The 110,381-nt window shown below is 49.7% G+C and overlaps 2 protein-coding genes across 7 annotated transcripts; one reads left to right on the top strand and one right to left on the bottom strand.

Annotated features, from left to right (window-relative positions):
• The first annotated feature begins 2,685 nt into the window (after positions 1 to 2,685).
• On the top strand, positions 2,686 to 62,601 carry TXNDC11 (thioredoxin domain containing 11). 5 transcript variants are annotated; one of them, XM_079121405.1, is made up of 12 exons: positions 2,686 to 3,058; positions 9,114 to 9,330; positions 12,646 to 12,743; positions 16,304 to 16,433; positions 26,992 to 27,085; positions 43,007 to 43,119; positions 45,136 to 45,336; positions 50,315 to 51,107; positions 53,651 to 53,793; positions 54,238 to 54,347; positions 57,854 to 57,934; positions 61,865 to 62,601. In XM_079121405.1, exons 1-12 carry the CDS (start codon positions 2,772 to 2,774, stop codon positions 62,484 to 62,486), a joined length of 2,889 nt encoding a protein of 962 aa, XP_078977531.1. In that variant the 5' UTR covers positions 2,686 to 2,771; the 3' UTR covers positions 62,487 to 62,601. The 5 variants fall into 5 exon arrangements, with proteins under 5 accessions (XP_078977531.1, XP_078977528.1, XP_078977527.1 ...); XM_079121401.1 differs by having other exon boundaries at positions 2,688 to 3,011; XM_079121402.1 differs by lacking the exons at positions 26,992 to 27,085; positions 43,007 to 43,119 and having other exon boundaries at positions 2,687 to 3,011.
• Positions 62,599 to 71,944, bottom strand: SNN (stannin). Of its 2 annotated transcripts, XM_079121428.1 has the most exons (3): positions 71,792 to 71,944; positions 65,178 to 65,450; positions 62,599 to 62,846 (listed from the first exon to the last, which is right to left on the bottom strand). In XM_079121428.1, exons 2-3 carry the CDS (start codon positions 65,361 to 65,363, stop codon positions 62,805 to 62,807), a joined length of 228 nt encoding a protein of 75 aa, XP_078977554.1. In that variant the 5' UTR covers positions 65,364 to 65,450; positions 71,792 to 71,944; the 3' UTR covers positions 62,599 to 62,804. The 2 variants fall into 2 exon arrangements, with proteins under 2 accessions (XP_078977554.1, XP_078977553.1); XM_079121427.1 differs by having other exon boundaries at positions 62,599 to 65,450; positions 71,792 to 71,938.
• Between the last annotated feature and the right edge of the window lie 38,437 nt (positions 71,945 to 110,381).

The raw sequence follows: 110,381 nt of genomic DNA, 5'->3' as shown, positions 1-110,381 counted from the left end.
TAAAAAATGGCCACAAAAGCTCAGAAGCTTGCTGATGTGGACAAGTTAGTGCAACCTGACCCCAAGGGCCTGTTTTGAAGTTGTAATTGTTTCAGAACATTCTGATTTCAGCAACAGCTTAGGTTCTCAGAGAAGAGGAAAGGGCACACCCTTTTAGTAATCCAGGGTGTTTCCTGGTCTGTAAGACATGACCCTGTGTGTGCTCACAAGGAATTGCAAGTCTCATGATATAAAATACAGGCAGCAAAAGCACTTTGAACTTTATATAAAGGTCTGTGCAAATGCCAGATGTCCTATGGAAGCATAGAGCAGATTCTGTTCCAGCAACCTACAATGAATGAGGACTGGCAAGGGGACTGTATTTGTTTTCATTAGTATTAGACCATGTAATGCAAACCTACGGAAAGAGAAACCAAGAGAACTAGAAATGGAAAAAGTGCAGATTAATAAACTCCAAAATATATTCTTTCCTCTAAGGTTTTAAAAACAAGATTATATAAGAACAATATAACATGATACAGTTGACTTATAACATATAGACAGGTTTGTAATAGCCACAAAAGAAAAAGGAGTAACTGGAACTATATTGGGGCAGTTTCTTTATCTTTCTGGAATTGTTAGTATAAATATGAAGTTGATTCTGAAAAGTGTATATTGTAATCCCTAAAGCGACTAAGTATAAAGCTTAAAAGTTAAAAATCATTAAAGGAATGAGTGGTATGCTAGATAATATCTACTTAATTAAAAAAAATACTAAAGAAGAAACAAGGCAGGTAAAGAAGAAAACAAATAACAAATAACAGGTGCAAATGAGCCACAAACATCTTGGACCTTGATACTGGGCCCTGGTGGTTGACACATGAAATGTCTTGCTTGTTTAGCAAGAATTCACTTTACACCTGTAGAAACAGAACCAGACAAGGAGTGATAGGATTTGCCCTGGGGCACACAGATGACCTGTAGCAGAGGTGGGGTCTCACTTTCTTTGAATCGTACATTTTCTTTTTTGCATGACATCATGCTGCCTTAAGTCCCTCAAATTTTCTTTGATTAGCAGGTGTTTTTTTTTTTTTTTTTTTTTTTTTTTTGTATTGGGGATTGAACTCAGGGGCTAACAACCACTGAGCCACATCCCCAGACCTATTTTGCATTTTACTTAAAGACAGGGTCTCTCTGAGTGGTTTAGTGCCTCATTTTTGCTGAGGCTGACCTTGAGCTCTCAATCCTCCTGCCTCAGCCTCCTGAGCCGCTGGGATTACAGGTGTGCACCACAATGCCCAGTATGATTAGCAGTTTTTGATACTGGAGGCCAGGTTTTGATGAGAGCCTCTGCAGCTGTGTAATCACATACACTTGCCCCCAGTACACTTGTCCCTCTTCCTCATGGAAACAGTTTCTTCCTGTCATTCTCAAATCATGTGTCATCCCTTTCCAACTTGAATTTTTAAATTCACAAATCTTACTTAGACAGGATCTAACATAGCCCGTACAGGGCACATGCCTGTAATTCCAGTTCCTCACAAGGCTGAGGCAGGAGGATCGCCAAGGTTGAGGACAACCTGGGCAAAATAAAACAAAAAGGGCTGTAAATTTAGCTCAGTGCTTGCCTAAAATGTGCAAGACCCTGGGTTCAATCCCCAGGATCTAACATTTAGAGTCAGAGAACACACATTACTGAACAACCCCAGTGCTGAGCTCATCTAGTGGGACCAGCTCTCGAAAACCGTCTAGAGAGTACAAACCATCTGCCATAATCCCCCAATCACCCCGGAGCCTGAGATTGTTGGGCTTGGCTGGCCTCCTTGAACTAGTTCCTAAAGAGAGTTCTAAAACCTAGACGTGTGCCCATAAAAAGAGTGACCTAGACATTGTGGGTGTAGTGTGTGTGCAGAGTGGGTTGCTGGTGGCTTCTCAGCCAGAACGACCTTTGAGTCTGAATTTCTCACCTGCTAGCTTAGTGACCTCGGTCAAGTGACTTTTCCAAGCTTTGGTTTTCCTATCTGTAAAGTGATACAGGCAGAACAGACCCTCCCCACTTGGGCTTGGGCACGCAGGAGTTAATCGAGGCAAGGTCGCTGGCAGCGGCACACATCAATAACTAAGATTTATCGAGTACTTCTATGCTCAGCACCTTCCATGAATCACCTCATGTAGTCCTGAGAGCAGCAGCCGAGACCTCTCCTGTCTCACTCCTGTGTCCCCTTTCGCCCTCGCACGAATAAACGAATGGCACAGGGTCTTCCAGGTTCTGTTGTGAGAGTAGTGGCCCCGATTGCTGTTATCATCGGGGCTCCTAAAGCCTAGCGAAACTACCGGCGGGACCACTACTCCACACGTGCGGGCTGGTAGGACAGGACAGCAGTTTCCAGATGTTCCATTGCTGCGCCTGCGCAGACTGCCTGGGCGGGGATGGGGCCACAGGCGCGTGAGGACGGCAGCACCCCAGCAGACTCCGCGGACGGGGGCGGGGCCCGTGAAACGACGCGGGCGCAGACTCTGTGGGCACCGGGGGGGGGCGGGCCCAAGGGGGCGGGACTGCCGGGAGGAGTTCGGGTTGGCGCAGACTCCGTGAGAAGGGGGCGGAGTCGCGGGGACGGGGCGGAGCCGCGGGGGCGGAGCGCCGCCGCGGCGCGGCTGACGTGGAGGGTCCGGGTTAGCGGGCGCGGTCGGCTGCGGGGTTGGGGAGCGGCGGGCCGGGCCGGGCCCCCGGGCCCGAGGCGGCAGCGGCGGCAGCGGTATAAAGCCGGCGACTGGGAGCATGTAATGTCGGAATGCGGAGGCCGCGGCAGCGGCAGCAGCAGCAGCGACGACGCCGAGGACGAGGGTGGCGGCGGCGGCGGCCCCGCGGGCTCCGGCTCCCCTGGCCCGGCCCCGGCCGAAGCGTCCTCGGCGGGTCGGCTCCGCCGCGGGCTGCGCGGCGCCTCCCTCATGGCGCGCCGGCGGCCAGAGCTGCTCTGCGGGGCCGTGGCGCTCGGCTGCGCGCTGCTCCTCGCCCTCAAGTTCACCTGCAGGTGAGGCGGCCGGGCCCCGGGTCCGCGGCCCAGCGCCCCTCAGCCGGGTGGGTCGTCATGGATGGCCGGCTCGGGGCCTTCAGGGTCGGGGGTCCTAGCGGCTTCCGCAGGGAAGTCGGGCCTGACCTTGCCTGGAGCCACGGACTTGACCCTCCCCAGGCCCGCGGCCACGGCCCCCCAGTTTCCGTGCCCGGCCAGCCATATGGCGAGATTTCCGGGTGCTGCCTGGCGCCGCTCCATCCCGTTTTAGCACCGGGGGAGGTGGGTCGTGTTTCTGAGCTGCTCTCACTTGTTAGGGTCTCTGAGGGTGCACCTGTCACTTCTGCTTAGAATATAAGACCCTCGTTTTTCACCTGTTTCATTTCCCTTGTGCAACCAATGTAGTTATTCACAGCCGTTTGAGAGTCCCAGGCTCTTGGGAGTTGGGGCACTCGTTGGTCTGATGATTATTTATCAGTGCCCACTGTCTGCCCAGCATTCGTTAAATCAACAGTGAAGACAAAAGTCTCTGCCCGCCTTGGGTGGATATTCCAGTGGGTGGTACAGACGATGAACAAGGAAACAATTTTGAAGAGCTTCAAGAAGTGCTGTGTAGAGAATAGAAGGGACGAGGGTGGGACTGAAATGCCTTCTTAAGGAATTGGAGGCTCACAGGGAGAGGAAGGAGTCAGCCCTGGGAAGACAGGAGGGAAGAGTGTCCAAGGTAAAGGGAACAGCAAGTACAAAGTTTTGAGACTGGACAAACTTGGTGTTTTCCTGGAACTGGAGGGAGGGAAGACTTGAGCAGGCTGGAGGATAGTGAGGAGGAAGAATGAAAGTTAATGTGCCTTTTCTCAGGGAAGTACACTGATACAAAATTTACATTTCAGTTGTACTCTGGCCTCCCAGGTCCACAGTGTATCTTTTGAGACTCTGGTTTATGAAACCTTTGCCACTGATAATATCCTTTTGATGTGTCAGCCAAGAGGAAGATTTCAACTGGAGACTTTGAAAAAAAATTTTTTTTAAGTTTATTTTGCTCCCCATTGCCAAAAAGATATTACAGGATTGGGTATTTTAGTGGAAAAATAACAAATTTAAATAACTGTCCTAGAACATTTGCTGTGTGCCGGGTATCGTGCCATTAGGGTTTTTCCATCTCAGCACTATTGCAGTTTGGGGCCAGATTATTCTATGTTGTAGGGGATTGTCCTGTGTATTCAAGAAGGGTTAGCACCATCTTTGACTTGTACCCACTAGATGCTGGTAGCACATGCCCTCAGATGTGAGAACCAGTCTCCAGACATTACTAGATGTCTCCTGGTGAACAGAAATGCCTTCTTGGGAACTGTGTCCAGATGAATGCATTTATTCATTTAACATGTAGTTGAGAGCCTAGCATAGATCTCATTTAAATCTTACAATTACCAATAAAGCCTGAGCATACTGTTATCCTTCCCAATTTATAGGTGAAAGAGTCAAGCCTTTGGTCACATTACAAAACCTGCCCAAAGTCAAACCCATCTATTAAATGACTGAACTGAAATTTGAATTTTTTAAAAAAATATTTTTAGCTGTAGATGGACACCATATCTTTATTTTTTTATGTGGTGCTGAGAATCGAACCCAGTGCCTCACACATCCTAGGTGAGTACTCTACCACTAACCCACAACCCCAGCCCCATGAAATTTGAATTTTTTATTGTCAGGTCTCTTAACCTTGCTCTTCATCATTGCCCTCCGCAAGGAAAATATACAAAAGTATTTTACAATTTTGCAAGTTGGCACTTGGGTTCAAATTAGGAAGAGAGGTGTCTCTCCCAAAGGTCTGTGAGTTTTTTTTTTTTTTTTTTTTAAACATCAGTTTGTCTAACTGTGTAAATAATGTTTTGTGTTTGTTCTGAGACAGCATGACTTGATAAGGAAGTTCTTTGAGATTTCAGGAAGAAGGAGTGTAAATACAGTTTCTAGAGCTGGCATATTGAAATTCTGACCTGCTTCTGGCAATGAGAGTGAGCTGTCAATGAGTTTGTTTGTTCATTTTCTTTCTATGCTACTGGCAAATTTAGCAGTCTGTTAATAGGCTTAAATTAATTTTTTCAGTCTTTTTTGATGGAATGGTGTCATGTTACTATTTTATTGCCACACAACTGACTCTGGCATTTGTGTCCCCTTTTCTTATTTTAAGATTTTTAATAAGGACAGAGACTTAGGGGAGAATAATTGGAGTCTTTTGGAATCTTTTAAAATTTTTGTTATTGTTTTTTAATTATTACTAGTAGCTCCCAACCTGAAATAAATGACTGCTCTCTTTAGTGTCTGTCAGCTGACTTCAAACTATATAGTATAAAAAAAAGTTGATTTTTAGGTTGGGTCACAGCTAATAATTGTGCCTCCCTGGGCAGTTTAATCTCCACCTACCTACATTTCTGTACGTTAAATCTCCATGACTTCATCCTGCTTGCTTTCCTTTTATCTTGATTTGAAGGATTTGAAAAAAATGGGTGTGTGTATTAGATGTAAATGTATACCTATGTGCACATACACTCGTTTTTGCTTTTTTTTTTTTTTGTTATTTCAAAACTGCCTCTATCCTCCTTGGAAAGAGGTGTAGGGTATAAGTTTCGTGTAAAAATTGGGTTTGCAGCTAGGTGTGGTGCACACCTGTATCCCAGTGATTTGCAAAGCTGAGGCAGGAGGATCACAAGTTTGAGGCAAGCCTCAGCAATGTATCAAGACCCTAAGCAACAGAGTGAAACCCTATTTAAAAAAAGGGTGGTTGGGGGTGGTTGGAGGTGTAACATAGTAGTAAAGCACCCCTGGGTTCAATCCCCAGTACCCCCTCAAAAAAAAAAAAAAAAAATGAGTTTACAACAGGCCTTTCTTGTTTACAAACAACTCTTGATTTTTTTTTTTGCACCTGAAACATTGCAGAACTGCAGAACATCTTTGATGTGGGTATAGTTTTTCAGAAACAGAAGCAAATTCAAGAGATAAATGGAACTCATGAATGTTTCTGATGGAGCAGAGGCAAATGTTTCTCTTTCCTGGCCAGTTTCTCTTTCTCCCTCTCCTTCCCTACCTCCCTCCCCCACCTCTTTCTTTTTTGTGTTACTTGGGATTAAACCCAGGGCCTTGCACACACTAGGGAAATGCTCTATTACTGAGCCACACACACTGCAGCCATTGTTTTCATTTTCAGACAGGATCTCACCAGGTTGCACAGGGTGGCCTTGAACTTAGTATCCTCCTGCCTCATCCTCCCAAGTACTGGAATTACAGGCATGTACCACCCTGCCTGGCTAATGTTTGTGTTTTGATTGGTCTTTTAATTTATCTGGCTTGTTTACTTTAGGAACTCCTCTGAACCTGCAGAGCAAAAACACTAAGTTGATGATTCTCTTTTCTTGAGCTGTCAGACACCTGTCTTTTCCCACAGATTGCATTATTAGGTGCCTAACATGCTATTTGAATGGTTAAAAAAACAAACAAAACAAAACAAAACATAATTGCTCCAAATAACAGGACTTTGGATCTCTTGAGAATGTGTCACTTTTCACCATGCAGCCTTTCCCATTTCTTTGCATGGCTGTCTTGTCATTCAGGTCTCACATTAGATGGTACTATTCTGCCTACTGCCCTATAGTGGGACTGCTGTGTCCCTGTGTTACATCACCACATTTTATTCTCTACACAGCAGTGACCATTTTGTGTACTTTTATTGTTAGTTGTTTGTTTGGTTACTTGCCATCTTCCTCTGCTAGAAAGTAAGCTCCTTAGAATACAGCCTACTGGCTATGCTGGCCTAGGGGCCTGTACCTCTGAAGAACCATGTGTGAAGCACAATAACAGTTGGTAAATCAACATTTTATAAATAATCATGTCAGTGAATTTTTCAGATTATGGGCACAATACCTTTGTTTTATTTTATTTATTTTTTTTAAATTATTTTTAAATTTTTTACAGACTGCATTTTGATTCATTGTACACAAATGGGGTACATCATTTCGTTTCTGTGGTTGTACATGATGTAGATTCATACCATGCGTGTAATCATACATGCACACAGGATAATGATGTCTGTCTCATTCCACCATTTTTCATACCCCCCCATTTCCTCTACATAATCCAGAGTTACTCATTCTTCTCTCACTCCCCACCCCCCAACCCCATTGTATATCATTCTCCACTTATCAGGGAAAACATTTGGAAGCAGTATGGAGAATCCTCAGAAAACTTGGAATGGACCCACCTTTTGACCCAGTTATCCCATTCCTTGGTTTATACCCAAAGGACTTAAAATTAGCATACTACAGTAACACAGCAACATCAACGTTTATAGTAGCTTAGTTCACGATAGCTAGATTGTGAAACCAGCCTAGATGCCCTTCAACAGATGAATGGATAAAGAAACTGTGGTATATATATTTTATTTTTTTAAATGGTACTGACGATCGAACCCAGGGCCTCAAGCATGCTAGGCAAGTGCTCTACCACTGAACTACAACCCCAGTCCCTTTTCAGATTGTGGATGTATTCTATATAGACTTTGGGGTTAAAATGTCATTCAAATAGGAGATCTGTTCCTTTTAGCACTTTTGTCTATTTTGGGATTTCATAGAAGCACAGTCATATTATATGTACTCTTTGATGTCTAACTTTTCACTCAGCATAATTATTTTGGGATTCATCCGAGTTATAGTATGTCTGAGTATTTTTGTTTGGAATAACCATGAATGGTAAGACTGCCTCAGTTAAGCTATTTACCCGATGAGTCATGTCGGCTTTTTATGCTTACTATTAGCAGTACTCCTTTTTACTTTTCTTTTCTCATCTTTATGCTTCTGTCCTTTGTCTTTATATCTAAAATATGTCCTCCCCCCCTTTTTTTTTCAGTGTTGTGGATTGGATCCAGGGCCTTGGGCATACTAGGCAAGCACTGTACCATTGAACTACAGCTTCAGCCCTTTTTATTTTATTTTGAGACCGGGACTCACTAAGTTGCCCAGGCTGGTCTGGAACATGGGATCCTCCTTCCTCCTGAGTAGTAAAATGTATCTCTTAGATAATATATAATTGGGTCTTGCTTTATATTGTCTAGCTGTCTCTCTTCTATTACTTGGTTTGTTTAGTCTTTTTCTATTGAATGTAATTATAATTACTGATGTGGTTTGGTTTAAGTCTTCTTGCTATTTGTTTTCTATTTGTACTTTCTGGGTTTGGTTCCTCTCAGTCCTTTCTGCCTTCTTTTGGTTTAGTATTTTCTTTTTTTTTTTTTTTTTTTTTTAGGGTTCATTTTTATATAGCTTGTTTCTTAGCTAAACTATTACGGCAGTTTTATGCTGTTAGTACAAGTATATGGACAACTCAAGGCCACTTGAACTTGGTGAGATATAGTCCCAGCCAGAACCTGTTTGTCCTGATGGAAAAGTTATGACCATTCTGACTTCTGAACACTTGTTCAGGGTTCCTTCTCCTCCTGACTTCTCCCTACTGGGAACCGCAGGTGTTCAGAAAGCCTGTTTTCTAGTTAAGTAGACTTATTGCTTTGTTACTTGTGTTTTATACCTTTTGGATTATATGATGTTTTTGGAAAAATGTGTATTATTATTTAATTATTACTTTTGCATGAATGCCCTGTATAAATATAGACCTGCCCTACCTAACTCACTTACGTTTTCTCAGATTTGAGTCACTGGTAAGCAGCTACATAGCAGTCTTACTAGTGTGGCCTGTGTGTTCCCTCCCCATACTTCTGAGCTCCAGAGCTGGTAGCCCTAAAGACCAGTGGCTCCTGTGGTAAGCCAGGCTGCAAAGAGGTTGGGAATGGAATCTTTGGGGTGTGGCAGCAAGGCTGTAGAGTATTCTGCTCTCCAGTCCTCTTCTAGTCCATGCCTAGTGGGACAGAATACCAGAGAATCATTTCTGCAATGTCATTCATGTCTGTGTCGGCTGGAAATTGCCTTAGCACAGTATACTACTTTTACTTCAGGACAGTGATTCGAGAACTCCACTGTTTTATTCAAAGAAGGCCTTTTCTTTTAAACTTCATTCTCCTTCTACCCAAAGCTGTTGTAAGAAGAAGATAAATAAGCAATCTTGTTTGTGTTTATTCTTTTTTAGTCGAGCAAAAGATGTGATAATCCCAGCAAAACCACCTGTCAGCTTTTTCTCCTCGAGGTCTCTGGTCCTTGACCTCTTTCAGGGACAACTGGACTATGCTGAACACGTTCGCCGGGATTCGGAGGTGGTACTTCTGTTCTTTTATGCCCCGTGGTGTGGCCAGTCCATTGCTGCCAGGGCAGAAATCGAGCATGCAGCAAGCCGGCTTTCAGACCAGGTAACACTGACATTCAGCCCCAAAAGTTAATGATCATCAATTCTGTGTGTAAGAGATGATGTCTCCTGGAGACTCCCTGTCCATCTGGCAGTTTTGTCAAGGTGAACTCTGGGGTGGTTTGTCAATTTCAAAGCCTGCTGTAAAGAACAAAGAATTTGAGTGTGACGGTCATAGTTGAGGACAAGAGTGGGAACAAATTCTGGATCTTTTTTGGCAGGGTGGGTACTGGGGATTGAACTCAGGGGCCCTCACTGAGCCACATCCCCAGCCCTGTTTTTATTTTATTTAGTAACAGGGTCTCACTGAGTTGCTTAGCACCTCATTGTTGGCCGAGGCTGGCTTTGAACTATAGATCCTCCTTCCTCAACCTCCTGAGTCACTGGGATTACGAGCATGCACCATTGAACCCTGCAGATTCTGGATCTTCAGACAAAGGCTATCATGGAAGGAGGGAGGGGACTGAAATCCTAGTTCGATGAATATTTTGCATATCCATTTGATAATGGCTAGGTAAATTTTATGTAGGAGAAATTTATGTATGATATGACTACATTGTCACAGCATTGACCTTTTTAATGCATGAACCAGAACTGTATTCATCAGATGTTTAATGAATGCCAACTTTGGACTGGGTAAGAGGGATAAATAAGTCATCTCTTATGGCAGTTGTTTTCAGCCAAGTGGATCCCAGTGTCTTTTAGAAAATGAGTATTTTGTAATGTTCCTTGTTCTGTCCTAAAAGAAATTCATAGGTGGTAAAACTTCCCTGCACATCTAATTTCAAATAATCTAGAGTGCTAATTGTAACCAAAAATAGTTGGAAAAAAGAAAAGTAAATTACAAGTAAACTTTATGTATTTCAGTATGTGAATGCTTGGGCAAAGCAGGTCCCTGTACTTTTATATAGCACCACTGTGAATGTGGTAGTTATAAATACAGCCTGATGGAGGTGTGATGCGCTGGGGACTCTGAACAGCAAAGTGCTCTCTGTCCTCAGTCTACACAGAAATTATATTCCTGAGAAATTCAGTGAGCACAGCAATCTCACTTAGAACTCACATATGAAGGGACCTCAGTCACACGTTGAAGGGAGTTAACAGTTCTGGATTTGGGTAGTAAGAAACAGGTTTTTCTCCAACGTCAGTACTTGGCAGGCATTTAGAAAACTATGGGATGATGTGGATGGCACTTGCCAGTGCGGAGCAGTTTTGAGCATTGCAGGATATCTGCTAAGACCCTGCCCTACACAGGTTCTGTAGCTTCTCCCAATTACAGCAACAAACAGAAGGCATCCCACAGATTGATTAGAGGCTTCTGCGGAGAACCACTCACCTGAGATAACTGGTGCAGGCAGCTGAGTTGCAGAAGTTCATTCGGAACTTTCAGTTGGTTTTTCTTAGAAACAAGTAATGTTACAGATGGTGACCAGGCATTCCACCAGCAAGGTGAGCCCTTTTAACCGTTATATCCCTGAGCATGTGTCAGGTACTACTTACATTTAACTCTGTTCCTTATAACATTCATTGGTGTTGGTGGGACAGGTTCTCACAGTGTTGTTTTCTCTCCAACCCCTTTAAAAATTACAAGTACTAAGGAAGCTGCCAGGTACTCCCAGGAAAGAAACAGGAATTCTGATGGAGCACTGGGAGGCAAGCAGTATGTAAACATAAAATAAATGACCTTTTTGTCAGTTTTTCCCCAGTTTTCTGGATCTAGAGAGCAGCGAACCCATTGCCTGTGTGGGGAAAAAGGAAGATTGTAGTTTATTTTAGATGAATTGTAGGTTAGTGTTATTTTGCTCTGGAATATTTGCCCTTCTGAATGATGGTATTGGAATATTAATAACAGCTTCCAGTGGAGCCAAACAGTTTGTTAAAGAGGCACAGAAACACACAATGGGGGTTACAGTGTCCCCCACAGTGACTGGCTATGCTCTTTTCAAAATCATTTTTTTAGCTCCTTCCACATTGAGAGCTTTCGTTCCATATGCTCAGGAGGGAAAAGGATTTGGGGTTTATTTTCAGAGATAGGCAAAAATCTTTTGAACCATATTGCTTAGTAAAATTAGCAAAATGGTAGATTGTACTCTGTTTTTGAGTTTAAAAAAAGAGGAGATGTAAAATTCAAGTAAAGCCATTGTTATTTTTCTTTTTGTCTAGAAATAGACTCTAAAAGGAGTTCTGAAAGGTTGCCACTAAGCTTTGAGCAGTTTTTTGTTGTGATAGTAGATTTAAAATATTTGAAAGTGTCTTCATTTGTAGTCTGTATTGTTCAACAATTTGTTGTGAACCTTTTCAGACAGCAAAAGTGAAAGAATTTTGCATGTACTCACCACCCACATTCTGCTAACATCTTATTGTGCTTATTTTGTCATGTGGTTTCCCATCTAACCATCCCTCAAATCCAGAGGTTCTCAACTACTGGCCATATTGCCACTGCCCCTGCCTCCAGGACTTTTGGCCTTGTCTGGAGACATTTTTGGTTGTCACTGCTTCAGAAAGGAGTGCTACTGGTTATCTAGTGTGTAGAACCCAGGAAAGCTGTAAAGTGCCCTGCACCACCCTGTGTCTAGTTCTTAGGACATCTGTCATCACAAAGCAGGTGTAACCCCTTCATGCATTCAGCCCCAAATGGCAGTACTGCCAGAGTTGAGAAGCTGCTCCAGTCCATTAATCCATCTCATTTTTTGGCACCTTTCAAAGTAAATTGCAGATACAGGGACACTTTTCCCTAAATACTTCAGTATCTACCTATAAATACATGTAGTTAGTCCATGTTTTTATTACTTAAGTGAAAAATACCCTTCAGAGCATGCTTAAAACATCAATTATTAGTTTTTTAAATAACCCTTTGATATTTGTGATGTTTTATTCACAGTAGCATTTTAGTTTTGGATGCTTTGTTTGACAGTCAAAAGGCATATCCTTCTGTTGTTTGTTTCAGTGGTGCTGGGAATTGAACCCAGGGCCTTGAGCATGCTGAGCAGTTGCTCTACATTTGAACTACACACCCAGCCCCAAGAATATCTAGATTCATGCTTAGAAAAAGCCCCTTGGTACTCATTCACTTTAAAATTCAAAACAAATAACTCTTGGGTCAGACTTCAAGTCCTAGCTGACACTGAAGAGATGAGTCTTTTTTATTTTAGTGGCAAATTAGGACCTTTGAAAGCTTGATGCAATTTAAAAAAAAAAAAATGTACTTTCTGTTTCAGTGAGAGAGGACTAGTTCCATTTTTATAATTTCATCTTTCAAATCTTGGTAACTGTTCAGTTGTTATTCATAGTCATTTGAAACCCTTTTTTGGCTCTGCAGGTGTTGTTTGTGGCAATTAACTGTTGGTGGAACCAGGGGAAATGCAGAAAACAGAAACACTTCTTTTATTTTCCTGTAATACATCTGTACCATCGGAGGTAAGGACTTTTTAGTAGTGTTTCTGATTTCAGTTGTTTAAAATACCGTAATGGTTTTTTCTATATAAAAGTATTAGATATTCACTGTATAAAATTGAGAAAATACAGATAAACACAAATTAAAAAAGAGATCTCTAATTGCTGTGTTTTTATTTATTTTTCTCTTATAAATGTACATGTCTACCCCTTATTTGAAGCAAAAGATAGGACCAGGCAATAATGCTATTTCCTAAACTGCTTTTTTTCACTTTCATGAATGTCTTTTTATATCATTATATGTATTATGGCATTTTATTTTTTATTTTTTTTGCAATGCTAAGGATCAAACCTGGATCCTTGAACATGCTAGGCAAGTGCTTTATCACTGAGCTACATCCCCTGCTCTCTACATTATTATTATTATTATTATTATTATTATTATTTGGTATGCAGTATTATTTTTAAAAGTACAATTACTCCATTGAATGACTGTACATTTCAGGTATTCAAAAAGTATTTCGTATTGCAGAAATACATAATTCCTCATTACCTGGCAGCATCACATGGTCAAGAATGTATCTTACCATATTTTTCAATTGGGGAGAAAATTACTACTGGTTCATAATTTCATGTCCCAAGTTCTGAAATTACAAAGACTGGAAAACTTAGGATTTCATGAATTTTGTCCTGAGATGGGTACATCTGACCTAAAGTAAGATGAAGCTACCTGTGATCTTTATCCCACTTAAGCTAGCTCTTCTTTCTGCAGAAATACTGATGTTTGGCTTTGGAGTATTGCCCAGACCATCCTGTGGATATTATTAAGTTATGTCTGAGAATCTGACTCAGAAGAGTTTTGGAGGCAGAAGATGGGAAGTTAGTCTTTGTTCAGTGTGATTGGCTTGAAGTTTATGGTTAAAGGAGAATTGACTAGTAAGGTCTTTACAATGTAGGCTTTCCTCTCCCCTCCTTCTGAACTCCTTGGGCTGTAGTCAATAGGGTTTATGACAAGCATCAGTAGACAGTCATTTCTAGATTCTCTGTCCCACTCCATCCATTTCCATATCTCTAACATAAACTGTTGGGTGGCACATAGTACTATTTCCAGGAGTGATGGATAGTAGTACTTGGGCAAATCATACTTCCCTACCTGACCTCCACCCTCACATTTTCTTTTGGACATTAAATGTTTATAATTTTAATATTTACAGTAATAAGCCAGTTTTTGCCTGAGGACTATTGAGACCAATTTTTTGATCCCCCCACCTGCTTTTTTGCCCACTTATTTGAGGTTTTACCACTACTTTGAAGGTTAAGGTGCAGGTTGTTTAGAATACAAGGATAGTTTCTTGATAATTGTTTAGGGTTTCTTTTCTTTCTTTTTTTTTTTTAAAGGTACGTGTAAGCTGTACTTGAAGGTTCTAAGACTGTTATCTGTAACATGGAGATTAACGTGCCTTCTGAGGCCTCTGCATTACTCTCTGGCTTTGGAAATGGGCACAGATGCCTAGCAGGGGTGAAAGTCCATGCTAGTTGCCCAGATGTGGCCCTAACTTGATGTGACATTAAAATCAGAAGAATTCTCTCGAATTGAGTACAAATATCATTTTGAGATACATGGGTATACAGTATTGTCTTATATTGTTTGTTTTCTTAGCTCTTGTAGAAAGATTGAAAGGACTTTAGGAGAATCTAGTCTGTCCCTTTTGCTTTACAGATGAGGAATTTGAGGTTGGTACTCATCTTGAAATACCTGCCCCTCATCTTTGCCTGCTGCTGTTTTACTTGTTGAGTCAGTGCAGATCCCTTACTACTTGTTTCAACACTTCCATTTTCAGTGTACCTGAAACAGTGCTAAGGCACAGAAATTCCCAGAAGGTAGTTCTTTCATATTCTACCTTAGATCTCTCAAGATCTCTATTTTATGAGTGTACACACACACACACAAATGTTTCCATCGGCCAAAGGTTGCTGGGAGCATTCTCAGTAGTCACAAGGTTCCTCTGGTTAACAGGCCTGAAGTTGTACCCCCTGGGTCTTGTTACTGAGCACATCACTGCTGTTTGTGTGTTTTTGTTACTGCTGTTGCTCTTTTGTTATAATGACTTATCTTATAGAAGCTGCTTAAAGAAACTAATAGGCTTTTCTGTTTTGGGAAAGTAGTTTTTGGTTTGTATTGAGACCAGTCACAGAAAAAGTTAATTAAGGATCTGAAGCAGGGAGGTGTGTCCTCACAACCCTGTGTCAGAGCTCCGTAGCCCTGGATCAGCATGTCCTGTAGCAATGGCTGTAGTTTATTGGTAAAGTATGCCCCACATCCTACATTCTGGGATCTTGTTAACCTTGATAAATCAGTTGAACCCTTACAATATCACACCAAGGAAACTCAGCAAAGCCTGTTGGCTTACATAGATGAGGTTTCTGGATTTGTTGGCTCCTTTTTGCTAAACAAAATAAGTTTTTCCTTTAAAAATTGCTAGTGATTGGTGGGGCTGGTGGTGATGGTGGTGATTTCTAAACTGAACTAATTGTGGTAAGTTTTTTGAACTGATAGAATTCCTAACTCTTCTCCCAGCTGTGCTTGTACAGTGCTGTTTTTACTTTTTCATGCTGAAATTCCTTCCATGCCATGCTCTGCAGTGTACACTGAGGAATTGTCGCTCTCATCATGTGTGTGTGTGAATGTTTGTGACCATGTATCACAGTCTTGTGAGCACAGAATTTGATTCCTGACTGTGCTCAGTTGTTGCTGTTAACAACAGGCTCAGTGTCAGTTGCTGTTGAGAGAGAAGAATGGTTATGGGGTTGCTGGATTTTAAGTTCCTCCCAGCCACCACCTACCATCAGTTGTATTTGTCTGTGTTGTGCAAGGTTGAGAGAGCCATGGGTGGATTCCGACAGCTTGGGAACATGACTGAATGGTGGCAGCATTACCTCTTAGTGTTGAATGGAATCCCTGTGTGTCCTCAAGCATAGCTGTGAGGAAGAGGAAGATAGCTGGGCTCTGCAGCTCCCCACCTTCGTACTTCCATGTTGTTGCTTTTCCTGTTGTAATAAAGTTTAGATAGGCTTAAACTTCATTTCCTGATCCTTTGTTTAAGTGCCTATGGAATGTTTAATTCCTTCTATCTAGTAGGCCAAGGGCCAGCTGCTCAACTTGTTCCTCATTTCAGAGTGACATGTGAAGGTTCTCTGCCCACATACAGTGAAGTGTGTAGTTAAGATCCTGGAATTCTTCAGCATGTGGCCAGTTCCCAGAGCAGCCTTGTTTTTAAAAGAAATGTTGTGGGAATTCATTTTTCCTTCAGAGACTAGAAAGAATTTAGTTTGCAATTGAATGAAGCTCAGGGTAGGGTCATGGCTTCTTGTACCTCCCCTCCTTAAAGTGCTGATTCTTGATTAGTGCTCCAGCACCCCTCAGCAAAGCAGGTTACTTCCCCTGAAGCAGTTGGACACTAAAGCAAGACATTTTCATCCTGTGGTATTGATGATTTTAGCTATACATTACAGGCTTAATGCATGGTGTATTATTTTTACTTTTTCTTTATTTATTTTTATTTTATTTTATTTTTTGGTACTAGTTTTGGACCAATCGAATACAAAGGCCCCATGAGTGCTGTTTACATTGAGAAGTTTGTCCGCCGGGTGATGAAACCACTTCTCTACATCCCATCTCAATCAGAATTACTAGATTTTCTCTCAAACTACGAGGTACTTATCTTTCATATCTCCTCCATTCCCAAGGCCTTTTACTGGGTTGTACTGGATTGTTCATATTTAAAGGTTTTTTTTTTTCTTTTTTTAAAAAATACCTCCTGAATTGCAGCACTTAAAAGATCACTTTATAGATAAACACCAGTTAAATGCATTTTAAGTTAGGTGCAGTGGCACACAACTGTAATCCTAGGTGCTTGGGAGGCTGAGGCAGGAGGCCAGCAAGTTTGAGGCCAGCCTCAGCAATTTAGACCCTGTCTCAAAATAGGTAGGTAGGTAGGTAGATAGAAAGAAAGAAAGGATAGGAAGGACTGGGGATATCATTCAGTGGTAAAGCACCACTGGGTTTAATTCCCAGTACTCAGGGAAAAAAAATGTATTTTGAGATGACTGATCATAATGATGGTTTGACCAAGTGAGTTTTAAGGGAATAGAATACTTGCAAAATCTTGTGTTTTGGGAATTTTTAACAAACTTTGACCTTGTCTCATAGTTAAAGTACATGAGAGTTAATTTACTATTTATGTATAGTTGTAAATTTCTAAGAATGCCATTTGATGCTTTGCAGTATTGCAGAAATACCTTACTTTTCTTGTTTGTTGTAGTTTAGCTTTTTTTAAAACAAAAAAAGATGGAAATATGTGCCTTTTTATTTGATTAATTGTATAACTATTTCAAGCTCTTATTTGTAGAAAATTTCCCAACTTTCTTAGTGTGTCTTCTCTCCTGCTTCCTCATTGACAGCTTCAACCCCTGATAAATTATTTTTATAAGATATTTTATGCATGTTCAGGATAAGTTATTGAGAGACCAGCAATGAGATTAATAATCTAAAAGATTATAAAATTAGCTCCACAAAATCCTTCACTGGGACATGTGTCAGGTCATACTTGGATGCGACAAGGAAGCATGAGGATGCTTGGGTGCAGCAACATCAAGACCACGAATACACGATAGAGGGAAACACCCTGTGAATCTGGACCTCGCTGACTGACTTGCATTATGTCTGTTTTGTGTAGATTGGATGTGAATTTTTTCACCAGGACACCATTTCTGACTTTTTTCTTTCATGTTACGTGTTCGCCATTAGCAGATTCCCCAAGCAACATGGTTAATGTCTGTCATTCAACTTGTAGATCGTAGATGTATGTCAGAGTAAATACTCCCTAATCCCATGTGGAGAAAGGACGGTCCTCTTGGGCTTCTCCCCTGCCCTGGGCAGGTTGATGGCTGAGAGCTGGGCTGGGAGGCAGGGTGCCAGGGCACAGGCGGGACTAACTGGATCTGGGATGTGGGGCTGGTTACTCACCTCCTGGGCATCAGGGGCTGGGCCAGGCTTTTCTTAGGATTCCTTTTAACTCTTCAAGTGCGATACTGTGATCAGTGGGTTTTCCGGTGAATTTGTAGTAGGTGGCAGGCAGTCACTGGCATGGCACAGCAAGGTGGTGAAAAGTCGTGAGTCAGACCTGAGTTGAAACTTGGTTCCATCACTTACTAGTTGTGTGGGCTAGGGCTACTTACCCTCTTTAAGTCTTCATTTTATCAACTGTAAGACAGAAATAAAGCAGGTGAAACAGAGAAAGTGCCCAGGGTATAGTTTCAGTAAAAATGATATCATAGAAAACATCCTCGATATTAGGACTATTAAGAGAAACTTAGGGACTGGGGTGTGACTCAGTGGGAAAGCACTTGCCCAGCATGTGTGAGGCCTTGAGTTCAATCCATAGCACCACCAAAAAAAAAAAAAGAAAAGAAAAAAAGAAACGTAAATGTGATGATACTCACTGGATTTCTCTATGTTTATAGAAAGGAAGAAAAATGTTCTGTAACTAAGAGGACAAAATGACCTGTAGGGCTGACTGTCATCCTTCACTCATGCTTTCTTGATTTGTTTGTAGAATACTTTGCCTGATTTTAATGGATACCCCCTTTTTTTCTTTCTTTTTCTTTTTCTTTTTCCCACATGTGTGTTTGTTGCTGGGGAATTGAACCAGGGCCTCATGCATGCTGTTTTAGTTGTTTGTTTTTGGTGGTGATATTGGAGATAGAACCCAGGGATGTTTTACTCCTGGGCTACGTCCCCAGTCCTTTTTGTTTATTTTGAGACAGGGTCTTGCTAAGTTGCCCAGGCTGCCTTTGAACTTGACGTCTTCCTGCCTCAACCTCCTGAATTGCTGGGGTTATGTAGGTGGGCACCATAGCCTGGCCCCCCTTTTTTTTCTTTTCCCCTTTAAATTTTCATTCATGCTCTTCTGAAAAGGAAATAGAAAAAGGAGAGGAGCAACAGATATCATACAGCATGTGTTAACTTTCCCCAAAAGTTTGGAAACAATTGAGATAGTTTAGCCTAACAATAAGACTGAGAGGCAACTTCATTACTGTTTTCATCACTGTCAGATTTGTACATCCAGAGAGCTCTGGTGATAAAGGAGAAGAACTCCATTAGAATACTAGAGGGCTGGGTTTTAACCCTTATCTTAGCAAGTCTAATTTATGAGTTTCACTCAGATTTCTTATCTCTAAAATAAGGGTGTTGGTTGACTTAGATAATTCTTGATAACTCTTGTGGCTTCAGTGAAGTTTAGAGACTGGAAAGAGACAGACAAAAGTTTTGTAAGCTTCTTATTGGAAAAGTTGTTTTTTAGTTTGTTTTTGAGATGGAGGTCTCCCTGTGTTACCCAGACTGGACCTGAATTCCTGGGCTCAAGCAGTCTTCTTGCCTCAGCCTCCAAGTGGCTGGGACTGTAGGTGTGTGCTACTGTGCACCCAGCTAGGAAAGTACTTTCAAGGCAGTGACCTTGAAATCTTAGGGCAGATATCTTTTTAACTCCTTTTTATTTATTGCCTTATTACTTCTAGTGTTCTTTCTAGTAGCATCTGTAGGAGAGAAACAGTACTCATTGTGACTGAACAGCCAGGCTGCTACTTGAGCTGTAACCTTTGCATCTTTTGAATTTGCTCTCCAGCAGTGCTTTCAAAGATCCGGCTCCAGTTAGTGACAAGGAGTTCCTTCCTATCAGTCTCAAAGTTGTGCGGACATTGTCACTTGTGGTTGGGTTTTGGCAGCCCACTTAATTAGTGATGTACAACACTGGTTAGACCACCTTTAAGAAGGAGCCAAGAGTGCTGCTACAGTGGAACCCTGCTGCAAAGGCCTCCAGGTGCCCTGAAAATGGTGGGCTTCCTCCCCAGAGCTGTGTTGGTGTCATCTTCTCCTGGGCTTCTCACTGGAGATGAAATGGTCTGGTTGTCAAGAGAATATACTTGATTAATTTTGGAAGGATTAGGGAGTCAAGCCCAGCATGGTATTTGTGAAACCACTTGTCTTGTGAAATGTACCACATAGTATTACCTAGAAGGAAGCTGTCAGTTCGTGCACACATCTGTAAAGATAGTGTAAAGACAACATTAGAGATCCAGAATCTTTCATGGTTTTGATGGAAAATATTGGAGGCCCCACTCTATAGTACATAATACTTTTGGCGTTACCTCCCGTATTAGGGTTTCTCAACCTTGGCACTGTTGACATTTAGGGGTCAGAATTCTGTGCTGTGGGGGTCAGTGATGTGCTTTGCAGGATATTTACCAGCATTCCTGGCCTCCATTTACTAGATGCTAGTACTGTTATCTTTCCCAGTTGTGAAATCCAAAAATATCTTCAGTCATTGCCAAATATCCCTTGGAGGCTAAATTGCCCCAGTTGAGAGCCACTACTCTAAGTGATTCAATTTTCCCTAATTATGTCACAAGTGTTAGTTCAATCGTGTCTTTTTCATGTAGCACACAGAAATCCACAGTCTTTCTAGTAGCATCTGTAGGAGAGAAACAGTACACATTGTGACTGAACAGCTAGGCTGCTGTTCCAGTCTAATGGCTAGAAGTTTATCTGCTTGTAATAGATAAGTCATCATAGAGAAAAGATGGAAAATCAACAGTGCCTCGACTAGAGAATTCTGGAATGTTATCTTTGGGGAACTAGAGCCAGGAGTGGTTTAGATTGTCATCAATAAAGCTGTCCCCTGTACTCAACTTTTTAAACTGTTTATTTTCTCTTTAAAAAAAGAAAAAAAATTATTGAATTATAAATATGTTAAAGAGCTTGCCAATTTTAAAAAAAGCATCTTTAGTCAAGGGCCTTATCTTCTAATTTATACTTTCTCATACTTGTCATAAACGTAGATTTCAGTATTGTATTTAAGTATACTAAAATTAGGTCAAAATAATCAATGTTTTTGTGACACTTTGTCATAGTAGCAGAGTTTTGCTTATGTCTGTAATTGTGTTTATAACATCTTATAGGAGTGTTTTGGATAATTCTCTCCTCATATTAAAAAAAAAAAAGTTTTGATTATCAGGTGCTTGTGAGCCATTTGGGCCACCATAAAATTGTAAAGCTGGCATTCACTGCTTGAGAAGTGATGATGACATCCTAAAATCAGCAATTTCCTCTTCAGACAGACTTTTGTTATAAATACTAAATTCTACTTATGTGCTTATTCTGTCACCAAAAGAAATACTGTAATAATATCTTGCTTTGGATTTTATATGTCTTATAGTTGAATCCATTTAAAAGCCTATTTTAGATATTATTTAGAAGAACAGTTTAAACCAATGAAAAATATTTTATTTGACTTAGATATCTCAAATCTACCTAAAATTATTAATCATTAACTGTAGTTTTACGCTTATAAAATGTAACTCTGACCTCAGATACAATTACTAGGAAAACAGTTTTGCCTTAAACACCATAGGAAGACATTAAAAGGTGAAAATTATAATCACTTAACTGTAAATTCTGCTCTGCTGTAGTCCTGTTGGCAAGAAAATCTTGAGTTAGGTTTATGTCTGAAGTGCCTTCAGCTTTTACTTCTTGTCTGCCAGTAGCCAAGTGAGGTCCAAGTACATATAGACCCTCTGAGAAGATCAGGAAGGCACAGAAGGTGTGACTTGGCTAAAGGGAGGCTTGGCTGTAGCCCAGGTCTTCTGGCTCCCCAGTTCCTGCTTGTGTTCCATGTTCTTTTCTCTCAGTAATGTTTAAGGTCACTGAGTGGAAACTTCAATATCTATGGAGAGGTTAAAATTTCAAATATTTAATTTCAGATATCATTATTTTATGTCATTTTTGAAACTTTTTCTTTCATGATAGAAATATTTGAAAGCTGTTGGCTTCTAGTTTGTCTGTTAGCTTCCCCCCCCCACCTTTATTCTTATGACGAGGTCTAAGAATAAATAATGATGAAGGAGGGAGCCGTGGCTTTTGACTTAATATTAGAGCAGGAGTTTTGCCATTTCCTGTTAATAAGTCATTAGAATTTATTCTGCAGAACTGGGGGTGATCTATGTGTGACAGTCACAATATTGAGCTTGGGTAGAGTCTAGTATTTTCTTCATGCTTAAACACGAAAATAATATCTACCTTATAAATCATGATGTGTCTAAAAACTGAAGTGAACTTGCTGGGGAAATGCTGCAAAGAGAAATAAATAAGCTTTAAGTCATCTCTTTGCAAGCCTTGTAAGGAAATTCTGCTTCCTGCCATTATTCCAATGGCAGGCTCTGTTCCTTGAGGGCTCTTCCTGCCTCAGATACAGTCTGGAAGATGTAGTTTATCATTGTGGACAATATGGTCAAACAGAACCCAATCCAAAGTTTTTATTTTTTTTTCTCCTGGTGGTGCTAGGTATTGAACCCAGGGCCCTGTGCATGGGAGGTAAGCACTCTACCAACTGAGCTACATCCCTAGCCCCCACCAGTGTCATCTTTATTGTGGTGAATGTTATGTTCATTAGGAAGAAAATAGGACTATAATGTTAGTGAAGTTTTCAAAGTCACTAGTTTTATGACTTATCTAATTTCAGCGTTTTTATTTTTAATTTTTAAAGCACAAAATGATCTGGTTTGTACATTATCATCTATCCACCAATACCAACAATATTATTATTTTGAACTTTTATCTTGTATTTGCAGCCAGAGTATTTTCCAAATCTTTTTGTGAATTTCTATAATTAAGAATGGTTATTTAGCATACATTTGTACATTTATTCTTAGTGGTTTGGCAAAACAAATTGTTTTAAATATAAGTGGGATTAGAAGGGGCTTGAGAATCTCTGTTTTCAGAGAAGTGGGGGTGCTAGGTAAATTACCAGGTGACAGAAAACCTGAGCAGTTTGGAGAAAAACAATGCATCTCCTGGTATCATACTGCTGGTAAGTAAAATTTTGTCTTGAATATTGAGAAAATAGGTACCATTTCTGTCAATTCATAGTCATATGGCACCGTGAATAAAATAGTTTTGCATTTTCTAGGTGTGAGTTAACATTGGTACAGAAGTATTTCTAGTGCTATTGAGAAAAACACTGTAAGGTAATTATTCCCATGGCCACTAGAGGGTGTGCACACCATCTGCTAAAATTTCATGCTGTCCTACAAATGGTGTCTGCTTACACAAGAAATACGTCAATGAGGATTTGTTGGTCTCTTATAAAGAACCAATTTCCAACTTCCTCATTATAATGGGCACTAAATAAATATACTGTACATTGTGGGATAAAATTAACACACAAACCTAGGTCAAGTTATAATCTAGTATTCATTGTGTCGTTTTTTTTGCTGAAGTGTAAACTTCGGGGAGAAGCTTTGTCTTTTTTTTTTTTTTAATATGCAGTGCTGGGGATTGAACCCAGGGCCTTGGACTTGCAAGGCAAGCACTCTACCAACTGAGCTATATCCCCAGCCCTGTCTTATTATCTTTTATTTCTGTTCATTCATTAACAAATGTTTATTGTTTGCTTGCTGTGTGCTAGACAGTCTCTGAGCTGGAAGTGTAGTTATGAATAAGAGAGTCTCTGTTTCATGGAATTATAACATGGAGGTAGACAACAAACAAACAGGAAAACACTTTAAGTTTTATGTTGTGTTAAGATTTCAAACCCAGGGCCTTGGTGTGCCAGGCAAGCACTGTATCACTGAGCTACACCCCCAGCCCTACAAACAGAAAAACAAACAATGGGTACTGGGCACAACAGTATCTTTCCAATATTCATGTCTGGGTGAAACTTTAGGATGTGACCTTATTTGGAAATAGGGTCTTTATAGATGTAATCAATTAAGGGTCTCAAGATTAAATCATCCTGGATTTGGGGTGGGTCCTAAATCCAAAGACTGGTGTCTTGATCCAAAAAGGGGAAGGCACAGAGAAAAAGGCCATGTGAAGACAAAGGCAGAAATTGGAGCCAAGGAAGGAATGCCTGGAGCTACCAGCTGCTGAAAGAGGCGAGGCAGGACCCTCTTGGATCCTACCAAGAGAGCATGATTTTGGACTTCCAGCTGCTAGAGCTGTGAGAATAAAATCTGTGGTTTTGAACCACCAGTTTGTGGGAATTTGTTAGGGCAACCCTAGGAAGTAAATGTACAAGGTAATTTGAGGTAGTGAGTGCTGTGAGGGAAAAATAGAGAAAGATAACTTAGTGGCAGAGGGGAAGGACACTGTTATTTTAGAAGCCAGGGAAGATCTCTTTAGGAAACAAGACTGGAAGAAAAATAAAACGAAGCCTGTGTGATTTGACCTAAGGAGACTGAAGAGAGTCCTCTAGAACGTGGGAATGTCAGTGCAAAGCCCTGAGGAGGATCTGGACTCATGAGGCCTGAGAAGCGGTCACAGAAGCGTTTTTTACCAGTGTGTGTCCTGATGACCCTGTCGACTGGTGGACAAATGAAGAAAGAGCGACACTGTTCATTCTGTGACTGTTCGTTCACCTGGAAGCTGTTTGAGCATCCAGGAGTGAACTGCTAGAGACATTGCAGCTGGCAAGCATCAGAACACAGAGGGACATCCTTGTACATGAGGCTTGAAACATGACATCAGTCCCCAGTGTTCGCGGCCAGCTCATCTGGAAATGTACTCCAAATGTGTTGAGTACAGGGTTAGAGTTGTCTCCTCTGAGCCAGCCTATGGGTTTATTTGCAGCTGAGCAAATCAAGGCCTAGACCTAGAAAGGTCTATGTGTACAGATGTGTTTGTTCCTTCAACTTCAGCTAAAGATGTGGAGGAAACTAAAATATATGTAGCTATTTTGTGAGAATTTTTTATAATGGTATAGCTTCTGTTGGGGCGAATTTCTAAATTGAAATTTTAGACAAGTAGTTACAAATTTTATTTTACACATAATCAGAATCAGTTTGGTAACTTTAAATAATAATTTTACAGTAGAGGGCTAGAGATGTAACTAAGTGGTTGAGCATTTGACTCACATGTGTAAGGTCCTGGGTTCAATTCTCAGTACTGCAAAACAAACAAAAACCAAAAAATAATTTGCAATAGAAATGAACAGTTAACTATACCTTCTCTTTATTTCCTCTTTTTTATAATTTTGAAGTACTAATTTCAGGTTGTTCTCAAACATGCCAGTTTTCAAAATTCCATACAGACTGTCACAGTATTTTATCTGTCAAGTAGCGCTTAAAATGTACTTCGCCTGTCTCTTGTTTCTGTTTTGAGGCAGGACCTTGCTAAGTTGCTCAGACTGAGCTGGAACTTAAGATCTTCCTGCCTCAGCCTCCTAAGTTGCTGAGAACGCAACTGTACTCCATCAGCTTCTTGTGTTTTAATAGTATTTTACAATTTACACACTTTTAGTCATCTCATATAGTTATTGACTCTTTTGTTCTTCATTTCTTTGGCAATGAAAAGTGAAAATAATTTTTCCTGTATGTCTGTTTACATTGTACTGTTTTTTGAATTTCTTTGGTCAAACTACTTGAAAATTTCAATAGCATTTCATTGAAGACAGAGGCTCCTTCATGTAAGCTATGTAAATTACAGTGGGGATGCTGTCAGTGAAAAAGAACCTTAACCAGGCATGGTGGCACATGCCTGTAATCCCAGTGGCTCGGGAGGCTGAGGCAGGAGGATTGTAAGTTCAAAGCTAGCCTCAGCAACTTAGGGAGGCCCTAACTTAATACTTAGATGAATTTATTCCATTGATTTTAGTTTGAGAGATTGGTCAGAATTTAAAGAAATTTAAGTGAGTCTGGTGAGTCTGTTTTCTTTCAATTATTTTTCATTTTTGTTATGTCCCATATTAACTAAGCAGCTAGAATTTTTGAAGATTTTATCTTCCTTTGTTCTTAGTAGGAAAGTTTATTACACGATCATGGAAGGGTTTGAAATCTTAAGAACCCGAATACTGTAGAATTCTACTTTAAGTCAGTTGTAGGTTGACTTGTGAAAAATGTTTTGAAGGAATAGGGCAAAAGAAAATTTGGATTTCAATGACTAGGGCTGGGGATGTGGCTCGGTGGTTGAGCATGTACTTGAGTAAGTGTGAGGCTCTGGGTTCAGTCCCCAGCTCCACAAAACACACGCACTGCTTTCTCGGTTCCTCAGTTTGAGAAACTGGTTATTTGCTAGATTTTTGGAATGTTAGGATTAAACATTCCATCTCAGTTTCTATCAGAATGAAAACCAATTGATTAAAGTTGAATCTTAGGAATTAAGTAATTGGTTTATATTGGGAAGATAATACACTCTACTACAGATCAGACATTTCCTCTTTTATACAGTGACTTAAAACTTTGCCAGCAGATTACATTTGCACCTTAACTTTTGAGTTCACTTTTGTCCCAGTAGTAAATAAGCCTCTACAGTTACTAAGAATGGGATGCTGAGGCTTCGGGCTGAGAAGGACTGGTGCCTTCGTTCATCAGGTCCGCTTTTCACACCAACCCCTTGAAGAGCTGGGCCTGTTTGCCGGAGAGGAAACCAAGGCTAATGTGAAGGATCACCCACTCTTATGTATTTGGCCATGCTTGAGCTTACCGTCTTCTGACTCCAGGCCCAGTGCTCTCCTCAGGGAGCCTGCAGTTGAACTTTTAAGACAGATACGATTATTGCAGGGCAAAACCGTAGAAGTACGACAGGACTGCCAAAGAGGGATAGGTGCAGCAAGCAGAAAGGCGGAACGCGTCCTGTGGGGGCAGCTCTTTGGTTGGCAGAGGGAAGGGCCATTCTTTGATAAACGTGTCGAGGAGTGAGCAGGTGGAAATGAATCTGGTGAGGGTAGAGGAGTGGAGGGCAAGCATCGGCCACCGGCAACTGATGCAACCAGAGAGGAGGCTTGCCACTGGGCGCTGGGTCTTGAACACAGGAGATACCATCAGATTGATCCTGATTTCCAGCGAATGGGAAGGTAAATTTGAGTGAGCTAGTTCAGAGTGAGTGAGGACCTGAACTCGATGTTGAGGTTTGAGCCAGGATCTAGAAGAGTGCTGTCAGGAGAGGTGGAAAGCCCTGCTTCGGACAGGAGGTGGGACTTTCAGCTTGGTGCCGTCCTGTGAAGGCTGCTGTACTCCCCTCTGTAGCCCCAGTACTTTCTGAAGGGAGGCCAAGGTCAGCTCCAGCTTACAACCCTTCTTGGGTGCTTAGACTTTTTAAAGAAATGCAACAAAATACACTAATTGTCAACTATAATGTCTTGTCATTTTTGTATCTTTAAAATATCCTCCATTACATGACCGAGAATGGCTCAGTCACCTAATTGTGCTCTTGTCCCTGCAGCCTGGAGTACTCGGGTACTTTGAGTTCAGCAGCTCACCCCAGCCTCCTGGCTATCTGACCTTCTTCACCTCAGCATTGCACTCATTAAAGAAAGGTAAAACTGATTTACCTTACAACATTAGTCCTTTGTATGTACTTATATTGATATCTTTTGCATATGTTATTATATTTTCTAATTTGTTAGATTCCTTTTCTCAATGTGTTTTTAGTAAATATTTTTTAATGTTCTATCATTAGCAAAGTACTGTAATATTTCAAATCTAGTCTCTTAAATATATTATATCACTTGGTCATTGTTTAGTGTGTAGTTACAAGTTTAGGTCAGAGTCTGTAGTAGTCATCTAATCTGTCAGTTGCATAACCCTAATTTAGCAATGTACCTCCATGGAGGAGCATTCTTACAAATGCAAGGTCTCATCACATCACAGCGTAAGCCTGCTGCCACTTCTCTCCTCTCATCCACATTTCGTCCACTTAGTTAATAAACGTGTTGTTTGGAGTCCTGCTTTTCCGTCATCCTCATTTTTCCATGTTGCTCTGCATTTTTTCTGGTCACCACTCCAGGGCTTGTCTTGCTCTGTTGGACACTTTCATCCGCTTGCTTGTCTCAGACTCTCTGTCAGCACTCTGCGCTAGGCCCGCACCACTCTGGTCTTGGCCAGCGGACAGACACCAGGATCTAGTGTCCCCCTTCCTCCTTGACTGTGCTTTTGCATGTGCTGCTGCTGCCTGGAAGGCAGAAGTGCCCCACCTCAGACCTGGTTGTCTACCCACAGCAGACCCTTTTCATCCTTTAGGGTGCAGCTCAAACATCACCCTGACTGCTCAACAACTTAGCCCCTCCCCGATTCTAACTTGGGTACTCCATTGTTTCCTTCATAGCACTTAACACAGTTTACGATTGTGTATGTAGTCACAAGATGGCTTGTTTAGTATCTCTTTTCCCAGATTCTCAGATTTCTGAGAGTAGAGACCACCATGTGTCTTTGGTTTAGTGTTTTTCTCCAGTGTCTAGCACAGAGCAGGAGCTTGATCAGTATTTGCCAAGTGATCAGATTAGTGTCATATCATCTTACCCCAATAGACCAACTAAAAATATGTAGCCATCTGTTTATTACTGGTTATTAAGTTGCTTTAGCTTTTTTATTATAACAGTATGTCATTAATACATCAGTTATACAACTGGTCATTTTAGTACTACATTGTCTTCAGATTTTATTGTGTACATATTTTTTGTGTGGGAGTCATTGGAGGAGAGATCAAACTTTTCATGTCTTCTGTCCACTTGGAAGAGTTAAGCTGTGCAACTTCAAGTGACCAAGAAGACTTAGCAAGTCAGAGTTTGTACTTTGCAAACAAAATACTGGCATCCTAAATAAGCTTTAGAAGTAAACACTCAAAACTTTTCATGAAAAATTCAAGCTCTTTAAGGAAGACCTTAACTTAAGATTAAATATAAAAGGTAACCTAGAATAATTCCCTGAAATGATGGGAGTGTGCAAGCTCTTGAATCGAAGGAAATCATAGGGGATCATAGGAGGATGCTTTACTTGATTATCTTCTATTATGTGCTACTACGCTATGTTAGTGAGAAATAAGTCACTCATCTTAAACTATTTTTTCATTCAGAGGTTTCTAAAGTGGAGAAGCCTTTTCAAATGCAAGTCAGTAGCCTTCTTCCCTTCCTTTAAGCAAAGGGAGGGTAAAATGGTGATAAAATAGGATTAAGAGGGATAAATGGCTAAAAGTTACTCAAGCCAGGTGTGGGGGTGTGTACTTGTACTCCCAGCTACTCAGGATGTGGAGGCAGAAGGATCTCTTGAGCCCAGGAATTCAAGGTCATAGTGAGACACCACCTCTAAAACATACCCTAGGGAAGAGGGCTGGAGGAGGGGTGGCTCAGTGGTAGCACCCTTGCCAAGCTTGTGCGACGCCCGGGATTCCAGCCCCAGCACTAATTAGGTCAGTAATAAACCTCAGAAGTACAAAATTAACCTCCCTGGTCAAAACACAAATTTTGACAAATGATTATATGAAACTTCTTCCTAGAAATATGGTCTGGGTTTACCTTTTCTACTCTTCTTCCCTGTCCTGTGATTCTAGTTGGGCCTGGCCTTATAAGTCCTGTGGCATGTGCAAGTTTGTGGGAGTCTAGATTCATTCTTGCTAATCTTTATCCACCCCATTTTTTTTTTTGTGGCTAAGTTCCCACTTAAGCTTAAAGAACCATTTTTAGAAGAAAAAGACATTTGAAATGATGATTTTTCCCTAATATGTACACCATGAAGGATTACTTAAAATAAATCTTACCTTAAGCATCTGGACTTTTCCCCCTTTTCTTTTTCTTAAGCTGAAATCAAACAGTATTTTCCTTGTTATTAACAACGAATTGCAGTAAGAGAAACATGTGCATGTTTAAAAAAAAAAAGAACCAGTTTCAAATGTGAATTCTAGATGGATGTCCTATTTAGAATGTGTACACAGATCAAGACCTGAGAAACATTTGCTTGTAGAGAGCAGATCTGAAGACGTGTTGACTGCCGCAGTAGGAAGCAGATGCAGAGCACGGATGCCAGGATTCAAACACACACATCTTCTCAGTGCTAAATGGTTTGGTTTGGTTTTGAACCATGCGGGGCCTCGAGCCACTTCCCCAGCCCAACTTCATGTTTCTTAAAAGTTGCCTGAGAAATAGCCAGGACACTTTCTGAGTTGTGCATTTGTTTCTTAAAGCCAGCTGGCTGTCAGTCTACAAATAATTTGACACTGTGTCATGTGTGAAGTACCATGACTGGGCACCCTGGAGATGCCAGAGCTGAGGTATAAGGCCTGGTTCTGTGGTGCCTTGCCACTCCCTTTAGGCTGTTTGTTGGTGGATATCTTTACAAATTACACTAGAGAAAATTAGGGGAAATCCATTTACCATCTCACCATTATAACATGAATTGTCTTCTATCTTAATTATTTCCTTTCCTTTAACTGGTGCCCTTTACCTATGGATCTCAGCCTTGGTGCTGGTTTGTCAGTTGCCAGTGGTGTGGGCCAGAATACTTGGTTATATTTCTGTCCATTATTTCCCTAGCCTTTCTTCTTCCTCTTCTTCTCTTCTTCCTCTTATGCTTCCTTCTTCTCATGCTTCTTTCCCCCACTTCTTTCATCTTCTTTTGTCCTCCCTACCCCCAGTACTGGGCACTCTACCCCGAGCTATATTCCTAGCTTAGTGAAAATTCAGATGGTATACCAAATGTCACCTTGAAAGTACCTAAAGGTAATAGAAACTCCCCTCTCCCTTGGAAATTTCTGAATTTAGTTGATAAGGAAAACTTGTGGTGTTAGTTTTCTTAGGTACCACCTTTGGGAAATGCAGTTGGCTCTTGTTTCCTAGATTCAACCAACCAAAGATCAAAAATAATTAAAAAAAAATTGACTACTCAAGATACTGAGACAAGAGAATCACTTGAGTCTAGGAGTTAAGGACCAGCCTGAACAACACAGTGAAACTCTATCTTGAAAAAAAAAAAAAAGTTACGTAAGCATATTGCATCTGTATTTAACAAGTACAATATTTTCTTTTCATAATTCCCTAATCAATATACTACAACATTTATATTAATACCATTTATATTGGGTATTTTAGGTAATCTAGAGATGATTTAAAGTACATGGGAAGTTGTACATAGGTTATATGCTGATGCTGTGCCATTTGATTGATGGGACTGAGAGTATCCTCAGATTTTGGTATCCTAGGGGTGGGGAGTCCTGGAACTAATCTCCCCAGGTACTGAGGGACAACTCTCCTGTTCTAGTGATTTTTTTTTAAGAGGAATTTATTAGTAGAGGATCTTTGTAATTACAGTGTAGGGTCCTGCTGCTCCACCAGGTGGCGTCTAGTGCTGCTGTGGTTGCTGTGGTGGTGTGCCTTACTCATAAATAAAGCTTTTCTGGAGCATTTCTGTTTGGTTGTGAAATTCTACATCAAGAGGTCTGGAGGTAGGTCTTCTTGCTGTGTGTGTAGCATCTTTAGAGACTTTGAGAAAACGGGACTACCAAGCAAGGCTGACTCAGAGGTTGCTTCATCTGTTTTCTTGGACACCTTGAATCTTCAGACAAAGCCTTGGGCTTAACAGTGCTCTGTAAATGGAAGAGGGTCTAGGACCACATGGTATTTTCAAATAATCTCCTTCGTTATCATGGTTCTCACTCATAGAGGGAACTCTTTTTCAAACTATCTGCCTTTATTCTGAGAGCCTCTGGGTGCTCATTAATACGTTAGAATAAACATGTTAGCAATTCCAAAGTGCCTGTTCCCACACCTAAAACTGACTTTTGAACTATGTTGCATTTATGTTGACAACAGAATTCTCATTTCATAGAATTTTTTTTTTTTTAGGGGGAAGTGGCTGGGGATTGAATCCAGGAATGCTTTATCACTGAGCTATATCCCCAGCTCTTTTTATTTTGAGAGAGGGTCTCACTAAGTTGCTGAGGCTAGCTTCTAACTTGCGATCCTCCTGCCTCAGCCTCCCGATCGGCTGGGATTATAGTTGTTCACCACCATGCCCAGCTCACAAGAGATACTTTTATTTCCATTATGACTTATTTCTGAAGCTTTTAAAATGCTGGGCCAAAAAAGAACCTCCCATCACCAGTGGGACATGACAGGCACCTCTGTGACCAGGTACTTTCCCTGCATCTTTACTACCACTCTTTGAAGTATCCCAACTTTACAGATGAGAAAACTAAGCCTCTAAGGAGGTTGTTAACTTACTCAGGTCAGGGTGGTGGGCGGAATGATGATTCCCCATACAGGAGACCCTGTCATTCTGCCATGCTGCCAGGAGGGTTATGTTGCAAGTGGAGTGGAGTTACTGAGGTAGGGAGGCTGCCCTGGGCTATCCAGATGGGCCCATTCCAATGAAAGGATCTTAAAAATGGAATTGGGAGCCAGAAGAACAAGGTCAGAGTGATGTGTTGTGAGGGCTTGTCTAGCCATCTCTGGTTGAAGATGAAGGGGGCTGCAGCTAAGCAGTCAGGCAACTGACTTCTGAGAGCTGCAGAAGGCCAAGAAATGGGTCATTGTTAAAGCCCCCAGAAGGATCATGCTCTGCTGACTGGGCAGTGTTGATTTCAGCACATGAAACTCATTTTAGACTTCTGACTTCTAGAACTGTAAGGCGAATGTGTGTTGCTTTAGAACCCTAAGTTGTGGTAGTTTGTTATAGCAGCAACAGGAAACTAATACAGTCATATAGCAGTAAGTGCAGGAGCTAAGATGGGAGTAGACCTGGGAGCTCACCTCTTCCAGCCCTGCTGCCTTCTGCCTTTGGCCATTGTGCTGCACTGGGATGAGGCTAAAGGTGCAATATGGAGATTCCCTCCTTCTGGCCTTGCCTGTGGTACTGCTTTAAATGTAATGCCTTTCTCTGATTAACGCCCCCCTTGAGTCAAGGCCTAGTTGAAGTCCTAGGGATTGATTACACATTGCCTAGCTAGCACGACATCTCACATCCCAGGGACATCAAATGGAAGTGTTCCTATCCCTGACTCCCTTCTTGGAACTCCTGTTGAGTTGGTGGGCTATGTCCCTTGCAACTTGGGTTGGTTTCTGATTTTCCCTTGGGCTTTCATGATACTTTCTGAATGACAAGTTCCCATAGGCAGGAACCAGATTTCCTGAGACCAAGTCATTTTAGTGGCAGGCATCCTGGTGTGACCATGGCCCAGCCACGGCTTCTTACCGGCCTTCAGGTTCATATAGCTGGTGCCTGGACCATAGAAGAACCTGAAAGCAGCAGGTCAAGGAGGCGGTGTAAGCAAACAAGGTTAGACTATGAAGTCTTGTCTTCTCTGACAGCAAAAAGAAAGGAATTTAATTGAAATGTATACAAGAGAAGTATTTGAATTGATTGATTTAATATCGTTTTGGTATTTATTAAATGAGAAGAGTTGGTGTAGGGGTATATATTTTACTGTAATGCTAAATATATGTGCCAATGCATATTTGGCTCTATTGTTTATTTTCTCCTAAGATAATATATTTGGAACTACATTGCTCTTTCTCTCCTGCTTAACTTACAAGAAAGAATCTCATGGCTAAGGTGTCACACAGTTAGTTAGCAGTATCTTGGCAAGCACCAGGATGTGTCTGTGCTGCCCAGATGCCAGGATTTTCCCCCCCTAGATAATTGCTTTGTGCTTTATATGAAGAATTTAGAAAATGTATGAACCTCAAAGTCACATTTCTAGGGGAAAATGCAAATAATAGCAATAGTTTATGCTTTGAAAATAAGAATCTCTGTATTCTATTTATTCCTTTGAAGGTTTTCTCCTTTTGATGGATGTTTTCATCATTGGAAGTGATGAAGTCATCATTGTAAAAGGTTATGGAGCACTGGGAACATGGCTCACTGTGGAAATACTTGAGAATGTTAGGGAGTGTTTTTATTCCTTTTTATTTAATTCTTTGTTCTCCCTTGTTCTAACTTGTCCAAAACCTGGGAAAGAAGAGTGGGGAAGCAGAATTCATAAAAATGTCTGAGTGTGTAGGATAAAGTGGGATTGTTTCCAAGCAGACAGACAGCCCCGAGTGCATGGTACGTGTTTGCCTATTGGAATGTCACTGTTTCCCAGTGTAAGGAAGTGAGAGAAGTTTTCCCAGGGAGGAAGTGGCTTTTTGGTCATGCTGATTAAATGTCATGTGACTCAATCTAGTTGTATTTAGTTTTGAAGTGCACCGTGGTTTATTTTGTTAGCAGTTATCTTTATGGGTGTGTTTCTTGGCCTGATACTCCGTGATCCCTGAGGCTTAGCTCTCATGCAGAAGTCTCCTGCAGTGTAGATGTTAACCTTGGCCTGCAGATTCACCTTGTTTGTTCAGTGCTGGCATATGTTGATTCTTCAGGTCTCCTTGGGTACCTCACCCTTAGTACACCAGATGCTGTAGGCCCCTGAGAGAATTACCTTATTAAGTCTCTGGTTTTACTGCCAGGTACCTTTTCTTTCTAAAGAGGGAGATGAGGGGACTGCTCATCCTTGGCAATAATCATTCTCTGTTGGTGGAGGGATTTTCCACCAATGCTTCAGGAAGCATTATCTTATTTATCCTTTCTAGTTAATTGCTTAATACTAAGATTTAATACTCTTTGTTTTTTTGAGTGCTGGCGATTGAACCCCAGGTCACTTACCCATGGCCACATTTCCAACCCTTTTTTGTATTTTATTTAGAGAAAGAGTCTTGCTGAGTTGCTTAGGGTCTCCCTAAGTTGCTGAGGCTGGCTTTGAACTTGTTATCTTCCTGCCTCAGCCTCCCAAGTCGCTGGGGTTACAAATGTGCACCACCACACCCGGCAAGACTTACTAACTGTTGGACATATCATCTCTGCCTGATTTTCTTCCTGAGATAAACAACTCTTGCTTTTTCATCATTACTATCCTGGCGTAGTTCAATGAAAATGTAATATGAATCACATAGTTAATTTCTAGTGACTACAATAAAAAATTAAAATGAAACAGGTTAATCAAATATATATATGTATATATATATATAGTCATTTCAATCTGTAATCAGTATGAAAATTGAGATATGTTACCTTTTTTTGGTTTTTGAACCAAGTTTTTTAAAAGTATTTTATGCTGGGTGCCATGACGCATACCTGTAATCCCAGGGGCTCGGGAGGCTGAAGCAGGAGGAGTGCGAGTTCAAAGCCAGCCTCAGCAAAAGCGAGGCACTAAGCAACTCTGTGAGACCCTGTTTCTGAATAAAACGTAAAATAGGACTTGGGATGTGGTTCAGTGGTCGAGTGCCCCTGAGTTCAATCCTCCATACCCCCCCAAAAAAGTATTTTATGCTTTTATACTTTACATTTAACAGCACATATCAATTTAGACACTAAATTTTTATTGGAAAGATGTTATGTGTATTTAGATTTTATAAAATTTATGTCTGAAAAAAGACACATAACCAAGTTGTTTTAAACATAAAGGTTTTCCAACTGTTGAATTGTCACATTACAATTAAATAGATTTAGTTCTTCATTGTTCACATTTCAGGGGCTCAATGGCAATGTCTGTCTCGTGGCTGCTATCTAGAACAGTGCAGCTCTGGACTGCATGTCTTTGCAGGACCCACCCAGGTATCCTGGGGAAAGCAGTTCTTTAATAAGGTACTACATCTCCTGTAGGCACAACCTAGATAATGTTTCAGAGTGTGGTCCTGGTAGTCTGCTAGTGATGAGTGTGAGTTGAGATCATTTGCTTCTCGCAGGACCCTTAATTACTTATTTTAAAGCACAAATTAAAAGGCTGCTCTACTTCCTAACAAAAGATAAACTATTCTTATTCTTTTTGGAATGTTTGAAATGTTAATCCCTTGGCTCACTGTTGTGATTCATGGCTCAGAATATGTGTGCTTTACCCTAATATTAAACTGAAGTTTTAATATTGAAAATTGAATTTAAGGCAAATAATACTAAGCAAAATAGGCTGACATTAAAACATTATGCAGAAAGCCAAAAACAAACCTTGATATAAATGTGAGAGTCCAGATGGATCTGAGTGGAAAGCTCGGGGAATTTCAGCGCCGTCCCTGCGCCCATGGAGATTGCCGTGAGCTAGATGGTGAAAGTGGTGCGTGGAAGGCTCAGGAAGAGATGTGGAGCTGTATCCAGGGGGTTGCAGGAGGCAGGAGTGGGGCATTCTGTTAGTGCCAGAGAACCCCAATCTCATAAAAGATGACCAGGAGTAAACCTGCCCCAGTGTTGAAAGTAGATGAGAATGAAGGGCTTGGGAAGACCTTGGAGCTCTCAGGACGCAGGGCGCAAGCGTGAGTACCACAGTGCTCTGGGATGTGCTGCAGAGGGCCTGGGTGGCGGCTCCGTGGGCAGGGGGCTGCCTTGCAGCTGAGGGACACACAGGACCAGGGACACAAATGCTCAGCACCTTTTGTAGCATATAGAAAAGAAGCCAGTCTCCCTCTCTGAGGAGCCACAGGAGTTGCCTTGGTTTTCTTGCCCTACTTAGGTGCCTGCATGAGCAGCTGTAGAAACTACTTAGTTACTGATTTTTTTACCATGGTATTCTTTCAAGATCTCATACATCTTGCAGTGCTTTCTTTATTTAAGTTTTTGGTACTGGGGATTGCACTTACTTAACCACTAAGCCACATCCTCAGCCCTTTTTATTTCTTTTTGAGACAGGGTCTTCCTGAGTTGCTTAGGGACTCACTAAGTTGCTGAGGTTGGTCTTGAACTTGTAATCCTCCTGCCTCAGCTTCCCCATGCCCAGCTCATAGTGCTCTTCTTTTTTTTTTTCTTTTGCATTTCTTTTCTCCCATGTTTTTATTGGTGCATTATAATTAAACATAATGGTGGGATTCATTGTTACATATTGATAATGCACATGATAAAACAATATGATTATTAGTCAATATAATTCTCTAATATTTCCCCTTTCTTTCCCCAGTCCCTTTCCTTTACTGCTCTTCCTTTGATTTTTTCAGAATTTTTTTCATACGTGTATACAGGGTAATAATGTGTGTCTCACTCTGCAGTCCTTCCCATCCCTCCCCCACTCCCCTCAGCACGAGCCAAGGTTTCACAGTGCTCTTTGACACAGGCTGTCACTATGATTAGTAGAGATCTCAAGCCGGCATGTTACCAGGTGAGTGAAATGTATCAAGAATCTTTTTATTAAGTTATTCAGCCTGTTCAAAGTTCTTAAAATATTGAGGACTCATTATGTTTAGGACAAAAGGATTCACTGTGTAAGTGATGAAGACCCCTGTTGTAGAGTGCCCAGGTCTGCCCTCACAGAGGTGCTGTGGCCATGGAGAGGGGCGTGCTGTTTTCTTGCATCACCCTGCACTGTAGGCTTCCTCTGCTAACCAAGTGTCCTTTGTTCTCACGAGATTGCAACTTCAACTGAGGTGTGATTTTTGTACATTTCAAGTCTTAAACAGCAGTGTGTTTGAGCATACTGGAATCCGTTGTGTGGCAGGCTGTCCGTTCTGTTGATGGGTTAGAAATGGTCTTTAAGTGGCCTCTTTCAGCTTTGAGGTCAGGCTGTCCCTTCTTATTCCTCTGCTCCCGTAAGTTAGTTGGTGACTTTGGCAGACTGTCAAATGAGTGTCCTTCCTGACTGCTGCTTCTTACCTTTTCATCGTGGCAGTCCACCAATATCCAGGCTTTCCCTCTGGACAGTGTTGTTTACGTTCTACTAGTTCTTGGCTTTTCTTAGGTCTTGATTCTCTTCAACAGCCCTGGAAATAGTACATGTTGTACCATTAAAAAAAAAAAAAAGCTACTGCGGGTGTTGCTTGGTGGTAGAGCATTTGCCTGTCATGTGCAAGGCTTTGATTCCCCAGCACCACCCAAAGAAAAAAAGATTAATTCAGGAACTAATGTGATACTTAAAGAAAGGCTGCAAACAGAGCAGAGATTTCCCTGATGACCTGCCTCTCCAGGCTGTCCCCGTGGTTAACATTTCATGTATTCATTTATATTTTATGGTGATTTTGTAAAAACTAAGAAATAAACTGTGATACATGGGTTTTGTGAAAGCTAAGAAATCAGCATTGATTACCGTACTGCTAACTAAACTTCTTTCCATATCTCAGTTGTCCCGATGTTTCCACTAGTGTCAAAACAGGATGTACTTTGAGATCTCACATTATAGTTGGTTAGTTTTCCTCCTGTCACCTGACCTCTGACAATTCCTATCTTCCCTTGTCTTTCATGACTGTGACATTTTTGAAGAGCCCTGCTCAGGTTATACAAAGTCCCTCAGTTCTGGTTTCTCTAATGGTTTCTTGTGATTGGCATGTGTTTTTCCAAGAATGCCATAAAAATATACCTTCTCAGTGCCACTTACAAAGGTTCCCGATGTCAGTGTGTCTTCTCTGGTGGTGTTGACTTTCATCCCTTGATCAAGGGCGTGTCTGCTGGGTTTCTTCAGTGAGAATCTACTGTTTTTCCTTTGTAATCAACAAATACTGTGGGTGGCTGGGAGCTCAGTGGTGGAGCACTTGCCTAGTGTGCACATGGGCCTGGTCCGTCCCCAGCACTGCAGAACAGTCGTGGTGATCACAGGGGGGCTGTGACTCTGGTGGAGTGCTGGCCCTGGGAGCAGCGCCCCTTCTCACCCAGCAGTACGCTCACGGGGTGGGCGCTTCCTTCACCTAGTGCCATCGCCTTTGGTTCTGTTCGGATTATTCCCAGTAATGCTGGGGTTGTCTCTGGTCTTTGGATAAGTTCCACTCTTTTTTTTAAATTTCATCCTAGATTTTATTTTCTCTTTACACATTTTTTGTTGATGTATTATAGTTATACATAATGGTGAGATTTATTGTTACATATTCATACATGCACACAATACAACAATATTATTTGACCAGTATCACTCCCTCGCACTTCCCCTTTCTCTCCCCTCCTTCTACCCTCTGGTCCCTTTTTTCTGTTGATCAATCTCCTTTTGATTTTCATGAGAGAACCCCACCCCCCATACACATAACTTTCTTTTCTTTTTTTCTCTCTAGCTTCCACATATGAGAGAAAACATTACCTTTGACCTTCTGAGTTGATTTATCTCACTTAACATAATGGTCTCTAGTTCTATACATTTTCCTGCAAATGATATGATTTCATTCTTCATGGCTGAATAGAACTCCACTATGTATATATACACCACATTTTCTTTATTCATTCATCCATTGATGGACACGTAAGCTAGTTCCATAGTTTGGCTGTTATGAATTGTGGTGTTGTAAACATGGGTGTGCATGGATCACTGTTCTATGATGACTAATTCTTTAGGGTAAGTACTAAAGAGTGGTAGAGCTGGATCATATGGTGGTTCCAGGCCTAGTCTTTTGAGGATCCTCCATACTGATTTCCAAAGTGGTTGTACTAATTTATACTCCCACCAACAGTGGAAAAGTGCTTCTTTTTCTTCACATCCTCTCAGTATTTATTACTATTAATATTGATGGCTGCCATTCTGATGAAATTGCAGTGTAATTTTGATTTGCATTTCCCTAGTTGTTAATGGTGTTGAACATTTTTTCATACATTTATTAGCCATTTGTATTTCTTTTGAGAAGTGTTTGTTTAATTAATTCACCCATTTATTTTAAGGATATTTGGTTTTTTGATGTTACACTTTTTGAGTTCTTTGTATATTTTAAAAATGAATCCTGTGTTAGAAAGTAGAAAAAATTTCCTCCCATTGTGTGGTTCTCTTTTCATATTCCTAATTGTGTCTTTTGTTGTGCAGAAGTTTTTTTTTTGTTTGTTTGTTTTTGGTACGGTGGGTAGGGGGACTAAACTCAGGAGCACTTGACCATGAAGCCACCTCCCTAGCCCTATTTTGTATTTTATTTAGAGTCAGGGTCTCACTGAGTTGCTTAGTACCTCACTTTTTGCTGAGGCTGGCTTTGGACTCGCGATCCTCCTGCCCCAGCCTCCCGAGCTGCTGGGATTACAGGCGTGTGCCACCGTGCCTGGAATACAGGAGCTTTTTTTGTGTGTGGTGCTGGGGATTGGGATTGAACCCAGGGCCTTGTGTGTGCCAGGCAAGCACTTTACCAACTGAAGCTTTTTAATTTGATGACATTGCATTTGTTAATTCTTGGCATGATTTCCTGAGATTTAGGGGTCCTATTGAGAAAGTCATTCCCTGTGTCTAAAAGCTGGAGTGTTTTCTTCTAGGAGTTGCATAGTTTCTTATCTAATTCCTAGGTCCTTGATCCATTTGCAGTTGACTTTTGTGCAGGTTGAGAGATAAGGGACTAGTCTCATTCTTCTACATATGGATATCTAGTTTTCTAGCACCTTTTTTTTTTTTTTTTTTTTTTTCTTGTACTGGGGATTGAACCCAGGGGTGCTTAACCTCTGAGCAACATCCCCAGCCCTTTTTTAATATTTTAATTTGAGACAGGGTCTTGCTGAGTTGCTTAGGGCCTGGCTAAGTTGCTGAGGCTGGCTTTGAACTCATGATCCTCCTGCCTCCATCTCCCCAGCTGCTGGAATTACAGGCGTTTGCCACCAGGCCTGGCCCTAGCACCACTTTTAAAAAAAGCTCTTTTCTCCAATGTGTGTTTTTCAAGTCCCCATCTTTTATGAGCACTTGTTTGCCTTCACACAAGGAATTTGAGGCTTATCTTGTACTTTCCTTGTCCCAGTTCTGAAATCAGTCTCTTCACCAAGAGCCTGGTTCCTTTTATCAGAGAATTGTGTTTGGAAAGCAATGTGCTGGGTGTTGGGTGTGCTCATAGGTATTGGGTGACCTTGCTCTAAGGTCTTCTCAGCAGAGAGCTCCAGGCAGTACCGATGCGTGCGCATGCATCTGCATTTCCAGGTCACACACACATGTACTTTAGTTGCCCTGGTTTAATAATTCTCTCTGGTTCCATTCTGCCACCACAGCGTTTATTTTAGCCTTTCCTCCACTGTGTGACTTCTTACTCCCTCAGTGAGAGCCCTGGCGCTTGTTGTCTGTAATATATTTACTCACAAAGAAGTAAATAAATTAGTAGTTTCAGAATTGCTGATTTACACCACTGTGAGAAACACATTTGGAAGGAGATTTCTGGCATGTATGTACAGTCCTGGCCGTCCTCTTCGACAGCAGCACCCAGTCCGGGTGGTGCTTTCCAGTTGCTTCGGTGGGTTCTCGCCCCCATCCTCTGAGTGCTCCATGATTCTTGTGCAGTACAGTTAGGTTTCTCTGTTGGTGATCGTGTTCTGCTGGAGTCCCCTCATCTCAGTCGGTTGTGATGGTTTCATTTTGGAGTGCGTGAGGGCATGGGAAGCATTACTGCAGCTAGGGTCCCATCAGAACCCCCTGGGGACACCAGGCCTCCCAGCCCTGCTTCGCCACAGCCATCACTCTCTAGTTTCTGCCTTATTTTTCCTCTGTTTCTTCTGTGCCACTTTAAACTCATCAGGTTTGTGTTGAAGATTATCTACGGTGGCAGAAGTGAATGTCACTCCCACCTCATGCTGTCAGCTGCTCCTTCCCAAGGAAAGGAAGATGTCGCTGCCGGAAGGCGGGACTCAGGATTGAACTAGACACTAAATGTGTTTAGCACCTTTGTGTTTTTTATCTTAGCCACTTGGATATAACTTGGTAAATTTAAAGTTGAACGAATTTTATTTGACATCTACTGATGAAGCAGGAAGGGGAGAGGAAGGCATGCACTTTTTCCTCCACTATCATGATTACCCTCCTTAACACCAAATACTTTGTAATCACACAGATGTTACAGTATTATATGTGCTATGAAAAAAAGTGAAAATGTCACACCAGAGGTCCTCATTCATCTCTGTTCCTCGACACCAAACCATTTTTTAATTTTTTTTTAGATGTTGACAGACCTTATTTTTATTCATTTATTTATATGTGGTGCTGAGAATTGAACCCAGTGCTTCACAAATGCTAGGCAAGCGCTCTACCACTGAGCCACAACCCCATCCCCACTAAAACAGTTTTATTAACCTTTCAGAGTCTTTTCTTTATTCTTTCTTTTGGTTTTTTTGTTTTTGTTTTGGTGTTAAGTATTGAACCCAGGGATGCTTTACCACTGAGCCTCCTCCCTACCCCTTTTATTTTTTTATTTTGAGCCAAGGCCTCACTGAGTTGCTGAGGCTGACCTTGAACTTGTGATCCTCCTGCCTCAGCCTCCCAAGTTGCTGGGATTGCAGGCATGTGCCACCACGCCTGGCTCAGAATCTGTGATTTGTTTTTGTTTTTTTGAGATGGGGTTTTTCTGTGTTGCCTAGGCTGGTCTTGAACTCCAGGGCTCAAGTGATCTTCTTCCTCAGCTGGGGCTAGGGCATATACCACCGTACCCTCCTTTCAGGCTTTTTACATTTCTAAATATATGCAAGTATGGGGAAAAGTATTGTTTTGCAAGTGTGAGTTTTTAATTTTTTTAACATAAAAGGTGTGCTTGGCGTCTTCGCTTGCTTTCTCTGTCGTGTGTCTTCAAGATCTGTTCTTGCAGTACAGAGAGCTCTGCTGTGCAGTTCCTAACATCTGCAGGTACCTGTTGGCAGCTGTCCTGATAAACAGATGTGGGTTGCTGGCTGTGTCCCTTTGTTGCAAGCAGTCCAAAAGCCATTCTCCCCGTGGCTGAGCCTGCCCTCCCTGCCCTGCCAGCCTCCTGAGGGAGCACTCCCTGCTCATTTGGTCATCAATACTTGACATTTCTTATGTCTTAATGTGGGAAATTTGAAGTAAAAAGTGGCATTTTGTTTTCTTTTGCTTTTCTGGGATGGTGTGGAGTTGAGTGCATTTCCATAGTTATCAGCCATGGCACATCTGTCCTGTGCTCTGCCTGTCTTAAGCATTTTATTTTTCATCCTGATTTGTGTAATGCTTTGTATATGCTAGATTTGCTCATTTAATAAATGTTCACCAGTTTCTTACTGTGTGTATACCCCAGACTTTGCTGTCGGTTCAGGGTGCCAGCGATAAACAAGGGCTCTTAATTTTACAGAACTTACATTCTGAAGAGGAAGTTGGACCAAGGAAAATCTAAATAAGTGACTAAGATTGTGAAGACACTAATAGGTGCTATAAAAAAAAAAAGGATAGTGGTATAGAAAGTGATCATCAAGGGACCACAGTCCCCTGTAGACCATCCCTGGGTGTTTGAGTTGGGGTGGGAAGGCTTGTTGAAGAAGGTGGGAATGGAGATGAATGAAGCAAAGGAGCCAGCCTGGAGAAGTGTCCAGAGAGTACAGCAGCCGCCATGGCCCTGAGGTGGGCCTAGTGAGCAAGCGGGGCTGGTCCGAGCCTCACAGACAGACCCAGCGGGTTCCTCAGCACTTTGATTTGAGAGGCGTTACTCGGGTGGACTTGACGCTGGCCAGGTTTCCACCAATCCTTTCCTTCCCGTCTAGGCTAGGTAGGCAGAGCCTTGCTCTAGGGGGCTTGCGTGTCAGGACTGCATCATTGGGTTTGTGGTTGTTCTGAGGCATAGGCCTTTTCTTTAATAAAGGAAAATTTTCTGTTTCAGATTACCTAGGAACAGTACGATTTGGGGTTATCACAAATAAACATCTTGCGAAACTGGTATCCTTAGTACACTCTGGAAGTGTGTATTTACATAGACATTTCAACACATCACTTGTAAGTATTTTGAAATTGCATTTGTAATAGAGCAGTGGTTCTTAACTTGTGTAGGCCACAGACTCCTTTGAGAACTGGCTGGATGCACGGATGCTCTCCCGAAGAGAGTGCACGTGACTTTATGTGCAGATTGAGAGTTCCTGCAGGCCAGCGCCCACACTCCTGCTTCAGAGTCCACGCATCACGGACTCTGGAACGTAACATTCAGCAATTCTTTGTTTATGTTCTTAGATTTTGGTGTGGCCTGGTTAGTTTCCTCTTGGATGGAATTGCAGTCACTGCTGGGAGAGCTATTACTCTGGCCTGTGTTCTCAGAGATTGAGCGTCCACTGGGCAAGGGGTGTTCTTGGTTTACTCCTGTCTTTCATGAAGGTGGCAACGGGACATGCTTTTCTCCTTTGCTGACGTAACGGATTTTTAAGTTGTCCAGTCACAGGGGGAAGTTGATGACGTCTCACCCAGAGATCCTTGGCTCCCGTCGTCTCTTTTGTTCCCTGGTTTTGTTTGCTCTTTTTGGGGTGGCCTCCACTCAGCTGTTTGAGCGTCGGCCTGTGTCCTGTGCAGTTCCATGTTCCTCCTCTGTTGACGGCTGCTTCCTCAGTCTCGTCACCAAGAATTTTTTCCTTCGGTGCTTTCTGTCTCTCTGACTTCATTGACAGTGTCAGTGACTTACAGGTCATTTGATGATTGATAGCCCTTACCCAGAGTAAGGACTGTCCCCTTTAAGCCGGGCTCCTGTGGCTCACCTGGTGGGTCACGTGCCTTCAGAGGCGCTGCCACGCCCTCTCTGGGGACCCTCCTTGCCCGTCACCCTGGCTTCTCGGTATCTCCAGTGTGCCAGATGTTGTGCTTCGCTTCTTGCAGTTATATTCCAAGTCAGATGTATTTTTGGCTCTCTGAGGAGAAGTGTTTGTGACCGTGTCGCAGTGTTTTCAGACTCCACAGCCCCTCAGCACCACTGCTGCAATGGTCTCTCCACCACGCACCTCTCTCCTTGTGTCTGAGCATCTTTTGACTTCATCTGCTTTTGCTAGCTATCATTTTCCCACATTCTTCATTCCTGGCCTAAATATACCATATGTATTTATAGTAAAGGGTGCTGAGGAAGAAAATTTACATGGCTGGAGAAAACGGGTGTAGCTGTGAGGGGACACCGAGGCACATCAGGGTTACTGCTTTAATTAGATACTTTTTAAGGTTGGTTGGTTAGCTGTAGAATTCCTTTTTATCAAATGGCATGTTTGGAGACAGTAAAATAAACAACGAAAGCAGTGGACATCTTCATTGTGGAGTAATTTAGATTTCCACTTTAGAGGGTATCAGATACCTCATATTGTGAAATTCTCCAAAGCACCTCTTTGGAAATTCTGCCTGAAACCAGTGATTTATGTCATTGGACTTTAACAAATAATCATATGTTCACCTTTATTGATTGTTGTAGAGAAGCAAAGCCAAACCCCGAGTGCCTCTTTGCTTCATGTGTCACACACGGTATGAGCCGTAGCCTCGAATGAGCTCAGGCCACTCGGGTCCGTTCACAGGCTTGCGGGGTCCCTGCCTCTGCCAGGTCCTCCAGTCCCTGGGGTGCCTGTGAGCCAAGTTGATGCAGCCCCTGCCTCACGGGAACTGTCTCCCCCTTGGGGACAGGATTTTAGGACTGAGGTAAAATCTAACAGGTCCTGACTCCATGATTCCTATTCCTGCAGGGGAGTCTCCATCCTGTACAGATACACAGTGAGGTTTCACAGCTCTCCTGGGACAGGCTGGTAGCGGTCCTTGTAGCCACCAGCAGGCAGGGGAGGTTATTTGTGGGTGGGCACATCTGTCTGAAGGGGAGCGGGGATTCGCTGATCGGCAGGCTCCTACTCTGTTGCTCTCTGCTCTAGCAGCCAAGGTCTGGGTGGTGGAGCGCTGGCCTCACTTGTGGGCACCCTGGGTTCCTGCGGGTCAGTGTGGGCTCTGGTGCGGCCCTGTCCCGCCCAGCCCCCTGACCCTCTGTGTACTCGTCCTCTGCAGGTCTTCCCCAGGGAGGTCCTGAACTACACGGCTGAGAACATCTACAAGTGGGCCTCGGAGAATCGCGAGACGCTCTTCCGGTGGCTGCGGCCGCATGGAGGCAAGAGCCTCTTGCTGCACAACGAGCTCAAGAAAGGACCAGCGCTCTTTCTGTTCATACCTTTTAACCCCTTAGCTGAAAGTCACCCTTTAATAGATGAGGTAAGAGGTGGCATGGTCAGGTGGGCGGGGCGGGGGACCCAGTAGCTCGGCCTCTCTGGCTCCACGTCCAGGAGCATTTACCTGGCCGCCCGTGGCTGTGCTGCGCCCCTGTCAGTGGCCTGGAGAGCCTGTGCCTCCAGCAGGGACCCCCCTAATTGGTCTGGCCACAGTCTGGACAGCTGCTCAGGTCTGGGGAGAGTAGGTGGACAAGAGGTCAGACCACCTCTCCAGAGAAAGACCAAACCTCCCCTTCCTGCAGCAGGAATGGCCTAGGAAATGCCGCTCTCCTGAAGGGGCAGCCAGACTGCCAGCCCTGGCCACCACAGGTCAGCAAAAAAGAGGCCTGCAGCCCAGCAGCCAGGAGCCGCAGCAGCCATGTTGGCTCTGCTTTCCCCTCAACCTCCTTGTTGCACAGAGAGCCAGAGGGATTTAGAGACAGCCACCTCCAGGAGTCGGCCCTCCCTCCCGCCTTCCCTGCTTTCTGGGGCACTCCCTGTCCCTGGGTGTGAGTTTATTTTATACGTGGATCATTTGGAGGCACTTAGACAGAGCAGTAACAATCAGCAGAGGCGGCCTGGGATTGCTAAATTGGATTTACTGGGGGTTTTATTTTTTCTTTCCCTCAAGGATCCTTTAATTGGCCAAAACCAATTTCAGACAGCTGTGTACCACAGGCCAGGCTAGGCAGATGCGGCCTTTCCCGTCCCCTCAGTGCCCGCCTGGAGGGACAGAGGGCAGGACTCCTGCGAGGCTGCGCCCTTGGCTACTCTGGAGCCTGTTGTTAAGGTCGCTATCCCTCGGGACTTCTGAACGAGCACTCTGCCCTGGTGCAGGGGAAGAAGAGAAGAGAGAACCACGCAGTCCTCCTCTCCCTCTGGTGAGGGAGGCGGCCGGGCATAAACTTGATTCCTTCGGGAAGCCTCTGCCTCACAGAGGAACTGTACTAGGGCCGACACCCCTGTGACTGGGCCTCTCAGAACCTGGTGTTAGGGCCACCAGCTGTTGACAGGAGAGACAGGGCTTTCAGCTCAGTGGCCGCCGTGGTTATGGAGTCTCATGTAACCTTCTGAAGTTCTGAAGTGCCAGCGACCTGGGCAGGGTGTTTTGTGGCAGAAGCCCAGATCCTCTCCAGAGGGCGTGGTTGGTGTAGGCTGCTGGATGGGGGACCCTTGCTTCCCGGCTTGTTCCCGGAAGAGCACTCCCCACACTCGTCCCTATCTCCTGTGCCTGCCGACAGGCCTTCTTTGGTCTCAGTTTGATCTGCGGCTCCTTTCCTTGGGTTCCCACAATCCCTGTGAGATATTCGAATTCCCTGAACCTGAGCGTATGATTGTCATGACTGAAAAACAGGAGACTCCTGTGTTCACAGTACTGTGAATTACCTAGGCAGGTGACACATCTGTCCAGCACACTTCCCTCTTTGTTTTGGGTCAGTGTGGCCAGTGTTTATGGAGCACTGTGCTGCGGGGCTCAGGGGAAGGATGTGAACAGCAGTCTCGGCCTTGGTCTCAGAGACAGGTCCAGTAGAGAGCTGAGAGCCTGCCATAACGCAGGACAGGACACTCAGCCCTAGACCCAGGGTCAGCAGGAATCGGGGGGGAGGACATCATTTCAGAAAGTGGGGGCCTAGGAGGGACTGGGGGAGAGGGATTGAGACCGCTGAGCTGAGGGAAGCAAAGGGGAGGAAGCACCTGGCAAGAGGGACTGTGGTGGGAGGCCGCAGCAGGTCTTGCTGTTGGACCCTGTGCCGCCTGCTGGGGAAGGTGCCTTGTGGGGAAGACCCTGGGAGGACCTTTGGAGGGCAGGGCCTGGGGGGCTTCTCTGAGAATTCCAGTACCAACTAGCCATCAAAATCTTGTTGACAATGTAGAGTTGTGACCAGAGTAGTAATTTTCCTGGCAGCAGGATTCCAGAAAAGTGAGTGGTAGTAAGAACCTGACTTGGGTGGCAGATAGTGTCTGTGGTGGGGGCAGTAGCAGCAGTGACCAGAGGCAGACTCAGCAGGTGCCTGGGTGAGGTGGGTGATGCGCCTACAGCACCCAGGCTGAGTGGTGCGTGTGTGAAGGCAGCTTTGTTTCCCCCCACCGCTGGAAGCCTCGTTTGGGGCAGGAAGCAAAGCAGCTTACAATGCTGAGAAGAAGCGAGCAGTCCTCCTGAGTGAGGGTCTCGGCTTGAGAGAGCCGGACAAGGACACTGGAAACAACTGTGGTAGGGCACGTGCAGGGCATTGTGGGTGTGGTGGGGGTCTTGCACGTGTGCACCTGCGTGTCTCTAGAGTTCCAGTCCTAGATAGCAGTGTGTGTGATTTAGCTTGTTGATCAAATGAAATACTTTCCTCAGCCAGCAGTCTGTGTGAGCCTTTCCCACTGCAAGAGTTTCTTGGAGACAGTCACAGTGTGTGAGTCTGGTGCACAGGCATGGATGTTGCAATCAGATTTATGAATTTCTCTGATGAAAGAAAGGAGAAGAAAGCATCTGTTGCACAAAGATTTTAAATTATTTGCCAAGCTTTCCTTAATAGTTTAATTAAACATGACATCAAACAGCAGAACAGGATGGTACCTGGAGGTACATTTTCAGAACCGTGAAAGGAGTAAAATATAGAAGCCAGTTCATGGGAGCAGAGTATGTGCCTTCCTCCTTGTGTGCACAGTACTTTCTTCCAAGAGAGATTAACAAAAGAGATGAGCAAAGAAGATTCTAGGACTTTTGCTCTCTTTAATGTAATTAATGTTTTCACAAGTGAACATTTTGTAAAAGATGATATTAAAGGTTTTATGGGGTGCTGGGAGGAGGAGGGAGGAGTTCCCCACCATTGCGTCACTGAACGTCACGCAGTTCCAAGATGGGCAGAGGCTCCACCTGTCAGTACAGGGACTTGTGAAAGGACTCCAGAAAGGACTGAGGAATTTCTTCATGGGGGGAAAAGAAAAACCATTTAAATCTATGATTTATCATCTAAACTATCTTCCCTTATGGCAAGAATTAATTTTTCCACACAATTATGTTTTGAGTTAATTCTATAATTACTGTGATAAAACTTGTTTTTTCCAAATTGGAGTTGCACTCATCAGGTGGCTTTGTACTCACATAGTCTTCTTTTTAATGAAATAAAATCCTGACAACACCTTTTACCAAACTGCAGTGAGATTTGATTCAAATAAACACACTCTTAAAGAGTAAATGCCTTTGGATTTACTCTTAACTGTTTCCTCTTTCTCACAAAACTGGGTTAGGGTCAGATAGTTTGGAAATATAAGAATCTTGAAAAAAAAAAAAAAAATCTAAATTGCTGATCCTTCTAGGGAAAAGTGATTGTTCTCATCACAATAAGTGGGGGGTGCTAGGGAAGAAAGGAATTACTTTAGGTAACTCTAAAGTAAAGGGAGGGGAAGGGGGATGGGGAAGGAATGATAGTAGAGTGAAACAGACATTATCACCTCACGTACATGCATTGCTGCATGACCCATGTGATCCTGCATCATGCGTGATCAGAAGAATGAGAGATTATACTCCATTTATGTACGCTCTATCAAAATGCATACATACACTCAACTGTCATATAAAACTAGGACAAGTAAATCAAAAATAAAGAAGGGGAGCATGCATTCTCCTGAAGTGCCATCATTCTTCAGGAGCATATGCTAGGTCCTTGGCTCTGTGCTAGCCCCATGGTCAGCAGGATAAATCAAATGTGGCTCCTGCCTCTGGCATCCATGGCCCCTGGGCAGGAGGGATTAGAAAGCAGCAGGGACCCTCCTCCCAGGGGGTGGCTGAGCGGGCTTTGCTGAAGCAGCCACCCAGTGCAGTCTGGGAAGATGGGGAGGCACTGGCCTGGCCCCTTAAGGCAAGGCCTTGTGACAGCACCTCGTCTGGTCTGAGACTGCAAAGGCAAAGGGGCCAGGTCATGTTGTCCGGAGCTCACGGGGACCCATCGGATGTTGTCTGGCGAGGAGTGTCGTCATGCTTGGGTCATATTTTTGAAAATGGAGTGGGGCAGTGTGCAGGTTCTGCTTCAGGGGAGGGGATGGTGGCGTTCTGGATTCAGTTGGAGCACCTTCACCGAGGTAGGCTCTGGATTGGACGGTGGGGCGCTGCTGAGCCACACCCAGTCGGCAGGCTGCACTTGAGGCGGGTGATGCTGCCACGTGAGAAATTGAAGGTCATCCCAGTTTCTCACGTGACAATCCCATTTCCCAGAGATGGTGGTGCAGGACAAGGAGGAGGTTGACTTGTAAGGAAGATGGGATGGGCAAGTGTGGTTCAGAATGGACTGGACTGCTGACCTCCTGTGAGGCAGGACCTTATATGGAAATGTGTGTGTTGTAAAATACATTTTTGGTTTTTTTTTTTTTTTTTTTTTTTTTTTTTGGTACTAGGGATTAAATCCAGAGGCACTCAACCACTAGGCCACATCCCCAGTCCTTTTTTGTATTTTATTTAGAGACAGGGTCTCACTGAGTTGCTCAGGGCCTCATTAAATTGCTGAGGCTGGCTTTGAACTTGCCATCCTCCTGCCTCAGCCTCCCAAGCTACTGAGATTACAGGCATGCACCACGGTGCCCAGCCTGTATGAAATACTTTGATGCACTTGTTTGGGAAGTTGTTAGACTCATTAATGAAGACATAGAAGAAGACATTGTGGAGGAATTCTGAAGGTGTAAAGGAACGTGCACTTTTTGGCAGTGGAGGGATTGAAGTTCTCTTTCTGTTCCTTGACGGCCTGGACATGAGGCCTGGGCTCAGCGCCTTCCCCTCTCCTCTCATACAGTGTCTAGGACCCCTTCTGTCTCAAAAAAATGTGTTCACTGCTTGTCAGCAGACTGGCATGTTAGAAAAGCACCCCGGACCTCTGAGCAGGTCCTGGAAGGTTGCTGCCGGTTAAGGCTGGCCTCCCAGCCTGGGCTCTGCCTGCCACCCAGAAGAGGTGCTTTCCAGGCATCCTGGGACCTCTCACCAGCTCTGCCCTGTCTTTCAGATCACCGAAGTGGCCTTGGAGTACAACAACTGTCACGGGGACCAGGTGGTGGAGCGCCTACTTCAGCACCTTCGGCGGGTGGACACGCCCATGTTCCAGTCCCTGGCTCCACAGCCGCCGGCTCCGCTGCTGGACACACCGCCGGTGGCAGCGTCCCCCTGCTGCAACAGTGTGGTGCTGCCCCAGGGGCACTCCTTCTCCAGGACCCACAACGTCTGCGAGCTGTGCGTCAACCAGACTGCCGGGGGCCTCAGGCCAAGCTCGGCCAGCATGTCACAGTGTAGCTTCTTTGAGATGGCGGCAGCCCTGGATTCCTTCTACCTCAAGGAGCAGACCTTCTACCACGCGGCATCAGACAGCATGGAGTGCAGCAATTTTTTAACTTCCTATAGCCCTTTCAGCTACTACACTGCATGTTGCAGGACCATTAACAGGGGCGTGGTGAGCTTCATCGATTCTGAACAAGGTGTCTTTGAAACCCCGACCCTTGCATTCTCTTCCCTGGAGAAGAAATGTGAGGTCGCCGCCCCGAGCTCCCTTCCTCACATTGAGGAGAACAGGTATCTCTTCCCTGAAGTGGGAGTGGCCAGCACGACCTTCACAGGCCTGAGCTGCAGAACCAACAAGACCCTGAACATCTACCTTCTGGATTCCAATTTATTTTGGTTATACGCCGAGAGGCTGGGTGCTCCGAGCTCCACGCATGTGAAAGAGTTTGCCACAATTGTTGATGTGAAAGAAGAGTCTCACTATATCTTGGATCCAAAACAAACGCTCATGAAGTTCACCCTAGGTACTGTAGGTGGAGTCCCCAGCATACTAAGTTTTCCTTAGCTTAATATAGGTAACTTGGATTGAGAGGGCTCGTTACACTAGGTTGTGGGGGTGATGGCAGCTCTGTGGCTCATTTTAAGTCTTTATCCATCATCAGTCATAATTTTAAAAGAAGCTTATTTGGTCTATTAAATGACATGGAAACTTCCTAACTCCAAACTTTGGATAAGCTTATCAATCTGATGGGGTAAGGCTCCAACTCTCTAGTTGGCCGTCACTGTCCCATTTTTAAGGTAAAGCCAGCTGGCTGTGTGTCAGGCAAGGAGGGGAGAGCCCTTCTGGGGAGACATCCAGGGGCTGATGAATGGGAGCAGTTAACAGCACATCATTCTCGAGCAGTGAGGAAACGAGCGCCTTGCCACCCTCACTATCTTGCAGGTCTGAACATGTGAGCCTCAGGGCCACCAGGCTCCATCTGTTCTGCTGCAGCTTTCTAGGAATGCTGCTGTGACCTTGGGTGCCTGGATTGTAACAAGCAGGGGTCAAGTGCAGTAAACAAAGTCAGGTTGCAAATAAGTGAAATTCTCTTCCAGGGTTAGAGTTCCATTGTGGGTAAGATCCTGGAGCTTGCCCCTGGGGTTTGGCAGCAGCAGCAGCAGCTGCCCGTTCCCAGGACCTTAGTGGAGCCCTTGACAGACAGGGGGAAGTGAGAATTCAAAAGCCTTATTAGTTCAGCCTCACTGGAGACTCAGGGGACAAGCAGTATTTGCCAAATGGAGAGAGGAGGAACTTGGTAGTGAAGGAAACTATTTTGAAGTTCAGAGGGTATGAAAGCAAGAGTAAACTCAAGAGTCCCTGAATGCTAGTCCTCATAGCTGTCCTCTTTCGATCAAGGTGGAGTGGGTTCGTGCCTGAGTCACAGTTATGAAGGTACTTGACATAAATGTTGGTTCCCCATACCAAATTATGTATGATAATCATGAGTGCTCCTTGGTGCTTAAAAGAACCCTATGACCAGTCTCTTTCTGGAGGACATAATCTTTTGATACTACAAATTACTCCTGATTCATGTTTTCTAAGGATATTTTGGTATATTGGGTTTTCCTAAAATGAAACAAGCATTTATTTTATTTATTTATTTACTTTGGTACAGGGGATTGAATTCAGGGGCATTCAACCACTGAGTCTCATCCCCGACCCTATTTTGTATTTTATTTAGAGATAGGGTCTCACTTAGTTGCTGAGAGCCTCACTTTTTCTGAGGCTGACTTTGAACTCACGATCCTGCTGCCCCAGCCTCCCGAGCCACTGGGATTATAGGTGTGCGCCACTGTACCCAGTGTTTGTTTATTTATTTTTTGTGGTTCTGGGGATTGAACTCAGGGCCTTGCGCATGTGAGGCAAGCACTCTACCAACTGAGCTCTATCTCTAGTCTCCAAGCATTTATTTTTTAAGAAAGTATGCATTGGGTTTTCCTGAATTCTAAGTTCAGTAATACTCCCATCATTCGATGAACTCATAATGTGTTCACGTTGAATTTAAGGGTTAGCTGAAAGAAGCCTTCTTCCACTCAGAAATATCTGGTCAGCCATTTCTTTGTCCTGTAGCTGATGATGGTTCTTAGGGTCCTTGTGAAACAAACCATGTGCTTGTGACATTGTTGACTTGGAGAGTTAGCTTTCAAGTCAGCTGTCCCTAGGGCAGTTTCAGAATTTAGGCTGCATTCAAATTAGGAAATAATTCTTGGTTTTATGTTTCAACAGCATAGCCAACTAAGTGTCCCTCAGATGTGACAATGAAGTCTCTTTAGTATTCACATGACATTCTTCACTTCCTCCTCCTCCTGCTGAACTTGCCATTGTTTGTTAGGACCTCAAAGTGGAGAGAGTTAGAAGAAGAGAAGCGAAACTCAGGGTGATGTTCAGCCAGGCAGAGGGCCCCAGTGGCATTTGTGGGAATGGTGAAACTGTTGGCCCAAATTAGGGCTTTTGGCTATATATAGGTTTTATTTAGGTATTTTCCACTAGAAATGATTGAGTTTATTTTCATTGACTTTAAAAAAGGAAGCTTGAAGAATTTTAATAAAGGAAACAAAAAACTAGCTCCTTATCCTCAACCTAACGCGTGCGAAGCACCTTCTTCCACTTTGCGGTAGCTTGTGCATTTCTGCCTTTGTAGTTTCGTTTAGAGGTCTAGCGCCCTAAGTTGAAGTCTCTTGAACAGACTGGGGCATGTTGGTGGCGTGTGCCTTCTTGCATGGTGTGTATGTGGTTCCAGGCCCTTTGGAACAGAATAGCCTCGGACTCCTAGTCCGTAAGTATTGCAGTGTCCAGGGCTGCATGGTGTTTCGCTATCTAAAGGACTCTGGTGAGTTACCGCTACCAAAGCTAAGCCAGAGGCCACCCTGGGCGGCTTTGTGCAAGGTTTTGCTGAGAGGTGAAGTGTTACAAATGTAAACATGGGAAGTCATTCCTGTTTTTAAAACATGGAGTTCAAAGTAGGCCAGTTACTCTCCCTGTACCTACAAAAGAGTTGATCTCATTTTTTTTCTTTATTTTTAGAGTCTTTTATTCAAAACTTCAGCGTTCTCTACAGTCCCTTGAAAAGGCATCTCATTGGAAGTGATCCTGCCCAGTTCCCTTCTCAGCATTTAATCACTGAAGTGACAACAGACACCTTCTGGGAAGTTGTCCTTCAGAGACAGGTATGGAGTCACGAGGGAGACAGAGATGAAACCTTCTGTCCCCACTGAAGTAGTTTGCGAAGCTGCAGTTGTTGAGGTGAGCAGTTTTTTGGTTTAGTTTTGCAGTACTGGGCATTAGCCAGCCCTGCTCTGTGCTACCTCCCCAACCCTTTTTAATTTCTTATTTCAAAACAGTTACCTCAGCTGACCTCGAACTTGCACTCCTCTTGCCTCAATCTTCTGAGTGGTGGGATCACAGGGTGGCCCCACCATGCCAGGCATGATCAGTCAGTTTTTGATGTACATATTAGTCACATGACATTTTGCTGGTGGTGGAACATGAGATTGGAAAGATGAAAATATCCCTGTGATTTCTGCACAGGGCACAAGGCTGACCCAGTGCAGCAGGGAGATGAGGAGGAGGCTGTTTCCAGGAACAAGTAATGGTGTCTTCCCTTTCCACAGGATGTCTTGCTGCTCTACTATGCTCCCTGGTGTGGCTTCTGTCCATCCCTCAATCACGTCTTTATCCAGCTAGCTCGCCTCCTGCCTGTGGATGCACTCACTGTGGCCAGGTAAGGGGACCTGCACCCTGCTCTCACCCTCCCTGCAGCGGGCCGTGGTGTGCGAGGCTTGCCCACTGACCTTGAGCCAGACCTAGATGTGATTGTCAGGCTGAGCCACGAGCAGAGCCTGCCGAAGCCACTTCTGGTGAATCCTGAGTGTCCCATGATGTTGAGTGTGTTTAGGACTGATTGGATATTTGGAGTGCTGACTGCTGAGAATCCTGGGAACCGACATCCTCAGAGTTGCCACCTGACCCTGGGACCTGGAGGACTGACCTTTGTGTTCCTTCTCATTTGTGAAATCTAGAGGATTAGTTGAGAGCCTTGTGTCCTAGTTTTGTGATTGTGTGGGTATTGTATGTGGGCTCCTCATCAGCAAAAAAAAAATTTAAGTAGGTTTTTTTTCTTTTTCTTTTGGAAAAAGAAGGCTCAAACAGATTTTAGATGAAGTAGTATTATGGTTCAGATTTGGTCTCCCCAAAAACTCCTGCTATGGCAAGTATATTCAGAGATGAAGTGATTAATCACGAGAACTGCATCCTGATCCGTTCTTCCTAGTTCAAATGGGCTTGCTGGGTGGTGACTGTAGGCAGGTGTGGCGTGGCTGGGGGTGGGTCACTGGGAGCCTGTCCTAGAAAGGTGCATCTACCCTTTGGGTCCCTTATCGCTTTCTCCGCTTCCTGACTTCACCTTGAGCTGAGCATCTTCCCACTGCTGGGCCCTTCCCCCATGATATTCTGTCTCACCTTGGACCAAAAATGATGGAGTCCGTCCTGTATGGACTGAGACCTCTGAAACCATGAGCCCCAAATAAACTTCCCTCCTCTTAGTTGTTCTTGTCAGGTGTTTTGGTCACGGTGATGCAGAACCTGACTAAAGCAGGTAGTAGAGTTTGGGTTGGGGGTTGTTTAGATTTAAGCTGTCTCCCTGCCCCCCAAAAAAGAACACCCTACAGACAGATTCGTTGTAGGATAAAATCACCGAGAAAAGAGCCAAACCTAGAATATTGGACTTGCTAGTTCTTTTGAAAGATGAAAATTTTCCAAGTAGAAGTAATTGAAAAATTAATGAAAGAACTGGGCATGGTGACACATAGCTGTTGTCCAGGTGACTTGGGAGACTTTGGCAGGAGGATCACAAATTCAAGGCCATCCTCAGCAATTTAGCAAGACTCTAAGAAATTTAGTGAGACTCTGTCTCAAAAAATAAAAAGGATTAGGAATGTGACTCAGTGTTTACATAAAGCGTCCCTGGGTTCAATCGCTGGTACCAATAAATAATGATAAAAATAATAATAAAAGAGGGCTGGGGAGATAGCTCAGTTGGTAGAGTGCTTGCCTTGCAAGCACAAGGCCCTGGGTTCAATTCTCAGCACCAATAATAATAATAATAATACTAATATAATAAAAGAAAGATACATAGATTTAATTAGAAGTATGTACACTGAAGACAAGTAAAGGAAAACAGACTTTAAAAAAATGGGACCATAGTAATTCACAGCATTGGTATTTACCTGTTATATCCTGTGTACTGTCAGAAATAATATTTAGAGGCAAATCTGGGGAGTGATGTGCTAAGAGATTTTTATATACACAGGACTTAACCCTCCAACAGTCACTGAAGCCAGTATGGGCATCACTTTCTTTTATTGAGGAGGAAATTGAGGCACAGAAAGATCAGGAAACCTTCTCAGAGTCACATGACCTGTCATGATGGGTCAGGATTCGGAGGCTCCAGGCCCCTCGCCATTAACTTGGTTTAAGGACAGGTGAGAGGGACTCCAGTGTGGAGAGACACAGACAATGTTCCACGTAAGAGGACAGTGAATGAACAACTGGGGACATTACAGCCTAATAAATGTAAAGTGAAACACTAACAATGTATCATTTACACCTATTAAATTAATAAGTGCTTCCTAAATGACAATCTTGTGTTGATAAAACAGAGTGAAATTGGCACAGTCATGTGTAGTTAATGGAATGAGTAAATTGGCAAAATCCTTTTAGAAAATGTTTGGCAACATTTGAAAGGAATCACAAAAACAGTTCCGTATTTCTGACCCAGTCAATTTCACTTTGGGGAGTCAGGGAAACAGGAACACCCGCACAGGCACACACCATTTATATCCAGCAGCACAGGAAAGGCAGTCCTCTTGGCATTTGGTGGGATTGTTGTCCATGCACATGTGCAGTGCATTTCATACAATTTCATACAGTTAATTGAAAAGAACAGAGCATGAGATATTAACTTGCAGACCAAATGTGAATGGGAATCCCAGAAAGGCCGCCCAGGTAGCCCAGTGGAACTACTGAATGGATCTGTTTCTTTTTGTTTTTTTTTGTTTTGATATTAGGGATTGAACCCAGGGCTTTAACCACTGAGCCACATCTCCAGCTCTTTTTTGTATTTTATTTAGAGACAGGGTCTCATTGAGTTGCTCAGGGCCTCTCTAAAAGTTGCCAAGTCTGGCTTTGAACTTGTGATCCTCCTGCCGAGCTGCTGGGATTATAGATGTGAGCTACCGCACCCAGCCTCTGGGTGGATCTTTACAGTGTTTTTATTTTAATTTCACAATCTGCTCTTGTTGAAGTAAAAATCAGAAGGAAATAAGCATGTGATTATAGGATACCGTGTTCAATGCCACTTGCTTGAAAGATGGGATTCTGATGTTTTAGGTGGGCTATCGCAGAAAGAGGCAGGTTAAAGTTGTGGTAACTTGTTTTCATTCTGTTATACCATTTTTTTGAAAAGCGAATTTCATCCTTTTGAATAAACACATGGTGCTGATTTATCCCATCCAGCCCCATGCCAGTTGTACTTTCTGAAAGCAAGCATCCCATCAAGTTCACCGTTCCACACACTGCAGCTCTTGCATGCACTCTGGTGAATATTGGCCCACCAGCCTTTCCACTAGGATGGCAGACCTCCTTCCTTGGAAGATGCTGTGAGCAGTCTGTGTCCAGCAACTTTCACAGGAGCTGTGCCCCAGGACCAACTCAGGCCTGAGGACTGACCACCCAAAGCAGCTGCTGTGAGTGCCACAGTACCTGAGCACAGGGTGTGGTACTGATGTCATTTTCTGTATTCAAAAATTAATCTAAAATCTGCTCAGGAAATACACTGAGCTTCCATCCAGATTCACAACTTATGAAAAAGTTGTTATGCTTGGTATACTTCATTCAGTGATTTATTTTCTTTTTCCAGAACTAACTCAGGCATTAAGGTACTTGAGCAGATCCTTTCAGATGAATGCACTGATCCTTAGGCGTCAGTGAAGCATTCTTTGGGAGGTCAATATTACTTTTAGGACATTATATTAGCCTTCAGTGGCAAACTTCCCCAGGGTGACAGCTGCATGTCCTGAAAGTACGGTGCCTGGCACTCAGTGAGTGGGTCTGGGCCAGCATGGGCATAGACCGGCACCAGAGTCCTGAGTTATTAGAGAAGGCCTTTCAGCTTGGAGCAGCTCCATGGGCCCATCTCTTACTTACCTCTACTTTCTCTTTGTCTGCCAGGATTGACGTGTCTCAGAATGATCTTCCTTGGGAATTTATGGTTGACCGTCTTCCTACTGTCTTGTTTTTTCCTTGCAACAGGTAAGACTGCATTTTTTTCAACATGGGGCAGATGAGATTCTCTTGTCGAGGTCTGAAGATGAAATGGATTTAAGTTGTAAGTCCACCAGTGCTGTTGGCACCTACCTGTGATCCCAGCTACTCGAGGACTAAGGCAGGAGGATTGCACATTTGAGGACAGCCTCAGCAACATACCAAGACCCTGTCTCAGATGTATGCAGGGCCGTGGACATAGCTCGGTGGTAGAGTGCTGCACGAGGCCCTCAGTTCAGTCCTCAGTACAGAAACAAAAACACACCCACAGAAGCCCATAGAAAACATTCTCTGGGACTGAACTGTTCAAAAAATATGCCGCTGGCAACATGGGCAGAAGAGCTCCGGGGTCCAAATGTCACGTGTGGTGCTAATTTTCTTTGAAGAAGCTCACTCTTCCTGAGTCCGTTTCTTGCATGAGCATGCGTGTGGCCGGCGGGATTTGTTAGCTTCAGGGGCCTGTGAATGAGCATGCAGAGGAAGCCACGCTGGGCAGGGGAGACCCAATGTTGATGTGGGTCTTGGCGCCCTGCGCCTTCTCCACTTCTGCTCTCATTCAGCTCTCCCAACATCCCCAGCCTTGTCCTACGGGGATGGGTGGGGACTTCTTATCCACACCATTGTGCAGACCGCCATGAATGTCTGCCATAGGGCTGACGCCTCAATCTTGTCACACACTCCTACATGGTATTCCAGGGTCAGTTATCACAACACTGACACCAAGGCCCTAGCAGCCAAGGGAGACGGGACCTGGCATTAGTGAACATGGGTGCAGGCATTTCAGTAGGAAAGAAAAGTAACTCTTGGCCCTCTGGAACCGAATGGACTGGATGTTGGCTCCTTCTTTAGGGACAGGTTCCCTTTAGTTTTAGGATGGGTCTTCATGGGGATCACTCTTGTCCTCTGCTAGCAAAGTGTCCGCAGGTTCTTTAGGGAAGGCCCTGACCCGCTTGTGCAGCGGTCGCCCCTGCTCCTCCCACCTGCTCCTCCAGGAGAGGGCTTCCTTCACGGGCTTTGACTCACTGCTTGGTTTTTGCCATTTATCTTAAAGAATGTTTGCTGGAACACTTCCTGTGGTAGTAGGGTCTTGTCACATCATGCACTAAAATCAGAACGTGACTCACTCTTTTCTGTTGCTGGCTGTGTCATGATGAGCCTTTTTCTTTCTAAGAAGTGTTTAAATTGCCACACAATCAAGGATTCATGGACTCTAACACTAGCAATTTTGTCTGTGTGGGACAGAAGTTGGGCATGCAGTTTAACAACGTGTAACATTTGCATTCCAAACACAGTTGGAGAAGTATTAAAGCCATAGCGCCTGACTTGTACCTTTGCATGAGAAAGTTCTCAGCTATTGGAATGCATGGGTGTGCACTGAGGGGGACAAGGGGACATGCACACAGGACAGTGTGAGATGGTGGCTGTGGGGAGGCCCGCGTCTGGAGTGGGACTTGCCCACTTAGGCTGCCTGGTGTGAGAAGCATGAAGCTGAGCTCATCTCCCAGACCTGAGCCGGTCGGTCACCGCAGCCCCTTCCTATATCCCCTGAACCAGAAGGGTAGGAGTGTAAATGTTGAAGAGAAGACTGTCCCGTTCTGTCCTAATGGAGTGCTCTCAGTAAATCAAAGCCTTATTGCCTTGGATTGGAATTTTTCTCATTTCCTAAAAACAGATGGGAGGCACAAGTGGGGTGGGCTCAAAGTTAGCTGGAATGTTTGGTTTGCCTAGGATCTTGGTCAGATAGCTGGCAAGAGAGGAAATGAAAATGACAGTGTGTGGTAAGACCATTTTCATGTTCACCTGCTTATGCTGTTTTTACCAAAAGGAACATGAAATTATATGTGCACTATGAAAAAGGCACCCTTGTGCATGCTCTGAGTGAAACCACACAGCAGGGAAAATGTCAAGGGTGATTGCCCAGAGGGGAATCCCTACATCCCTAGCACATTGTCTGCAGCGAGCAGGTCTCATTTTGTAAAGGTGATGCAGAGAAACTGCAGAGGAGCCTGTCTCAGCCACATGTGCACGGGGCTTCATCCTGCTCCTGGTCCTGCCACCCTGCACCCGAGGCAGGCCAGGTGGTCCTGAGAGCACCCTCACCTTCCTGCACAGGGACACCCCAGAGCCACTGCTCCTGACCAGCTGCCTACATCATATTCTCCGGGTGACATTTCAGAATTCAGGTGCTCTGGCCTGACCCTCAGCCAGGGTTCAGGAGGTATGCACACTCCACCAGCAGCCTTTAGTGTGGTGGTTCTTGGAAGGAGCCACTTCTGAGGAGTGCCCAGCCCTTCCCTCAAGACTCGAGGGGAATCAGACAAATGCGGGCACCTCTTACCACCACACTTCCTAAAGAACTACTTTTGTGGAAACCGTTCTTTGATACTCTGTCCAAGCTACTTTGAAGATGTATTAAAGCATCTTAACATGGTCATTAGGGAGTTCATGGCACTGCCCCAGGACTCCTACAGTCATGTGCTCACAGACGTCTCCAGACTGGTATGCTGAGGTCCCTCACGACCTTCCCGAGGGGTGGTGCACCTCTACTCTGCCCTGGGGGAGGAGGGCTTGCTGCAAGATGCAGTGGAAGATCCAGCTGCTGCTGACCTGCGAGCTGCCCTCTGCAGGGGCTGCACTGAACACCCCATGTGGAGAAAGCATCCATGTCCAGGGAACTGCTTTAACAGAGGGGACGATTAAATACTTCCTCAAATTATTTTATAAAACAATTTACATGCAAGGGTCCTTGTATTGAATATCACCTGAAAGTGTCCATTAATACTCTATGCTATGGGGCATATCTGATTTTGATTTCCTAAAGAGCTCCCCATCGATAGGACGCCTGGTGTCATTTTTAGGTTTTGGCCACTGGTTTTGTGTATGGAGAGGGTGTGTAAGTTTTTAACTAGTGGTTGCTTAAGGAACATACAAGTGTTTAAAACTCTGACACTGTGTATTCACTCGTTTCATCCTTACAGCAGTCCCATGAGGTAGGGGATACTCCTATCATCCCCATGTAACAGAGCATAAGTCAGTTGTGTAAGAACATATGGCATGGAGCAGAGCCACTCTGGGCAGCCGGCCTATGGAGTCCCTGCTCTTGACCTCCATTCCTCTGATGTCTGAGGGAGCTGATGCTGCCTGCTGGCCCACCTCAGGCATAAATGCAAAAAGCTTGGACTTTTGGTCTGTTGCAGCCAGATCGTGAGTGCACAGGTGACTGCGTCTGTGAGACTCTGGCTGGTAGACAATTAAGTTCTGAAAGGGCGTTTTCTAAATCAGGACTTGGAACAGAGCTGTGGGGAAGCCCTGTCCATTGTCCTTCTCCTTCTTTATTCTGTACTCTCGGGCCCGGCAGCCCTGCTTGACCTGAGCCCCTTGGTGGTCTTGTTGCCAGTAGGGCCTCTTCAGGCCTGAGCCCAGGTCTCCTGGGGATTGAGAACTTCTGCCCTGGATATGGGAGAAATACTTGCTGAGAAAACGAGCATTTCAGGAACTTGTTTCAGGCTTTTCTGATCTCACCAAGCATTGTCGATGACCACAAAGTGACACGGTGATAGTCCTGCCCAGGATGCCCGTGCTACATGGTCACTGGGCCTCACAGAGCACAGAGTGGCCCTCATGCTGCAAGCTGCTGGTGCCCACTGGCTTTAGGCTTGAATCTGGGAGCACTTGTCTTTCTGGAAGGCTGTGCACAGAAGCCGAGCTCTCTCCTAGGGAACAGACACAGTGCAGGCGTCATGGGCAGCCGCGCGCTCTAGGGAACTGCCTGCTCATGCTCGTCTTCCTTCCCTTCAGTAAGTAAAACCCTCAGGCTGCCTTGCTTGGTAAGAACAGCTGCCCGACCTCCATAGCAGCTGTTGTGGACCATCCTGTTGGCCTGTGTCTGATCCTTGACTCCTCTCCCTCTCTCTCCAGAAAGGACCTAAGTGTGAAATACCCCGAAGACCTCCCCATCACCCTTCCGAATCTGCTGAGGTTCATCCTGCACCACTCGGACCCCGCCTCCACCCTCCAGAACTCTGCCAGGCCTCCTCCAGAAGAGTGTCTTCAGAGCGAGGCCGTCCTGCAGCAGGGGCACATCTCCCACCTGGAGAGGGAGATCCAGAAACTGAGAGCAGAGATAAGCAGCCTTCACCGAGCACAGGCACAGGTGGAGGGCCAGCTCTCCAGTGCCCGCAGGGATGAGCGTCGGCTGCTGCGGCAGCAGCAGACCCTGGAGAAGCAGCATGGCCTGCTCCAGCGGCACAGCGAGCAGCTGCAGGCCCTGTATGCACAGAAGGCCCGCGAGCTGGAGGCGCTGGCCGACGCCTCTGAGACCCTCCTTACTGAGAACGCGTGGCTCAAGATCCTGGTGGCCACCATGGAGAGGAAACTGGAGGGCCAGGACCGGGCTGAGGACCCAGCCCCTCGGACAGAGGCACGTCCTGAGCACTCTGAGCCCGCAGGTGGCCCCCGGTTACCTGGCAGTGCCCCTCCACCTTCCAATGTCAGTTCCACACTGGCACCTGAGAGGAAGAGTGAGAACAGGACAGACTAACTTTCAAAATGACATGAAGGAATCAGAGGTGAAAACTGTACATTGGGAATATATTTATGCAAATTTTATTGAAATTTATTGTAAATAAAGATTTTCTCAGTGGTCTAGAAAATCAGCGTGAATGTCATTCAGCATTTATTGAACAGGGATGACATCCCTTCCACTTATTGCACAAACTTGGTAGCTTCGAGAGAAAACAGTAGCACAGTCCATTTGAACATCTGTCTGCAAAATCGGTCCATATTTCCATGGCTCAGTGTCAGAGCGTCCCTCCCACTGCCCTACGGCTGCTTCTGCCATGACGGGGGTGGGGGGGCCTTAATTCTTGTCTGGTCTCGGAAGACTGGAACAACAGTTGGGCTATTGACAAAAGAATTCAAGAGAGGTCATAACTTACTAAGCCATTTGAGCATGTGGCTCTGGTATCTACGCTAAAAAAAGTAGCCATTGATGATGAGAACAGGGACAGCCATTATGTGTTGTTCACCAGTTCCTCAGGCATTGTCACGTTCCTCCCAAAGACCCCCACCAGCACCCCACCCGGCCTATCCCTCATCCAGCATTGCCGCCAGCTGATGGGCCGACTCAAGGTCTACAGATGTCCCTGGCTACTGGAGGGGGCAAGAGAACCTCCAAAGTGAAACTGATGAGAAAGCAGCGTTAATCATCTCCAAACAAACCACAGCTGCACAGTGAGAACTGCAGGGGCAGGGAGAGCGAGGTCGGCCGAGGGGGCGGGGCCAGAGGCTGGAGGTGTGGCTCCTGCCACTCACAGAGCTGAAGGGCCTGGGTAGCAGGAGCAAGCCTGGAGATCTGAAAGGGAGAGGGGTGGACCCAACACCCCAGCCTCACTCAGCTGCCCAGAGCAGACGTGCTCTGGTCCTCCGTGGGCACCTTTGGGCCTTCTGTCCTCTCCTTGGGGTCTGGCTACAGTGGCTGGGTTACTGCTCCCAGCTCTGCCCCACCTGCCCATCTCTGCTTATGTCCAGCTGTCCCTCCACCACCTCTTCCCAGCTGCGCCACCAGGGCCAAGGGCATTTCCTATACCGCTCTCGTGCAGCATGGAAGGTCTTGTCAGCCACCCCCTCCCCACCCTAGGCTGCTGCTTTATGTCTGAACCCCAATTTAGGTGTATGTCGCTAAAAAGAAGGCTCCCTACTGCCCCCCCACACACCCCAGGGCTCTAGAAAAGGGATTAGTTGGACAAAAGAATCGCCTCCAGCATGGCCAGGAGGCCAGAGCTCAGTGCCTCCCACCATGCTGCTTGCAGGCGGCTCAAGTGCATAGGGCCAGCACTCTGAAGTTAAGCCAGGGCTAGCCTCTGGTTGGTGACCCAGGATGACAAGTCACATTTTAGTGATGGTGTAGAATGTGCTTACGGTGGTCGGATTAAAAACCTAAGCGAGCTCACAAGGGACACCTTGAGATGCAGGCCGGCTCAACTGAAAGCCACCAACTCATCCATGAGAACCAATTCCTGAACTTCAAATTCACTCTCTCTCCCTGTGTGAAGCACGTGCTGGCAGGTAGCACTGCATGTAGGGCCTTTGAAGAGATCAGGGGACTTGAGACAGAGGCCACTAAGGAAAGTGAAATCCAATACCCAGCAGGTAGGCGGTCATCAGAGAGGAAAGGAAGCTAACCTGTGGAAAGGGAAAGGGGGGGCAAGTCTCCACCTCCTCCCTCCAGTGCAGGAGATTAAATACAAAACCAAAGCCTTTCTCCTGGGCCAACTGGGTTTCTGCTGACAAGCAGCCAGAGCACTGGCATTTCTCTGAGGCTCAGGGACTTCAGCGAAGCTGTGATGAGGGGAGTACTCAGCATACCCAGGACCAGAGAGGCAAGATACTGCTCTGCTACCAAGGCGCCTGGCAGCCCTCGGGACGCGTGCCCTGACTCGTCCCTCACTGGCTCCAAAGCAGGTACGTAGCTTCCTTGCAATACGCCATCAACAGGCACTGCTACTTAATAGCTGCATCTACCTGGAGAAAAGAGGGAGGGGTGTGGCTCTTCATCCACTACCAACCAGACAGACATCACCAAGCACCCAGACCGGTCAGCCAGACTTCCAGCTGGCGTCTCACTGCTTTTACTTACAAGCAAGTAGACATCAGAGACTCCTGCCAAGTCGACCCCGGGCCTTACACGTCTAAGACCCCCATGGTCTTGCCTCTGCTCATCGTGAGTGGCCATAATCAACCAGTCCCATGTGCTCGATATGGTATTTTAAAAATTCAGCAAAAAAGGCTTTAAGCACGTGCTTCTGGGGCCTATGTACAGTTCACAGGTTTTGTTAGTTCACGCGTTACAGTAGTAGCTCTGTCGAAAACAGGCTCAGCCAAACATTCAAGTAACAAAAGCGCCACGGGGCCGCAGCCCCAGCAAGGACAGGCCTGCCCACTGCCTGCAATGGGCAGCCCTGCCGGGAGGCCAAGGGGAAGCCCAGGACAGCCAGGACCCTGGAGTCAGTGCATGCGATGACGAAGCCCGCCGAGGCCATGCCAGCAAGCGTCAACCCTTCCTCTCAGACAGCAGCATGTCTGTGTGGTTCTGCCCCTCCCGGCGCCGCTCGGCTGGCTGCAAACAGGACAGGAAGCCTCGTGGCCCAGATCAGCCGTGCACTTCTGGGCCACTGGGGGTCATCAGCTTGGCCTTCCTCTCCACGCATGGTCCCTTGGCCGAATACTGCACCAGCAGGAAGGGCTCCTTGGTCTCGCCATCGCCCACGATGCTCTCCTCGTCCTCCGACTGGCTGATGCGCTGTAGCCGCAGGTAGCACCAGCAGCCCAGGATCAAGGCCCCCAGGGCGGCGATGGCGATGAGGATGACGATGACCGTGACCACGCCCGTGGTGGGGCTGTGGTCCATGATAGACATGGTCAGTGCTCCTGGGGCCTCCTCGGCAGGAAGCTCTTGGGGGCAGCCGGCTCAGTGAGGCTGGAACTCCGGCTGGACGCGGGAGTCCTGAAAGACAGAGCGAGATGAGGCTACACCAGCGCCTCTGGGGACCGCTGCAGTCGGAGCTCCAGCTGGCAGCTGTAGAGGCTCTAATTTTGTTTTTCAATTTTTATTTTTTTCAGACAGGGTCTTGCTATGTTGCCCAGGCTGGTCTCGAACTCCTGGACTCAAGCAATCCTCCCGTCAGCCCCCAACCCCCGAGTGCTGGGGCCCAGGTGCACCACGAGCCCGGGGGTCTAGTTTTGAGACTTCTTCAGCCTGATGGTGGCTCTCATCCAGGCGGGAACACACGACTGGCTTCGCCATCTCCGTTCAAAGGCCCACCCCAGCCTGCGCCTGTCAAGTGTCCTAACTAATTGCTTCTGCTACCACATCAAGCATGTGACTCTGGCTCAAGCCCGGGCCCGAGTCCTGGAGGGGAGGGGGACAGAGGACGCCTCTGAAGCTGTGGCAGGGGCTGCAGGAGGGCTGGACGCCCCTCTGGCTCTTCTGTTAAAGGTGTGTACTCTGGAAGCCAGCACCACCGGTGGCAGTAACTACTCGGGGACTAAGAGGAGCCAGTGGCTTCCTGAAGGATACAGAGGAAGGATCTGAAAACAAGGAAATGACATCTGCCACAGTGGGGAACAGGTGACACACACAAAGCAACCAAGTCCCTCTGGGGCCCCTGTGAGAAGGCACGGCAGACAATGGCTTCTGCCACCGGGGGCTGTGGCTGGCCTGGGAGGATCTGAGGCCAAGTCAGCAGGAAAGAGGGTCCCCAAGACGCAGACGCTCAGGGGAGCTCTGCGGGGCAGGGGTGGGCAGCAGCCCTGTCGGCACATCTTTCAGTGCCTGGTGCAGGACCCAGGCTGCAAACAGGTCAGTGTTCCAAAATAATGTCATTACAGATGCAGGTGCCACCTGGGGACACCAGGCGCTCTGATGCTAAGTTGGGTGGGCAGTCGAGGTGCATGGATGCCACGCTGTGGGGAATGGCATTCCTGGCAGGGGAGCATCACCCATTCTGGGCAGAGTGGGACAGGCACACCCAGGACCCAGAGGACTGGGACCCACTGCCCACCCACGTGACCTCGGACAGCTCCCACCGCCTCACCCAGCCCTAGTCCCCACCTGAAGGTGGAGCTGCCGAGGGGCAATAGAGAAAGCGGCTCCCAGCCGCACAGGATCCAGAAATTCCAGGCTCCAGTCTTCCTCTCTTCCCGCAGGTGACACCCCAGGGCCCAGCAGCAGGCCTGGACTTGGCCACTGTTGCAGCCCAGATGCTGAACCAGCAGGCTTCCTGGTACCCAAGCCTTGCCTGTCCTCCCTCCACACCACACACAGAGCCACCTCGGTGGCAAACCAGGTGGCCACGTGGGGTGAGGACAACCTGAACCGCAGGCCGCACAGGGACAGGCACCCAGTCTGCACTCGGCGGGGCTGGGCGTCCACTCCTGCTGCACTTCCTTTCTCAGAAGGTGGCCTCCATGTGGTCGGCAGCACGGAAAGGTTTCCCTCCAAACAGGACGGACCTGCTGTGTCCTTGGGTCATACTGGCCTTAACCAGAAGTGACTCGGACCCACCTAGGATGCTGGGGTGGGGGCTGCCTGAAGGCCAAAGCAGCTAGATCCACACCCCAGCACCCAAGGATCAAGCAGGGATTACTGCCCACACCCGTGAGGCCCCAGCAGGAGGGCGGTGGCCCTGGAGTTCCGAGGCTATGGCCTTCCTGTGCTGGTGGCTGCCATTCCTCTCTGCGGGTCTGCCATCCATGCAGGCCCACTACGGCCACAGGACACAGGACACCACCAAGTCTACAGCGACCTACAGGCCAGCTCGATGCATCCCATGGCTGCTTCCTGCTTCCCAGCCGGGTTGCCGCCATGCATCTTTAGAGATAGCCTCTGCCCAGGCTGCCCCTGCCCAGGCTGCCCCCTGCCCAGACGCTCTGCTCCCTTAACCTCATTCAGTGGTCCTCCACGACATGTTACCCCATCCTGGGGACATCTGATCGTGCTTGGGGCCATTTTGGGTTGTCATAAACAGGGTGAGGTGGCACTACTGGCAGGGTAGAGGCCAAGATGCTGCTGGACAGCCCCAGGCACGGGACAGGCTCTACAACTGTGACACAGAGTGACCTGGTCCCAAATGCTGACCGAGGGAGGCAGAGAGCAACTCTGACCTAGTTAATGCCAGCTCCTGCAAGGACACCCTCCTGACCAGAATGCCAGGGGCACCCTCCCCAGAGCGCTGGCCTGGCCTCCTCTGCAAGCTGGCTTCCTGGTCAGCACCCTGCACCCCGGCCCTGCCTGCGTGCTCAGCTGCCAGCCTCTGCCCTCACTGCCACCTGTCCTCTCCGGCCCCGGGAGTGGGCCTGCACCTGCCCTGCCTCCACCTCCTCTCCTGAGCCTCGGGCTGCAGGCCCTCCTGGGACAGCGCCCTCCAGCATGGGCCTCTGGGCAGGAAGGCAAGTCAGTATCAATTCAGAAGGGGAAGTGTGTTTGGGGATCAGGTGGCTCAGGGGCAGGAGGTGGGAGATCCAACAATGGTACCAGGACCTGAGGGGCGAGCCCAAGAGGCCCCCATGAAGCCAGGGACGCCAGCAGTCCCGGGAATAATAAAGAAACTGAGGCACAGGCAGCCCTAGCTCACAGGAACCCGCTGAGAAGAGAGGTGACTGCCCCAAGCCTAGAGACGGGCAGAGCCAGGTATGGGCCTCTTACTCCACCCATTCCCAAGCACAGACCCGTGACCAACCAAGCCACTGTCCCACCTGCCTGTGGCCCCGGGACCTCCCTGAATGTGCTGGTTCCTTCTCACTCAGCAAGTGTTTCCTGAGAACTGATCACAGCATCCCCCGCTCAGACCTTCCCAGGCCTCAGAAGAGACCCCGACTCCCTGCCTGTTCTCTCACTGTCCTGTGGCTGCTCCCTCCTCAGAAGGCACCTGAGGGCCGCTGCCCAGGCCGTCCTGGCTCCAGCAACCCTCTCCCATGTCACCGCCTGTCCTAGAGCTCTCTGCTGCCTGCAACGCTCTGGGGTCAGGGTGTCTCCCTGGCTGCCGTCTTGCTCCCCATGGATGCCAAGTCTGCAAGAGGAGGCCACTGCCCGCAGCTGCATCCTCTGCCCTACCACCAGCACACAGTAGGTGCTCAGTAAAGTAGCTTAGTGTTCCAAGCCTGGGGACACAGTGAGAAATTAAAGGACATCCTACCCTCAAAGGCAACAGTCAGGGAAACCCAGCTGAGCCAGCTACCCAGCCCAAGGCCACCCCCAGGACCCTGTGCACAGGTCCCCGTGCCCGCCCCAGCAGCCTGTGAGGAAGGACAGGCTGCAGCTGAGTGGGGTGAAAGCAAGGTGTGTCCGTGGATTCCCAAAGGACTCTGCCCATGCATGCTGGGGGCAACAAGAGGAGGTGGTGGCCGAGTGGTCGAGAAGCACAGTCCAGAGGAAGCCCAACGTGCCAGGGCAGCTGGGCCCTGTGAGCCCACTTTGCCTGGTTGGACCCCAGCCCTGGCTAAACCTGTCCTGGGCCTCCTCAGGCCCCTGAATGCAGCTGTTTCCTGCAAGCCAGCTGGCCTCTTGGGATCCTGCGAAGCCCATGGGCCAGGGTGGCACAGAGAGGGTCACAGCTTGGGCTGGGGAGATGTCCAGGATGGTATGTGGGAAACCTATTGGAATGATCGTCACACCTCCCACACAGGCATCTGGTCCCCAAGCCCCCGGGCTGACTGCTCACCATCAGCATCCCCCCTTTGCAGATGAGGAAACCGAGGTGCAGAGCATTTGAGTGGACTGTCAGGAGTGAAGCACTGGAAATAGGACATGAACCCCAAGAGCAAAGGGAGAGTCGTCCACGCGCACAGAGACAGAGCAGGGAAGGGCCAGCCCGCAATGGAGATCTGATGCCCAGGAGCACCCCCTTGTTGGCTCCCTGGATCAGGGCAAAAGGCACCGGAAGCCCAGGGCCAGCGGGCTCCCTGGCCAGCCTACACCGTGTGCCCTGAACTCCTGGAAAAGCCCAGGCTCTCCAGTCTGCACACTTCTCTGCCCCCCAATCACCCTCAAAGGAGGGTGACGCACAGGACATGCTGTGTCCCCTAGCAGGTCACATGTCCCCTGTAACAACAAATTCCAGGTGAGCACTGGCCAGCACCAGCCCTCGCCAACTAGGCTGCAGAGGTGCTAAAACTGTTGTGCCCAGTTTGCCAAGGCCCTGAGGGAGCAGGGCAGACCCCAAGGGGTTCAGAAGAACAGTCCCTACCCCATCGCCAGTGGGCACAGGGCGCGGGTCTCCTTCATGGGCCCTGGCTTCTCCTGACTCGTGCCCAGTGTGAGGAGAGGACCAGTCACCCGGCCTCTTCATGGCATCCAAAACCAGCCTTCGCCCTGGTGATCAGGCCTCCGTGGCTGCTCCCACCCACTCGCTCGAGCACGCTGCTGCTAATGGCCTCAGTTTCTCAGTGCGTAAAATGGGAACGAGTCCCTGACCCCACCCCCAGGAACAGAAGGGCAATAGTCTGGCCCAGGCCCAGTGACACCAGTAGCCCATTCCCCAGGGACACACTGCCGCTTTCTTCTCACTTCACTGTGCACATCACAAGGCTGCTGAGCCTGGCTGAGCACAGAGAGCACCCCACGTCAGCAGCCCCCACCGCTTCCAGGCCCCAGCCAGGCCCCAGGGACTCACACTGCAACCCCAAGGTGGAGCACGTCCCTCTCCCTCAACAGAGCCACCTGCCAAGGGCACTGACAGACCAGGCCCTGCCTTTTAGGGGACCCGGCTCACCAACGAGAAACACTTCCTGCCCTGGGTTCTGACTAGGGAAACAGGACTGCAGACAGACTGGGATGTCTGCTGTGCCAGGCCCCAAAGGCCCTGGGACGCAAGGACGCTTCATAGAAGGACCCTGCCCTCCACCAGCCTGACCAAGAACAGCAGGGATGTGGACGGGAAGCTAACATTAAGGGGGCCGTGCCTGGCTCTGTGGCTGCCGTCAGCTCACCCTCCCCCTCCTCCTCCAGAAGAGAAGCTGGCTCCAGGACCCCAGGTTCCCCATGGCAGAAGAGGGCGCAGGAGCCAGGTCCCTGGTGCTGCCCCAAGGTCAGCTGGGGTCTCCTGTGGTCCAGAGCTGAGGCTCCTGCTCCCACACCATTTGTCACCCACTGGTCATTCCCACAGGCTGTCCTAGGGTCAGCCTGTTCAGTCAAATGACTTTGGAAATAACGGTTGCTACAAAAGTTGATAGTGGCTATTATGTGTCAAACTCTAAACTGAGCACCTTTTGCAGATGTCTCCAAAATTTTTGCTTCAGAACAACCCTAAAGTTGAGTTGTTGCTCTTTCCACTAGACAGATAAAGAATCTGCAGCTCAGAGAAGTTAAGTCAATTGCCCAAGGTCACACAGCTCAAACCTAGGTAGTCTAGATCTGGAACTCTGGATTTCTGAACTTCCTGAATGTCTGACTCTAAAGTATCAGATTCCTCTCCACCACCTTCTCTCCCTGATGCTTTGAGGGGTGGAGGACAGGTGAATCCAGTGTGGCCCCCATGAGAGCAGGCTGGGTGACCTGTGCTGAAGACTCCAGGCTGGACGGGACTCAGGGATGACAAGCGCCCCGGCAGCTCCCTCGTGCTGAGCGCGGGCGGCGTGCAGGCGCGGTGCCAGGCGCGCTCCACGCACCCTCTCATTTAACCCTGCCAGGCGACGCCCGCGTCCCCCTCACTCTGTGGAGAGGCGAGGCAAGGCAAGGCTGGGGGCAGCAGGGGCTCGGCCAGGGGGCGGCGGCTAGGGAGGAAACGCTCTAAGGAGTCAGCCTCCTTAGAGGTGGGGCCGGGGGACCACAAGACCCAGGCGAGCCCACGCCGCGCACTCACTGCCGACGGAACCGGCGCCTAACACTGCGGCTGGGCCTCAGTTTCCTCACCCACGAAATGGACTCCAGACGCCGCCTGGACGCCCACCCCTCCGAGCCCCGCTGACCACGCTGGAGACAGCAGGACCCCCGCCCCTCCCGGAATTTTGGGAAATCCCGAAGCGTCCCGGAGAGCCGGCGGCGGGCCGCGGTGGGGCACTCGCGCCGGCGGGGGAGGGGGACCCCGGTCCCCGCGCAGCCTCCGCCCCCAGCCGCCTCCTTTGTCCGGATCTCGCCGCAGCGCAGCGGACAAAGAGCCCCGGCCCGCGGGCGCGGCCCCCCGAACAGACCCTCCCCCGAAGCCGCGCCCCCGCGGGCCGCCCCTCCCCCGCCGCAGAGACCCAGGCCCCGGCACTGCCGCCTCGCGCGCCCCCGCGCCGTCCGGGGCCGCCCCTGCCCCTGCCGCCAGGGCGCGCCGACACGCGCCCGGCCCGCCCGGCCCCGCTCACCATGGCGCAGCCTGCAGCCCGGCCCGATCGCGCCGCAGCAGCCCCGCAGCAGCCCCGCCGGCCCGGCTCCGCCCGCCCGCCAGCCCGGTCCGGCCGCGGCGCACCGTCGGGACGCAGGAGCCCAGCTCTGCGGCGGGCGGGACGCTCCCGGCCCCGCCCCGGCTGGGGGCAGGACCTCCGGGAGGCCAATGGGGAGCCGCGCCGGGACGGCGGGGCGGGGCGGGCCGGGGCGGAGTCACGTGCGCCGGGGGCCGGGGGCGGGGGCGGCCCGCGGGCGGGGCTGCGCGCAGCTGGCGGGGCGGGGGGCGGGCCGGGTTTCCGCGCGCCGATTGGGCGCCGGTGGGTGCGGGGCCCAGGCCAGACGCCCTCCCTCCGCAGGTCTCACCCCCACGCTGCGACCTGCTCGGTTCCCGCCTGAAAGCAGGGAAACTGAGGCGCCCGGCCGGCGAGACCCGCACTCCGCCTGGAAGCTGGAGCGGAGCACTCGGCCGGGGCGCACGGAGGCGTGACACCGGGTCGATGCCCGAGCGCGGGAAGAGCGCGGGGCCCTTCGCTCCTTCGCCAGCGCCTCCGTGGTTGTCCACTCCTCACCGAGCGAACTCCGACAGTGCCTCCGGCCCCGGTCGCTGCCAGCCAGCCACGAACCCGACGAATGGGGTCTCCGCGCTCGGAGCTCTTTGTCATTATGCAGCAGACGTGGGGAATTTGCAGCCCTTAACCACTAATAATCGTGGCTTCAGGATTTTTGTTCTTGTTTTTGTTTTTTTGGTGTGTGTGTGTGGGGGGGTGTTTTAGGAGGTTACCGGGGATTGAACCCCGGTGCGCTTTATCGCTGAGTCACATCCCTTTTTATTTTTTGAGACAGGGTCTCATTAAGTTGCTAAGGCTGGCTTTGAACTCACGATCCTCCCTCCATCCTCCCAAGCTGCTGGGATTACAGGCGTGAACCTGTGTGCCCGGCAAATCTTGGGTTTTTAAAAAACCTAATACCCCCGTGGGCAGCCCCCCCTACACACACACTAAGTGCCATGCCCTGTATTAATTGGTCAACACATTTTATCAAAAAAACTTCAAAAAAAAAAAAAAAAAAGAATAATCCCATTTTACAGATGAGGAACCCAAGGTCTTAAAGAGTTCAAGTACCCCTAGCTGCTCCTGGTAGAGGCAGGATTTTAGGCGGTCCTGTCAGCCTGGGAACACAGAGGTCCTGTTAATCAGTAACCACCACTGGTTCACTCCAGAAAGCCACTGGGCTAGTGGACACCCGCCAGTGGCCAACTGGAGTCCACATATGGGTGAAGGTGGAGCCTCAGGGCCTCTGTCAGGTCCAGGGTACTTGGGAAGACAGGAGGGGGTGGGTGGAACTGGGACCTCTTCTGGGAGCTGGGGGGATTGTTGCCTGGAAACTTCTTCCCCAGCCTGGAGCAGAACCCTCTGGAAGAAGGTGGAGTGTGAGCTCTCTCCTCCTTCCACTCCAGTCTTGTGGGGCTGAAGTGACAATGCCCCCAGCTCTTTCCCACCTCCTGACTTTTCTCCAACTGGAACATTTTTTCATTCCTTCCTTCAGATTTCATCTTACATGCCCCTCGCTCAGGGGAGTCCTCACTGACCCCCACCCGAGTCGTCCCCTTTGTTATTCCCTCTGGACACCGTGAAATCGTGCATTTTCCAGGATGTGCTACCAACTTTTGGTCTGCCTAATCCATTTGGTCTTTCCATCCACTGCTGAGTCTACAGTGGGTGCTAAATAAATGCTGAATGATCAGATGGCAGTTCTCTGGGCCAGCCTAGCTGCACCCCAGCCAGGAAGGACAGGCCCAAGAGGCGAGCTGGGGATTGCTCAATAAAGGCAGAGGGAAGCCTGGCCCGAGGCCAGCTGCACCCAAGGCCAGAGCCAGGCCTCTCCGAACAGCTCCTGCTCCCAAATCTGCCTGTGGGCCACACCTGGGAACATGGAGTGGGAGAAAACAGGTTCTCCCCACAAAGCCAGGTCCAGTGGCCTCTGTGGTCCCAGCCTCAAGTCGGCCTCACCTCATTAGCAGTCAAAGGGCTGGGAGAGGCAGGCTCAGAACTCCAGAGCCGGAGCTGGCAACATGATGACAGGGGAGGCAGGGACACTTTGAGAAAAGATTCTGGGGGGAAACGATGAAAGACCTACAGCGTGGCACAGAAGTGAGAGTCAGACTGCCCAGCCAGGCCAGCCTTCCTGCTGGGTAGCTTTGGAAGAGCAGCCTAACCTCTCTGGGCCTCACATTTTTCATCTGAAAAACAGGGAGGACAGCGAGGTCAACTTCACAGGGGCGAGAGCACATCAAGGACTCAGCAACCTCAGCCACTCGCTGTTCATGTTAGTAACAGGGTCTGGCAGGTTTGGGGCAAATGCAAGCTCCCCCATGTAAATCTTGGGCAAGTACCACACCTCTCTGAGCCTCAGCCACCCAGTCTTCACAACCTACCTCTGGGCCCACCTGGATCCAGCCATGATCCCCGCCAGGACGCTCCCATAGTGCGACAGCACAGTAAATGACAATACAAACAGCGGCCAACGCTTACACAGACGTCACCATGCGCTGGCCCCTGTTCCACACTCCACGGGTGCCTACGCTCATTTTAAACCCCACCTGCAGATGAGGGCATGTGGGTGACCCCGTCTAGGTGTGGAGGGCCTGAGGTTGTTTCTCAAGAGCGCCCAGGTGGTGCTGATGGTGTGGGGATCGCCCTGAGCAGTACGTCACCTGCAGAGGGCCACAAAGGCAGTGGGCACCATGCCTGCAGCCAAACCCCCAGAGTGGCCCATGGGGTTCTGCTCTTACCAATACCCTCTGCCTGCCCAGCCCCACCTTCTCTCCCCCAGAGAGGCAGGAAGCATAGCTCCCCTCCCCCAGGCCCATGTCCCTGGAGGGAGGTGTAGGGGCCACCTCCCTCCCTGGTGACATCTGGCCCAGCATCCCCTGGGGCCTCCCTGTTGGATGGGCTGGAGGTTCTCAGATGTTCCTTAGCCAGCAAGATAATTAAGGGCCAGGGTGAGCTTTCCCAGCGCCCTGGGGCTTGCTGGGGCCCCACTGGGTCTGCCCTGTGCTAACCTGGCCTTGGGCCCACTTCAGGGGTGGGGGCTGGGGGAAGGCCAGAGGGGCCGTGACAAGGAAGGGGCTTGCTGGCCTGGAGGGTGGAGAGAAGTCAGCCGGCCTGGGGGAGACTCCAGCAGCTGGGCCTCCCTGCCGAGCCCACAGGCGCCTGCTTCCAGGACCTCCCACGAGGGTTCCAGGCCTAAAATCCCCTTGACTTTGGCCACAGGGGAATTTCCTGAAGGGGAGTTTCCAGAGAGGGTGTCATCTAGCTCTGAGACACACAGCAATTCTGTGTCAAGGGAGGACGCCTTGCTTGCTGCTAACGTGGCTCTAACAGGGCTGAGCCCCATACGCTGAGGGGAGAAAGTTGGCCTCAGACCCAGAATCTTGGGAGTCAGTGCTTGTGAGCTAGAATGTGTGGTTTTCTGTGTATTTATGTTTCAGTTCCCCTCCACGTAGGGCCCAGTTACTGCTTTTCCATTTATGATTAGTGGATGATACCCATTCCTTTTAAAATCGGTGTATTTAGGAAAAAAAATAAGTAACTTAAAATAAAGGAAGTAACTATAGAGGTATTGAGGGGAAATGGAAGGAGGGGCAGAGGCAGATAAATAGCTGACGGGAAAGGAGCCAAACGGCAAGTCGCAGCCAGGTGCCAAGTGCTCTCACGCCCTGGCAGAGCCCCTTCTGGCCCCGCGTCCACCAGAGAAGCCCATCTAGGTTGTGTGGTTGAGTGTGGCCTGGGTCAGCTAGGGTCTTCATCCCTCGGGTCAGCGCGATGAGAGCAGGCTGGGGGCGGTGGCAGCTGGCCTTGGCCTGCGGTTCCCTGCCCCACTCCCACCCTGCAGGGCCCCCACCCCAGCACATGCGCACCCGCAACAGAAGCGTCTATCTTCCAGCCTCTGATCATTCATTCATCCACTCGCCTGGTTATTTGTTCTTTCTGCCAATCTTTACTGAGCCCCGACTATGTGTCAGGCACTGTGCTAGCTGCTGGGGAGGCAGCCTTGGGTCTGGCAGGCGAGGCTCGGACAGTGGGTGCGGGAAGGAGGACGAGGACGATGCATGGCGTGTCCAAGGCAGGCGAGCTGGAAAAGGGGGAACGGAACGGGGGAGGCGCCCGGAGGGCCTCACGGGGCAGGAGACCAAGTGCCATCTGGCCCTGATGCCAGAGGTGCTCACAGACCGGAAGAGGCCGACCCTGAGCTGGCACCGGGAAGGGGACCTGAGTATTTTTATTTCTCTGAGTAATTTTTTGTGAACTTCAGATCCACAGGATTATGGGCTGACTTAAGCCAAATCATGGCGGGTTGTCTTCGTAGCTCCTGTGTGACCTGCTTTATGAAGTTTCCAGAGTTATTTGAATCATGTCATTTGCACTGGATGACCATGGATCCAAGCCAAAGCTGGGACCCTGACCTTGACCTGCTCCCACCCTTGAGGTTCCCTGTGCCATCCCCAGGGTCTGCCCGCCTTCCTCTTCTGAACGGTTCTGAAGTCCTCATGCCCTAAGAAGTCTTTTTAGTCCAGTTCCTTTCTACCTGCTTTATTAAGAGGATGGATTCGTTTCCTAAGAGACCACCAATGATCACAACCCAGGGGGCTTAAAGCAACTCAAATGTTCTGTGTCAGTTCTGGAGGCTGGAAGTCTGGAGCCCAGTGGCAGCAGGGCCCTGCTCCCTCTGAGGTCTCCAGGAAAGGATGTGTTCAGGTCCGTCTCCCAGCTTCTGTGGTCACGCAATCCTTGCCCGATGCTTGGCTGAAGCCACATCACCCCAGCCTCCCAGACTTTCTCCCGTGTGCCATCTCCTCTGCTTCGTTTCCTCCCTCCCTTGCTTCCTTTTCTTCAATACTGAGGACTGAACCCAGGAACACTATCCCTGAGCTACATCTCCAGCCTTTTTTTTTGGTACTGGGGATTGAACTCAGGGGCACTCGACCACTGAGCCACATCCCCAGCCCTAGTTTCTATTTTATTTTAAGACAGGAACTCACTGAGTTGCTTAGGGCCTTGCTTTTGCTGAGGCTGGCTTTGAATTCTAGATCCTCCTGCCTCAGCCTCCCGAGTAGCTGAGATTATGGGTGTGTGTCCACACCCAGACTCACCTGTATTTTCTACTAAGAATTCTGAGGTTCTGCTATTGTCCATAATTGATCATTATTTCCAACATTTAGGTGTCAAAGATATTTACCTGTTCTGCTAAAACTTAAAAAAAATTGACATTTGACATTTAAGTCCCTAATTTCGAGTTGATTTTTTTTATATGGTGTGAGGTAGGGATTGGTTATGTAATCTTGTGAGCTTTGGTCGGGTGATAAATGTATTTTGGACAGAGTGGAACAAGATAATCAAGTAGGACTCCCGAGAGTACTAGAAATTGCCCACCAGGTTTCGAGTTCTAATTCCACCCCTCCTGTAGACCGCACGTGGAGCCTCTCCTTCATCTCAGTGAGCCCGTCTCACAGACAGGGAATGAGGTAGGCAGCACCCTTGCCTGCCACAAGGATTGCGTGAGATGCCCGTGTTGCCTGGTACACAGCCTGAGCGCTAGTGCCTGTGGAGTGCTGAGTGTGGGCCGGGGGATGGTGAGCCACACCACGCGGATTATGAACTCATTTGATTTCTGCTGACTCCATGAAATACGTTATTTCCTGCATTTGTGGATGAGGAAACTGAGTCTCAAGGAGGATGAGGAAGTCCCCATAGGGCACACAGTCAGCACAAGAAGGACTTGGGCTGGCTGCAGAGTCCTTGTCCTTAAGCACTACACATGAAAGTCACTTGGGTCCCCTGGCTCTATCCACCAGAACCCAGACCCCTGGCATGGGGTAGCAGGGGCCCAGGGTGGCCTCCAAATAGATATGGAGGGCTGCCTCCTTCCCTTTGGCTTCAGAACTGAGAAGAGTCTGGGAGGGAAGGGAGGCTGGGCCTCCTGCCTGGGAATCCATCCAGCCTCCTGCTCCAAAGGCAATTCCTGGGACAGTGGAGATGGATCCCCAGGTTCCCGGAGTGTCGTGCATAATTCACAGCCACCATTGGGAGTCCTGGGGCCGCTTTGGGGTCACGCAGGAATTATTCCCAAGGCCCAGTTCGCAGGGCTTTTTATCTACAGCTGAGCCTGAGCACAGAGTCGGGGCTCGGGACTTCCCACTGAGAAGGAACTGCAGGTCTGGCTTGAGCGGCAGGCTTGCCAGGCACCACACCACCACGGACAGGGGCCTTGAACTGCACAGCTGCCCAACTCCACCACTTTCTGGCTTTGCAACCTTGAGATACTCAACTACTTTCTCTGAGCCTCAATTTCCTTATTTTAAGATGGGACTAACTACCCTACTTTGCTAAGAGATCTGGAAATAATTAACCTGAGAGTAGTAGTCTGTAGCTGGGCCTGATCACCGGAGCTGCTATCCTAACTGTTTTCTCCATCAATGATCCTGTCCCAGGCCCTGCCAGGGATACGGAGATGGTGTGGCCACTCAAGGAATTTCCAGCCACTGGAGAAAACAGATGACCCAAGTATTACTTTCAAACAAGGCTTCTAGCGGGCCAATGGGCTAAAGGTGGTTATTTAGATAACACCAATTCATGAAACACCTACTGTGCGTCCAGTAAGATGCAGTGGTGATCAGCCATGTCCCTATGTCCATGGCAATTATAGCCTAGTTCAGGGAAAGTTGGAACCACTGGGCCTTGCTGGGAGGAGACCTCCCAGGGTCAGCCTGCCGCTAGGCTGGGACAAAGGCAGGGACAGGGGACTCACAGGTCTGCCCAGCTCTGCGCCTGGTGTGGGTGGGGCAGGAAGGTGAGGCTCCTGTGCACATGCCCCTCCTTTGCCTGTGGTAAGGCCCTGCCCAAGGGACCCAGGTGAGGGTGGAACTCGGGGACTCGCCCAGACCTGAGTTTGGCTTGGGGCGGTCTTAGCCTTGTATTGCTGTAAAACAAACTACCCCAAGGCTTAGCGGTTCAACTGCAAGCATTTATTTCTCTTTGATTCTGTGGGTTAGGAACCCGGGAGCAGCTTACCTGGTGGTTTGCTCAAGGTTTCCCAGGAGGCTGTGTAAAGGTGTCAACCAGAGTTGCAATCTCAGGACAGCTTGGCAGGACCAGAGGATCCACGTGCAATATGGTGCACCCTGTGGCTGTGGGCCAGAGGCCTCAGCTCCTCCCTAGGGGGCCGCTCTGCAGGGCTCCTTGAATGTCCTTGAATGAGTGACTTGGTGGCTGGCTTCCCCATGCGGTGATTCCAGAGTGCAAGAAGAATGCCTTCCTCCCCCTACTCTTTCTCTCTGGTACTGGGGACTGGCCACCAGGGTGCTCTGCCCCAGACCTACTTCCCCAGCCTGCCCAACCCCCCCACTGACACTTTTTAACTTCTTTTTTACAGTTTGAGACTGGATCTGGCTAAGTTGCCCAAGCTGGCCTCAAACTTGTTTTTTTTCTGGTTCTGGGGATCCAGCCCAGGGCCTCCAGCCACATTCCCAGCCCCTGACCTTGACCTTTTGACCCTCCCACCTCAGCTTCTCAGGTTGGGAGGAATGCACACAGGTCCACCACGCCCAGCTTAACTCTCACCTGACATTAAAGTGCATGATCAATGCCTGGACTTGAGCAGCACCTTCACCACGCACCAGGTGGTGCCTGGCATGTGCCCCGCCCCAGGGAAGAATGCCTTTCACCACCCAGTGCAGGAGTCCCCTTCCAGCATCCCCAGCACCCTCTTCTTAGGGGTGAGTCACTGAGCCCAGGGCTCACTCAACAAGCCCCACCTTCGTTTTCATTTTTTTTTTTTTTTGGGGGGGGTAGTTGCAGATGGACAGCAAGACTTTGTTTATTTTTATGCAATGCTAAGGATCAAACCCAGTGCCTCACACGTGCCAGGCAAGCGCAGTAGAGCCACATCCCCCGCCCTTTTTGTATTTTACTCAGAACCAGGATCTTGCTGAGTTGCTAAGGGCCTTGTCAAGTTGCTGAGGCTGGCTTTGGACTCTCAACCCTCCTGCCTCAGCCTCCCGAGTTGCTGGGATTACAGGTGTGTGCCACCATGCCTGGCTCTCGTTTATTCAACTGATATTTTTGAGCACTTATAGTCTGAGCCAGCCTGGTGATAGGCCAATGGCATCCAGTAGAAATGTGACAGGAGCCACACATTGTCACCAGGCACAGATCAGCATGCTGGTAATCCCAGCAATTCTGGAGACTGAGGAAGGAGGATCACAAGCTCAAGGTCAGCTTCAGCAATTCAGCAAAACTCAGTCTCAAAATAAAAAATATAAAGGGCTGGGAGTGTAGCTCAGTGGTAAAGCACCCCAGGGTTCAATCCCAGTACCCAAACAAAACAAAACAAAACCCAGAATTTACATTTCCAGGGCCACATTAAAAACATTGAAATGAGAATGGTGAAATTAAGTTTAATAATGTATTTTCTTTATCCCCATATTCCAAATGCAATATATGGAATCGATATAAAAATCATTATTATTACTGTTGTTACTGCTGGGAACCCAGCGCCTTGCTTGTGCTAAGTAAGGTACGCTCTCCATGTACAAAAACTGGTAATGAGGTATTTTACATCCTTTCTTGTATGGTGTTCGTTCGGTGGTTGCCAAAACTAAATGCCACCGACCAGGTGGCTTAAACAACAGAAGCTCATTTCTCACAGTCCTGGAGGCTGAAGTCCGAGGTCAAGGTGTCAGCAGGTTGGTTTCCCCATGGCCCTGTCCTTGGCCTGCGGATGGGCCCTTTCCTGCAGCGTTCTCACCCGTCCCTGGGCACAGGTGTCCCCGCGTCTCCTCTTTTCATAAGGACACCAGTCAGGGTGCATGTGAGGGGGCTCGTCTTAACTTAATCACATCTTGAAGGCGCCACCCCGAGGTGCAGGAGCTTAGGGGCTCAGTGTTCCCACCTGGCAGGGGCCATGGAAGCCCAGCCTCACACCTCACGTGCGTTTTCCCCTTGGGTCCTGCCTCCATTCTGGCCAGCCAGCCCCACTCCGGTGCTTGTTCACACCCCCACGCAGCCGGTGGTCCCTGTGCTGGACAGCACAAGCTCAGGCTGGTGACGTAGAGCAGGACGGACGGCCTCCTGCCCTCATGGGGCTTCTATTCTCCCCGAACAGACAGAGGAGACATCTGGAGGTGACACGCACGGTGTGCTGCCTGCCTTGGGGGAGAGGCAAGTGGGTGGGCGGGCGGCGCGGTCTCCAGAGACACCGTGTGCACACGCGCAGATGGTAGGATGCCACATGTTCCCTGCCTTCATCGCTGGAGAACGTGTCTTGGAACTTACTCCCCGTCGTTCCGCATAGATTTCAGATTTGATGAATAATTTGAAGCAGATAAAGACACAGTGCTGCTGAGCCCCAGTAACAGACGCTGGCCGTGAGCCCTGGGAGGTGGGTGCGCATTTCCAAAAACAACTCGAATTCATGGGTAGCATTTGGAAACAGGTAGAAGGTAAAAGCTATGAATTTCAGAGAAATGGCAAGTGCTGGATCATGGTACTGCCAAGTCGTTGGGTCTGGAAGATCTCCTTGTTGAGGTTAACATCACAATAAAAGGCTGATTATTCAGCTGGGTGCAGTGGTGCCCACCTGTCATCCCAGGAACTGGGGAGGCTGAGGCAGGAGGATCGCAAGTTTGAGACCTCAGCAACTTAGGGAGACCCTGTCACTAATAAAAACTAAAAAGGACTGGGGATATAGCTCAGTGGTAAAGCTCCCCTGGATTCAGTTTTCAGTATAAAATGAAAGAAGACTAATATCCAGGCTCACTGTAATGTTATATTAAACTGCAGTAGTGGTATGCTACTTACTATTAATATATAATAATAGACAATATTAGCATAGTTTATTAATGTCTAACAAATATAAATATATGGTAGATCTAAAGATATTTATATATTAAACTTGTATAAATGCAATAGTATATGTAAGATCACAAAATAGCAAGAAAACAGATAACTGAGAAAAGAGCTAGGCTGGGTAGAGGCGAGTTTCCTCCCTCCAGAATGGAGACTGGGGTCCGCAGTCCCAGGGCAGGTCCAGTTCTGTGCTTAGGAAGGAGGCTGGGGCTGGGGGCTGGGGGTCAGGGCCCTTGGATCTCGGGCCACTCAGCAGAAGCTGCTGGAAGGAAATCAGTGCCAGGAACTAAGGTGGAGCCCACCTGCCAGCCTCCAGGTGTGTGAGGTGAGAGGGGGACCAGGAGACCTTCCTGTGGCACGCCTGTCGCCCTGGGGCCCAGAACCCATGTCCTGGCCAGCTGCTCCCTCCTGTGAGTGGCTTCTGAAGCCTTTTCTTGCGACTCTGCAGTCACAGTAGTGAGGCAGGACCACAGGAGCGCACACTGGAAGTGCTGGGACAGGGCGAGGGAGCACCACGGGAGGAGCAGTCGCCACCTCCTGAGCCCTGGTAGCCCCAACAGGCCCTGCGGAGCTCAGGGAGCCTCCTCTGTCCCGGACCAGGCGGCCCCAGCCGGGGCCAGCTCCTCAAAGAGCTTTGCTCTGGGCTCTGAGCCGCCGTCCCCACCCCGCCCCAGCTCCGTGGGCGCCACCTCTCAGAGTCTCAGTGGTTCCATCCTGAGCCTTGGCCTGAGACTCTGGGGCCAGCTGGGCACTGTCCCGGACTCTGGCTGGGCAGAGCATGCAAGAAATCGGGAACCAGTTCTGAGCAGAGCGGTGCCCGGGCTTGCTGAGTCCTGTCACTCAGAAGGACCTTCTTCCCTCTGTGGGCCCTGGCTGGCAGTCTCTGCTGCTTTGACCCGGAGGGAGGGAAGGGATGGGAGCTGGGAGCTGGTGAGCTGTCTCCAGCAGGTCCTGACCTGTCCTAGCTGGGCGGCTGGGAGGCAGGCGTAGGTCCTCCTCTGGCTCACAGCCCTGGGGCCACCGGTCCTCAGCATCCTCAGCATCTCACCACCCCGGTGCCCGGCTGCTCCCTCCCTCGGGGCGCCTTCCCTGACACCTCCTGCTCCTCCCTCAGCCCAGCCTCCACCCTGGGAAGCCACCCTGCAATCCTGTGTGGTTTCCCCACCCGGTGTGGCTCCTGCCCCACCCATGTCTCACCTTAGTGTCTGTGGTCCCTGCCATGCCATGGGACCCCCAAAACTAGGGACCAGAGTATGGCAGCTCTGTAACCCAGAGACAGCGGATTCTCCATAAATGCTTATTAAAAGCAAACGAAGGAATGCAGACAGGCAGGAACGAAGGGGGGAAAGGATAAGCACATCCCCACTCAGCCCCAGTCTCTGAGTGTCTCTGAGGGTGGCTTTCTGCTGTGGCGATCGATGCCCAGGGCTGGCACTCAGTCAATGCAGTCAGCAGTCTGGCCTGGCCACTCCGCCAGGGCAGGTGTAGGGAGGTACAGTCCTTCCCCGTGATGTGCCTGGACCAGCCTGGGCCTCTGGAGATTTTCCTGCGGAGACCCACCAGGAGGTCCCCAGGGCAGGCAGGACCCTGAACAGTGGGTACTGGAGAAGCCTGGCCAGTCCAGCCTGACGGGCAAGGCACAGTAGTGACAGGCCCTGGTGTCCTGGCTCACCCCACCTCAATCGAGGAACTCCCCCACCCTGTGTCTCTGCCTCTGGAGGTGCCCACAGGAGCCAGACCACCTGGCGGCCTCCAAGACCCTAGCCACCCATCAACCCCTCCTCAGCCAAGCCTGGGCAGAGCCCCACCCTCTGCCACCAGGGCATGCTGACGTGAGAACGCCTTCCAAGAGGGGGCTCCCTCCTGGAAACAGGCAGGAGAGAGCCCCAAGGGCCTCCTTGGGAGGAGAGGTTTGAGGCCACCTGAGCCTGGAGCTGCTGAGCAAACGTGTCCTGAGGTACCCACCTCCAGCCCCGGCTCAGACATAGCCCGGCCCCATCCTAGCAGCCTCCATTTGCTGTTCGGGAAGCATATGCCAAGTCCTGGGGTTGGGACCGTGACTAGGACGAGGTTCCAGCCATCATGGAGCTGGCCCTCGAGAGGGGAGGCCACGAGTCAGGGACAGACATACCTTAACAAGTAAACCGCGTCATGTCACCTCAGAGAGGGAGGGTACTGTGGTGCGTGGTGGGGGTGAACTGGCGTCTGCGTTAGTGGGGAGGTCAGGGTGGGTAACCGGGCGACAGAGGACGGAGGCCTAAGGGGTGCTGAGAAGCCAGTCCTAGAGCATTCCACGGGAGGAAACTGTCCCGCAAAGGCTGCTCAGGGGTCACAGAGGAGGCCAGGGCCCTGGGGGGGGTGGTGCGGAGGGGCCCAGCGGCCAGCCCAGCCTCAGAGATGAGGGACTCTGGAGAATGTGCCCCTGGTGAGGCCCCAGGGGTTTTGGACAGGGGCAGCCTGTTCAGTTCCCCTTACCCACCAGAATGTCCCTTTCCCTGCAGCCCAGAAAACCCCTCATCCTTGTTTCAAACCTTTCCAGGGGTCTTTCCAGGGTCTCTGTCTCCCTCAGCTCCATGTCAGGTACTTTCTGAGCTGGAATTTCCTGTGAGTGTGGGCAGGCGGGCTCTGCAGACAGAAGATTCCCTGCTGGCCTCCTCTCCTGCCCCCAGCCTCAGGCCAGAGTCCCCCCTGCCTCAGAGTCCCGAGAAGGCAGCTTTTACAGGCCAGGACACCAGACCTGCCACGCGTTCAAGACCACAGGGCTCAGAAGGCAGGGGCCAGCAGCGCCCAGGTCATTAGGGCCCCAGAGGCCTGTCAGATCTGGCTAGGCCTCCTGACAGGTGTGGGAAGGGGCCTGCGGATCCTTCTGCCCCTCCCTGCGTCCCCCAGGTTGGCAGAGGGCACCGCAACGCCCCAGAGCACCCTCCTTTCCTCTCCTCCTGCCTTCTGTTCCGGGCGGTCACCAACTGCTCCCTGGTGGGCCTTGTAGCAAACTTGACACCTGCCAAATACACCCTGCCTCCCTCTCAAGAGAAGAGGAGGAAATTAAATCGAGGCAGGTCACTGCCGGTGTGGAGAAGCCACTCTGGGGTCTGTGGGCGCCTTTCTCTAACGATGTACCTCACGCGACTGCAGCATGTCTGGAAGCCGGGACCAGCTGGCGCTCACAGCGCTGGACACAGTGACAAATGCTGCCTGCCTGTTGGCCCCGCCCCAGAGGTGTTGGCCCACGCCTGCCAAGAGAAAGGTCTTAAGAAGGCTCAAGGATCAGCCCCATCCTGCCCCTGGGCGGCTCGGGGGGACACTAACATTGATCAGAGCTCTGTTCCCCAACACGACAGCAACCACCTCTCGGGGGTGACTTGTATGTGGGCCCCTTGACACCAACATGTGCCCTGCATCCTCCCCCCGAAGGTGGAGTTCAGATCTGCTCAGATAAATAAAGAGTAAAAAAAGGAATCATGCCACCCCCAAATATGGTCTGATAGCAAATAGCCAGAGTGGCCATTCCCTCAGGGCCGTGGCATGCTGGGCCCTGACCCAAGCATTGGCCTGTCACCATCACCACAGCCCTGCCAGGCAGACAGCACTCTCCCCACGTTTGACAGATGGGGAAACAGGCACGTGGTGGGGGCGTGACTTGCCAAAGGTCACAGGCAAGGAAGCGTCAGGCAGGGTTTGAACCAAGCAGCCTAATCCTGAACCCCCATCCCTCTCCCCAGCGTAGTGGTATGGTAGCCAAGGGTCAAGGTCCAGCTGCAGAGCCCACCGGGTTCTTTACTGGCCCTCCCAGCTGCTGCTGGCCCAGGTTCCGGACCTTTCCATCTGCGGTGCTAACGCGAAGAAATCTTCAGAGAAAGGGCTTCCTCCCCAGAGGGAGCTCTGCCCGCCCTCTGGCGAGCCTGCCCCCTGCTGGATCGTCCATTGCAATTCCGGAGACCTTGGCCTTGGTACTCCCGCCATGGACTGCAAACTCCTCCTTCCACATGGTTCCCTCAGTACCTTGGTAGGGTTGGTGGGTTGGAGTCAAGAGAAGGTGTCCACGCAGCGCATTTGGCCGGCGCCCCTTATGGCCCTTTTAATCTGTAAGGCTTCTCCTTTTCCTTCCTTGCCCTTCAGTCGCCGCAGAATGTCGAGCATCTTCCTTGTCATCTCCGATTGGCTGCCTCCAGCAGTTGCAGGGCCCTGCGGCCTTCCCCAGTCCCCTACCTGATGTGTGTGTTGCGGGCAGTCCCAGACATGGCTAGGAAGCGCTCACCACTGAGCTGCATCCCGGCCGTTGCCTGCTTTCCCTTCCTTTCTTCCTTCTTTTCCTTCCTTCTTTCTGTGGTGCTGGGGCTTGCACCCCAGGCCTCACGCCTCCTAGGCAAGCGCTCTTCCCCTTGACCCTGCCCCCAGTTCGCTTGGTCATCTCAAAAGAAAGTCAGGCCTGGCTGGAAAAGGGAGTCACACTGATTTTGGCTGCAGCTAAATTACCCATTTGGCCATTTTGTTGTGATTCCTGTCCACTCGGAGGTTATCTGGACTCTGCCTGAGTCTCTCTGGCAGAAGGTGGCTGAGGGAGGCCAGGGAGGAAGCGGGGTCCAGCTGGGGCTCGTGATGGCCTGGCCAGGCAGTGCCTTTGGGGAGGGAGGCACGGGGGACAGGTTCCCGGCATCTTCTGGAGGTAGAACTGGTCCGAAGCCCTGGAGGCGGGACAGGGTGGATGGCAGTGGCCCTGAGGCCGCTCTGGGGCTGGCCCCCTTCTGGCTGGTGAGCAGTCTCACCTCCAGTTCATCTGACAGACACCTCCTCCCAGCACCCAGCTGCATCTGGGGAGATGACACACACGCTAAATGAAGGTGACTCACCCTGCCACATGGGCACCGGCACCCCACGCTCACCCTCCCGGGGAGGGGTACTCACCCGAGGAAAGAGGGGAGATGGGTCTTCCCATCTCAGAAGTGGGGATGCCCGTTCCTCCCTGGCTGGGTGTGCTCAGGGCCTCGGTGGCCCCAGTGCGGCCATGCGGACATGCCTGGCAGAGAAGCTGGGCAGAGGGGAGCTTAGTTTGCAGCTGACCAAGAGGGAGGGCCACGCACATCCCAGTGGGGTTCCCACCCGGGTCAGCCCTGGTGCGGGCCCGGCGGAGCCAGCGGGGGTCCGCGTTTGGGGGTCCACATTCGGGCGCTGCCGGGGTTCTGAGCCCCTCCCCAGGGCCTCTGCCCAGCCTCCGAGGCTTCCTGTTTTTCTCTTCTACGTTGATGCTTAATGTCCCGCGTTAGCGGAAGCAGTGAGAAGAGGTCAGGGGCCCGGGCTGTAGGGAGACGCCTGGATTCAAATCCTGGCCCAGCCGCCTCCCAGCTGCCAGCTGTGGGGCAATCTGCTTAGTCACGGCCAGTGACTCAGTTTCCTCGCCTATAAACCGAGCACCGGCACACCCTCCTGCCAGGCCTGTGCTGAGGATTCCACAGCCCAAGTCAGTTTCCTCCATGACACTGAGTTCATCCTGGCACCGGGCTCAGAACACGAGGGGGCCTCTGCGCCGAGTCCTTAATGTGACCTCCGCCGTCCTTGACAGTTCCCTTGAGTTGTTTTTCTGGGAGCTGGAGATTGAACCAGGGCCTAGGACCTGCCAGGCCAGTACCTGCCGCTGGACTACACCCAGCCCTCTCCCTGGTTTCTTGAGGACAGCATGCCCGAGGTCATCATATCCACCTTCTACAGGAGCCAGCCACCTACCCACGGAGCTCCACGCCTTTTGGTGATAAATGGGAGTTTGAGAACACAATCTAGACATCAGGGGTGCTCACTGCTACTGGGTTGTCATTGCAACTAGGGTCAAAGCTGGAAAAACTCATCATTCTTCCAATTGAAGACCAAAAGTTTTTTATTTGGCTTCATCTTTTTTAAACAGAAAACTGTGGTTTCTTACAGAACTAGCTTTTTTTTTTTTTTTTTGGTACGGGATTGAACCTAGGGGCACTTAAACATGGGGCCACCTTCCCAGCCCTTTTTTAATATTTTATTTAGAGACAGGGTCTCACTGAGTTGCTTAGGGCCTCGCTGAGTTGCTGAGGCTGGCTTTGAACTCTTTCGGGTTTTTTTGTAGTTGTAGATAGACACGATGTTTTTATTTTATTTATTTATGTGGTGCTGAAGATGAAACCCAGTGCCCCAGGCATGCAAGGCAAACGCTGTGCCGCTGAGCCAAAACCCAGCCCTGGCTTTGAACGGTTGATCCTCCTGCCTCAGCCCCCTGAGTTGCTGGGATCACAGGCGTGGGCCACCACGCCTGGCTGCACAACTTCTTATGTATCCTGTGTTACCAGGCTAACGGTTTCAACATAGCAATACGAATACAATCACTAGTAACAAATGGCTGAATGCAGTTTGGGAGCTCGCTGTCTCCTGGAGATTCTGTGGTTCTCAGGGTCCAGTCCATTAGGGATGTAAATCGAAATGCTGGGCTGTGTGCAGTATTGGGATCAAACCCAGGGCCGCCAGCATGCTTGGCAAGCGCTCCACCACTGAGCCACAGCTTCAGGTCTTGCCTGCGTCCTTAGGGTGCAAATCTAATCACCACCACGCCCAGGGACTGCAAAGCAGGAGGAGGACCCGCCTTTCCCTTAGAGGCACATGGGAAGCTGCACTCACTTTCACTTCACATCCCATTTAGTCACCTGGCCACACCTAGATGCAAAGGAGACTGGGAAATGTAGTCAGGACTCTGAGGAGCATGCTCAGCCCAACAGCGGAGGTTCTGTTACTGCGGAAGAAGGGGAGAGTGGATGCCAGGGACCATCAGAAGGCGGGGAGGCAGAGGGCAGGGGTCGGGCAGCCTCAGCCCCCAGCTTTCTTACCTGGGTCAGAAGTGCTGCCGGCAGGCTCACCCCGCTCCCTCCCCTAAGGGAGGGAGAGAATCCACCCTCAGCTGGTTAGGAAGACTCAGACTTGAGACCGACCTGGGTTCAAATTGTAGCTCTGTCCTGTGACCTTGGACGGAGTTGCAGAACCTCTCTGAGCCTCAGTCTCCTCTGTCTGACAGGGAGGAGGGGAAGCTGCCTTGCTATGGGGAGGGTGCCTGGCCGGGTCCCCATACACAGTGGGCTCTCAGGGAGCAGTTGTCTCCCAGCTGAGACGGTCTCCCCTGCTTCTCCCCAGGGAGTCCCAGTTCCTGCCTTTTGTGAGCTGGAGCAGCTGGGATGGCCGCCCACCCTGCAGGGACATGTCTGAGGGGAAGGCTGGTGGTGTCCACACCCAGGTACCACGGTGAGCCCCTCAGTCCCACCCAGGGTGCCCCAAGCACCCAGTTCACCATGTTGACGGAGAACAGCTCCACGTGAAGCCCATTCCCAAGAAGACTTTCCTCAGCCTGAGTCGGATCTAGGGGTGCCCATAAATCCATTTGCTCGTGGAGAGTTAGGGAACCACAGGCACAGGAGTCAGATTGCTGGGGTTCACATGCTGACTGTGCCTCTCACTTTCACTTCTCTAAATCCTCAGTTTTCCTGTCTGTTAAATGGGATCAGTGAGCTTCCTGCCTCCCAGGGGCGTGGGAAGGGTGAAGTGAGCTCGGAGTGCCGCCTTGTAGGAAATGGATGGATAAGAGCCAGGTGGAACCATGCTTGGCCCAGGACTCCTGCCTGTGGGGGCCTGCTGTCCAGGGCCAGCTGGACGGGTCAGCAAGGCCAGGCATGTATGGGCAGGCATGGTACCCCCGAGACAGCAGTCACCCAGGGACAGCTCAAGGATCGTTTTTGACAAGGTAAGTTCATGACTCATGCAAGTATAAAATGAACACGTGTCAAAGATTTGACTCATGAATTGTGAGGAAACTAATAAGATGTTGGTGCCAATTCAAAGAACAACCCGGAAATGCAACAATCGGGGGTCCTGAAATGAATTTACAAATAGCTGGGCTGGATCCACAGGACGACCATCAGCTGCATCTCTGCAGACGCCTTCGTGTGCGATTCTCTGGATGAGCCTCTTCTGATTTATGACCGGTTTCCTCCAAGTGAAGGTCTTGTCACACAGCCCCAAGGCGAGGGAAGGCCGAGGTGCCTTGCAGGGTGCACCAGGCAACCTGCGTGGGAATTTTCAAAATGTTTCATTATTGTTCCCGACAGCACACACCCACGCGCACGTGCACGTGCACAGTAATAACTGCAGCCACTCACACGGCCCCAGATGAGGCACGCCGGTCTTCCCATCTGTAAAGTGGGCTAATACTAAAGCCAGCCTTAGAACTCATGGGAGTTTCTGATTTGCTTTTAAGAGTAAATTAGCAGAGGCTGGGAAAGTGCTTGGCACGTCCTCGAGAGGGGCCAGCTGATGGCTGTTGGGATAATCACACCTGAGAACCCTACTCACTGGGTGGTGGGGAGGCCCTGGGAAGGCCACCCCAGATAAGGGGCTCGGGTGGCACTGTCAGGAGGGAGCGGTTCTGACTTCCAGCTGAGGAGTCTCCCTGGCTCCCCGGAACTGCTCCTGCCCAGCTGCTGTCCAGAGACACCAGATTCGGTGCTGGGATTAAGTGGGGAGGCTGCGGGAACCTCAGCCCCAGGGGGGCTGGGCCTGGCGGCTGCAGCTGCACCCCAATGGGTCCCCAGGGCTGCAGCGGGGTCTGGCTGGGAGGAAGAGGCTGCTGGCCTCACAGCTGGCAGATGCTGATGTGGGGGCCGGGGGCCCAGCTTCAGGCAGGGGAGCCTGGGGACTGAGGGCCAGCGGCAGGGCTCAGCCTGCAGGAGCAGCTGAGGCTGGGCCGTGACAGGACAGAGTGCTGGGGGCTGGTAAAGAGCGCACGGCCCTGGGTCCCAGCCAAGACTTCCCAGCGGGGTGACCTTGGACATGCTGTGTCCTAGACTGTCCTTCCTCCCGTCCTGTCACAGGGCGATACGGGGCTACTGAACTTGTACATCAGGCACCTGGAGGCCGGGCTGGGACCATGGGCGTGTGACTTTTGCTTTGGTAGGCCTGTTTCCTCATCTGTAAAATAGGGTTTTCACCCGTACCAACCTCGCAGGGCCTGTGACTGTTAAATTTGTGTCAGCTTGACTGGACTAAGGATGCTCAGAGAGCTGGTGAAAGATTATTTGTGGTGCGTCTGTGCGGGCGTGTCTGGAAGAGATGTGCTTCTGAGTCAGTAGACTGAGTCAAGAAGATCTGCCGTCCCCAGTGTGGCGGGCACCACCCAATCCAAAGGGGTTGAGTAGAACCAAAAAGCTCTCTCTCTGGAGCTGGGACATGCCTCTTCTGCTGCCCTTGGACACCAGAGTTCCGGGTTCTGGGTCCTTGGGACTCAGGGACTTAAAGCAGTGGCTCCCCTCCCCTCCCCCTTCCTGGATCTCCGGCCTTTGGCTCCGCCTGTGTCACACCACTGGCTTTCCTGGGCTCCAGCTTGCAGACTGCAGACCTTGTGACTTCTCAGCTTCTGTAACTGTGAGCCAGTTCCCATAAAAAGCCCTACTAGTTGTTTATCTGGAAATTAGACTAATGAGGGCTGGTGTCTGGTCAAACCACATCATGTTCCAAAAGGAACCTGGTATACACTGGGCACTCAATAAATGTTGACCTTGCCGTCATCAAGAAAATGACAGTTGGCCAGGTATGGTGGTGCACATCTGTCGTCCCAGAGACTCAGGAGGCCGAGGCAGGAGGATTGCAAGTTGGAGGCCAACCTCAGCAACATAGCAAGACTTTGTCTCAAAACAAAATTTTCAAAAGGGCTGGGCATGTAGCTCAGTGGTAAAACATTTGCCTGGTATGTGCATAGCCCTGGGTTCCAACCCCAGCATCACAAAAAAAAAAAGAAAGAAAGAAAAGAAAAGGACAGTCTTTGTCAGGGCAGTGTGGGGTAGTGTGAGGATGTGGGTTTGGGTCAGGCAGACTTACTCGGTTTGGATAATGACTCTGCTTGTCATGCACTTAGACAAGTCCCCTCGGGGAGCTTCAGCGTGCTTATCAGCTTGACGGGGGGGCATCCTCCATTGGTCAAGTCCACAGGAGTTACCGTAAGAGCAGTGGGGTGCGGGAAAGGAATTGGAGTGTTCTGGGCTAAATGATGATCCCTGAACAGCCACATCCTCTTCCCTGGAACCTGCAAGTTCCCCATGGCAAAAGGGACCTGCTGATACGACTAAGGATCTGGACGTGAGGGATTTTCCGGGTTATGGGGTGGCCTGAGAGAGAGCGCTCATGAGAGGCAGGCAGAGAGAGGTTTGAGGACCAAGTAGCAGAAGTGACAGAAGGAGAGACGGTCACCAAGCGGCCGTAAGCCCAGGAAGGACGCAGCCTCTGGAGGTCGGAGGAGTCGCGGAATGGATTCTCTCTGGAGTTCCAGCAGGAGCTGGCCCTGTCGAGGCCGTGATTTTAGACCCGTAGAAATCATGGTGGACTTCAGATCCAAGACCTGCTGGAGGAGGGCAGGGCGCTCTTGGAGCCGCTGATTCCGGGGTCACTTGTTGCAGTAGCCGCAGGAAACAGATCCAGCGCGAGAGGTGATAAACCAGATAATGGGTGGAAATTCTGACTCCATCTCCTCCTGGTCCCCCAGCAGGAAATGGTCTTACCAAGTGGTGAGGAAGTGCGATTAGGTCCATTAGGTCAGGGACAGCAAAGGCCAGGGACCGAGCTGAGTGTGTGTGTGTGTGTGAATGTGAGCATTCATGTGCACGAGGTGTGCGTGTGTGGTAGGGACGGGGACAGAGAGCAGCTGGATATACACAGACAGCCCTGGGGTTCAAGAGTTTGGGCTTCCAGGTCCAGCTCTGTGGTCCCTGCAGATCTCAGGCCCTCTCTGACCGTCTGTTTCTTCCTCCATCAACCATGGAGGTTGGAGCAGGGGCCCCACAGGCCTCACCAGCCCCATTGCTGTAGCATTAGGTGGCAGGCCAACCTGAGTGCTCGTCTGCTAACTGTCCCTGGATGCCAGAGGCAAGTGCTGAGCCTGGGCCTGGCGTGTAGCTGGGAACCTTCCAATGTGACCGAGCCTACTCCAGAGGGCTCTGGAACTGGCAGCCAAAGTCCTCCCGCACTGCCTCTGGGGAAGGAAGATGTTGTCCCCTGGGGGAGTCTACACTGAGTGCTGACGGAGAGTCACTGTGTTCCCCAAGCCCAAGTCACGTAATAAGAGAAACAGACACAGGGAAGGCCATGGCAAAGACCCAAGGAGAGGCCATGCCGAGAGGGAGGCAGAGACTGAAGTGAGGTGGCCCCAACCAGAGAGTCCCAGGAAGGGGCAGCAGAGGCGGGAAATGGCAAGGAAGGTCCTCCCCTGAGCCCTCAGGGGTGTGTGGCCTGCCTGATAATTTGTTCCTGCTGCCCTCTGAAAGTGACAGAGGGAAGGAGAGAAGAGTGGAAGATGCAGAAGGCTGTGATCACCGGGCCTAGGAAGGAGTTTCTTTTCTTCTCTCTTTGGTACTGGGGATTAAATCGGGGCTCTTAACCACTGAGCCACATCCCCAGCCCTTTTTATTTTTTATCTTAAGACCTCACTAAGTTGCTTAGGGCCTCACTAAATTGCTGAGGCTGGCCTTGAACCTGCGATCTTCCTGCCTCAGCCTCCGGAGTCACTGGGATGACGACATGTGCCATGGCACCTGGCAAGGAGCTTGTTGGGGGACAGGGAAGAGTGAAGGAGAGAGGACCTGGCCAGAAAGAAGGAGGCTTTGCTAAGTGTGAACAGGACGCTGAGTTTGGACCGTTAGTAATCTCTGGAAGAAGAGAACAAAGGACGTTGGACTTTAGGGATGTGGCTATCTATGGCGGATAGGTTAGAATAGCTACTGGGGGGAAGCACTGTGGAATTTTCTGTTCTTGTCCTGGGGAATTTCATGAGTGTGTTTTCTTTGTGATGATTCATTGGACTATCTACTTCAGAGGTAACCCTTCTTTTCAGTAAGGGTTTTATGTCTCCACCAAAAATAATTTTTTAAAAAGATTATATGCATTTTACAAAAGACCAAGTTTTGGATTAAATTTTGAGGATTTCTGTAACACACTTACAGCTCCCTGAGTAAGTGGTGGAGCTAAGATTGGAACCCAGGTTGACGTGGGTCCAGGGCCTGGCTCTGACCATCCAGGACCCAGGGCTGATGACCTTCAATCAAGCCGCCCTTCCCGAGATGGCCTGTAGGGGGAGGCAGAGAGCAGTAGTCATGAGGAGAAAGGGCCCCCGGCAGGCAGGGGGCGCTGCAGTCTCAGGGGACAGGCACTGGGCTGGCTGGGCTGCGGAGCCCTGGAGGCAGGTCTGGACAGCCCCCCAGGGAGGCTGGAGACTGATGCCTGCACCTTAACACAGAGTCAGCCCATACTCCATTGTACAGAGGACTCCCAGGGCCAGCAGGAAGGGGGCTGCCCAAGGGGTGCAATGAGCTTCTCCGGACACACCTGGCCCCAGTCCAGTGCTTCTGCTAGGGAACCTAAGTTTCTCTGGTCTGTTGGGACCAGGGAGACCTTGGAGGCCAGAGAGCTGGGAATGGAGTTCAGTGGCAGAGCACTTGCCTAGCATGCTTAAGGCCCCAGGTTTGGTCCCCCAAACACACACACACACACACACACACACACACACACACACACAAGTGGGAGCCCAGGACCTCAGAGTCCCCTCAGAAGCAGGTCCCTGGATTTCACCTGTTCACAGCCCATCCCATCTTCACGGCAGGGGTGATAAGGGCTAAGGGAAATCCTGAAGATCGCCCATGAGCCAGCCGTGACCGTCCCACACCCTTGAGGAGCGGGTGAGGGAGGCTGCTTCCAATGGGTGGCTCACTCGGGAGGACTCAGGGTCTTCACTATCTCAAGGCCATCTCTCCCTCCCTGTGGGGATCTGGCCAGTCCTTGGAGGATGAAGTGTCCTTGAGGGGATCGCAAGGTGACGCAGGTTGTTAGAAGGGAGCTTTCTTTGTCCTGACGTGTATTTAAGGAGCCTCACTGGGAGTAACGCTTTGGAGTCTCGCCCATGCCTGGGATGTCCCAGTCGGGACCCTGGAAAGCTGACTCCGGATGACTTCAGGTGTTGGCGAGTCCCCATTCGGTGATGTCCCTTCTCTCTCTCTCCCCTGTCACTTTTGCTTTTGCCTTGCTTCCTTGTTACTGTTGCCAAAAGCTTGGTCCTTGTCCCAGATGCCAATCCAATAATGAGGCCATGGTTTTGAGAAAAAGGAAAAAGAAGGTTTACTGCTTTGCTAGCAAAGGAGAAACATGGGGGACTCCTGCTCCAGAGGCTGTGATTCTGCCCATCGGCAGGAACAGGGGGCTTTTAAGGAGGTGACTTGGAGAAAATAAGTTCAGGGAGGAGAGATGAGGAAGGAGAAGATCGGAGAAAAGAAGATCCGGGAGAAGGTCAGAGGAAAGGTTGGAAAAAGACAAAATCGTGTAAGTTTCAAAGTGGCAAGGGATACAGTCGAAGCACCAAGTGAACCCGTTCCGTCATTACTACAATCCATGCTACCTGGTGGAGAGAGCGTCTTCATGGCCCCTCCCTCCGACCTGCTGCACACGCTCCTGACGCTTTACCATGGCAGGTGATGCTGGGCCAGGATCCCCGAGTGTGATCTGCAGGCTTCTTCTGGTGCTGGGCACCCACCATGCCCTGTACGGAGGGCAGTGAGGGGTGGTGCCAGGTGGTGGGCACCCTTCAGGCTGGGTGCCATGTAGCCCCCTCCTGACCTTCTGAATTCTCTATCTGGAGGTTCTGGGGGCAGCAGCAGGAGGCCCGTGAAGTTCTCCCCACAGATTGATGGCCCTGGTGGCTGGTGGCCATCCCGCCCTGCCTGCGGGGCTGGGTGGGAGGAGGGGGAGCAGGCAGGTACAAGCCTCAGCTGCTGCTCCCACCTGGGACCGGTCACTTGGCCTCTCTGAGCTTCATCTGCACACTGGGAAGGCTCAAGCCATCCTGCCAGGAGCAGCCTCTTGTGTGAAAGCAAAGTGCCACCCAGACCTGGCACACAGAGGGACCCTCGTCCCTCTGGCAGACCACACATGGCTGCCGATGTCTGCGACAGTGCCAGCCAGAATTTCGAGTTTCCTGATATTTTTTTTTTTTTTTCTCAAATATCCTAAGCAGATTTCCAAATAACTCGCCTGCTCAGCCAGATGATCCAGGTCAATGCCAGCAGCGATGAGTCACCATGAGGCATGTGCCCTTGTTGTGAAGTGATGGGAAGGACTCCTCACCTCTTAGGTCCTCCTCTCCAAACCGCACACCCTGATCACCAGGAGAACAAGCTGGGAGAACAAGCCAAGCTGGTTGCCTTGGCGCACAGGAGGCCGAGGCAGGAGGGCCACAAGCTCGAGGCCGGCCTGGGCAGCTTAGCCAATGAAAACAAGATGGATCCAAACTGAGGCACAGCCTATAAATGGGATCTCAGAGCAGACAGTGGACCTGGGCGAGAGACCAGGGGGTCTGAATAAGGCGTGGACTTTTCAGTTAGTAACAGAGTGCGGTAGGGGCAGAGGGGCACGGGAGGCTCCCTGCACGGCGGATGAACGGGAGAAGCAGAGTGCCTTGGAATCAGAACTTCATGTGACACAGGAGGCTTCCGAGATCAAGAACCGAGGGCTCGGGGAAACTGCCCACGCGTATGCTTAGATTGGGAGACGGCCAGCCACGTGGCCGGGCTGCCTGGCTTCTCCAGGCCACCGTGCGACCTGCCTTCCTGCTGGGTTGAGGGCAGGACCCCCTCCCAGGTTCTGCCCATCTCCTGGCCGACGGGGAGGAGGGGAGTCCTCTCTGGCAGCTCCTAGGCAGGCCACGAAGGCTGGAGTGGTGTCCGTCCCTTGTCCCCGTGGCTGGCTTTGGGGGAGGGGTCTGGTTCTCTGGCCCACCTTGCGGGGTGGGGGGTGCAGGAGACAGAAAGGCAGGACCAGGAGGCCAGAGAGACTGCGGCCCAGGCCGAGGCCGAGGCCTCCTTCAGTTCAGTCTGCGGCCTGCCGAGTGCCACCCGGCTCTCGCTTTCTGTGCGCCAGCGTTATCGGGGCCGTTCATTAACTGATAAACTCCAAGCTCTGGAGAGACGACAGGAAGAGGGGAAATTGGAAGAGGGCAGGCGGGAATTCTCTACTGTGGTCGCAATTCCTCTGTAAATGTCAACCTATTCTCAAAGTACAAATTGATTTTAAAAGTGGAAGGTCCTCAGGAGATGAGCAACTTTTTATTTTAACCAGGGAAGACATTAAAAACCTCACCAAGCGGGGCGGGGTGGTGCACGCCTGTAGTCCCAGTGGCTCTGAGGCTGAGGCAGGAGGATCGTGAGTTTAAGGCCAACCTCAGCAACCTAGCAAGGCCCTCGCCAACTTACTAAGACCCTGTCTCAAATTTAAAAAAAAAAAGAAATAAAAAGGACTGGGGCTGTGGCTTGGTGGTAAATCACCCCTGGCTTAAATCCCAGTACCAAAAGCAAAAGCAAACCCTCACCTCTCCCGGAATTTCATAGCAGATGCTGAGAAGAGCGGACAGGGCCTGTCTGGGAAGGAAGGTGGGAATTGGTGGTGAATGAACAGTTCAGCCTCTTCGTGTCTCATCTCGCGGAGGACCCAGGAGTTGCTGGGGTCGGCATTTGGGGGCCATTGGCTCTGGAGAAGGCGGGCAGAGAGGGAGCCGGTGAAACCCCAGCAGAGCGCAACAGATGCGCTCAGAGGTCGGTGCCCCTCAGGCAGTTCTGGGGCCTCAGGAGCCTGGGCAGGTGGTGATGGCGGGTGGTGAGTAGCAGGGTGTCAGGTAGGAGGCTCTGGGGACAAGAGGGTCACCGATGTCCTGGTTTGCCTGGGATTGAGGGGTTCCCGGGACAGATGGCTCTCCATTTTAAAATGGGGGCAGACTTGGGAAAACCGATGGCTGCTCACTCTACCAAGTGGGCGGGCCGCGGGGCCTGGGGAGGGAAAGCAGGTCCCAGGTTGGCCAGGGCCCATGACTGGGTTGTTTTTCTTTTTCTCTAGAACCTGAAAGTCTGTTGGTTTCTTTTCTTTTCTTTTTTTTTAACAGGAAAACTTTCAAGTTTCCCACGGGCAGCTATTTTAAAAAGGTATAAAAATGCTTTTCAGGCCCAACCAAGTACATGCTGGCTCCGGGCTGCCCGGTGAGGCCTCTGGGGGCAGATCTGCTCTGGCTCTGCTGTGGAACATCTGGGCTCCTCTGAGCCTCAGTTTCCCTGGCTGCTTCTCCCGCAGGCGTGCAATCGGTCAGCCCGACAAACGCTCCAGCTGCACAGAGGAAGCCGCACCCAGCAGGAGCAGGAAAGGAAACAGCCAAGTGGGAGACAGAAGCGTCCATGGAGGAAGAACCGATAAACAAGGTGTGACTTCCCCAGGACGGGGTCCCTTTGCGGGGCAGGGGGCAGTGGGGGCACCTTGAGGATACGGCACTAAGTGAAAGGAGCTAGACACAAGGGAGGTTTGCTGTGACCTCCACCGTCAAGAGACACCCCAGGGGCAAACCCAGGGAGACAGACTGAGTTTAAAGGTGCCAGGAGCAGGTCTGGGGGGACCAGGCGGCCTGGGACACAGTTGCTCATGAGCATGGGGATTTTGAGAGGTAAGGACACGTTCTAGAATTGACTCTGGGGATGGGTGTATAAGTCTAGGAACAAGCCAGGCATGGTGGTCCAGGCCTGTAATTGAGGCGGGAGGATCGCAAGTTCAAGACCAGCTTTCAGTAACTTAGCAAGGTCCTCAGCAACTTAGTAGGACTCTCTCTCAAAATATAAAGGACTGGGGATGTGGCTCAGTGGTAAAGTGCCCTGGGATCAAGCCTCAATCCCTGGTATCTTAAAAAAAAAATAATTACACAAGCAACAGACCAGGTAAGTTGTGCCAGCTCAGCCCCGTCTCCCTGTGCAGCCTTGAGCAAGGTGCTGCCCATCCCTGGGCCTCTGTTTCCCATCTGGAGCCATAGGTGTTGAACCCAGGGTGTGTCCAGTCCTGACAGCTTATGATTTTTTGGGGGGTGGGTAACCAGGGATCAAACTCAGGGGCACTTGGCCACTGGGCCACATCCCCGGCCCTATTTTGTATTTTACATAGAGACAGGGTCTCACTGAGTTGCTTAGTGCCTCACTTTTGCTGAGGCCAGCTTTGAACCCACAATCCTCCTGCCTCAGCCTCCCGAGCCACTGGGATGACAGGCGTGTGCCACCAAGGCCAGCCAGCTTATGATCTAAGATGACAGATGGTCACATTTGCCCAGGCCACCTGCTCACTGAGACTCGGAATGGCATGGGCCAAGGATAGCCCATCTCCTGGAGCCTGCAGTTCTGCCAGTCCCTGACAGACTGTAGGGACAGCAAGGGGCCAAGCAGATCCCAGCAGAAGCTCACCGATGTTTGCAGCTGACCACAGACTTGACATGGTGAGATTCATTGCTTGATGAGGGAACCCTTCAGTTACGTTCAACCTCGGTTAGCAGAGGGGCTTCTTTGGGCCCAGTGTCTGGAGTGCTTGGCTTTGACGTCCACATGCCTGCTGTGTGGTCTGGGGCAAGTCACTGTACCTCTCTGAGTTCTAGGTTCTGCAGATCTGAAAGGAAGGTGGTGACGCCTGTCTCACAGGTTGGTCGCCAGGATTCAGGCAATAACTGAAAAGCCTTTGGTTGGTGCCAGCACAGAGTGGGGCACCTCAGTGCGCCTCCAGGCCTGCTTCCCTGCCTGTGGTCTGACAGGGTGTCACAAGGTGGCTGCTGCTCAGCCCAGGGCGATTTTACTCCAGAAGACACTTGGCAACTCTGCCATCACTGCGGGCCCCTGGCATCTGGATTTTGGATACTACTGGCATTTAGCAGGTGGAGGTGAGACACTGCTAAACCTCCCACAGTGTGGAGTTATCCACCCCAGATGGACTGCTGTCTTGAAGGTCATGAACAAGGTCGATGTTGAGAAACCCTGGATGGACTCAGACCATTGCCAAGGTTCCCTCCGGCTGCGGGAGTCAGCTGACTTTGATCCGTGTGCTTGGTTTTCTCAGCATGCTGGGTGTAAGGTATAAAGCCACCTTTCTCTCCCGTGACAGGAATTTCCCACCTCCCAACGACCTGTCAATCTGCGTTCTCCCCGCCTCTCACGTTACAGGAATTTCCGGCTTAGTTGTTGTAATCTTTCTGCCTCCCGCATTACGTCCTAAATATGTCATTGGTCCATCAGTCAGTCTGTAAGAATTCTCCTCCGCAATTGGTTCTTCTCAGCCCGCGAAATTCCTATGTCTGAGAGAAACCTTGCACCATCTTTCTCTTTTCTTTCTTCCCCTTCCCCCGTGCAGACGTGATCGTCTGCACAAAATAAAAGGTTCCTTGTGTGAGATCTGTATCTGTGGAGCGTTTCTGGGAGCTAGCGACGAACCATAACTGCGCTCTTTATCACCTAACACTGGGACAGCTCCAGATGATACTAGCCCACACCCCGCGTTACTAGGAACTCCCCCAAAGGGGGGCAGCTTTTCTGCTCACAGCAGCCACCAATATGGCAGGCCTGTCCTTCGGAACTCTTTGATTGGTTCAGAGGCGGATGCATGTGACACGAGATGGGCCAATCAGAAGCCTTCCCTGGGATTTTTGCCAGTTGGAATCAGCACAGGGGTGCGAATTTGCAGGCCTTGGTAGAGCAGCTAGTGAGACATGCAGGGGTTTAAATCTTGAGTCTCCCCCAAAGGCCTACGTGTGGGAGGCTTGTTCCCTAGGGTGGCTAGGTGGGAGTTGGTGGCAACTTTGAGGTGAGGCCTGGTGGGAGGTCTTGGGGCCAATGGGGCATCCTTTGAAGCTATTACGGGAGTCCAGCCTCTTCCTCTTCCTCCTTCTCTGTCTTCTGGGCATGAGCAGAGCAGCATGGTCCTGCCTAGATGTGCTGATTTGCCACAGGCCCAGAGCAACCGGACTGAAACCTCCCAAACTGCTAAAATAAACTTTCTCCCTTTACAAGTTGGTTATCTCAGGTTTTTGTTATAGTGACAGAAAGCTGGCCAACACAGGGCAAGACGGCTCGGCTGCCTGGGAACCACGACCAGAGAGAAGCCTGATAGCCTCTGTGCATTCCCCACACATGAGCCGGCAAATTCCCTGTCAGGTCTGCACTGGTGGGATGAAAGAAATACAAAATAAGTAGAAAGGAGACATAAAGGAAGGGCAGGGAAAGGAGCTCTGAATGGAGAAGTTCCGCGTGCTTTCCCAGGTCGGCCGCGCCCTGGCAGGCAGGCTACTCCTGCATTCCTGGGGAATCTCTTCATCTACCTGTGCACTGGGGCTTAACCTCCAACAAACAGGTGATGTAGAGAGAGCTGCGATGTTTTGAGAGGCCTATAATTTAGGAGACCTTCCAGTTTTCCTACTGATCAGATAGTGAAGGCCGTGTCAGCCTAAGGCTGAGAGACCAGACCACCAGAACCGGTCTTGGTATCTGGGCACTAGCTTTCCCACGTACCTCCCCACGGCCACCCAGCCTGCCAGCCTGCTCTGACCCAGCACCCCAGGGCCTGGCAGAATCCGCCTCCCTCTCTCTAGCCCAGGGTCTTCACAGGGCTGCTAGAGGATTGTGGCCTCCTCTATGTGTGGCCTCTGCTGCTGTTCCCTCACCGCACACTGGGGGGCACAGGAGAGCAGCAGGGCTCCTCCGCTTCCTCCTCAGCCTGGGCCTCCGCTGGGCTGCCAGGCCTACCCACTGGGCTTCCCAACTACTGCAGGCTCCATACTGCCCTCCTCCTGGGCTCTAAGGCTTGGTGATCTGGTAACTGGTGTGGGCAGCCAGTGGGGACCTAGCTGGGCTGTCACATGTCCCCTGCATGTAGCCAGGCTTTCTCTCAACCTGGAGGCTGATTCCCAACAATCAGTGACCCTGTAATGCCAGGATGGACCTCGGGCATGCTCAGGGCAGGCGGCACCCCCGAGCCACACCCGGCCCAATGTGTGGCATGTTTATGACTTGGCCTCAGAGGTCACTTCACACCACTCGGGAGGAAGGTCCCAGTGTTACAGAGCTGGGAACCTGAGGCAGCCTGGAGGCCCCCTTCAGACCCTGACTCTTGCCAGAAAGAGTTCAGACATGTCACTCAGAGTGAGAGACATGAGTTTATTAGAGGAGGTGGGACAGGGGAAAGGGGCGTTCTCAAGGGGGGGTGCTCTCTGAGAGGACGGTGCACCCCTCCTGCTCTCCAGCCTTACTGGGGGCCCCAGGGAAGTTTCCAGAAAGACCCACACAGGTCCCCGCTTGACTTTTGACAGCAGAATGACATCACACTTCTGAGTCCCCACAGTCATGAGGACTCTAGGTCCCTGTGGCCCGTGCTGACCAGTTCTAACTGGACCTGATCTTACAGATTTCAGGGTTGGGGGAATTTTCCTTCTCTCCTGAGTTCCTTGTGTCGGGGTCACAAAAGTCCCCTGCCCCTTCGGGGAAACGTGTCTTCTATCATCCACATTTCAGCATTCCGCGGCCTGTGCTCTCTACAGATGGCAGGTGGCTTGCCGAGGAGCGTGACCTGTCCTGTGGACTCCAGCCAGCGGGGCCACGGGGAACCTGCTTCATACAGAGGGCGGCAGGCATGCCCCACCATTCACGTCTGTCTGTCCTGTCACCACCAGGGCCAAGAGGAGGAGAGTCCCTGAGGTGGCAGAGACTGCGGCGGCCACTTTGTAATGTCAGCCTCCCACCTCCCCCGCCCCTGCATGGAGCCTGACCCCGTGGCTAGTCATGCCAGAGACGCTCCCCACCGCAGGCTTTCGCGCTGCCCCCTCTGCTGAGAGCCTCCCTGCTCTCAAATTCCTTCCTGTGGGTATTGTCATTGGAGTCTCTGGCCAGAGGCCTGACAATGGTGTCTTACCAGACTGGGTTCAGTCGCCCACTGCTTGAGAGTTCAATAAACAGAGAGGGGAATTCATAGCTAGGCATGGTGGTGCAGCCACTCAGGAGCTGAGGCAGGAGGAGCCCAAGTTGGAGACCAGCCTCTGCAACTTAGCAAGACCTTGTTTCAAAAAAAAAAAAAAAAAAGCAGCTGAAAGAGTGAAAGAGGACAGATTAGAAAACAGGACAACGCCTGGATCTTTAAGTCTGCCAGTTTTAAAGAAGCCCCTGTTATCCAACGGCCCTGTGTGGGTTCTGCGGGGTAATGATGGGACCAAGCCCAGGTCTTGCACTGGCTAAGCACAGGCTGGACCCCTGAACTGCACCTCTAGCCCCCACCGTGTCCATCGCACCCTGCATCCTGGGCTCTGCCCGTCCCCCTCTCCTGCTTGCCCCTCCCTTTGGCCCATGGACCACTCACACGGGGCTATTTTTATCACTCACATGGCTTACGGTGTGTCCCCACTGAAGCGCCAGCTCCCGGAGGGCAGAAATAGCGCCTGGGGCTCTTGGCGAGTCCCTGGTGCATGGCTCACTGCCTGGCACTAGTAGATGCTCAACAAATCCGTGAGCAGAAAGAAAGAGTGCCCAGCTGTCCTGAGACGGGGCGGCCAGCCTCCCTGCTGACCGCAGAAGGACGTCCTCCTGTGGAGGGGTGTGGCCATGGGGGTCCAGAAGAGGACAGCCTGGATGCTCAGCCCTGCAGGTGCCCGGTGCTGGGGGAGCCACTGCTTCAGGTCCCCAGGGGCTGGGGTTCGGCCACCACTGACTCCCGGGCTGGCCTGCCTGTTCTCTCTGATCACAGCTTCCTGCCGCCCAGCACCGAGGGCTGGGGCTCTGGAGCTAGGCAGGGCTCCCGTGTTGGGCAAGTGACCTCTCTGTGTCTATTTCCCCCTCCAAGATAATAGTGCTACTCACCCCCCCAAGGATGGTACAGGCTGCCTGGGGCAGGAGGGCGCCGGGCACTGGGTGGCGCGTGGCATGGGGGCTATGTGTCTGCCCAGGGCCTCCCAGGCCCCCAGAGACTGAATTTTCAGGCATCCATGGCAGGCACTTCTCTTTAGTCCCAGCCAGTCGGGGGACAGAGCCACTCCAGACACGCACTCTCTTTACTGGGAGGCCTTGGTCACCCCTCACCTCACAGTCCTTGGTCGCCTGTGCCACATCTTCTGTTTTTGGCTTGCACTTAGAAAGTCCCTTTCCCTCTTGGTTTCGTTCTTCTCTCTCCTTCCCTCTTTCTCTCTCTTCTTTTCTTTAGTTGTTGCTGGGGCTGAAGCAGGGCCTTTGCACCTGCTGACGTGCGTCAAACCACTGAGCTACACAGCCTCCCTCTTTTTTGGTGCTGGGGATGGAACCCTGAGTCTCATGCACGCTAGGCAAGGGCTCTACCTGTAAGCTACATCTCTGGCCCCCTTTTTCTCTTTTAAAAAAATTTCTCCTCAATATTTTATTGTGAAAATGTCCAAACATATAGATATATTGAAAAAATTAAATGTATTGTGAACATCCATGTGCCTTCCTCCCAGATAACCTGTCACTCATCCACCCACCCATCCATCCATCCATCCATTCATCAGACGTGGCGCAATTAAGTGCCCCTGGGTTTAATCCCTGGTACCAAAACAAAATATAGATAGATAGAGATATATAGATATATCTCCACCTCCTCTATTCAGCTATTCCTCTCTAATGTCTATCATCCATCCGCCCTCCACCCTCCAACTTTCATACCTTCAACTATCCATCCATCCATCCCTCTAGCTATCATCTAAACTTGTATCCATCCATCTCGCTACCCAACTTATTTCTATGCATTTCAAAGTTGCTGACGTCAATACCCTTTTCCTTCAAACCCTGTAACCTGCACTTTATTAACTAAAGGTAATATTGAGAATAATGTTTTCAATACAAAATAATACACAGGTCACAAAGGAAGCAGCCACGTGCATCTGGAAAGAAGACGGTGGATGTAAAAATATCTGTGATTCCTGTTGGTGACAAAGTCACAGATCCTGCTAACACAGCTGTGGGTGTTGCTGAATCAGAATCGAGGCTAAACGCAAGAGTTTAGTTGCAGGTTAATGAAAATTAAGGTGTATTTTTGGAGGACTGGGGATGTAGCTCAGAGCGAAGTGCTTGTAGCATGTGCAAGACCCTGGGTTCCAACCCCAGGACTGGAAAAAAATGTATTTTTTTCCTATTCAAATTCATGAATCTTCTGATTTATTTTCACTTTTTTATTTTTTATCTTTTGGGATTGAACCCAGGGGTGCTTTACCACTGAGCCACATTCCCAGCCCTTTTTATTTTTTTATTTTGAGACAGGGTCTTGCCAAGTTGCTGAGGCTGACTTTGAACTCGGGATCCCCCGTCTTCAGCCTCCCGAGCTGCTGGGATTACAGGCGTGTGCCACCCTGCCCTGCTGATCTGATTCTGAGGACCCCTACCTGCTATGTTAAACATTAACAATGGGAGATTCTGAGTCCGGGCGACATGCGTTATCTCCTTTCATCTTCGCAGGGAACCTACTGGAGCGCACTGTTCATTCCTGCTTCCTCTTCACCGCGGAGATCTCAGACTCAGCCGTAGGGGGCGGTGACAGGTGACTGACGGGGCGGTCCATGAAGTGAGTGGCTTGCCCCGTGTCTTGTGCGCCCCTTGTGGCCACACTCTGTACTGCACCCGCAGTGGGTCACTGCCCTCCCAGCGGGTCAGGAGGCCACTGATGAGCCCCGGACCCAGCAGCCAGCAGCAGGCGCACCAGGCTGGCAGAAGCAGAAGAGGCACTTGTGCAAAGGTTACTGAGCAGCTCCGCCCCAGCCGACGTGGGCTGGAAGAGCAAACTCGTGCCTGGACGCTGTCACCTGGATTTCACGTCTGGGGCAGCAGCCCTGCACCCCTGCAGCCCCATGTCCCTGGGAGTGGGCAAGGGAGCCCCACCCCTCTTCTCTGTGGCAATCGCCCGGTGCCCAGTGCGCACGCGGCCCTGCTTCTGGCTTCCGCGGCTGCAGACTGAGGCTGGGGAGGGAGATGGCCTGGCCTGCGGCCTCCTGCTTCCCCCTCAGCCCCCAGGGTTCTGGTGCCGCCCCATTCAAGTCTGGCTGCAGTCCAGCTCCGAAAGGCCATTCGCTGTCCCAGGACGAAAGCTTTCAACCACAGGGTCCCCTGGAGTCCCCCTGGGGAAGATGGGGGGGGGCGGCGGGAGCGCAGGCCCAGCAGGGGTTCGTTCTTCTGGCTTTGGTCAGAGAGAGGGGGCCGGAGGCTGTGGGGCCTCTTTTCCTCTTGAAGTGGTTGCTCTGGGGTGTTTGTGGTCAGATAAACAGAAACCAGCCTGGTGTGAACCTGTGAGGTGACCCAGGCGCCTGTCGAAGAACCCGAAGAACCCGGAAGGCCACTGTCCCCCTGCGGGGAGAGGGAGGGGCAGCAGGGCTGGAGGGTCTGAAGCAACACCTGCCCCGCCTCAGTGGGTGTGTGTGCATTTGCACACTCGTGTGCCCCTTCCTCTTACATCTAAACATGTGTGAATGCGTGTGTACAATAGGCGTGCGGGCGTGTGTGTCTGCTGCCTCTTTGCCTGTGGGTTTTAATCGGGGTGCCTCTGCATGTGTCTGTGTTAGTAAGTAGCCTCGCTGGTGCGGCAGACACGGATGCTGGGCTTCCAGAGTTTTCCATGCATCAACTCAGTTCACCTTTTCAACGACACTTTGACGTGGGTACTGTTGTTATCTCAGTTTGCAGAGGGGAAAACTGAGGCACAGAGAGGTCGAGTAACTTGCCTGAGGCTATAGAGCAGCCATTGGAACCCAGTCTGGCTTGCTCGGGCTGCCCCGGACCCCCTGCTCAGCTGGCCCTGGCTGTCCTGCTTCCGTGTGGACAGGTGTGCCTTCAGACACGTCCGCACCTGTGCACGTGGTCAGGTGCGTACAGGGATGTGTCTGGCTCCCGTGTGCACGCAAGGCAGGGGGCATGCTTAGATGTGCAGGTGTCCTGGGCACCAGAGGCTTGCTCCCCCAGGGCCCTCACAGAGGGCAGATCTCCTGAGGCAGCCCCCGCCTGCCTGGGACCTCCCATACCGGGCCTCAGAACCGTCCTTTGTTTCCCTACTGGGGGGCCAGAGGGCGGCCCTGGGGGAAAGCCTGTGGAATTCTGGGCATTTGGCCTTCCGAGGTAGAGGACACATATGGAAACCCACCAGCTTGGGGTCCCAGGACACGGCCTGGTCACGTGCCGAGGGCTGGGTTCTGCTCTGGGGGGTGTCTGCCCTGGCCTGGGGTCTGGCCAGCAGCCCTCTGTGGGTTCCCCTGGCCTCCCCCCAGATCATGCCAAGGGATTCCCCATGCCAGGGCACCCAGGCCAGAGAGGCCAAAGTGTCAAACCCTGGTTTCTGCAAAAACAAAACCATGCCAGGTACCTGTACTCCCAGCGGCTCAGGAGGCTGAGGCAGGAGGATCACAAGTTCAAAGTCAGCCTCAGCAAAAGCAAGGCCTTGAGCAACTCAGTGAGACCCTGTCTCTCAATAAAATACAAAAAAGGGCTGGGGATGTGGCTCAGTGGTTGAGTGCCCCCGAGTTCAATCCTGGTACCAAATTTTAAAAAAGTAAAACTGGATAATAACATCAAAAAAATATTCAGACAATGCTTAGCTGAGCTGAGCACAAAGAAATGGTTGCTGGGTGTTGTGGCACATTCCTGTGATCCCAGTGACTTGGGAGGCTGAGGCAGGAGGATCAAAAGTTCAAGACCAGCCTCAGCAAACTATGGAGGCCCTGGGCAATTCAGCGAGATTCTGTCTCAAAATAAAAATACAAAGGGCTGGGGGTATGGCTCAGTGAATCTCCAGTACAAAAAAGGAGGAGTGAGGAGAGGCAGAAGAGGGTAAGGGAGGCTTCCAGGCAGAGGACGGCAGGTGCAAAGGCCTGGGGACAGGGCATGGGAGCAAGCCGAACTCGAGTGCACTGGAGAGGCCGGTGCACAGGACGTGGCGGGCGTGCGGAGGCCGGGAGCCTCTCCCGCAGAGCAGGCCTTTGTGCTGTGGGACTTGTCCGCAGGCCTCATGGCTTCCCGGCAGGTTTGCAGGAGGTTCCGAGCGGCCCCTGATCAGGGCCCAGCCAGGCAAGCCGGGAGCCCCGCTTTGCGTTCTACACCCGTCTTGCCAGAGGCTGGCGAAGGGAGGAGAATCGGAGAGTCAGCGCTGCCAAAAGCAGAGGCCCGGACACCCCAACCAGGGGACCCGCTCACGGGACACGGCCACCTGCCCCTTGGTGAGAAGGGCCCGGCCCTGGCCAGAGGGAAGCCTGGCCAGCCTCTGGCGCCTCCCGAGTCACCCGCCGTCCCTCCTCCAGCACCGGCCGCGGTGCCAAGCTTCCGCCAGGCCCAGGCCTGCGACACTGGATGGCCCAGCCCGGACGTCCTGGGCTCTTCCCAGGCGGCTCTGGGGGGAGCGCTTGCCTCGGGTGGCGCCTCGTCCCTCCCTGTCCCTGGGCACTGTGAGCTCGGTCCACGCGTCCTAGGGAGGGGTGCCCCCTCAGCGTCCCTGTCCCCGACCGCACTGCCCTGGGCCCAGGGGTAGGACGGCCCCTGCCCGCTCTGCCGGCTCCATCTGCGAGGGCCCCGGGTCAGGCCCAGCGTCCCCAGCTGGGCGGGGTCCTCCCGAGCCCCGAGCCCCAGGTCCTGGCTGTCCCTCCCGACGACACCCCCTTCCCTAAGCCCAGCGTACCCGGAGGTCCCGCCTCAGACTCCGCCTCTGGGGCTGAGCTGAGAGGACACCACGTCTGCTCCTGCCCGCGTCCCCGCGGGTCCTGAGTGGCCGGTCCTCGGCCTGGTGACCACGGGAGTCCTGGAGGTGCCGTCCCAGGGCCTGGTGGGAAGCGCAGAGCTGGCCTGCCCAGCTTCCCTGGGCCTCCTGGGCCGGTTGGGGCAGGAAGGAGCAGCGAGTTTCAGGCAGGATCATCGGCTGGGGACGGAGCCCGGCGCAGGGCGTCTGTTCACGAGAAGAGAACGGGAATCTCTCTCCGGCGCCGTCCTCGCAGGGCCTTGTGTCTCCAGAGCTGCGTTTGCTTTGGGCCGGCAGAGAATCAGCAAGCCTTGTTTGGCCTTGTTTGGCATCTAATGCATGAGTCGGGACCAATAAGAAAATGCTGCAAATAATAGACTCCAACTGAAACCGGCTCATGTCAAAGCAGGGCATGTTGTTTTGTGCCACTGGGAAGTTGGGAGTGGGATAGGTTCAGGCCTGGCTGGATCCAGGGGCTCGGCGTGTTGCCAGGGGTCCCCTTGGCTCCGTCCTCAGGTGGCCTCTCTCCACCTGCTGGCACCCGGGGCACTCAGAAGCCCGGCTTCCATCCCACCCTCCCAGTAGGGAAATCCTCTGGTTCTGGAGCTCCAGCAAGACTTGGGGCCAGGTCTTAGGGCTCAGCTTGGGTCAGGCGCCCCTTGCTGAGGCCGTCACTGAGGCTGGGGTGCAGTGCAGTGGTTGGCCAGCCTTGGTCACCTGCCGGGCACGCCCTGGAGCCTGGCCAGGCACTTCCAGGGTAGTAGATGCCGTCCCCACCCAGGACCCTAGGAGGTAGCACCAGACTGGAAGTGGCTTGTGGGAGTCTTTGGGGTTGACTCCTAGGGGGCCAAGGCCTCCCCCCAGGAGGATTTAATCTGGCCTCATCCGACTTAGAAACGTGGTCTTTCTCACAAGTGCTAAGGAAGTAAATCATACCACTCACAGTGACACATCCTCATTTTGGGGACTTTCCTCCATCAGCCCATTCCGGGGAACCTGAGAGGAACTGACTGAAGGCATGGGATCTGGGGTCAACTCCTGAGCTGAAATCCCTCTTCTGCCCCTGACTGACTGTGTGACCTCAGGCAGGTCAGTCAACCTCTCTGTACCTACGTTTCTTCATCTAAAAAAAGGGGATCCTGAGGCTTCCTGCCTCACAGGGCCACGTGAAGACTAGCCGAGGTTCCCGGAGGGTTGGTGACTTGTTATGTCTGGGGCTGCAGTTAGAACCAGCAAGACTGACTCCAAGTTCTGGGCCCTGGAGCCAGCGCTGGCAGACAGCAGGACAGCAGCTGCTCTAATCTCCTATCAGCTCTGGTCTCCGGCCCTGTTCCCGCAGCACCGAACCCTCAGATCCCCTCGGGACTCAGGTCCTGGGGTGCCTACGCGGCTATGGGCGCCTGGCCTCCCGTCACGTGGGGCTCCCGGGCTGCCGGCTTCCTCGTCTGCCGGTCTTGGGCAGCCTGCCTAGAGGTCACGGGAACCGGCCTCTGTGGCTCAGCCCTGGAACCTGCAGTGCCACTTCTGCTGCGTCCTATCGATTGGCTTCCACACTAGTCAGCCGGTCAGCCCAGCGGAGGTGGGAGGCAATGGCCTGTCTCCTGATGGCAAGAGTTGCAAAATACTGTGACCGTGTTTTTCAGTCGATCGCACTTTCCTTCCTTAACGTGCTCAACTGCCACCTGTTGAAAACGTGTCTTGATAAATACATGACCCTGTGGTGACAGTGAATGTAAACAGGACCCCCTGGAGATGTGCAGTGCACAACCTGTGCAACTGTCTCCGCTGCCCTTTTAAGACCATGGGTTTCGCCTAGTCTCACACTCGCTGCTGGGGGGAGGGGTGGTATCTGTGATTTTTTAATGCTCAGCCTCTGGTGTCCCTTCTGGGGACAGGAACTGTTTATCTCCACTTCTACTCTGGTGGGATGGATCCTCTCAAACTCTAGGGGTGACTGTGTGGTCACTGGAACTGTAGCGATTGGTCAGCGGATCAGCATGAGACCCAGCTGGACCAATGAGACTCAGTCATGAGACTTTTGCTGGGAAATAAATGTTCTCCGTCCACCAGGATTGCTTAGCCGTTTGGG

Source organism: Sciurus vulgaris, assembly GCF_902686455.1.
Source record: "Sciurus vulgaris genome assembly, chromosome: 18".
In the NCBI taxonomy this organism is placed as follows: Eukaryota; Metazoa; Chordata; class Mammalia; order Rodentia; family Sciuridae; genus Sciurus; species Sciurus vulgaris.
The sequence above is the reverse complement of the archived record's forward strand: the minus strand, read 5'-3'. Positions and strand labels throughout refer to the sequence as shown.

Bases quoted from the DNA above. Each gene is read 5' to 3' on its own strand.
- SNN (XM_079121427.1), bottom strand. From the start codon at position 65,363: ATGTCTATCATGGACCACAGCCCCACCACGGGCGTGGTCACGGTCATC.
- TXNDC11 (XM_079121405.1), top strand. From the start codon at position 2,772: ATGCGGAGGCCGCGGCAGCGGCAGCAGCAGCAGCGACGACGCCGAGGA. The intron at 12,744-16,303 runs GTAAGGACTTTT...TTTTGGTACTAG, and splicing joins ATACATCTGTACCATCGGAG to TTTTGGACCAATCGAATACA. The intron at 57,935-61,864 runs GTAAGACTGCAT...CTCTCTCTCCAG, and splicing joins TTGTTTTTTCCTTGCAACAG to AAAGGACCTAAGTGTGAAAT.